This window comes from Pinus tabuliformis, chromosome 7 (assembly GCF_031772625.1).
Source record: "Pinus tabuliformis cultivar Carrire ecotype Pingquan chromosome 7, CPIR1, whole genome shotgun sequence".
NCBI classification, from domain to species: Eukaryota; Viridiplantae; Streptophyta; class Pinopsida; order Pinales; family Pinaceae; genus Pinus; species Pinus tabuliformis.
The window spans coordinates 934,882,716-935,026,894 of record NC_142293.1 but is presented as its reverse complement, the minus strand read 5'-3'; positions in this window follow the sequence as shown (position 1 = coordinate 935,026,894).

Genomic DNA, 144,179 nt, shown 5'->3' with positions numbered 1-144,179 from the left:
CATAAAAAACATGTAACCAATCGCACACTTATGATGACACACTCCACAACAACAACATCCTCCTTCACATGGTGACATCACTACAACCATGACCAACACCATGCATATGCAACAAACATATAGACCACAAGGATGATTAACATATGTGCAACTGACATGAATTCATGACCAACACATGGCCCATCAAGTTCGAGGGGTGAACCATGCTCTGATACCACTCTGTAACACCCTCTTCCCACATCTTATATCCAATTAACCGGTCAACTAGGGTAAACACTTGATGAGAAGTTACTATGATATGGTTCGACCTCCTAAGTCACCTTAAGGAAGTCGAACCAATGGAAACACACCATACAAACCTTCCACATCAGCAACAAGACTCTGAGAAACCATCTTAACCACTCAGGTAACCAACCTGTGGGTCCCACTGAGTTTTTAGACCATTAAACCCCCAGACGCTCCCTTGATATGGACAAGCATGCATCCAAAAGGCTCTAGGCACTCCCACAACATGGGTATTCATGCGTCGAGGGACTTTTCTACCCAGTGTTGTGCCTGCGTCTCTAAGATTTGAGCCACTTTTTAAGGCCCAAAGCCTAGGTCACTGGCCAAAACTCAATGACACTTCTAGAATCCATAATTTACATGACCACAAGAATTACAAATCAAAAAATGACTCTAGTACTTGGCCTGACCATCCCCAATCGGGACTATCATTATGTCAAACACTTGGCATCAATGCTAAGTCCAAGAAATGAATACAAGACATATCATAAAAGATTGATAACTCATATGAGACTTGACAAGAAGGATCACCACCTTCTCCCTTTAACTCTTTTGACATTAATTAGGTCTTGCATCCATTATCCTTTCAGTTACAAGTAAATACATGAAATAACCATGAAAATAACCAGTCATATAACCACTTATAACCAACATTAAACCATAAAAATAACAATGAGATAACAACCATTAAAGCCACATATTAATAAGTACAAAAGCAAGAGAACTTAGCTTTCATTAAGCATAGGCAAAGCTGACTAGGTTCGAGACTTACATGTACCGCCCAGCCGTAGACATGGCTGAACCAAATGTTTCTTTTAGCCAGTCACCCCTGTGCCATATTCCAAGCATGAATGTGGGATCTCATGAGTAAACCAATCCAAAAATAACCAAGGGAATCTAGAGGTTAAACCATGTCCACCCTCACCAAACCGTGATCTCGGCAAAACTAGTTCTGAGATCACAAAACCAAACCGAACTTGGAATGCCTCTAAACTCCATCACTATCCTTGAGGAATTTTCACTCTCCTTGTATCTAAGGCTTTACCATAATCCGCACTAGATCACTAGGCCCTAAACTAGGACACCAGTCTCTCAGGCTTTACCGCAATCCAAACTGAATCACTAGGCCCTAAACCGAGACTCCACCCTTAGGCTTTACCATGTATCCCACTAAAATCGGTCAAGGGATTCCTAGGCATTTGGGTTTTTCCTGAGACCACCTTCGCCCCAGATTTCAAAACCATTCGGCAATTCCAAAGCTTAAAATCGATCAAGCAATCCCATCACACCATGGGTATCCGGAAAAAGGCAAGGCTAGGCTGAAAACCACTTTCATAACTCGGAAAAACCATGCCACCAACATCAAGAGAACCATATACCAACATGCAAAGCCATGCATGTCAAAACCAGCTAGGAAATCACACATGCAATATGTTACCTCCAAGTATTCCTGCTGAAGTTGCTTGATCCTACTCTTCCTTTCTTGATCTTTTATTTCCTTCCTTTCCTTTGCTTGATTTTTCCTTCGTTGCTCAAAAGCTATAAAGCTCCAAGAAAACTCTAAGTGTCCAAGAGTGAGAGAGAGAGAGAATAATGAGAGAGCTCCAAAATTGAACTGAAAAAAAGGATACAAACTTATCCTCAGAAGCCTTTTTATTAATGAGGCCTCTATTTTCTTCATTTTCCATTATTTTCCTTCAATTTCCTCCTCACATGCAACCTGTGACCTTTCACCTTCCTTTTCTCCTATTTTCCTTTATTTTCATAATTAAATGTGCCAAAAATACCTTTTTGACTTTTTAATGCCTTATTTGTTTCCTTTGCCAATTTCCCCTAGCCAAAAACATGTCCAGTGATTCCCACTAGGATATCTTTGCCCAACATTTAGCTTGGAATAAGTGTCCCTTAACCACAGCCTTATTTTTCCTTTACTAACTTTTATTACATGAACTTTGAACCAAGGGTTGTTACAACAATCAAGTACTTGATTTAAGTAATTTGAGTTGAAAGGGTGTTATGAAACCAGCACACAAAAAGATAGAAAAGAGAGATCCACGCCTTAGAATTTAGCTTCTTCGAGGGGGAAACCTCCTTTACATTACATAAATGAGCAATTCTTGGATGATTCAAATGACAAAACCTCCTTTCTATATATAGGAGTCTAAGGAGTCACAATATAACCTAGCCGACCTAACAATAATAATATAAAGCCACAAAAATAACAATAGAGGGATTCTATAGAGCACAGTAATAACAATATGGGGACAATAGGGGCACAACAATATTAATAAGGGATACAACTACAATAGTAATGGGGTAATCACTAGTATTATAGGGACCCAACATGCCCCTCTCCTTCAAAAAAGTGTTGTCCTCAACGCTTCAGTAGTTCTGGATGCTTCTGTATAAAATTCTCATCCTCCCATGTGGAATCTTCAACGGATAAGTTCTTCCACTTGATAAGATACTCCGAAATTGATCGATTTCGTAACTGTCGAGTTCTTGTTTCTATGACTGCTTCTGGTTCCAATATAATTTTTCCTTCCTCGTCAAGTTCTAGCAATATTGTTTGAACTGGGAGCTTGTCGCCTATAACCTTCTTTAAACATGAAACATGGAAAACTAGGTGCAATCGAGAAGCTGCAGGAAGCTCCAATTTGTATGCCATAGTACCAATCTTTTGCAACACCTTGTACGGACCATAATACTTTGGTGATAATTTATTATCCTTCTTAGCTTGCTTGAGGGACATTTGCTTATATGGTTGTAGCCGTAGGAGTACCCAATCACCTACATCAAAACTTCTTTCACTGCGATGTTGATCTGCCTGTTGTTTCATTCTATTATGTGCCAACATGAGGTTATCCTTTAAGAGTTGGAGGACATGTTGTTGATGTTTGATGTGATGTTCCACTGCTTGAACCTTAGAATTTTCTCTTAAATATGATGTGATGGATGGTGGCTGATATCCATAAAGTGCCATAAATGGGGTCATTTTTGTTGTTGTATGGAAGGAAGTGCTATACCACCATTCAACCAGAGGCAACCATTTGACCCATTGTGTCTGTTTATCAGATACAAAGCAACGAAGATATCCTTCCAAACATTTGTTTACTATCTCAGTTTGCCCATCAGATTGAGGATGATAAGATGAGCTATGAGCTAACTGAGTACCAAGACAAGAAAATAATTCTGTCCAAAAATTTCTAGTGAAAATGGGATCTCTGTCACTTACAATAATCTTTGGGTTTCCATGTAGCTTTTGAATTGTTTCCATAAATGCAGTAGAAACTGCACTGGCTTTAAATGGATGTGATAATGCACAAAAGCGTGCATGCTTGGTAAGTCTGTCAACTACCACCATGATGAAACTCTTTCCCTCAGACTTGGGTAAACCTGTGATAAAATCCATTGAAACCTCCTCCCAACGTTGGCTTGGAATGGATAAAGGTTGTAATAGACCCGGTGTCTTAATTGTTTCAACTTTATTTTGTTGGCAAACCAAACATTCTGCTACAAACTTTTGAATATTTGATTTAAGGCCCTCCCAAAAAAATTCCTTCTTAACCCTATGGTAAGTTTTTAAAAATCCTGAGTGCCCTCCTAAGGGAGAAGTGTGCAATTCCATGAGAATCTTTTGTTTTAGCTGGGAATTCTTACAGAGGTATAAGCGATCTTTGTACCATAACGAACCATTTTTCCAGCTAAATGTATCAGACGTACTGGAGTCTTGTTATAACTTTCGAATAAGTGCCCACACTTCTTCGTCATTCTTCCATTCCTCCCTTGCTTCGTTTATCCAATCTGGTTGGATAATAGAAATGGCGCACAACAATGCTTCCACATCCTCATCCTTTCTTGAGAGTGCATTTGCCACCACATTTTGCTTCCCTTTTTTGTAGATGATTTCAAAGTCATAACCCAACATCTTTGTGACCCACTTTTGTTGCTCTTCAAAGGATAATCTTTGTTCTAAAAAGTATTTAAGGCTATCATGATCTGTTTTTACCTTGAAGTGTCTTCCCATTAGGTAGGGTCGCCATTTCTTAAGTGCATGGAGTATTGCCAGCATTTCCTTCTCATAAATATCTTTGTGTAAAAACTTTCCCTTGATTGGACGACTTTAGAAAGCAATTGGTCTTTCATCTTGCATTAAAACAACACCAATTCCATTTCCTGAAGCATCACATTCTACAATAAAGGTTTTTGTGAAGTCTGGTGTAGCTAAGACCAGTGCTTGGCACATTGCCTCTTTAAGATGCTCAAAGGCCTTTGTTGCTTCCGGAGTCCATGAAAATGCATCTTTCTTCAATAATGGTGTTAGAGGTGCTGCTATTCTCCCATAATTCTTAACAAACTTGCGATAATACCCTGTCAACCTGAGAAATCCTTGCGGATGCTTTATGGATGTGGGGATTTTCCATTTCTTAATGTCTTTAATTTTGCTAGGGTCTACCTTAACTCCTTCATGAGATACAATATGACCCGGATATTCCACCTCTTGTACTCCAAAGAAACATTTGGATCTTTTTGCATATAATTGTTTCTCCTCCAATAATTGTAGCACCCTGTCAACATGTTTAACATGATCCTTCCAAGACTTGCTATAGATTAGTATATCATCAAAAAATACTAACAAAATTTTTCTAAAGAATGGTTTGAAAATGGAATTCATCAAACCTTGAAATGTTGAAGGTGCATTGGTAAGGCCAAAAGGCATGACCAAAAATTCATAATGACCCTCATGAGTTCTAAATGCTGTTTTCAGAATGTCTTCAGTCTTCATTCTGATTTGATGATATCCTGAATGAAGATCCAACTTGGTGAAGTAAATTGATCCATGCAATTCATCAATGACTGGAATGGGAAACTTATCTTTAATAGTGAGCTTGTTGAGCTCCCTATAATCTGGACACATGCGCCATGATCCATCCTTCTTGTGCACCAATACTACTGGAGCAGAGAAAGAACTTTGACTCGGTTGAATTATACCAGCCTCTAGCATTTCTGCAACCATACGTTCAATTTCACTCTTTTGGGCATAGGGATATCTGTACGGCCTGATGTTTGGAGGAACACTTCCTGGAATCAGATGAATAGAATGATCATGATCATGAATAGGTGGGAGACCTTTGGGAGTCTCAAATACCTTGGAATGATTGTCCAAGACTTTTTGGAGATCTGGAGAAATAGATGATTCCAATGTGGAAACATCTAGCGAACATAATTGTGAAATTACACCTCTTTGTTCCTTTTTTAAAAGCTTTGTCATACCGTTAGAGCTGATTATCTTTCCCAGTTTCCCTGCAATACCCCTTAATTCAACTTCCTTTCCTTCCACAGAAAATTTCATGAAAAGTTCTTGAAAATTAAAAGCTATTGTACCCAAGGATTGTAGCCATTGGACTCCTAGTACAACATCAGCACCTCCCATTGGAATGGAAAGCATTGGGCTAGTCAATACATATTCTCCCATGGATAGCTTGATATTATGGCACTTTCCAGAGAAATTTATTGTTCCTCCATTTGCAACCATCACTTGACACTCTGGTGCTGGATATAAGAAGCAATTCAATTCTTTTGCTACCTTACAATGAATAAAATTGTGGGTACTTCCTGAATCAATCAACACTATTACCTTTTTCTTCTTGATTTGTCCTTCTATCTTGATGGTTTGAAGAGTGGTAATTCTTGCCAATGCATTACAAGATATGGTCGGATTCATTTCTTCTTTATCTAAGCTTTGTTCCTGGAGCATATTCTCTTCTTTTGACCTTTCTTGCTCATTTTCTTCTTCCTCTTCACAATCTATGTAGAATAATTTCTTCTCAGCACACTTATGACCTTTAGTGTATTTGCTATCACAACTGTAACAAAGCCCTTTTGCTCTTTTTTCTTCCAATTGTTGTGGTGTCAACCTTATAGGTTGTGGAAGACTAGGGGCAACAACACTTCCATCTTTATAGTTGTGAGTGGTACGCTTCCTGGTTGCCATAATTTTGCTTTCCATTTTTCTTGCTAACCTGAATGCCTTCTCTAATGAATCAGGTTCCCAAAGGCGAACATCATGTTGGATATTATCCTTTAAAGTCCCTATGAACACATCAATCCTATGCTCCTCTGGAATATTTTTTACCCTTATGTTCAATTTTTGGAACTCCTCAATGTGCTCCATTATTGAACCCTTTTGTTTGAGACTTATCAATTGGCTAAAAAAAGTGTTGCTTTTTGTATCCTCATAATGTGTTGTCAATTCTTCCGTAAAAATTGCCCAAGTGATAATTTGTTTATGAGAGCAAAGCCATTGATACCATACAAATTGATTTGGTTCCAAATATAAAGTTGCAATACGTACCTTTTGTGTGTTTTGCACATTATTGAGATCGAAAAATTGCTCCATCTGTAATATCCATGTTGCAGGATCCTTGCCATCAAACTTCCTCATGTCGATTTTTGGAATATGGTGGGTCTTCGATCCAACATTAGAGTCTATGGAATCATGATTAACATTTGTTTTGTTCTCATCATGAGTTTCCTTTACTACCCTTTCACCATTAGTGACCATTTCTTGTAGCAACTTATTCATATTTATCTTCAATTCTTCCATCTTATCATCCATGCCATCAATTTTAGCGTCCATGCCATCCATCTTAGCTTCTACGCCTTTCTTTAAACAATCCATCTTAGCTTCTACACCTTTCTTTAAACCATCCATCTTAGCTTCTACATCTTTCCTTAAACCATCCATCTTAGATTCTGTTGCTTTTTGTGCAAGTGACACTTGTTGCACTTGGTCTCGTAATTTTGATATATCATGTTGCATTTCTTCCTCTTCTTCATAAGTCATGCTAGAGCTTTCAGGTTGCTTACTAGGTGTTTGCATTTTCTTTCCTCGGGGCATCAATTACCGATTCAAACTAATTTTTCAAACCAAGCTTATGCAAAAATTTAAAAAAAACTACACACCTTTTTTCACTTTGTAGAAGCTTGATATTGAATCTGATGTATCTCTACAATTTCGGATCATCCAGTTCTGAAATTGCGACCTGTAGTAGCCCTCTGTGTCCTCTTTCCAATGCCACCAGTCTGATCCAAGTTGGATTCTCCAAGGAAGAGTTATGCACAATCTCCCAAGATGACCTGATTATAGACTAGTTCAGTAGAGCGAACTTGTACGACGTGCCACAAGTCACTGTTTCGACCTTTGGATCTGAAAAATATATACAAGAAACTACAGTCCATCCTCTTTCTGTACCTTCTTACGAAATTTCAATCCGATGCTCAGAGATAAAGTTATGATGATTTTCCCCAGGTCACCTGTTTGGAATGTAATTCAGGAGTCTACAAAAAGACCAACTTCCTCAGATCATATCTCCGCAAATATAGCGCGAAAAGCTCTGAAATTTGGACCCGAGATTCAACGTGATTTCTTCTCAAATGGGTTTTTTTTTTTTTTAGCTTTTCAAACATCGCAAAAAAAAAGTTATAGCGAAAATGCCACGATGACCTGTTTGGAGTAGCGAAACCCTAGAATCCAAAGCTCTGATACCAAATGTTATGAAACCAGCTCACAAAAAGATAGAAAAGAGATATCCATGCCTTAGAATTCAGCCTCTTCGAGGGGGCAACCTCCTTTACATCACATAAATGAGCAATTCTTGGATGATTCAAATGACAAAACCTCCTTTCTATATATAGGAGTCTAAGGAGTCACAATATAACCCAGCCGACCTAACAATAATAATATAAAGCCACAAAAATAACAATAGAGGGATTCTATGGGGCACAGTAATAACAATATGGGGACAATAGGGGCACAACAATATTAATAAGGGATACAACTACAATAGTAATGGGGTAATCACTAGTATTATAGGGACCCAACAAAGGGACACATCACTAATATTAGAATTTAATGTTAGTTGATCAGGTAGTAGAAGGGATAAGTATGATACATTTTCATAAAAATATATGGTTATAAAACCCATGAAGAAAATGGAGGAATAGAAACAAAAACTCGAATATAGGCTAAAATGGTTGAAGACAAATTAATTACTAAAATTTTGGAGGAGATTATGAATACAATGCCTGCAAGGCTTGAGGTTCAAGAGAGTGAGGTCAACCCTTTATAATTAAGAATATTGAAGAGAAATTTGATGAATTGGAGAAAGGGTTATGCTTTTACATTTGGAGATGAATTATTTCATTGTTTCCCTAATGTTAAAGGAGCTAAAAAATAGGTTTGTACATATAAAGTTATGTAAGGATAATATGTTTTTGTTTTTGGGTTGAGATTTTCAAGCAACTAGATCACTTCCATTAGAAATCAATGTACAAATGAAGTGAGGGGAAGGGAAAGCTATGGGAAGGGAATTCTAGGCATTGACTTGTCACTTATCAAGCACTTATTTCTTGCAATAAGCCTTTTTTTTCTATTCATCAAGAGACCAAATCAAATTATTGGAATAACTTCATTTACATGAAGGGACTTAATCAGCTTGGTAGTTAACTACTAGAGAGAATAACATTTATTCAATTTAATCTTTATATTTTTTTTGTATCCCCTACCACTTTGCTAATATGGCTCTTATGCATATAGTTAAATCTATTATATATATTTTAGGAAATAAAATAAAATCACCTTAATATGGCACGTAAAAATGGAATTTGCAAATTAAACATGGGATTAATGTGAACTCTACATAGGGATTAAAATAAAAACCAAACAAAAGATAGTGCAACATTGCATAACAATTGTGTATTCAGGGTATTAAAAAAACAGAATTACCTCTAGAGGTTTGAGATGTGCACCCTTAGGTACTGAATACAAAACTTAGAAGAACAAGACAACTTTAAATATTATTTTAGTTTAAAAAGACCCTGAGGAATAAAAAATGAAATATAAGAGGGACGACATGTTTAACCTCAGTTGCATACAAACACTTTTAGTAACTATTCTTAGGAACATGCCAAAAAACAAGGACACAACCTAGTGTCTAATCCAACATATTCTCCCCTCAATCATAGAAGAAGATAATGGATACCTAGAGTGGAGAATAGAATGTTGACACTAGAAATTATAGAATTAGCAGTAGTAGACTAGTGGTTCAAGGCTAAGTACATGGAAATAAATAATCCAAAATAAACCTCCCTCCATTAACATAAAATTAATTTCAAGAAGCACTGGCCCATTATGTTCGAAATCAAACTTCTGAATATCACCAGGGAATGGAGAAATGAAAATATTATATGTTTATTCCCACTAGAAATTGTCCCAAATAAAACATTAATGGAAGAACATGTGACACATAATCAGATGAATGGGCTCCATTTTATGGATAATGGCCTTGGTTCATGCAATCAATAATGTGCCTTTGTTTAAGGACACACATCACAATATTTTTTATTGGTTCATTGATCCAGGTGGATGTTGGTGGCCACCAACCTGTTCCACTTGGACCCCCACCACTGTCTCTTTCAGTTTTTCAGTTTCCTTAATTGTAGCAAAATTTACTATTTTTCGCAATTTTTCGGGTCCTGAACTTCCGGAGTCGCTTGGAGGCCCTAAACGACGTTTTTTGGGAAAATCAGGGCAAACATGAGCCTTTAATTGATGTTTTCCATTCAAAACTTGTAGTCCCCAAATAGATCCTTCTAATGGGTATTATGCACATCAAACAAATATCATATACCAAAGCTATGACCCCGTAAAGTTGATATACCAATTTACCCAAACAGGGCCCATAGTTTTGGTGATTCATCTCCTAGGGTTAGGTTTTTGGGTTTTTAGGGTTTTCCATTGTTTCCCAATAATAAATAGGCCTTCGACATTCATTGTAACACAATTTAGAGGCATGTAGACGCCACATCTCTTCTTAGAGATAAGCTACCATCGCCTGAGCTAGTTTATTTCCATTCTGTTTGTAAGCTTATTTCAGTATTTGATATTAATGAAATGAAGTGTTATTTATACTGCAACTTTGTATTTATGTTTATATCTGTAATTTTGTGCATTCATGTTTAAGTTCGGATCAGTGGTATCAGAGCGGTTTTCTCTTTCTTGATTTTTCTTTGCATGTCCCCAACGAGGTCAGGATATAAGGAGTTAGGGATCGAATTGGTCGAACCTTTGCAAGACCAGCCTCGCAAACCCTGACAACCTCCCATGGCAGAAGAAAAGAAAGACGAGGGGGCAAGAGATCCTTTCAAAATCTTGCTCGAAGAATCCCTCGAGCAACGGAGGAACGTGATGATGGAAAACTTTGCCTAGATCCTTCAGCGACTACCCAAAGGTGGCACATCTCCTTCCAGCAGCCACTCTGGAAGCGCCACACCCTTCAAGGTACAATTTAACTTTAACATCCCCATATTTGAAGGTCAAATAGATGTAGATGTCGTAGATAAATGGTTAAATCTGTTAGAAGGATATTTTTCTGTTCATGATTTTTCCAGCTGGAAAAAGATGACTTTCGCACATCTAGAAGCCGCCCCCCACGTCAAGGACTGGTGGGAAACCTACTATAAGAATAAGGACGAAAGTACAACCTAACTATTCTTAGTTTCTCCCACTTGAAATTCATTACGGGAGACCATCAAGGAATAGTACTACTCTGTTGAGAGCTATGAGGATAAATACATAAAGTGGACCACGCTACAATAGGGAAGGGACCAAAACAGGCTGGATTTTACCAATGCTTTTCATACCCTTCACACGAAGTTGGGTATCAAGGATTCTGAGCGGCATTTGGTACTCAAGTACCGCGACTATCTACACAAGTACATCCAGGATGAGATGGAGTTCATGAACATCTCCTTGCTCAACACAACGTACCAATGCACTGTCAATATTAAGCAGAAGTTTAAACAGAAAAAGCGAGACTTTGGATCTGTGAATTTGAAGCAAGGGAAAGGCGCACCCAAACCATAGAGAAAGGACAAGTCCAAGGTGGGGCAACCCAAGGTAATCCGTCGAAGCCGAAACCAAAGAATAACACCATGAAGACAAAGAAGGACATGGGAAAGTGGTGTGAGTTCCATAAGAGCTCCACTCGCAACACAATTGAGTGTCAGGCCAAGCGGTCACTGGTGGCTGAGCTGAAGGCTGCAGAATCAAATGTATGTTATGACTCCGAGTCATAACCTAACAAGGGGAATGATAAAGGGAAGCATATCATTGATGTGGAGCCTAGTGCCATTGTGGCAACCACTAAAATCCAGAATATTGAACTTGAAGATCCAGAGGAGGGGGGATGCCTCTTCCACTCACAAATCTGGGTGAAGGGTTCTCCGCTGCAGTTCATTGTCGCTACTGGGAGCCAAAAGAACCTCATTTCAGTAGAGGCCGTGAAGAAATTGGGCCTATTGACTAAAACACACCTGCAACTGTACACCATTGGGTGGCTTCACCAAGGACGAGATTTTTGTGTCAGCCAACATTGTCATCTTCCCTACAACATCAAGCCCTTCACGGATGAGGTACTATGTGATGTGGCTCCTCTTGAATTTTGTGATATATTATTAGGACAACCATACTTGTGGAAGCAACATGCTATATATGAGTCTAGAGATTTCTCTGTTATTATTTTTTTGGGTAATAAGTTATACAGGATAACGGAGGTAGCCTTGCCTACCACCATCTCTTTGGTCTCTACTAAGCAATGTAGTAAGATCATCTCCCAGACTGGGAAATTTGTTTTCTTTCTGATTCTCTCTCAAAGTAAGGGGAATATCGTAGGCACATCCATGGCCCTCGGGAAGGGTTCCTCCATGGAGCAGAAGCATGTGGATAAGACCTTGGAAGAATATAAGGACATCTTCTCCTCACCCACAGGGGTACCCTTGCACCGTCAGGTCAAGCATTCGATCGATCTGACTCCCGGAGCACCTTTACCCATGGGCTGATATATCATCGCTCCATTATGGAAAATGAATGGATTAAGCGGAAAATCCAGGAATTGCTGCAAAAAGGGAACATCCGACTAAGTTCCTCACCTTATGGGAGCTCGATTGTACTTGTACAGAAGAAGGATTGGACTTGGAAGCTCTACATTGATTATCAGGCACTAAACAAAATCATTGAAAGGAATAGATATCCAATCCTATGCATCGATGACCTCCTGGACCAATTCAAGGGGGCCAATTATTTCAGAAAGATCAATTTGAAGTATGGCTATCACCAAGTTCCAATGGAACCCATAGATGTATGAAAGACCGCCTTCAAATCCAAGGAAGGATTTTTTGAATGGTTGGTTATGCCCTTCAGGTTAAAAAATTCCCCTGCTACTTTTATGATGCTAATGGATGACATATTTCGACCCTTCACCAAATCATTTGTGGTTATTTATTTGGATGACATCCTCATCTTCAACCAGAGTTGGAAGAACACTTGCAACAAATTCGCCAGGTTCTTCAAGCCCCTCAGCAACAGACACTGTGTGCCAACTTGGAGAAATGTACCTTTGGCATGAGGCAAGTCCAATATTTTGGTTACATAATAGATAAGCGTGGCGTGCATGTGGATTTGACTAAGATCCAAGTCATTCGAGATTAGTCAACCCTAACCACTCTAACAAAGCCTTGCAACTTTTTGGGCCTTGAAAATTTTTATCGGAGGTTCACGTTGAGATTCTCCCATATCACTTGACCTTTGAGTCAGATTACTAAGGGCGGGGCGAAAGAAATGTTTTCCTGGTCCAAGTCCCAACAAAAGATATTCGTTGATTTGAAGCACCGCCTCTGCTCTGCATTGGTACTCACACTGCCAGACATGCAACAACCATTTGAAATTGAGATAGATGCCTTTGACTATTCTATTAGTGCAGTCCTCACCCAACACAGGCATCTAGTGGCCTATCATAGTGAGACACTTTCTGATACAATTCAGAAGTACCCTACCTATGATAAAGAGATGTGTTCTATTATGCAGGCTTGTAGGCAATGGAAGCATTACATTATGGGGAAGGAGATGGTCATCCACACCAATCACCAACCTCTTTAGTTTATAGAGACACAAGGGAAGTTGCACAATGATCACCATCGAAAGTGGTCTACATATCTGCAATAATTCCACTTGAACATTAAATACAAAAAGGGCAGCACCAATCATGTTGCAGACTGCCTCATCCGGCCCCCAGTTGCAACACTGACATTCTCAACTCTTGTGGGCACGAGACCTCTGTATGGTTGCAACTATACAAAAATGATTTAGAGTTCGCCTCCACATACCAGAGTTTAGTAGATGGGAAGCAAGTTCCTGATTTCCACCTCCATGACACATAATTATGCTACCTAAGCCACCTTTGTGTTTCTTCAAGCAAGTGTGCCAAGCTGATTTGGGAGGCGCACTACAGGCGGGTTGCAAGACACTTTGGTGTGGAGAAAATTATGGTTGTACTACAAAATTACTTTTATTGGCCAAAACTCCGACTAGATGTTGGGAAATATATCAGATCTTGCACTTCCTGCACCATTGCTGAGCCAACCATCAATAAGCAAGGAATGTACACTCCTCTGCCTAGTCCCATCTAGCCACGGGAATCCATCTCCATGGAATATATGTCTAGCCTCCCTTCTACCAAGCATGGTAATGACTGTGTATTTATGGGCGTGGACAAATTTTCTAAGATGGCTATATTGGCGGCCTGTAAGAAGAGTATCACATCAGAGGACACTGCCAAACTCTTCTTTGAACAAGTGTGGATACATTTTGGGATCCCGCAGACCATTATATCAGATCAGGGTAGTAGGTTCCTAAGCACATTTTGGTCAAGCCTCTAGACACTATTGGACACCAAGCTCACCAAGTTGACTGTCTTCCATCCCCAGACTAATGGCCAGATGAAGGTTATCAATAGGATGATAGTGCACATACTACTCATGTACAACTCCAAGAATCCATGAACCTGGGATGAGAGTATTCCCTATGTGCAAAAAAGTTATAATAGAGCTCTCCATAGCTTGATTGATCACAGTCCCTTTCAAGTGGGTCTAGGATTTCAACCATTGTGTCTAGTTGATGTTGCCATGCCTCATGCAACTACACAGACATAATCCACACATCTATTTTCTGAGGCTAATAAAGCGATCAAATTTATTGAACACATCCAACACATATGCGAGTAGGTTCACGACATCTTGGAGAAGTCAAATTCCAAGTACAAGCAATGACATAATCAAAATTGGGTGCCACACAAGTTTCAAGTGGGTGACAAAGTTTGATTGCATTTGTAGAAAGAACGCCTTACCAAAGCCCATCGAGAGGTTAGACCACTCCGATATGGTCCTTACACCATTAGCAAGGTTGTGGTAGACAATGATTTTGAGCTCAGCATTCCCCCATTCCTTAGCTTGCACTCAGTGATCAATGTGGACCGCCTTCGACCATACTTCCCACCCTTACTGGACACATCAAACATTGCAGAACAACTCACACCAACAGAGTTAAACCCAGACTACATGGAACATGACACAACTGATCAAATTATGGATACACAGATCAATAACACTCGCCAGTAGAAGATCAAACTATATCGGGTTGTCAAGCTGGCCAACTCCTGCACTAAGGCAAGTGGCTCACTAGGGACCAAGTTCAGAAGAAGTTTCCCCATCTTATGGAGGCACTCAATGCAATGGGGACCATTGCTTCCTAAGGGGGGATGATTGATCCAGGTGGATGTTGATGGCCACCCGCCTGTTCCACTTGGACTCCCACCACTGTCTCTTTCAATGTTTTAGTTTCCTTAATTGTAGCACAATTTACTATTTTTGGCAATTTTCGGGCCCTAAACTCCCGGAGCCGTTTTGAGGCCCTAAATGACGTTTTTTGGGAAAACTAGGGAAAACATAAGACTTTTACTAATGTTTTTGATTCAAAATTTGTAGTCCTCAGATAGATATTTTTAACAAGGTATTGTGCGTGTCAAACGGAGATCGTATGCCAAATTTACGACCCTGGGAAGTTGATATACCAATTTACCCAAACGGGCCCCATAGTTTTGGCGCTTCATCTCCTAGGGTCAGGTTTTTGGGTGTTTATGGTTTTCCATTGTTTCTCAATAATAAATAGGCCTTCAACCCTCATTGTAACACAATTTAGAGGCATGTATCTGCCACATCTCTTCTCAGAGATAAGCTACCATCGCCCGAGCTAGTTTATTTCCATTATGTTTGTAAGCTTATTTCAGTATTTGATATTAATGAAATGAAGTGTTATTTCTGTTGCATCTCTGTATTTATGGTTATATTTGTAATTTTTTGTGTTCTTGTTTAAGTTCGGATCATTCATGCAATGGATTTTTCCATGAGTATTAAAATGTTGGGGCTTCGCTACATGGAAACATGGAAGATATACACAACCACTTTACTAGGTGTCCATTGCTATAAAGGCTTATTTCTATGATTTCATTGCATGCAAATATTGTGTGATGAGAGATTTCATCATTTTGTGAAACATATATTCGAATTGCAAAGCCCCAGACATAAAATATCATGCATGGTCCCCAATTCTATATATCTCAAAAGGAAAAAAAATTGGTGGTAAGGAAAGCACGTGGGTTGTCTTCTGACTTCTTCTATCTCTTTCGATGCAAATAAATGAGTGTTATATAGTGAATAACCCCCTATTTACTACAATTTTCCTATGATATGTGAATTCTACAATCAAGCCGCAAGAATATCCCTTAAGGAGGTCTCTTAAGGAGGTCCACTCCTTGTTGGTGATCATAACACCCTACAATCAATTAATTGAACATATAATAAGATACACACTCAGAGGGTGGTTAAGTTTGCTTCTCATTCCTTCTACAAAAATAAATTGTTAGTTGCTTACTAAATCACTTGTGATGGGCTAAGGTGTGATGGTATCAACTATGGTAAAGTTATTATATACCACCTCTAAAGATTTAACCACAAGCCAATGTTTGATAGGAAACATAAAATTTCTAGATATTTATCAAGAGACAATATTGGTTGTGCTTTATTATTTATGCGAAGGCATGGAATAATGGAAGAAATATTTGTTTGAAATAATATAATTAGCTTTATTTTTTAGTATCCAACCTTTTCACATACATAGTAGAAACTGTATGAAAGAAATTTGAATTGTGGGATTTGGGATATTAAGGTATTATAGATATAGTAACAAGGGCTATTTTTTTTGGTCCCATCTGTGGTTATTGGTCTTATGGCTTCTATTTAAAGGGCATGTGTTTCTATAGACAAAGGCGATGATAATAGAGGTATAAGTGGCATTGTTTGTTTTTCCAAGCATTACAAGGCATGAGTCTTACTCTTCTCAATGCACCCTTACCCTCGTAGGACAAAGGGGTTTTCATTGCTGCTCCAATCTCAATGCATATCAATGCAAATACCAATGACCTTGAAGCTCCCCTCACTCTCCACTGGTTCAACATCTAGCAGGGACTTGTTGCTTTGCATTGTATCTTGTTGTACAAGTCATCTTCTCCTCCCAAATTGAAATAGTTTTATAGATAGACGGTATGTTCAAACTAATTTCTACACGGATATTTATGTTTGTTGTTTAAATCATGTTTTCCATTTACAACATTTCTTGATGGGTTATCTCATACACCATTAGAGTTTTTAAGATGAACTTAGGGTGTAAAGACAAGAAATTGGATAATGAATTTAAATTTGATAGTTTCTACATTGTTTTGGCCTTAATGATCACGATATAGCAAGAGAATTTGTAGTGCTTTGTATGATGGTAATGGTGTGAACTTGTGAGGAATATTGAGGTGTAACTCAAATATTGTTTTCTTCTAAAATATTCATAATATGTTAATTTCGTAAAGGAAAAATATGGTTACTTCATGTAATTAACACAATTACATTTAGTAGTTGGTGTAAATGGTTACATAGTTAACCTATATAAAGTATTTATTATATTACCACATATTCAAGTAGTTGATCTCACTCCAACCTAGTATAAGGCATGAGAATTAGAAATGGACAATATTTGAACCACAAAGTGATGTGATGAATTGTACATATCTTAGAGAAAACATTAACTAACTAAGAAGCAACTTACACCTAGCTTTATAATGATTGTATGGTCTATTTATTTCCTCATACTTATTAAGATCTAGAGAGGCATGCCCTCATGGACAGGTATACCCATGTGTGCCATATTAATTCATTTTACATGGAAAAAATTTGATGTAGATTTATGTAGGAAAGAAATGAAATGTAGACTTAAACATAAACACAGAGATACAAAAAACTAAACTTAAATTCATTAATAACAAATACTCAAACTGTTTACATATAAAATGGGAATAAACTAACTCGAGTGATGGTAGCTTATCTATGAGAAGAGATGTGTCGGCTACATTCCTTCTGAAATATGTTACAATGAGGCTCCAAGGCCTTTTTGTTATTGAAAAACAAGGGAAAATCCTAAACATCCAAAAACCTAACCCTAGGAGATGAAGCACAAAAATTTTGTTGGCCCCATTGGGGTTAGTTGGTACATCAACTTCTCGGTGTTGTAACTTTGGCATATGATCTTTGTTTGATGCATACGATACCTTGTTACAAAGATTTATGTGAGGACAACAAATTTTGACTACAAACCCATGTTGTAGGGATGCCACAGGCTATGGGTTTACCTGTTTTCCAAAACAAAATCACTTAGGGCCTCAAAACGACTCTGGAAGTTTAGGACCTGAAAAATTGCCAAAAATAGTAAATTGTTCTACAATTAAGGAAACTAAAAGAAAGAGTGTTGGGGGTCTGGGTGGAATAGGAGGGTGGCCACCAATATCCATTTGTATTAGTCACCCACAAGCAGTGGTCCCCATTGCATTGAGTGCATCCATGAGATGGGGGAACTTCTACTAAACTTGGTCCCTGGTGAGCCACTTGCCTTGGTGTAGGAGTTGGCTATCTTTGACAACCTGATACAGTTGGATCCTTTGTTGGAAAATGTTCTTGATCTATGTGTCCATGATCTGATCATTTGTGGCCTATTACATGTAGTTTGGGTTTAGTTCTATTGTTTTTAGTTGTTCGATAATGTTTGATGTGTCCAACACTGGTGGGAAGTATGGCTGAAGGTAGTCCACATTGAACACTGGGTGTAGACCAAGGAATGGGGGAATGTTAAGATGGAAAGTGTTCTCTCCCACAACTTTGGTTATGGTGTAAGGCCCATATCATAGTGGTTGAATCTTCCGATGAGCTCCTGCAAGGCATTCTTTCTGCAAATGCAACCAAACTTTGTTTCCCACCTGAAACTTATGTGGCACTCGATGCTGATCATGTTGTTGTTTGTAATTGGAATTGGATTTATCTAAAATGTTGTGAACTTTATGGTTGATGTGCTTGATGCATTCAATAGACTTGGTTTCTTTATCAGCCTCAGACTATACATGTGTAAATTCTACCTGTGTAGTCGCATGAGGCATGGCAACATCAATCAAACATAATGGTTGAAATCCCATACCCACTTGAAAGGGACTATGACTAGTGTAGCTATGGATATCTCTATTATAGTTGTGTTGCACATAGGGAAGGCTCTCATCCCATGTTCATGGATGCTTGCAGTTGTACCACAGTTGTACATGCATAGTATGTTCACTATCATCCTATTGATGACCTTTGTCTGGCCAAGAATCTGGGGATGGAATGTAGTCAAATTAGTGTGTTTGGTGTCCAATAATGACTAGATAATTGACCATAATATGCTCAAAAACCTGTTATACCGATGGATATAATGGTTTGCCGGATCCCAAAATGTACCCACACTTGTTCCAAGAAGAGTTTGGCAGTGTCCTCTGCATGGCACAAGTTGTGCATGATCTAATATATTTTCCAACATCTTGTCAGAGTTTTGGCCAATTAAAATACTTTTACAATACTACCATAGTTTTCTCCACACCAAAGTTTCTTGCAACCCGACTGTAGTGTGCCTCGCAAATCAGCTTGGCACACTCTCTCTAAGTAACACAAAGTTGGCCCAGGTAGCATAATAATGCATCATGAGAGGTGGAATTATGGTACTTTCTTACCATCCACTAGCATCTGGTATATGGTGGAAAAATCTGGATCATTTTTGTATAGTTGTGGCCATCCAAAGCTCTCGTGGCCACAAGAGTTGAGAATAGTGGTCAGTGCTGCAACCGGGGGCCAACTAAGGCAATCTGCAACATGATTGGTGTTATCTTTCTTGTATTTAATGTTCAAATGGAATTGTTGTAGATATGTGGACAACTTCTGATGGTGATCGTTCTGCAACTTCCCTTATGTCTATATAAACTGAAGAGGTTGATGATTTGTGTGGATGACCATTTCCTTCCCCATAATGTAATTTTTCCATTGTTAGCAAGCCTGCACAATGAAATACATCTCTTTATTGTAGGTGAATTATTTCCGAATTGTATCAGAAAGTTTCTCACTGTTATATGCCATTAGATGCCCTTGTTGGGTGAGAGCTTCACTTATAACATAGTTAGAGGTGTCTATCTCAATTTTAAATGGTCGTTGAGAGTATGACAATATGAGTACTAGTGTAGAGCAAAGGCGGTTCTTAAACTCAACGGACACCTTCTGTTGGGACTCAGACTAGGAAAACTTTGCTTTAGCTCCACCCTTGGTAACTTGACTCAAAGGCCAAGTGATATGAGAGAATACCAACATGAGCCTTTGATAATATTGGCAAGGCCCAAAAAGATGCAAAGCTTTGTCAGAGTGGTCAGGGTTGGGAAATCTAAAATGACTTGGATCTTAGCCAGATCCATATGCACACCTTGCTCATCAATGATGCAGCCCAGATATTGGACCTGGCTCATGCCAAAGGTGCATTTCTCCAAGTTGACATATACTTTGTGTTGCCGGAAGGTTTGAAGGACTTGTCGAATGTGTTGCAAGTGCTCTTCCCAACACTTGCTGAAGATGAGGATGTCGTCTATATATAACACCATGAACAAGTTGGTGAAGGGCCGCGAGATGTCATCCATCAACCTCATAAAAGCTGCAGGGGAATTTGTCAACCCGAAAGGTATGACCAACCACTCTAAAAGGCCCTCCTTGGATTTGAAGGTAGTCTTTCATACATCTGTGGGTTTCATTAGAACCTGGTGATAGCCATACTTCAAATTGATCTTGTTGAATTACTTGGACCCCCTGAGTTGTTCAAGAAGGCCATCAATCCATGGGATTGGATACTTATTCCTGACAATGATTTTGATTAGTGCTCGACAATCAATTCAAAGTCTCTAGATCCCATCCTTCTTCTGTACAAGTACAATCGGGCTCCCACAGGGTGAGGAACTTGGTCAAATGTGCCCTTTTTGCAACAACTCTTGGATCTGTTGCTTGATTTCTTCATTTTATAGAATAGATCAATGGTATATTGGCCCATTTGGTAGAGGTTCTCTTGGAGTCAGATCGATCGAATGCTTGACTTGACAGTGCAAAGGTACCCCTGTGGGTGAGGAGAATATGTCCCTGTACTCTTCCATGACCTTATCCACTTGCTTCTGCTATGTGGAGGAACCCTTCCCGGGGGCCATGGATTTGGCCATGATCTTCCCCTTACTTTAAGAGTGAATCATAAAGAAAACAAATTTCCTGATTTAGGAGATGATCTTACTGCATTTCTTAGTAGAGATCAAAGAGATGGTGGAAAACGACGCTACCTCTAGTATCATGTATAAATTACTTCCCAAAGTAATAATAACAGTGTGAGGCCTAAACTCATACACAACATGACGTTTCCACAAGTATGGTTGGCCTAATAACACATCACATACCTCAAGAGGGGCAACATCACACAATACCTCACATGTGAAGGGCTTGATGTTGTAGGGAAGGTGACACTGTTGGTTGACGCAAATATCTCATCCTTGGTGGAGCCACCTGATGGTGTATGGTCATAGGTGTGGTGTGGTCGATAGGACCAACCACCTAATGACCACTACTGAGATGAGGTTCTTTTTGCTTCAATTATCTATAATGAATTGGAATGGAGATCCCTTCACCCACAGTTGTGAGTGGAAGAGATGCTCCCCTTCCTTTGGATATTCGGGCTCAATATTCTAGACCTTAGTGGTGGAAATGGTGGTGTTGGGATATACATCGATAATTTGATTCCCTTTCTCATTCCCCTTGTCAGGTTTTGACTCAGAGTCAAAACATGCATCTACCTCTGAAGCCTTTAGCTCAACCACCAATAACTACTTAGCACGACACTCACTTGTGTTGTGAGTGGGGATCTTGTGGAATTCACAACACTTTCCTGTGTCATTCTTCGTCTTCATGGTGCTATTATTTGCTTGCGGCTTCAATGGGTTGTCTTAGGTCACCCCACCTTCAATTTTCTCTTTTGTTCTGTGGTTTGGGGGTTCTCTTTCCTTGCTTCGGATTCACATATCTAAAGTCTCACTTCTTTTGTTTAAATTTCTGCTCGATATTGATGGCATATCGATATGAGGCACGAAGTGAGAAGATGTCAAAAAGATCCATCTCATCCTGGATGTATTTGTGTAGGCAATCACAGCACTTGAGTACCATATTCCACTCATAATCCTTGATACCCAACTTCGTGCGAAGGGTATGAAAAATATTTGTGAACTCCGGCACATCTTGGTCCCTTCGCTACCACAATGTGGTCCATTTTATGTACTTATCTTCATAGCTCCTAATAGGGTAATATTGTTCCTTGACGACATCTTTGAAGGAATTCCAAGTGGGTGCAGCTGAAAACAGTGAGGGTTCCTTCTCCCCCCTCTGCTTACAGTAGGTTTGTAACAACCCTGGGTTGATTTTCCATGTAAATAAAAATAAGACCAAGGTCATGGGACATGTATTCCAAGTCGAATGGTGGGAAAACATTATAGTGGACATCACCTGTGGTTTATTAATGGCTATGGAAATTGGAAAAGTAATTGGCAAAGGCAAAGAGGCAACAAATGGCATTTAACTATGAGAAATAAAGGAAAATAGGAGAAAAGGAAGGTGAAGAGACACAAATATGCATGCAAGGGAAATTAGAGAGAAAATGAAGGAAAATGAAAGAAAAAATAGACATCATTGATAAAAAGACACCTGAGAAACAGTTGACAACTTTTGCCCAACTTTTGATCTGGTGTAGCAAAGGAGAGAGAAAAAGCACTTGGACAAGAAAGTAATGGAAAGCAAGGGAGTGCAAGATGAAGTTTTCACAATGACAAGTAAGGACATAAATTAGTTGCAGATTGCATGTAACAACGTGCATGTGAGATTTAACTTGCTTGGATTTGAATGCATGGTACATGAATTAGTTTATTATTTATGTTTGTTGTCATTGGCATGGGATTTTCATGGATTGACAATGGTTTTAACCTTTCCTTGCCATTTCCTGGTCGCCATGATTTAGTGGGTTCCCCATTTGGATTTATGAGTGGTTCTGACGTTCCATACGACTGTGGGTTGGGATAGAAACTTTGGAGCCCTGTAACAATTTTGTTTCCCTTGAGGTTGTGGGCTGAGATGGGAGATCTATGGAGCATTGCAACAACTTGGGTTCCTTGGAGACTGTGGGTTGAGATATAATACCTGGATCCTTGGACAACTTGGGATGAGATCAATCTGGCTTGATGTTAGTGATTTCTAGACCGATTAGGTGAAATCACTATGGTTGAGGGTTGAGGTGGTTTGGCCTCTGGAAGCCCTGGTTGGTTCTATTTTGGCTTAACCCATATGATCCCACATTCATGCTTGGAATATGGCATGGGGGTGATTGGCTAAAAGAGAGATTTTGGTTCGACTAATCTATGATCAGGTGATACGTGAAATTCCTTGACTTGGTTGGTTTTTGCATATGTTACTATGAAATATTTTCCTATTGTGATCAATGAGCATATGTATTGGTTATTATGTTGATCTTATGGCTGATTTGTCATGGCGTCTATGTTGGTTATATGATTTTCTCTTACTATGGATCCCGTTCATGATCTGATAAGTTATTTAATGATTGATGAATGCATGGGCTAAGAAGTGTTGTTGTAGCTACTTGAGAGGAAACTAAACCTTCTTGATAATTCTCTCATGAAGTACAAAATTTTATGATCAGATATGCATTCATGACATGTAGTTTCTATGTTTATCATACGTTTGAGGAAATATTTATCCTGAGACTAGCATGTTTTGAGAAAGACCTAGCTTGAAATGTTTATTGCACAAAATTGTTATCATCATAGATTGCATTCCAGAGAGCTCTGGGAACTTCTGGGCAATGCCCTAAAGGCTAGCCCTGAAAAAGTGGCATAGATTTCCACCGCATGCACAAAACAGGGAAATTTTGGTCATAACTGCATGCACAGAACAGGGAAATTTTGGTCATAACCGCATGCAGGAAGGATTATGGGTGTGGTTGGGGTGTCAAGCTTGTAAAAATGAGTTTCAACTAAGGGATTGATCACTAGGAGTGGTTGTTAGGCTGCTGAGTGATCTAGTGTCCTTAAGTGGTGGTAGTATGTGTTCTGGTTTATAGGCCCCACTTCCATACTCCAACTTGAAGGTCGGGTCATGTCATAGAAACAATCAACTCATGTTTACCCTAGAGAGCTTGTAAAAGCGAGTAAATGTGGGAGGAGGTGGTTACAAGGTGGTATCAGAGCAAGTTTCATTCCCTACAACTTTCCTCTGATACCGGTGTTTCATATTGGTATCAGAATGAGGTTACAACACTGGACCTCGGGGTGGAATTGTTTTCTATGCATGCATGTTAGTCGTTTATGTGTTTCCTATGCATGCATTGTTATTTTTGTGGTTATGGTTATCATGTAGGCAGTTAGAATTAAAATTTTGTGTTAACATGCATGATGTTGATATGTTGATTTCATTATATATATCTATATCTATATCTATATATATATATATATATATATATATATATATATATATATATATATATATATATATATATATATATATATATATATATATATATATCGTGATAATACAAATTGATTTATGCAGATATGATAGCCTCCCCTGAGATACATTGAGGTATGATTTGATTATGTCTTTTATTGGTTTATCTAACATGGTATGTTTGTATGAAATTGAAGAATAGAGATGAAGAGAAGAATGGTGGATTACAGTTCACATGACCCCCCTTATAGGCTTGATGTGAAATCATTGGAATGGGAAAGGTTAGTTGAGCAACAAGGAGAAGAGTATTCTTCGAATTTGGACAATACACTGGGGAGTCTGAGGGAAAAAATTTTAATTTGTAAGGAAGATAATAACATGTTGATTGAGGCATAGGAAAGACTTGCAAGAGCTTAAGAAAAGAAAGAGGAAGTTAGTGCAGTGATTCTTCACAACCTTTTAGATTTGCAGAGACAAGGATGGCTAAGGATTAGTCATGGACAGGAGGAAAAGATTAATGGGGCATATGGTAGCAGGTATCAAACATGATACAAGTTGGACAGAGATGATACAGTCAGAGGTGGAAGATCGTTGGATACACCTGACATGAGGGGTAGTTTTTATGGGTTTTATTCTAATTCCGGTTACGAGAGACATCATCACCATCATCACTAACATCCTTATAGGAGGAGTCAGAAGAATTATTTTCTAGATGAGTTTAGGAATGCCAAGCTACTACATTTAATGGAGAGATGAAGAAATCAAAAGATTCAAAAGGATGGATTCTCGGGATGAAGAAGTTTTTTGGATTGCATGACTACTCGAAGAACATGAAAGCAAAGATAACTACCTTTAGTCTCAAAAGGAAAGAAAATATCTAGTGGGAAGGTCTTAACGTGTTAGAGGCATCATAGACGAGGAGCTAATTTGGGATGAGTCTGAGAAACTCTTCAGGAAGAAGTACCTCTCTAAGGGGTATTGTGATATAAGGGCGAAGGAGTTCTATGATCTCAAGATGTAGGTGACAAGGAAAATGTGGCTTCGCTTAAGAATTTTAATGTAGCTAAGAGAGGACATGGGTATCAGAGTAAATTCAATGATTGAGAACCATTGTGGTGATTTAACCTATGATAGAAATCATCGCAACAAGGATTTCCCTTTGTATCATAGTGGTGCAGTGGATGTGTGGCAAAGCCTCAATGCATCTTGTAGCAGAAGGAGCTCATGCTATGGAATAGAGAAATAGAGCAAGTCAAAGTGTATAGAAGCACCTTGGGGTCGAGGAAGCTACATGGAAGATGGTTGATCAGATGTAGGTATGATGGTTGGTGTCCAATTATAGCCAAATTTTTCAAGGGAATTGGAATCCCTTGTGAGATGATATGTGCAAGTGTTCAGTTGTAGGGTTGTGTGCTGAGTATAACAGTGAGAGGTAACTGATATATTGTTATATTTATATAAGAAATGGCATTGTGTGTTTATGGAAATATGATGTATGGAATTGCATGACAAAGAGACTACCATGAAATCTTGAAGAAGGCTTAGGTTGAGTTTTCCCTTGGAAGCGTTGGGAAGCCATGGGAGTAGAGTCATGGTGTTTGTAAAGAGTCTTGCGCTTTCATTATTTTGTGATTTGTTTGTGCTTGATTTATGGTTTTGACTATGATTGGTGCATGGACATGGCACTTTGTTTATGGCGTTGTATTGTTGTTTGGTTTTCCTTGTTTTCTTTATATTTCCTTCTTGTTCTTACATGTTATGTTTTGAGGGTCTTGGGAATTGGTTGGGGAAAGAGAAAAGTTAATGGAGATCGGGGAGAGATGAGTGAAACCCAACATGTAATATAAGACCTAGATGAAGCCCGATACATGAATAAAGGGTAGTTGAAGGTAAAAATATGATAGCCAACAGGGCCGGTTGGGTCCATGAGGGTAAATGGACAGTGGTAGGACAATCATGAGAAAGGTAACAAGAAAGGTAAAGTAAATGGATTTGAGGTATCAGATGCCTTGGCTATGTTGGGAACTGTATTTCTCAATGTTGTTAATGTGTTGCACCGATAAAGGAAGTTCTCTTAAACCTGACCTTGTGAGCACTGGCAATTATGTTGTGATCATGATTATGCTAATGCTTATATGTGTGTGTGTGTGTGTGTGTGTCATTGTCTGATAGGGTTGTCAAGGATCATTCTTGTGGAAGAATGATTGCTTTATGCAAGTGTATGGAATGAAAAGGTTTTCAAGTGGGGAAAGTAGACCTAAAAGATCTACAAGGTTAGTATCATGTGGATATGGTTTGATATTATGTGCTTATAACTATGCCTATGTTTATGTTATGGCAGGAAATGTTGAAGGATACATTAGTGGAATAAAAGTAGTGTGATCTGCGACATATTTCACAAGCATGGATAGTGGAAAGAGCCACTGACCTAGGATTTGGGTTGTGGATGCATGCAGTAAAGTGTGGGAAAGACACTAGAGGCAAGGTTTCCCGGTAGAGACAGTGTGGTCTCTGGATGTGCAATATTTTTATTGTGTACATGTTGTTCTATGTACATGTGGTACTGTATCATGTGTATTGTGTATTCGTTGTGTTGTACTGTGTGTACATATATGTGTTGTTCTGTACATTGTGTATGTGTATGTGTTGTGAAAGGGTTTGGTTCTCGGGATCCTTGGAGGCTATGGATAGGGATAGGATCCTTAGAGCCCTGTAACAACTTGGGTTCCCTGGAGGATGTGGGTTGGAGCCCTGTAACAACTTGGGTTCCCTGGAGGATGTGGGTTGGAGCCCTGTAACAACTTGGGTTCCCTGGAGGTTGTGGGTTGAGATACTAGTCCTTGGCACCCTATAATAACTTGGGTTCCATGGAGGCTGCGGGTTGGAGCCTTGTAATAGCTTGGGTTGCCTAAAGGATGTGGGTTAAGATAGTAGTTCCTGGATCCTTGGGCAGCTTCGGAAGAGACCAATCTTGAGTTGTTGATATTGAGGGTAGAGGTGGTATAGTCTTTGGACACCCTTGTTGCTGATATCACTTATGGAAGAGAAGGCACTGGGTGCTTGCTGTGTTGGCAACTGGTCCAGTGTGTGTACGTGGTCAAAGAGAAGAGAAGGCACTGGGTGCTTGCTGGATTTGGAAATTGATCTAGTGTGTGTATGAAAATAACAAAGCACAAAGGTAGAAGCAAAGAACAATTTAAAACATAAGTATCAATATTTTATTTTAGTTTTTACTTATTCACAAAGTCTATGATTCTAATTTATGATGCCTGAGTGTTGAGCTAATCAGATGTGATATGTTTATATATGATGATTTGATCAAAGAGCTAATTTGACTTGTTGTGATAGGAAGTAAACAAAATTTCAATTGTACCTTATTGAAGAGCTACCAATGAAGTATGATTTGAATTTATTACAATTCCTTTTGAGTCTACTGACAATTATGTGCTTGGTACATGATATCATGGAAATGCCCAATTTTAGTGGTTGGAGCTAACTGCAAGAATGTTAGGAGCAATAGTAAAAGGAATTGGAACATGCAACAATATGTTGATAAAGCATTTACGAGTAGGGCCATTGTGGGACACTGGTACCCAATAGTGTCCATTGATTTCCATGAGCATGCTATGACTAGTATCATGGTTTTAAGGCAAAGATATGCCTTGGTTTTTGGACCTTCCAATGCGAGGAAACCTTGCCAAGAGATGGATCGCTCGAGGGACTGGAAAGTGGAGATGAGGATGTCAGGGAACTTGGAAGGTGAGTGACTGCATGGAAGGCGGTGACCAGATTGCTCGAGGGACTGGGAAAAAGAGAAGGGAAGCCGAGGGAATAAATTTTTTTTGTCATTAACATTGCGAGATGTAACCAAAGCAGATTGGGAGTGTGCCTTGGAACAATGAGCCGGTAAATTCTCACTGAGAGAACAAGTAGCACAAGGATTGTAGCACTGGACATTGTAGACATATTTTGATTTTGGTAGTGAATTCTGGACTGCCTGGAAGAGAGGTGAATCCTGGTACTACTTTGAGGGTGGAGGTGTGAGCCTATGGATTCACTTGTCACTGATGTGGGCATTCGTATCCTTTTATTTGATGGTTAAAGCAAATGTGCATATGTATATATGTATATATTATTGTAAATATTGTATCGATCTATGTTTATAAAGCTTCATAGTGAGTATGATTATTTGTTGGTTGAAGCAAATGTGCATAAGTATATGTGTTTGTCATTGTAAAATATTGCATCGAGTTGGGTTTATAAAGCTCCAATAAGCAATATGGTGGTCATGTTTTCAGCAGTTTGGTATGTTGTAAATACTGCATCGAGCTGTGTTATAAAGATCCATAGGCAAGATGTTTTGATGGTTATAAGCGTCATAGAACACCAAGAACAATGTTGCCTCAAGAGGGAGGGGTTTGTAACAACCCTAGGTTTATTTCCATGTAAACAAAAATAAGACCAAGGTCATGGGGCACGTATTCCAAGCTTAATGGTGGATAAAAAATATAGTGGGCATCACTTGTTGTTTATTAATGGCTCTGGAAATTCGCAAAAGCAAAAATGCACCAAATGGCATTTAATTATGATAAATAAAGGGAAATATGAGAAAAGGAAGGTGAAGAGACACAAATATGCATGCAAGGGAAATTAGAGAGAAAATGAAGGAAAATGAAAGAAAAAGGAGACACCAATGATACAAAGGAACCTAAGAAATAGCTGATAGTTTTTGCCCAATTTTTGATTAGGTGTAGTAAAGGAAAGAGAACAAGAACTTGGACAAGTAAGCAATGGAAAACAAGGGAGTGAAAGAGGAAGTTTGGACAAGGACAAGTAAGGACAACAATTAGTTGTGGATTGCAGGTAACAACATGCATGTGAGATTTAGCATGCTTGGATATGAATGCATGGTACATGCATTGGTTTACCGTTTATGTTTGTTGTCAATGGCATGGGATTTCCCTAGATTGACAATGGTTTCAACATTGCCTTGCCATTTCCTAGATAGCCATGATGCAGTGGGTTCCCCATTTGATTTTTTTATTGGTTCTCAGGTTCCCTATGGCTATGGGTTTGTGGTGTAGGAATATGATCTGAAAATGGGGCTCTTAGGCTTTTTGTCTAGCTTACAAGAACCTCTCCCACTTCCAAAGCTTGAATATTTTCCCAATTCTTAATGATTAACCAATGTGGAATTAGTAAGTGCTTGATAATGTGGGTGTATGCTTGTATTTGTGTTCAACTGATTACTTGCTTTAACATCTGTTGTTTTAGCTGATATGTGAATGTGCTTAAACTGATATATAAATGGATATAAAAGTGAAGAATGCAGTAGTAAAAACAAACACATAAGCCAACAAATTAATTAGGAGTTCACCCACAACTCTTGGGCTACGTCTCCGTGAGCTCTAGTCAACTCAACTAGGCCCTTTGGGATTATGGTATAAGTCCTTTTTACAAGCTCTTGGCTCAACTCCTATTGTTTTTACACAGAAACAATGGGTTCAAACACCATTTTATCCCCTGGCTCTTAAAGCTCTCGGCTTTCTGGCTCTGGCTCTTGGCTCTAGCTCTAGCTCTTAGCTTTGACTCTGGCTCTGGCTCTTTGGCTCTCACTCCAGTTCTGGCTCTCAGCTCTCGCTCTAGCTCTTCGACTCTAGCTGTGGCTTGTGGCTTTCTACTCTGGATTCTCTGAGCTCTTTCTGCATACAATGAGCTTTCCCTTTGGATTCCTCAGCATTCAAACAGCTTTGGGCTTCTCCAAGCCGCCTCTGCGCATCTGCTCTCAGCCTCTGTGCGCATATCATGATCTCTCTGTCAAGCCCCCTTGTTAATCGTACTCTATGTGTTTTTGAATGGCATCCTGTGACTCTGCGGCTTCCACAGCTATTCCTCTGTCCCTTCGATCATGAAGAATCCTTATCTTTCACCTCTGTGGCTCTCTGAGCTTCATAATGCACAGGTGTGATGGCGGTTTCCAATGGAAAGGGACCAGCACACCAAAAACTGGTCGTTTTTCCTTCCTGTGCAGAAATGGACACATAATGCAATACACAGAGAAACGCGTGAAAAACACATCTTTGGCCGTTTAGCTGGACTTCAAATGTCCTCAAATCCGGTCTATTTCCTTATCGAGTCCGTCCTCAATTGCTATCGCAAGTTGCTTCAGCCTTGTTCCTTTGTATTTTAAAAATATGTTAAACTGTGCAAATATTGCAAAAAAAAAGGCTTATGACGGATTTCAAATATTATGTGCTTTCATTTCGGAACCCTTTCGGGTCCGGTTCCATCGGGTCGGGCACTTTTCCTTCGTATTTCGTTTATCCAACAAAAAACAAAAATACAAAGAAAATCGACGTTTGACGGATTTCAAAATGTATTAAATCTGGTTCATATTGTCATCGGGTCTGATCATCGCTATCACATATATAACATATAACATATAACCGCCCCTCTGTAATGCGTCGATGTGATATTGCTATGCAACAAGTCACAATCGCAGATCGCATAAGCTCGAGGCCTTCCCATATAGTATGGTTTATGCCAACGCCAATTGCGATTCGTCGATATCAGCGATCGTGGTATCGCATTGGTCAGGTCCCATCGCACGTTATGCTTCTGAATACCCGCTGACTGCCACCACCGATTGCGATTGCTGATCGAATCTGGACTGTTGATCGGCTAGATCCGACGGCTCCTGCTCGTTGTCCCTTTGACCTCCGATGGGATCGATTTTTGCTGTTTTCTCATGTTTTTTCCTCTTTCCCAAAGAACAAAAGGGGAACTTCTTTTTATGATAACTCCTTCATCTGAATTCTGTTTTCACCCATTCAAGTTGCATTGGATTCGGAATGAGGAGATCTCTGAAATGAGACTATTTCTGAGAGAAGCCTGCGATTTTCATTTTCCTCTGATTTACAAAGGATTTGTGCCATTTGGCACCTTTTACCCCTTATATGAAGTCTTTTAGACTTATAGGTTTATCCAGGATCCATTTTTGGATCACGCCTTCCCACTAAGGGAACTTTTGGTCTCCAAAAGACTGATATACTGATTTGAATAGTAAATGAGAGTGACTCACCCTCTTCTTTCAACCTCCCTACACTTGGCTTTGCATAGGGCCTATGAACCAAAGTTTATGACCACTTCCATTCTTGGATGGGCTGGTCTTCCTGGGAAGAACTGTCTTCCTTCTTGCCTTCCTACGGAACTTCTGCTGAGATGTTCATAGAAGTTGGTTTGAACTTCTTTTCCTTGATCATTTATCCAAGGTGGCTCAAACAAATGTGAAGTGCATCTGCTTCACAAAAACTTTCATTGGAACCTGTTTGAAAAGCTGCCAACAACAACTGTTAACAAAAACAGGCATACAGACAACAATTGGATGGCCTAAACTCCTGCTTCAACAAAGAAATAGATTTTCACATCTTGTGAACACCTCCATGTCTTACATCTGCATACAAATGATGGACTAGATACAAGCCCACAAAACATGCCTTTAAACAAATGACCCTTCAATTCAAGCATGTAGAAAAATACCATTAGGACTCTTTTTCAAAAAATGAAACACTTCATCATTATCTCCATTTGGAGACTAAGTTAACTTCTCCCAAGTCAACATGGCATCACATGCATGTCAAAGCAATCAACCCTGCAAGTTAATTACACATACATGTTCAAAAACAATGAAATCATCAACATCCCTGTGTTCATGCATCTCAAGCTCATGCATGCATTTCATCCCTCAACTTTCGCTTAAGCACACTGTACTTTTGAAGCTGAAATGAAATATAATGTAGATGCATCAATAGACTTGCAATATTAATCAAATAAGAACTCTAACCATTCCTTACTAATCCCTTTCAAAGGTACTACCTTTGTCTGCACGTCAACATTATAATGTGAATCATTTTGAGACACATCATTCATGGAATCTTCACTTCCATTTCTGCCATCTTCTCTTTCCACTTTCTTCAGCTTTTGTGGAAGCATTGCTGGATTCGGAGTCCAACATTTTGCAGCAAGATGTCCTTGCTTATGGCAGTAAGTGCACTGCATGTGCATCCTCTTGACAACATGATTTGCCTTGTCCACTGGACCTTTGGCTTCTTGCTTCTTTTCCTTCTTCTGCTTCCTGTATGTGACCATTCTCTTCCAACATCTAGAAACATTATGGTTATCCAAAGCACAAAAGGAACATGCAACTCTTTCCCCATACTTATGTGGAAATTTACCATGCTTTGCACAATCAAAAGGAAAATGTTTAGAACCAGATTTATACCTGCCTCTTTCACCTTTATTGCCTTCATGAGGAGGTGAAGAAAATGAAGAAATGGCTCCCTTTAGAACACCATCAATCTCTTCAAGGCTGTTAGTCTCCCCAAATATTTGGTTCAAGTGTGTGCTTCTGAACACCTATATCTTGCAAATGATGTTTTAAGCTATTCCATTCCTCCGGAATACAATCTTCACACTCTGCAATGCAACCCCTTCTTGGAGTTGTTTCAATGGCCTTCATGGCAGCTTTGGAACACTTTCCATAAGACTGTCCATAGCCAAGACCCAAATACTTGGGCCTTTCCTCAACCTTTATTGGTTCAACAATACCTTGTGCATGCTTTCCCAAGCCCTTTCCTTCATAGCCCATCTTGGACATTAGCTTGGAACCTATGCCTTTAGTATGTTTTTCAAAAGAACCAATACAAGCATTCTCAGAAGAATTTGAAGACAAACTGGAATGTCTTACCTCTTCTTCAAGCTGATACTTGACTAAGGCTTCTTGGGCAACAAAGAGCTATGACTCCAACTCATGCATCATTTTCAGGTTCATATTTGCAATATCAAGTTGCCTCTCCATTTCTTGCAGTCTGTCAGCAAGCAACTACTTCTCTTCCTTCATGGAATTCAGCTGCTTTCTAAGCATGCCTCTCTTCCTTCCATCCTCATACATTTCTCTCACCATATCCATCCCCTTCCATCCTCATACATTTCTCTCACCATATCCATCATGGTGGACAATTCTTGCTTCATGTCTTCATCAAAGTGTCTTGTGATGAAGAAAGAAGAATTCAAGGACTCACTTGTAGAAGTTGTCATTTATACCAATGAATCAAAAGAACTTCAACAAGATTAATAAAGAGCTTATTTCAACAACCCTTTGCAAAAAACCTCTTGTGCTTTAAGGACCGCCTTGAGGTCCTTGGGATAGAAGAATGCCTTCACCCCTTCTTCCTTCTTGTCCTTCCTAGACTGAGCTATCAACAACTTTCCCTTCACCTCTGCAAACTCAAAAAATAGTCGGTTTGGAAAACAAGAATGCAATCAGCCTCTTGCTGTTTAAACACCTTTTAGACAAGCAACCTTTGCTCTGTCAATCAAGCATTCTGATATAACCTCCTTTGAAGGTGGGTTTAATAAAACTTAAGCTCTGATACCACCTGATATGAAAATGGGGCTCGTAGGTTTCTTGTCTAGCTTACAAGAACCTCTCCCACTTCCAAAGCTTGAATATTTTCCCAAGTCTTAATGATTAACCAATGCAAAATTAGTAAGTGCTTGATAATGTGGGTGTATTCTTGTATTTGTGTTCAACTGATTACTTGCTTTAAAATTTGTTGTTTTAGATAATAATGTGAATGTTCTTAAACATATATATAAATGCATATAACAGTGAATAATGTAGCAGTAAAAAAAAAACACATAAGACAACAAATTAATTAGAAGTTCACCCACAACTCTTGCGCTATGTCTCCGTGAGCTCTCTTCAACTCAACTAGGCCCTCTGGGATTATGGTATAAGTCCTTTTTACAAGCTCTTGGCTCAACTCCTGCTATTTTTACACAGAAACAGTGGGTTCAAACACCATTTTATCCCCTAGCTCTTGAAGTTCTTGGCTTTCTAGCTCTGGCTCTTGGTTTTGGCTCTGGCTCTGGCTCTAGCTCTTGGCTCTAACTCTGGCTCTGGCTCTTTGGCTCTGGCTCCAGTTCTAGCTCTCGACTCTCGCTCTGGCTCTTCGACTCTGGTTGTGGCTTGTGGCTCTCTACTCTGGCTTCTTTGAGCTCTTTCCGCATACACTGAGATTTCCCTTTGGATTCCTCAGTGTTCAAACAACTCTGGGCTTCTCCGAGCTGCCTCTGCGCATCTACTCTTGGCCTCTGTGCGCATATCATGAGCTCTCTATCAAGCCCCCTTGTTAATCGTGCTCTCTGTGTTTTTGAAGGGCATCCTGTGACTCTGCGGCTTCCACAGCCGTTCCTCTGTCCCTTCGATCATGAGGAATCATTATCTTTCACCTCTATGGCTCTCTGAGCTTCATAACACACAGGTGTGATGGTGTTTTCCAATGGAAATGGACCGGTGCACTAGAAAACTAGTCGTTTTTCCTTCCTGTGCAAAAATGGACACATAATGCAATACACAGAGAAATGCGTGAAAAACACATCTTTGGCCATTTAGCCGGACTTCAAATGTCCGCAAATCTGGTCTATTTCCCTATCGGGTCCATCCTCAATCGCTATCGCAAGTCGCTTCGACCTTGTTCCTTTGTATTTTAAAAATATGTTAAACTGTGAAAATATCGCAAAAAGAATGGCTTATGACGATTTCAAATATTATGTGTTTTCATTTCGGAACCCTTTCGGGTCCAATTTCATCGGGTCGAGTATTTTTCCTTCGTATTTCGTTTAACCAAAAAAAAACGAAAATACAAAGAAAATCGTCGTTTGACGGATTTCAAAATGTATTAAATCCGGTTCATATTGTCGTCGGGTCTGACCATCGCTATCTCATATATAACATAGAACATATAATCGCCCCTCTGTAATGCACTGATGCGATATTGTGATGTGACAAGTCACAATCACAGATCGCATAAGCCAGAGGCCTTCCCATATAGTATGGTTTATGCCAATGCCGATTGCGATCCACCGATATCGGCGATCGCAGTATCACATCGGCCCAGTCCCATCGTACGTTATGCTTCCGACTGCCGGCTGACTACCATCGTCGATTGTGATTGCTAATCAGATCTGGACCGTTGATCAGCCAAATCCGACGACTCCTGTTCGTTGTCCCTTTGACCTTTGATGGGCTCGATTTTCACTGTTTTCTCATGTTTTTACCTCTTTCCCAAAGAACAAAAGGGGAACTTCTTTTTATGATAACTCCTTCTTCTGAAGTCCGTTTTCACCCATTCAAGTTGTGTTGGATTCAGAATGAGGAGATCTCTGAAATGAGACTATTTCCGAGAGTATCCTGTGATTTTCATTTTCTTCTAATTTACAAAAGATTTGTGCCATTTTTGGATCAAAATATCCTCTCTGCGGATAGAGTTGATCCCTCTAGCCCAAGAGAGTTGGTCTAGCCACAAACAAGACAATCTAATGTCAATTTCCTTATATTAGAATCGAATAAGAGGGCCTACCTCTTATAACACTAATCCACTTGATGGTGATCTTGCTTCCTTGCTCCAGCTTCCTTTCGTCCCTTTCATTCAAGTACTTGAAACAAACATGCAAGAAACAACAACAAACCTCATAGCATAAAATCGAATCCAATCTATTTAAAAGGTCAAGGAGTTCTAAGCTATCAAATGTAATATTACACACAATATAGGAAATAAACCATTAGTTGTATTAAAATAAATTTCAAAGAGAAATACAACCAAAGCCTTGACGTTGGAGATCTCCTTTGCAGTATCCAAGTCCTGCTACACGCCTTTTCAACACTCTTTTCCTCCCCTAGCTTGACATGAAATGGCTTCCAATCTCTAACTCTCTTTCCTCATACTTTAGCTACCAAAGACTAGTCTTTTGTTATCTAAGACTAATCTTCTTCTATCAAAAGCTAAAGATTTTAGAATTTTGCAGCTTGACTATGTGTTGTATTGTGTGTAACCAAAAAGGGTAAGAGGAAGTGGTTTATATAGGGAGAGGAGGATAAGAATGAGATCCACTCAAGGGGAAATAAGGTCTTATCTCCTTGGGAAGGTCCACTTTTAAGGGGGAAAGAACCTTATATGGAGTTCTCGGCCCTTCTCCAACCAAACAAACATCTAACACATCGCCACTAGAAGTTTCTAGATGTGAAACTCTGTTTCCTTTTATAAAAACTTTCCAGATTCAGCAGATCGGCATGGCTGTTGGGCTAACAGTAGTGCCGAAATGTGCGGGTCACAATGTAAAACTTTGCCATCGAAGTGGGTGAGACACTGGGAAAGAGTGTTGATATTAAAAACTGGGTTTTAAGAAGGATTCTCTGCAACTATCCATCAAGAAAAGGATCATGTGCATGGATCCTTGGCATGGATGTATCCATTCGACTGAAGGGATCATATGAAATAGACCCACGGTATGGTCACATCCATTCGACTGAGCAGGATCAAAATGATACCCATAGCATGGTTGCAGCCATCCATATAAAGAATCATGTATATAATCATGAATTACTCATCACTCCTCGCAACTTGGACTTTTGTGATCTAAGCCCAGGGTCTTGCGCTCACCCGATCAAAGTACAAATTCTAACATGTGAATAGATGTGCTGAAGTCGAACATGCTAGAAAATCACTTGATTACTGGCCAATGATGTGAACCGTTAACAAGTGTGAGAGAAACCACCCATAATGTCAATGGTTCTCAAGGTACTATCAATACAATTCACGAAGTGTGAATAAGGAAATGAAATAGAACACCTGTGAAATCACTCGATCGAGGGCCAATGATGAGAACTTGTCATCGAGTGCGAAGAACTTGTCATTGAGGCATGCAAGCTCTAAGGTACTGGAAGGGAGTTTCTAGATCAACTTCCTGGATAATGAGCTGAAGTCGACAGGAAGTGATCTGTTGAAGGAAGGTCATAATGAATGCTTCATCATCAACACGAAATGAGAAACACAATGAATGAGAGTAATCCAAGATGGTGACATATGATCAGACAATGTACAGGTAGAAAGACTTCTCTTGAACATGTGGATGACATGACTCTGGATTTTGGCAGCATTTGACATCATAGGATCGAAGGTCATGGTGATGTGGCAGAGATCATATGAGAGGTTTAAAATGGGTAACCCAAAACCCAGGGAGGTAAATGACAGAGTGTGGATGTCCCAAAACCCGATACAAACAATAAATGAGTGTCAATGTTCAAGAGCGACATGCTGCCTAAGTGAAGAATACAACTAATGGAACACTTCCAATTTTTCCCCACCATTTTTTGCGAGTACCCCAGTTATTTTTTCACAAGCCTGACGGGGATAACATATGCTTGTAATATAAGTCCATCCTTTGGATGGATCCATCCTAGTAAGTTTTACGAGCCTAGGAAGGAGTAACTCGGTCTCGTCATAATGATAAGTCCTATGTTGTTTAATATTTTAACGAGTCCGACAAAGGTGAAACTCAAAATCTTTTTCATGTTTAGAGAGTTTGAAAAAGACAAGGAAAAGAAAACTCCAAAAGGTCCCTTTTTGTTAAGTTGTCCCTCGATCCCGAAAAGGTGGAAAAAAATACTCAAAAGAACCTCTTTACCATGTCAGCCAAGGAGTACCTTTTTAATAGATAGTTTATCCCAACCTGAAAAAGGGGTAAACGTATACTGTGTAAATGACGTTTTGCAACCATTTATGAGGTCAAAATGACAAGAACTCGACAATCTTTTCATGTTTTGAGAGTTAGAAAAGAGCTTAAAGCAGACTCCCCATTTTTATTTACTTTAACGAGTCAAAAAGGAAAAATACTCAACAATCTTTTCATTTTTTATGAGTAAGAAAAGAGCTTAAAGGTGACTCATCTTGGAGGAATGAGTGGCATAAAGGGATAGGAACTGGTTCCGACAATGATGGAACTACTCAAAACATGTAATGGTCAAGAGGTTGGCTAACAAAACCACTCATTGAAGCAGTTCCTCAGGAAAGGAAAAACAACCAAGTGAAAGCATATGATCGACCAAAGATATGGTGGCGATGGAATGAAACAACCAAGGCTCATCTAGCATAAATTAGCTGATAAAAACGACAATCACGATATGTAAATTAGGCATGGGTTCATTTTTACACAAGATTGAACCATGGGGAACTCTGCTTGGTTTCAGTTTCATGTTTACACAAGCTTGAAACGAAAACTATGCTTGAGTTTGGTTTCATTTTTCCACAAGCTTGAAATAAAGACAAACTATGCTCGAGTTAAGTTTGCATACACCCAACATAACGACTCAATTCAAGGTACATGCCCCCTAATCTTCATTTCATTTAGCTAGGTGGATGGAATGAAGGTTCACATTCAAGATCCAGGAAATACTCGACTGGGATTTTACGTTATCTTAATCAAAGAATCGATTTGGAAAAGGGAGTTGTTTCATTTTTTAACGAGGTTGAAACAATAAAAAACTATCCTTAGACATCTGTTTCATTTTTTAACAAGGTAGATATAGGAAGAAACTATCCTCGGACCCTTGTTTCATTTTTTAACAAGCTTGACACAAGACAAGGAACTATGCTCCGACCCCTTGTTTCATTTTTTAACGAGCTTGACACAAGACAAGGAACTATGCTCCGAGGTCCTTTTTTCATTTGTTAAGGAGCTTGACACTAGTCAAGGAACTATGCTCCGAAATCTATTTCATTTTTTTTAACGAGGTTGATACAGGAACAAACTATCCTTGTAGGTTGTTTCATTTTTTAACGAGGTTGACACAAAAAAAGCACTATCCTCGTATGCTGATCATGGACCATACGAGAACATGGTCCCCAAGAGGGCCTCACTCGACAGGAGAACTACGCTCTAGGAGGAACACATGTCAACTGGAACAAATAACAGATCAAGTTCCAATGCCCCAATATATGATGTACGATGCCATCTGTGTGATCATCAACAGATGTGGAGACGGAACGGGTAGTTACATGATAAAATTGTGGCGGGGAAGTTACTGCTTGAAGCCAAGAACCAATAGGGGACAAAAGTTGCAAAGGAGGCACCTGGTGACCAATGAATGACAATTGATCAATGGTCACTATTATCCCTTCGTGTGGAAAACAAACGACACAGAAAAGCAAAGAAACAAGAGCTCCCATGACATGCACATAGTCACGTCCAAGGAGAAGATTGAAATCTAAGGGACCTTGGACTACCATTACATCTATATAAACTATCTTTCCTCCCAAAGTAACATGGAACTTTGGAAGGATCCCTAAGGGTTTACTGGTTCCTCCGTTGAAAGCCAACAGATTTTGGGTGATAGGCACAAGCTGTGGGGAACCCAAAGCTTTCCAAGTAGTAGAAGACATGATTCTAAAGACACGCCTTCATCTAATGTAGTGCCATGTACTACCATATTATAGGCTTGTACTGTGATTTGGAAAGGCACATAAGATGGGAAGCAGAAAGTAGTCAATTGAATTTAACCAAAAGAAACGATAAAACTACTTGGTGGGGGTATCATATGATTCCCCCCATGCTCTGCAGGAATAGGAGAAGGACTCTCCTGAACAACCGAGACGGGAGGGTCACCCTTCGTGATCCGGATTTAAACAGGAACACAACAAATTACAGAGATAACCATAAACACAGAGATGCAGTGGAAATAATACTTCATTTCATTAATGTAAAATACTGAAATATGCTTACAAATAGAAATGGAAATAAACTAGCTAGGGCGATGGTAGCTTATCTCTAATAAGATATGTGGCGGCTACATGCCTCTGAAATCTGTTACAATGAGGCTCGAAGGCCTATTTATTTTTGATAAACAATGGAAAACCCTTAACGTCCCAAAACCTAACCCCAGAAGATGAAATGCCAAATTGTGGGCCCCATTTTGGGTAAGTTGGTACATCAACTTCCCGGGGTCGTAACTTTGGCACCCGATCTTTGTTAACACGTACAATAGTTCGTTAGAAAGATCTATCCAAGCATTACAACTTTGGGAAGAGCAACATCAATCCATGGACCGATGTTTCTCTCAGATTTCCAAAAAAATGTTGTTTAGGGCCTCAAAACGGCTCCGGAAGTTCAGGACCCGAAAAAATGCTAAAAAATAGTAAATTGTGCTACAATTAAGGAAACTGAAAAACTGAAAGAGATAGTTGTGGTGGTCCAAGTGGGATAGGTGGGTGGCCACCAACATCCACCTGGATCATTCCTCTCCCCTTATGAGGCAATGGTCCCCATTGCGTTGAGTTCCTCCATCTGCTGAACTTGGTCCTTGGTGAGTTTTTCTGCAGTATCTGGTGTGTCTAGTAATGGTGGGAAGCATGGTAGAGGGCGTTCCACATTGAACACTCGGTGCAAGCGAAGGAATGGAGGAATGATGTGCTCTAAAGCATTGTTTCCCACAGCCTTGGTAATGCTGTAAGGGCCATGTCGGAGTGGTCTAAGCTTCTGATGGGATCTTGTAAGGCGTTCTTTCTACATATGTAACCAAACTTTGTCGCCCACCTGAAACTTGTGTGGTACCCCTGTGGGTGAGGAGAAGCTGTTCCTGTGTTCTGTCATGACCGTATCCCTTTGTTGCTGTTGCTGTGTGGAGGAACCGTTCGTGGGGGTCATGGATGTGGCTACGATCTTCCCCTTACTTTGGGAGCGAACCAGATAGAAAGTGAATTTCCTAGTCTGGGAGACGATCTTGCTGCATTTCTTAACAGAGATCAAAGAGGTGGTGGTAGGTGGGGCTACCTCTGGTATCTTGTATAATGAATTACCCAAAGTAATAATAACAGTGTGAGGCCTTGACTCATACACAGTATGTCGCCTCCACAAGTATGGCTGACCAAATAGTACATCACAAACATCCGGAGGTGCAACATCACACAATACCTCATCTGTGAAGGGTTTGATGCTGTAGGGAAGGCGACACTGCTGGTGAACTCAGAGATCTCGTCCTTGGTGAAGCCACCCGATACTGTACGACTGCGGGTGTGGTGTAGTAGGTAGGCCCAAATTCTTCACGACCTCTGTTGAAATGAGGTTCTTTTGGCTGCCACTGTCAACAATGAATTGTAGCGGCAAACCTTTCACCCACATCTATGAGTGGAAAAGACGCTCCCCCTCTTCTGGATTTTCGGGCTCATTCTTTAGGATCTTGGCGGTGGCAAAAATGGCACTGGGCTCCACGTCAATGATCTTCTTCCCTTTGCCATTCCCCTTGTCGGGTTCTAACTCAGGGTCGGAACATGCATATGATTCGGAAGCCTTCAACTCATCCACCAGCGACTGCTTGGTCCGACACTCACTTGTGTTGTGAGTGGGGCTCTTGTGGAACTCACACCACTTTCCTGTGTCCTTCTTTGAATTTGTGGTGTTGTTCTTTTCTTGTGGCTTCGACGAGCTATCTTGGGTCATCCCGCCTTGGCTTTGTCCTTGGTTCTTCGGATTCGCAGATCCAAAGTCTCGCTTCTTCTGTTTAAACTTCTGCTCAATCTTGATAGCGTATCTGTACGTCGTGTCGAGCGAGGAGATGTTCAGGAACTCCATCTCTTCTTGGATGTATCTGTGTAGGTATCCGCGGTATTTGAGTACCAAATGTAGCTCAAAATCCTTGATACCCAACTGTGTGCAAAGGGTGTGAAAAATGTTTGTGAACTCTGGCACATCTTGGTCCCTTCCCTGCCGCAGCATGGTCCACTTTATGTATTTTTCCTCATAGCTTTTGACAGGGTAGTACTGCTCGTTGATGGCATCCTGGAAGGAATTCCAAGTAGGTGTGTCTGAAAATAGTGAGCCCTTACTTTCATCCTTCTGCTCGCAGTAGGTTTCCCACTAGTCCTTGACGTGGGGGGCTGCTTTGAGAAGAGTGAAAATAATCTTTTTTCGACTAGAAAAATCATGAACAGAAAAATACCCTTCTAGCAGATTTAACCATTTGTCTACGACATCTGCATCTATTTGACCCTCGAATATGGGGATTTCAAAATTAACTTGTACCTTAAACGGTGTGGCATTTCCAGCGTAGCTGTTGGAAGCCGATGCATCACTCCTGGGTAGCCGTTGAAGGATCTGGGCAAAGCTGTCCATCATCGTGTTCCTTTGTCACTCGAGGGCTTCTTCGAGCAAGATTTTGATAAGATCTCCTACCCCCTCGTCTTTCTTTTCATCTGCCATGGGAGGCTGTTGGGATTTGCGAGGCTAGTCTTGCAAAGGTTCAACCAGTTCAAGCCCTAACTCCTTATATGCCGACCTCGTTGGGGACATGCAAAGAAAAACAGAGAAAAAACAGACTGCTCTGATACCACTGATCCGAATTTAAACAGGAATGCAAAAAACTACAGAGATAACCATAAATACAGAGATGTAATGGAAATAATACTTCATTTCATTAATGTAAAATACTGAAATATGCTTACAAATAGAAATGGAAATAAACCAGCTAGGGCGATGGTAGCTTATCTCTGAGAAGAGATGTGGCGGCTACATGCCTCTAAACTCTATTACAATGAGTCTTGAAGGCCTGTTTATTGTTTAGAAATAATGGAAAACTCTTAACATCCCAAAACCTAACCCTAGAAGATGAAACGCCAAATTGTGGGCCCCGTTTTGGGTAAGTTGGTACATCAACTTTCCGGGGTCGTAACTTTGGCACCCGATCTTCTTTTGATGCGTAAGATAACTCGTTAGAAAGATATATCCGAGCATTACAACTTTGGGATGAGCATCATCGGTCCATGGACCGATTTTGCTCCCAAATTTCCCAAAAAAACGTCGTTTAGGGCCTCAAAACGGCTCCGGAAGTTCAGGACCCGAAAAATTGCTAAAAAATAATAAATTGTGCTACAATTAAGGAAACTAAAAAACTGAAAGAGACAGTTGTGGGGGTCAAAGTGGGATAGGTGGGTGGCCACCAACATCCATGTGGATCACTTCAATTCATGAGAATCTGAGGAGACGAGAAGAACATGACCAGTATGATCACTACTGTCTTCGGGAACAGAGTGAACAATTCAAGGCGAAGCCAAGTCGACACTCTTTTTGACCAATGGTTGGTCGAGAACAGACAAAAGAGAGTCATGCTTAAGAAGAGCTGGATGGGAAAGAGATGAATCTAAGTCAATATATTTACCAACTAGCAGAGGGATAGAAGAAAGCCTCTGATATCCAATATGAAGTTGGGGTTGAGGAGCTGTAAGGTTTTCCAAAATGTTGGAAGCTCTATCCATAAGAGGACAAAGGTGAAGAAGATGCTTCCCTTCACATAACCTACAAGGGAATCTAATCTTTCCCTTCTTCTTACCATCATTAACTGAAGGTGTGGCATCGACATGACCTCCAGAGGTCGATGGGGATGGTCGATTAAGGTCTTGAGACCATACCTCTAAGACTCTGGGAATGCCACGATAGTATCAAAGGAGATGGTCACCCTTACACAGCTTGCAAGGGAATTTGAACTTCCGTGGAGGATCAGAAGTTTTGTCTATGAGAGGTGTATTTGGAGTAACAGTTGCATGGTTAGCTTCTCACTTATTTATCTTCTTCTTCTTCTTCTTAGTCTCTTGGTTACTAGATTTTAAACTTTCACCAGGTGAAGTAGAAGATGAAGGTGAGAGTTCAACCTTAGAATCATCGTGATGTGATTGAAATGAAGGAGATGGCTGGATAGGATTCGGGACACTTGGGGACCACCGAGGTCGAAAATAACCAGACAGGTAAATCAATGTTTAACCCAGGGAGGGACAACGTTGCCATATAAGGAGCACCAACATTTCTAAAAGAAGGAAAAGGACCAGGATTCCCATCCGAGGGGAAACCTTGACTGGTAGACTCTGGAAATGTTTCCATTAGAATCGGCCCTAAAGAATTTCTAAGGAAGATAACTTTAACTAGGAATATTTTGTGGGTAGTTAATTTTAAGACATTGAAACAAAACTTTGCCTTTTCATATTTTAAAAGTCGAGAAACGAGTGAAAGGTGACTCTAGTTGCTTTCATAGTTAACGAGCTTGAAAGGACAAGTGCTTGATGATATTTTTAATTTAAGGAGTCAAAAAGACCAAAATGACTGCTAAGGATAATCTAGGCAAAAGGGATTACCAGGTAACCGCGAACTGCAGAATAACTCCCGACGAATTGAGAAGTACGAGCAGCTAATCTCCCCGAATGTTGTGTTCGGTGTATCACGTTTACAAGGCATTTGACTTAGCTTCATGTGGATAAAGGATTGCAAACCTAGTGGGGTCCCCCTTTATATATGTGACGGTATGGGGAGCACAAGTCCGTACTAGCTTTGTTTAATGTCGAAGCGAACGACAAATGCTAAGTTTAAAGATGCCAGAATACGTCTCTAGCCTAGACCAATAAATGTGAGAATTAAGTTTCAATGATTCCTTAGGATAATTCAATAATTTTAACAATTGATCTTGAATTAGGTTTCACTTCCAAGGCCCTACCATTGTCATCTGAAAACTCCTATATGCAGTGGTATGAGAAAATAAATTTGTCTTCGATGAAATTTAACACTAATTGAGGCATAGAGGGAACACAATCAATGCAACAATCAAAGAATGAACTCTTTCCCTAATACATGTCCTAAATGCACTTAATATTCCTTTAACAACAAAATAAGTTTCATTTCATTTCCACTGCTTATGATGATGCAATTCTGTTTTCTCAATGATGCTACTAATGCAATATTTCCGCTTAAGTATGTAGAAATTTCACCTGTAGAACAAACCGATATATGCAATGTCCTAAAGCATAATACTTGTTCTAATTATACAAAACATTAAGCGGAAGCATAATCGAATTCATGAGCAACATCAAGTAGAAACATGCATAACTGATCAAGAGAAATAATCACACATAACACAAGATATATCCAGGGGAAAGCACATCTCCATGCATCTCCATGCATCTCACACCATTGCACACCTCTCTGTGCTACCTAGCACTATGAAAAACACTTGTTCCTCTCGCATTACTGCAGCCTGCTAGCTATGCACTGTCCTGGGATTCCCTGCACTATCGCTCTCTCTGCCGCTTCATCCGCATCTGTCTCTACCCAATTAGTCAGTTCCTGCTACTCGACATCGGGGCTCCTATAGCAAGGTCTCATCCAAGTGGTTGGGTACCTCAAGGATCCTGCCCCTCCTCCTTGGGACAATCACTCTATATCGCCCCACCTCCTACCTGGAGGTATGGCTGCATGTGATCCCTCAGCTCACCTGGCTCAAAGTTTCCCCCTACTAGAGGTCTCTGCATGAGTAGATGTCTCTACTTGATCTCCACTCAGCTTCCCATGTTATGGCTGCTCCGCAACCTCTTGAAGCTGCTGCACCAATCATGGCTCCTCCACAATCGTCTGAGACTTCTTCTGGCTCTGCATGTTGAGAGGTAATATACCCTCCCTCTCAACCACCAAGTCTCCATCAGTTGCCTTGCTGCTCAAGGCTTTGCATGCATCTTGAACCTCAAGAGCATGTAGGTTCTTGACCCATGAACCAAACTGCTTCACCTGTCTAGTGATGATGTGTCTAAGGAAAACCTTTCCCTTACTGAAGACTACATCATAGCCTCTGTCTTCCAGCATCGCGATCGACACCAAGTTTCTCTTTAGTCCTGGTACATACTTGAAATCGATCAAGGTAAGGTGAGATCCATGCTCCCTCTGAAAAATAACCGTGCCTACACCCGAGACATTATACTTCTCATCATTACCCATCACTATGAGTATCTGGAGATCTTTCTCCTCCAAAGTACTGAACAAACTCTTGTCGCCGGTCATGTGGAAAGAAGCTCCATTGTCAAGAAACCAACCACTTCCCACCATGGATGAAACCATGCATGCGAAGAGTGTGAAATCCAACTCAAACTGTGAAGCAAGTGCCTCACCTTCAAATCCTTCCCCGGATCCCTTCTTGGATTTCCTCCATGGACAATTTGCAGCATAATGGCCCACCTCATGACAACGAAAGCATCACACTTTCGATTTTCCAACCTTCTTCCCATCATTGAAAGAACTGGATTCAGAAAGAGAAACCTTCTCCTTCCCCTTCTTCGCCTTACTCGCTAAGGCATAGTTCTCCTCATCATGCATGGATGAAGAACTGTCTCTAGTGCTCTGTCTGATCTCCTCCTGCATCAAATCTGACCATAGTCATTCCCAATCTATTAGTTTCTCCCTTCCATTCACCGAGTCCTGGTAGCTATGCCAACTCTTAGGAAGGCCAAGGAGTGCTAGACTCACCATATCCTCATCTGATGTCACGACCCCTACACTTGGAAGCTCATCCCTGCATTTGATAAGCTTGGTCAGATACATAGAGATCATCTCATCCCTTTCACACTTGATCTTTCGAAGTTTGTCCTTCAGTGCCAACTTCCTCTGATCACTGCTATTCTGATATAAATCTTTCAATGTTTTCCACATTGCATGCGGAGTCTCCTTCCCATGGAGGCTCGAGACAATGTGATCTCGCACTCCCTCTAAGAGAATTCCCCTAGCTCTAGCCACACACTTCCTCCATTCCACCTGCCCAGTCTTGTCAGTAGGCTTAGGGATTTCTTGATCAATGAAATCCTTAAGGCCATTATCTTGCAAAATTGCCTCCATGCGATCCTTCCAAGCTATATAGTTTGAGCTGCCATCAGGGGCATACTCAAGCCTCAAACCATAGAACGCCAATGATGAAATAGATGTGATAAGAACTTGAGATCGATATCATGAATAATAAACTTTGAATTTCTCCTGCTAGTATACTTTTCTTGCTTGATCACCTGTGCTCTGATACCATGTAGAAATTTCACCTGTAGAAAAAACCGATATATGCAATGTCCTAAAGCATAATACTTGTTCTACTTCTACAAAACATTAAGCGGAAGCATAATCGAATTCATGAGAAACATCAAGTAGAAACATGCATAACTGATCAAGAGAAATAATCACACATAACACAAGATATATCTAGGGGAAAGCACCAGCATAAAACCCTAGCCATGTATTATCAATCAAGTGGAAATCCTCTTCACAATACAAAAAGAATTAGCTCTCATGCTATTTAGTTCTCAATGAACTATGAAGATATGAAGATATCTCTCATGAACCAACCAAGCCCTGTATATAAAGGCTTTACCTATGGTCCAATCCCTATTTCCTTGTGTAGTTTGCTTAGGAAATAATAGCAAAAGCATATGCAATTAATTCCAAACATACCAAGTTAACCAATGGTCCAACTACGCAATCCTTGAGGACACTAGTTCCTCAACCATGCAAAAACTACTTTCTAGAAATAGTCAAGCATCTGATAGTACACTGTCCCACATCTGATCTCAATTGGGTCTCTGAAAGAACTGACATGCAACAGTTATCCATGACTGAATTCGCAGTTATCTAAAATAATAGTTGTCACATGCATGTAAGCATTAACAAGCTATATTTTATTATTTTAACAACTTGTTAAAATAATCTAACTGGACTTGACTAGTTAGAACTAAGTCAACTGATTCTCTCATTATAGAACTCATACTTATTCCCTCAATCAGTGGAGGAAATTAAGGATAAATTCCTCAATCAGTGGGACAACTCATGTGCATGCTCACAAAGACTTCAAATTCGAATTTCCTTAACTAATTAACTCAACTGAATTAATTAATTAATATTTCCAACTGCTATCAAGACAAAAATTAATTTTACTTCCTATAGATAGACTAGGGACTGCTATAAATAGGAAGGGACCCAGAAATGCTATTTTTAGAACTTTCTATTTTTATCAGTTTCACCTCTCACCCATGTGGCCAATGACCTCACTGGCCAAACTGCTATTTTTAGACATGTAATTTTTAGCAGGCCTATTTTTAGCACATTCTAAATTTATCATTGCTTGTTGCACATTTTTCAACAAAGTAAACTAGAATGATGTTCTTATTTTCATAAAATGCAAAATGAATCTTTCATATAGAGCATTTTTAATGAGAATTTCACAATTCTAAACAAACAAGCATCAATCAAATCCAAAACATGATAAATGAAACTAAAAACAACTTCTTCCCTGAATCAAACAAACCAAACACACAAATGCTTCAATCGAAAAACCAAGCAATGTAATCTATGCTCGGAAAGAGAAAAGAGACACTCGAAATAAGAGAACAAATGTGACTCTCTCACTCATTTGATCGAAATTGAAGCAATGAAGAGGCTAGGATTGAAAGACGGACTAAACGAAACAACAAATTAAAAACTTGAAACAATAAGTGAATTAACAAATGAACAGTAATTGACCTAGATGTGCTAGGGTCATAGAAACCATCCAAAAAACTCAAAAAATCAAGCAATGAAACTTCAAGCCAATCGATCAATTAAACCTAACAAACAAAGCATGCTAGTCACTTCTGGGTAGAAGAAGAGAGTCTGAAGGTCAAGACACAGTGGCACTGGAATGGAAAAAACTCTAATTTTTTCTTAACTCAGAGACCGACACAACTTTTGGGTTGAAACTAGTGCTAATCGGCACAACTAGCGCAATTGTCAGGCTAAAACTAGCGCTGATAGGCCTGATCGGCACAACTGTTTGGCAAAAAATAGTGTTGATCGAGGGATCCAAAGAAAAAATAAAAAATAACTTCACATAGGGCTAGAATTAACACATCAGAGGATGGGCTAGTGTTTGTATGCCTTCAAACAGGTCAATACATATCCATAAGACCATAAATAAACAAACTAGGCACACAAGTAGAAAAAATAGAGTGATGAAAAGGAGATGTATTTCCCTAGTATGGTCGCCAATTTGTGGTGTAGGAATATCCTCTATGCGGATAGAGTTGATCCCTCTAGCCCAAGAGATTGGATCTAGCCACAAAATAGAAAATGTAATGTAAATTTCGTTAGATTAGAATCGGATAAGAGGGCCTACCTCTTATAACACTAATCCACTTGATGGTGATCTTTCTTCCTTGCTCCAGCTTCCTTTCATTTCTTTCGTTCCTTTCGTTCAAGTACCTGGAAAAAACATTCAAGAAACAATAACAAACATGATAGCATAAAATCGAATCCAATCTACTTAAAAGGTCAAGGAGTTCTAAGCTATCAAATGTAATATTACACCCGATATAGGAAATAAACTATTAGTTGTATTAAAATAAACTTCAAAGAGAAATACAATCAAAGCCTTGACGTTGGAGATCTCCTTTGCGGTATCCAAGTCCTACTACATGCCTTTTCAACACTCTTTTCCTCCCCTAGCTTGACATGAAATGGCTTCCCATCTCTAACTCTCTTTACTCATACTTTAGCTACCAAAGACTAGTCTTTTGGCATCTAAGACTGATCTTTTTATATCAAAAGCTAAATATTTCAGAATTTTGCAGCTTCACTATCCGTTGCATTGTGTGAAACCAAAAAGGGTAAGAGGAAGTGGTTTATATAGGGAGAGGAGGATAAGAATGAGATCCACTCAAGGGGGAAGAAGGTCTTATCTCCTTGGGAAGGTCCACCTTTAAGGGGGAAAGAACCTTATATGGAGTTCTCGGCCCTTATCCAACCAAACAAATATCCATCACATTGCCACTAGAAGTTTCTAGACATGAAACTCCATTTCCTTTTATAAAAGATTTCTAGAAGTAGACCAACATGGGTGTTGGGCTAATAGTAGAGCCGTTCGACGTGGATCACAATGTAAAACTCTGCCATAATCGCGGGTGAGACACTGAGAAAGAGCGTTGATCTTAGAAACTAGGTTTTAAGAAGGATTCTCTGGAAATGTTCTGAAGGGAGTGGGGACTACTTTCTTCAAACTTCAAGGGATGCAAGAGCATAGGTTTCATGGTGAAATTATAACACAGTATTCACTACTAGGGTTCTCAAAGATCAGGAATAGGGAGTGACAAATTACTGTGTAACAGGGTTAGGATAAAATATCTAGAGCCCTGGAACAACTTGGGTTCCCTGGAGGCTGTGGGTTGAGACGGGAGATCTTTGGAGCACTGTAATAACTTGGGTTCCCTTGAGGTTGTGGGTTGAGATGGAATCCATGGAGCCCTGGACAGTTTGGGATGAGATCAATCTGGCTTGATGTTAGTTATTTCTGGACTGGTTAAGTGAAATCATTTTGGTTGAGGGTTGAGGTGGTTTGGCCTCTGTAATCTTTGGTTGGTTTTATTTTTGTTTAACCCATATGATCCCACATTAATTCTTGTAATATGGTGTGGGAGTGATTGGATGAAAGTGAGATTTTGGTTCAGCTAATCAATGGTCAGGTGGTATGTGGAAATCCTGACATTGTTGGCTTTTGCATATGTTAATATGAGATATTTTCCTATTGTGATCAATGAGCATATGTATTGGTTATTATGTTGATCTTATGGTTGGTTTGTCATGGATTCTATACTGGTTATATGATGTGATCTTACTATGGATCTTGTTCATGAGCTGATAAGTTATTGAATGATTGATGAATTCATGGGCTAACATGTATTGTAGATACTTGAAAGGGCATTGGACCTTCTTCATGATTCTCTGATGAAGTACAAAAATTTATGATTAGATATGCATTCATGACTTGTAGCTTCTATGTTTATAATATGTTTGATGAAATGTTTAACACGAGACTAGCATGTTTTGAGAAAGACCTAGCTTGAATTTTGATTGCAAAGACTTCTTGTTATCATTGATTTCATTATGGAGAGTTATGGGCACTTCTAGGCTGTGGCCTGAAGGCTAACCCTAAAAAAGTGGTATTGATCTCACCACCGCATGCACAAAACAGGGAAATTTTGGTCATAACTGCATGCAGGAAGGCTTATGGGTGTGGTTGGGGTTTCAAGCTTGTAAAAATGAGTTCTAGCATAGGGATTGATCACCAAGAGTGGTTGTTAGGATGTTGAGTGATCCAATTTCCCTGAGGGGTTGTAGTATGTGTTCTGGTTTATAGGCCCCACTTCCATAACTGGAACTTAGTGGTCGGGTCATGTCATAGTAGCACTAAACTCATGTTTACCTTAGCGAGCTTGTGAAAGTGGGTAAATGTGGGAGGAGGTGGTTATAATGTTTCCCACCTATCCTTAACATGGGGGGTAGATTTGAGGAGTGAAAAAGTAATATTTTCCCTATTGGAAAAATCATGAATCGAAAAATATCCTTCCAGTAGATTTAACCATTTATCTATAACATCTGCATCTATTTGGCCTTCAAATATAGGAATGTCAAAGTTAAGTTGTACCTTAAAGGGGGTGGTGCCTCCGAGGTGGCTTCCAGATGAAGATGCTTTGCCTGCTGATACCCACCAAAGAATCTGGGAAAAGTTATCCATCATCTCGATCCTTTGTCACTCGAGGGTTTCTTTGAGCAATATTTTGAAATGATCTCTTGCTCCCTCATCTTTTTTTTCTTCTGCTAAGGGAGGTCATCGGGGTGAACAAGGTCGGTCTTACAAGGGTTCAAATAGTTCTAGTCCTAACTCCTTATACCGTGACCTCGTTGTGGACATGAACAAAAAAATAGAGAAAGAGCAGACCGCCATGATACTCAAACTGTTTACTTGCATAACGGAAATAAACTAGCTCAGGCGATAGTGGTTTATCTCTAAGAAGATATGTGTCGTCTACATTGTTAGGGTCCCGCCCTAACCCCCTTATTTATGTCATGGGATCACGTCATAGTCAAGAGTCAATAAAGCCCATATTAATATTTGTAAGTGGTTAGCCCGCAATTAATGACGGGACCACAGTTAGTTGCAAATGGGCCGTAGTATTAGACAGATGGTATTAATAAAACTCACGGTATTGGCCCGTGGTATTGCATGTATGAGTCATATATAAAGGATAGAGACTCCCTGCGAGGAGCATTGTGTCTTGTTTTTGTAATCGAGCTCTACTTTATTGGAGGTTGCCCCCTCGAAGAGGCATGTGAACATTGCTCTCTGAATAATAAAATCATTGCTATTCTGTGTTCTGGGTATCTTTTCTTCCCATATTCTGTATTTGGGTATTTTGCAGGTTAAGAGCATAAAAAGTGGTATCAGAGCACTTTCTAGGGCTCGGTGGGATCTCCAATTTTTAGCAATTTTTTTTTTGGCTAGAGACGTGTTCCGGCGTCTTTAAACCACGGGATCTTTCGTTAAGCGCATAAACCTGCGGATTTGGGGAGGCATGCACGCAGGAAATACAAGAGGTGGTTACGTCTGTTGGACTCCCTTGTAACCCCTGTGGGTACCCCTTCGAGTAGTAGCGCATTAGATAGAACCGCGCACGGACTATCTTCCACATACCCTCTGGGTATATAGGAAGCCCCCTAGGCTCCCTTGAAACCTCGCCATAGATAAACCTTCGGCCGTCTTGTGGCTACAGTACACCGAGAACAGCACTCGGAGAGATTACTCGCCCGTACGATAGGGTAGTCAGGTTGTACGGCTAAGGGTATGGTCGATCCTCCTTAGTTAGAGCCCTGAAACATTGGGCCGAGTACTACTGTCAGACCCTTATGTATATTGTGATATGTAGCACCTGACACTCCTCTAGACCATAGTTCCCTTTTCTATCGGGGGATCACTCATCATCTATTCCAAATCCGCGTGTGCAAAGACATGCCGCAGCAGCAGACATCAGTCCCGCAGCTCCATCAGATCCGCAGCAGTTGTTCCACCATTCAGATCTCTCAGATCCACCAGATCGGAGTTGTTGTGAAGGGTTCCTATACCGGGGTATACTTTTCGTAGGACTTTTGGCAGCATTGACATTTTGAGGATTTGGCAACTGCAGTATTGATCAAGAAGGAGTAAAACTCCGTTAGGAGTTTTCCAAAAAAAAAAAAAAGAGACTGAGATCTTCTGAGGCGCTTATTGGTGATCTAGCCCATCAGCATCAGGACGACGAGTTGAGCAAGGTGGTACCATTCAATTTATTAGGCGGTCCCAATTTTTTCATCAAGTTGGTGTATGGTAGAAACTAGAGCTCAAGCGATGGCCAATGAAAGGCTGGACAAACTTGAAGCAAATATGAGCTCCCTCCAACGTGAGATTAGCGGACTAAGTCTCCAAGTACAGCAAGCACTCTCGAAGGGCAAGGAACCAGCCCACGAGGAGGCGTATAATGGCCATGAATACCATGAGGGTGAGTCGAGCCACTCTCCTCACGTCTGGCACACCCATCCACCACCCAGTCAGCGACCTCCCAAGTTGGATATGCATAAATTTGACGGTTCTCACACGTCCGCATGGCTAGCACAAATGGAGCAGTATTTCAAATTGAATCATATCCTAGATGATTGGACTAAGCTTATGGTGGGGACCATGTACTTGGACAATGAACGATGGCAATGGGGGGAATGGCATCAGCGTTGCAATGGACCTTTTCAGAATTGGGACCAATTTACCAAAGCTCTTCGAAATCGCTTTGAACAGGAAGACTCTTTTTTGGGGCGTCTCACTAAGCTCCGACAGACGGGTACAATGGATGAATATATTACCGCTTTTGAAGCCTTAGCCTTCCGCACTAAGGGTCTCACAGATGAGTTCTACACAGAATGTTTTATCAGCGGCCTTAAAGAAGCCATCAAAGCTCAAGTTCTACTCCACCACCCTCCCACATGGACAGAGGCTTGCCAGGTAGCTCGTAAGGTGGAACGTGCATTAGCAGCCCAATACAACCGCCCCAATTTCCCCGCTAAAGGTCGTCCCCCACAGGCTCCCAACACGACTCAGACACTTAAGATTCAAAAGGTGTCACCTGCGGAAATGGCCGAAAGAAGGAAGCAAGGACTATGTTACTACTGTGATGAAAAATATTCCCCGGGTCATAAATGCAAGGAGCCCAAGTTTTTTCAAATAGATGCCACTGACTACAGCTCCACCGAGGAAGATCCACCACTTGAGGAACCGAAGGCGATCGAAGAAGACAACCAAAAGGAGATTGTATCTGACGAACCAGTTATTTCGCTAAATGTGTTGGCAGGAATTTCTTCCCCTCAAACTCTCAAAATCAGGGGTTTTCTTAAACATCGCCCAGTAGTAGTCTTGATTGATAGTGGAAGTACCCATAATTTCATCCATCAAAAAATCGCAGAAGCAGTGCATTGTTTTGTATGGGCAGTCTCTAACTTCCAAGTCCAACTTGCAGATGGGGGCACAATGAAATGTGAAGGCCGCTGTGAAAATGTCAAACTTCAAATGGGGGATTATCAGTTGAAAACCCACATGCTTTCCATACACATGGGGGGTTGCGACATTGTCCTAGGCGCTGAATGGCTCCGCACTCTTGGGCCAATCACAATGGATTTCCAGGAGTTATATATGAGTTTTAAGCAGAACAACTCCACACATACCCTCTGTGGACTCCAGGCGGGAGCCCCCTCTATCATCAGCTCGCATAGGATGGAAAAATTGTTAAAAAAGGGCCATCATGGAGTGGTCGCTCAATTTAATGCCATACAGGTAGTCGAAACCCTGTCTCTGCCAATTCATCCTGACATGCAATAGATTTTAAATAACCATCGGACGGTCTTTGACAAGCCTCATGAGATTCCACCCTCGCGAGGGGAACATGATCATAGCATCACCTTGGTTCCAGGGGCCCAACCCCCAAATGTACGGCCATACAGATATCCGTTCACCCAAAAGAATGAAATAGAAAAAATCATCAAGGAATTGTTGGAAGCAGGTGTCATTCGTCCCAGCATTAGTGCTTATTCATCCCCAGTGGTCATGGTCCTCAAGAAAGATGGGGAGTGGCGGATGTGTCCCGAATTCAGGGCCCTCAATAAGTTGACAGTCAAAGATAAATTTCACATCCCGGTGGTTGACGATTTGCTGGACGAACTCAATGGGGCTCAATTCTTCACTAAGTTGGATCTTCGCTCAGGCTACCACCAAATTCGCATGAAGGAAGTCGACATTCCCAAGACGGCTTTCAGAACTCATGAAGGCCATTATGAGTTCCTGGTCATGCCATTTGGTCTCTGTAATGCCCCCTCTACTTTTCAGAGCCTTATGAATCACATTCTCAAACCATATCTCAGAAAATTTGTCCTTGTCTTCTTCGATGACATCCTCATCTATAGTGGCACTTGGGCGGCACATCTTCAGCATGTAGATCTACTCTTGCAACTGCTCCGCAAGCATAAATTATTTGTCAAGATGTCTAAGTGTTCGTTTGGCATGGAAGAAGTTGAGTATTTGGGCCACATTGTGGGGCGTGAAGGTGTCAAGGTGGACCCCAAAAAGATCCAGGCAATGCAAGAATGGCCTCAACCTAAGACCTTGAAGAGCTTGAGAGGATTTTTGGGTCTCACAGGTTATTATCGTAAATTTGTCCGCAACTATGGCCGCATAGCGAAGCCCCTCACTCAACTCCTAAAGAAAAATTCCTTCTTCTGGAACGAGGAAGCACAACAGGCATTACCGCTCTAAAAAACGCCATGTGTTCCACTCCAGTCTTAGCACTACCTGACTTCACCAAATCCTTTGTCATTGAATGTGATGCTTCGGGTACAGGTATTGGGGTGGTCTTAATGCAGGAAGGGCGACCATTGGCCTTCATAAGCCAACAACTCAGTGGGCGGAATCTGGGCCAATCTACCTACGAGAAGGAAATGATGGCCATCTTACATGCAGTCGAGACCTGGTGACCTTACTTATTGGGGCGACGTTTCCAAATCCGCACAGATCATCACAGTCTTAAATATTTTTTGGAGCAACGCCTATCCTCCCCACAACAAAATAAATGGTTAGCCAAAATGCTGGGATATGATTATGAGATCATTTACAAGAAAGGGAAAGACAACAGTGTAGCAGATGCATTATCTCACCAATTTGAAGAGGAAAGTACTCTGCTCGCAATTTCCCTCCCCATTCCAGACTTGATTGAAGAGGCTCGCAGGGAATGGTTTTCACACCCCGGGCTCTCCCAACTCATTTCTCAATTGCAGGTAGATCCTAATTCCAGCAAGGGCTACTCGTGGCAGAATGATATTCTTCGCTACAAGGACAGAGTTGTAATATCACCAACATCCACCCTCAAAAGTCGCATTTTGGAAGAATTGCACTCATCTCCCATTGCAGGACATTCGGGCTTCCAGAAGATGTATGCTCGCACCAGAAGATCATTTTTTTGGACAGGCATGAAACAGGACATCCTTACTTTCGTAGCAGAATGTGATGTCTGTCAACGCCACAAAGGGGAAACTGTCAACACACCAGGCTCATTACAACCATTGCCCATTCCGGCATCAATTTGGACGGAGGTTTCTATGGATTTCATTACAAGTCTTCCAAAGTCAGGGAACAAGTCAGTCATCATGGTGGTTGTGGACCGACTGTCGAAGTATGCTCATTTCTGCGCCCTACCCTACCCGTTTACACCAACTTTGGTTGCTCAATCTTTCATGGATCAGATCTTCAAATTGCATGGCATGCCCACTTCTATTGTGTCCGACCGCGACCCGATCTTCACCAGTAATTTTTGGCAGGAACTCTTCAGAATACAAGGCACTCAACTCAAACTCAGTACTTCATATCATCCGCAAACAGATGGTCAAACCGAAGCCGTCAACAAATGTCTAGAAACCTACCTTAGGTGTTTCACTTCAGAAAAGCAACACCTTTGGGTACAGTGGTTACCTTTGGCTGAATGGTGGTATAACACCAACTATCATGCCACCACCAAAATGACTCCCTATGAAGCAGTCTATGGTCAACTTCCGCCTTCCCCTACTTCTTATCTCAAGGGGTGCTCCAAAGTACAAGCAGTGGATCAACTCCTACAACACCGCGCAACCATGCTCGCCCATCTTAGAGAGAATCTTCATCAAGCTCAGAACCGCATGAAGCAACAGGCCGACCAACATCGCTCAGAGCGCCAATTTCAGGAAGGGGATCAGGTCTTTTTGAGGCTGCAACCATATAAGCAAACATCACTGAAAGACAAGGGTTGTCAAAAGCTCTCTCCAAAGTTTTACGGACCATTCCAAGTACTTCATCGCATTGGAGAAGTGGCTTACAAGTTGGTTTTGCCACCTACGGCAAAAATCCATCCAGTTTTCCATGTATCGTGCCTCAAGAAAGTGATTGGGAACAATTGCCGAGTTCAAACCAGTCTACCTGAATTGGACGAAGAAGGATCAATCTGGCTTCAACCCGAACATGTTCTAGATACACGAGACAAGCACCTGCGCGACCGCATGATTAAGGAAGTCCTCGTCAAATGGAAAGACACCTCTCCGGAAGATGCAACTTGGGAACCAGTCACTATTCTTCAGCAGTTTCCGCAGCTTCAGCCTTGAGGACAAGGCTAGTCTTAAGGGGGAGGACATGTTAGGGTCCCACCCTAACGCCCTTATTTATGTCATGGGATCACGTCATAGTCAAGAGTCAATAAAGCCCATATTAATATTTGTAAGTGGTTAACCCGCAATTAATGACGGGACCACAGTTAGTTGCAAATGGGCCGTAGTATTAGACAGATGGTATTAATAAAACCCACGGTATTGGCCCGTGGTATTGCATGTATGAGTCATATATAAAGGATAGAGACTCCCTGCGAGGAGCATTGTGTCTTGTTTTTGTAATCGAGCTCTGCTCTATTGGAGGTTTCCCCCTCGAAGAGGCATGTGAACATTGCTCTCTGAATAATAAAATCATTGCTATTCTGTGTTCTGGGTATCTTTTCTTTGCATATTCTGTATTTGGGTATTTTGCAGGTTAAGAGCATAACATACATGCCTTCTAAACTATGTTATAATGAGGCTCCAAGACCCTTTTATTATTAAAAAACAATGGAAAACCATAAACATCCAAAAACCTAACCTTAGGAGATGAAGCGGCAAAAGTTTGTGGCCATGTTGGGCTTAGTTGGTACATCAAATTCACCGGGATGTAACTTTGGCATACAATCTTTGTTTGATGGGTATTATACCTTGTTAGAGATATCTATGTAAGGAAAACAACTTTCAATTGAAAACCCCTATTGAAAATACTGAGTTTTCCCATTTTCCAAAAAAACATCATTTAAGTCCTCAAAACGGCTCCAAAAGTTCAAGACTTGAAAAACTTCTAGAAATAGTAAATTTTGCAACAATTAAGGGGATTGAAAGAAAGACTCTTGGGTGTAACAACCCCTGGTTTATTTTCCATGTAAATAAAAATAAGACCAAGGTCATGGGACACGTATTCCAAGCTGAATGGTGGGAAAACATTATAGTGGGCATCAATTGTGGATAATTAATGGTTATGGAAATTGGCAAAGGCAAAGAGGCAATAATTGGCATTTAATTATGAAAGTAAAGGAAAATAGGAGAAAAGGAAGGTGAAGAGACACAAATTTGCATGCAAGGGAAATTATTGGAAAAATGAAGGAAAATGACTCAGGAGACATCAATAATAAAAAGGCATCAGAGAATCGACTTATAGATTTTGGTCACTGCAACTTTTGTCATTTCAGTTTTGGCTCTCTCCTTTCATTCTCTCATTCTCTCATACTCCTACACACTTAGAGAATTCTTGGAGCAATATAGAATTCACTTGGATAGGAAAAAGAAAGAAAAGGAAAGGAACGAAAAACAAGGAACAGTTAGATCAACAACTACAATACGCTTACTTTGAAGGTAACATGTTACATGTGTGATCTCCTTGCTGATTTTTGGATGCATGGTATATGGATGTGGTTCCATGGTTATGTGATGTCATTGGCATGGATATTTTCCTGGATTGACAATACTTTCAATCTTGCCTTGCCATTTCCTGGATAGCCATGGTGTAGTGGGTTCCCCACTTGGTTTTTCTGATTGGTTCTCAGGTTCCTATGGCTATGGGTTGGAAAAAATTCTCTAAATCCTTGAAAAAAATTGGGTTCCCTGGAGGCTATGGGTTGATTTACTAGTCCTTGGAGCCTGTGGGTTGGGACAAATGCTCTAAAGCCTTATAACAACTTGGGTTCCGTGGAGGCTGTGGGTTGAGTTGCTAGTTCTTGGAGCCCTGGACAACTTGGATGGAGACTGATCTAGTTGAAGTTAATGATTTATGGACCATAGAGGTGAAATGAATGTTGTTGAGGGTTGAGGTGTTTTGGCCTTTGGAAACCATGGATGATTTTGTTTTGGTTTAACCCTTATGATTCCATATTCATGCTTGTAATATGGCATAGGGGTGATTGGCTGAAAGAGAGATTTTGTTTAGCCCAATCTATAGTCGGGTGGTACGTGGAAGTCCCTTGGTTGGAATTTTCATATCTTATTATGATTTATTTTCCTATTGTAAACTATGAGTAATTGTATTGATTATTATGGTGATCTTATGGATGATTTGTCATAGTTTATATTATGGTTATATGTTGGTTATATGCATATATTTAAGACGTTCTCTAGTTATGGCTCGTTCATGACTTGATAAGTTATTGGATGGTTGAAGAATGTGTGGGCTAACAAGCGTTATTACAGCTAGATTGAGATTGCATTGAGCCTTCTTGGTGTTTCTCAGATGAAGTTTCCGAATTTTATGATCAGATATACATTCATGACCTGTACCTTATATGTTTGTTATGTGTTTGAAAAAATGTCTATCTTGCATTAGGCATGTCTTGGTTAAGATCTTGTTCAAGTTATGCTTGTTTAGCATTTCTATCCTTATTAACATGATTTTGGAAAGTTACAGGCAGTTCTAGGTAGTGGTCTGGAGGCTTGCCTAAAAAAATGGTATAGATCTCATGACTGCATGCATTTAACTAAGAATTTAGGTCATAATCATTGGCATCCAGGCTTATGAGTGCGGTTATAGCCTCCCAACCTCATGCATGGAGTGTTATGGGTGGGGTTGGGGAGTTTGTCTTGTGAAAAAGAGTTCCAACTCAGGGATTGATCACCTAGGGTGGTTTACATGCTCCTGAATGGTTTGTAGTCCCCGAGGGATGGTTGTAATTTTTCGGTTAGTCCACCCCACTTCCATAATCAGTACTTGGAGGTTAGGTCATATCATAGTGACACTCAGCTCATGTTTATCCCAGAGAACTTCTAAAATTGGGTAAATGTGTGGTTGGGAGTTACAAATTGGTATCAGAGCTTCCAGGTTCAAACTCTTGGACTAGATGGGCTAAATGTATTTGGTTATGCATGCATGTCAGTTGTTTATGTGTTCATCATCGATGCATGTAGGTTACTTCTTGTTATGATCATGATATTTATGTATGAGTTGATATGCTTGTAAAGATTATATCGTGCTAATATGGATTGATTGTGCAGACGAGATAACCTCCCCTAAAACACACTGAGATATAATATTGATTATTTCTATATTTGGTTTATCTAAAATGACATGTTTGCAAGAGATAGAAGATCATGGATGAAGAGTAGAATGGTGGACTATAGTTCATATGACTTCCCTCACATGCCTTATGTGAATTCAATGGATTGGGGCAGGTTATTTGGGAAGAAAGGAGAAGAGTACCCTCGTGATATAGCAGATACACTGAGAATTCTGAAGGAAGAAATTAGAAGTTATAAGGCAGATAATTGCAGGTTAATTGAGGCACAATAAAGGCTTTCCAAAGCTCAAGGAAAGAAAGTAGAGGTTATTGCGGACAACCTTCATAGCCTTTCAGATTTGTAGAAGTAGGGATAGTTGAGGATCAGTCATGGACAAGAGGAAAATAATAATGGGGCATATGGTGGCGGGTGCATGAGTTTAAAATAATATTTAAGAAGAAGTAATTGTTTGAGAGATATTATGAAGGGAAGGCCAAGGGGTTCTATGAGTTGAATATGGGTTCCATGATAGATGACTGGTACAAGACTAAGTTTTTGGAGCTGTTGAGGTACGTGCCCTACCTCAAGGATGAGAAGAAAAAGATCCAAAGGTTCATCAATGGGTTGCCTTTAGCATTTAAAGATCAAAGTGAGTATGATAAGCCTTGGTCACTGGAGGAAGTCATTAGGAAGCTGAAGCATTGTTATGAGAATCCTAAGTGAAATTCTAAGCCTAGGTTGGATTGGAAAGGTAATGAGAAGATTAAAGGAAAGTGGGCTAAGAAGCGAGGAAGGCCTCAGGATGCAGGTGACAAGGAGAATGTAGCACCATACAAGAAGTTCAATGCAGTTGATAGGGGACATGGATTTCAGCGTGAGGAGCAGAATAAGGGCAATGGTAGGAAGCCTTTGAGGAGTTGGACTTGTGGTGGAGAACATCACAAGAGTGAGTTCCCATCGCACCAGGGTGGTAGGCCTCAGATTTAAAGTGCTCGGGAGGCACCAATAGTTAGAGATGTTGGGCAGAGTATTCCTCAAATTTACGGAATAGTGGATAATAGGTAGGTTGATCATCAAGCATCCATTATCAAGATGGAAGGTAAGCTTCATGTTCAAGTTGTTTCCATTTTGATTGATCCTGGCTCTAATTATAGTTATATCATTCTTGACCTGATGGATAAGTGTTGCTTGAATAAAGAAGTGCATGCAAAATCTTGGTTGGTGTAGTTGGATACAGGGACCAAGGGAAGAGTTCATTATTGGGTGAGATCTTGTTCATTTGAGCTTAATGGTATGCCTACATCAACACATTTAAATGTGATTTTGTTGGGATCATACCGTATGATTTTGGGCATGGATTGGTTGTACATTCACAGGACCAAGGTAGACTACTATGATAAGGCTATTGAGTATCTGGATGATGATGGAGAAAGAAGAGTCTTGCAGGGAAGGAAGAAGCCTACATTAGTGAGAATGGTTACAACTATGCAAGAAAAGTGCAATTGCTGAAAAGGATGTGTATTATTTGCAATTCATATTTCCAATGAAAAAGGGAAGGATGTTGAGGATGATGAGGTCCTGAAGAGTTATCTTGTTTTGAAACAATTTCAATATGTGTTTCTTGTAAAGATTTTAGAGGTTCCTCCTCATAGAGAGGTGGAATTTTCTATTGAGTTGATGTCGGGAGTAGCACCAACATCTAAGGCATTGTACATGATGAGCACTCTAGAGTTGATGGAATTGAAGTTGTAGTTTAATGAGATGATTGATAAAGGATACATAAGGCCAAGTGTATCGCTTTGGGGTGCACTTGCATTGTTTTTAAAGAAGAAGGACATTACTCTCAAATTGTGCATTAATTACAGGCAATTGAATAAAGTGACTATCAAGAACAAGTATCCATTGCCACAGATTGATGATTGATTTGATCAATTGAATAGAGAAAAAAAATTCTCAAAGATTGATTCGAGATCGGGATATCATCAAGTATGCATCAAAGAAGAATACATTTACAATACTGCATTTCGTACGAGGTATGAATTATGAGTTTGTGATGGTTCCTTTTGGTTGGAATTTTTTTTGATAGTGTTTATTGATGATATATTGATATACTCCAAGAATGGGAAGAGCATGCAAAGCACCTGGAAATAGTATTGAAATTGTTGAGAGAGCATCAATTGGATGCCAAGCTCAACAAGCGTAGTTTCTTTCAATCTCATATGCACTACTTGGGACATGTTGTTTCCAAGGAGAAGATATCAGTGGACCCAGAAAAGATTAAATTTATTGTTGGGATGGGGTCCCCTGGGCCAGTTTTGGGGCAAAAGCCCAAGTTTTGATGCAAAAATATGTAAATTCTTTGTAAATTATGGACGCAGAGCGCGTAGTTAGTTAAGAGTCAAAAAGGGTTTTTACCCTCATTTATGTAAACTTGAGTCGGTTTTGGAAGATCTACCCATGGTTCACGGACCATGGTATTGCATAAATATGAGTGTCTTAGATAGTCTAAGGGAGATCTCTATCTTTGTCTATGGGTATGATGGAAGGAGTCTAGAGAGTTAGCGCATAGAAGTAAGTCTTAGAGGGGGAAAAGGCTCTGTAGCTGAGTGCGCACAGGCCTAGAATAATGTGCGCAACTAAGTGCGCAGACCCCTGTAGCTGAGTGCGCAGGGAAGTTTTGAGTCTGTAACCTTATACTGAATACCAATAAAGAAGACTGTTGGGAGAATCCATCTGTTTTATTCGTTTCTCTCTATTATTTATGATTGTGATATATGCTGTAATGAATAATGTCTTTATGAAATAATGATGTATTGATGCTCGAATTTACTGGATCCGTCTTATTAATTGAACACAATTAATGTTAAATAATTATGTGAAGATCATAACATTTTTTGTTAGGTTTATTGAACACTTGGGTATATCTCAACACATATTGATCCAAGAAGTAATCTAAGGTGCACGTAAGTATCTAATTCGTCTGCTCAGGGTCTGCAAAGTTAGATTGTAGGACTTTGCAGAGGTCTAAAGACCGTTCAAAGGGAATTGCAGTACCAAGCCTTAAGGGCTTACAGATATGCGTGGAGGCAGATCTAGGGAATAAAAAGACATCACATTGATCTCTGGATGCAGAAACTTGGTTCCAGCATCCCCACATACTGCTTCGGGTGAGACTTTAGTCTGCACTACGTAGATTGATGCCGAAAGGGCCAGTAGTGCAGGGATTTGTTTGGTGCAACTAACTCTGAACCTGGGTGAGGACCCCTTAAGCCAACAATTATCATGGAGTGGCCGACTCCTAGGAAAGTGGATGAGGTAAGATCATTCATGGGACTAATAGGTTACTACAGGCAGTTCATTAGGAAGTTCTCATAGATTGGTTATCCTATTACATATTTACAGAGAAAAGGGAAGAAGTTTGAATGGACCGAGGAGTGTGAAACTAGTTTTGAGTAGTTGAAGCATTTTCTTACAAATGCTCTAGTCTTGAAGATTTTAGATCCTTATGAGTTTTTGGTATGTATAGATGCTTACAAGGAAGGACTTGGTGGAGTCATAATGCAGGAAGGGCATGTGGTATGCTATGAGTCAAGGAGGTTGAATGAGCATGAGAAGAACTATGTGACTCATGATCTTGAGTTGGTAGCTATCATTCATGTATTGAAGATGTGGAGACATTATCTTCTTGGAAGGAGGTTCATATTGATAAGTGATCATAGTGGGCTGAGGTACTTGTTTGACGAACCCAATCTAAATGTCAGGCAAGCTAGATGGTTGGCTATCCTAGTGAGTTTGACTTTGAGATCAGGTACATCAAGGGCAAAGAGAATAGACTTGCATATGATCTCAATAGGAGAGTGCAGGTGAATCACATTTAAGTTGTGAGCTCTTATTGGACATATTTACAGGAGTAGATCTTACATGCAAAGCAGCATGATGACAGGTATCGGTAGCTGAAGCAGAGATTGTGATAGCAGGGTGAAGGTGATAGATATGAGGAGTATCACCTCATGGTAGATGGATTGGTGGGATTCATGGACATTATTTATGTGCCAGATAACATTGAGATCAATAATCTTATCTTGAGGGAGTTTCATGTCAAGTCATATTCAGGCCACCCGGGATATCAGAAGACTTTGAAAGTTGTTAAGGATTTCTATCATTGTCCAAACTTGATGAAAGGGGTGGCCAAGTTTCTTGAGAGATGTTTGGACTGTCATTAGGTGGAAGCAGAGTGTAAGCATCTAGCTGGTTTGTTGTAGGCTACTCTAATTCCAGAATGGAAATGGGAGGTCATTTCCATGGACTTCATTACATTTTTATTGAGGATATCGAAACAACATCATTCCATCATGGTTATGGTTGATAGGTTGAGCAAGGTAGATCACTTCATTGCTATAAAGTCTACGAATTATGCTAGTGAGGTAGATCAAATCTTCATTAGGGAGATAGTGAGGTTGCATGGTGTTCCTAAGAAGATTATATTAGACATAGATGCCAAGTTCACTTCCAAGTTTTGGAAGGAATTATTTTTAGACTTAGGGGCAAAATTATCATTAAACAAGCCTTATCATCTGTAGATAGATGGACAAACATAGATGGTCAACATGATTCTTGAGGATATGCTGAGGATGTATGCCATGCATCAATAAAGGAAGTGGGAGGAGTATCTTCCACTAGTGGAGTTTTCATATAATAATGGGTATCAAGAGTCCTTGAGGATGAGTTTGTTTGAGGCTATTTATGGGTGGAGTTGTAATGCTCCTATCAACTAGAGTGATCTAGTGAACAAGGTGTTGATTGGACCGGATATGTTGGCTGCATTGGAGCAAGAGATGAAAGTTATTAGAAGGAATTTGAAGGCAGTGCATGATAGGAAGAAGAGTTATGTGGATCAACATAGAGCATTCAAGGAGTTTCAGATTGGGGAGCATGTATACTTACACATCAAGCCAAAGAGGAGCTCCTTGGGGATTGGGTCATGTGCCAAGTTGTAACCTCGGTATTGTGGGCCTTTTGAGATCCTTGATAGTATTTGACCAGTGGCCTACTGACTTTCACTGTCACCAAAAATGAATGTCCATAATGTTTTCCATGTTTCATTTCTTAAGAGATATGTCTAGGATGCTGATCATGTGATTAATTGATTTATATTATAGGTGGAACCAGAGGGAGAATTCCATCCAGAACCTTAGTGCATTTTGATGCGGAAACAACTCATGCTCTAGAACCTATTGGGTGTGTTATATTCTTTTCAAAGTGTGTGTTAATTTTTTTGGACCCTATATTAGGTGGGCAAACCTACCTATGTTTTTGTGCATGGGTTTTGCACATGGTTTTGGGCATGATGGTTTTCTACCCATGGTATCTTGTAGATATGGTCATGGGAACTATGGTTATGTTCTAATCAAGGGTTAATGGATTGGCGTTTATGAATGCTTCGACATGTATATATATGTATTGTAACATTGAAATGAACATAATGAAAAAAATCATTTAGGTAGTCCCGGTTTTGGGATCCAGGGGAAAATCTCTGTGTATATCTATTTTATGTTTTATGTTCACGCCATTATTTATTTTATCCTTATAGAATTCGTATGCAGGTAATTTCTGTACATGGTTAAAACCTACAGAACGGAGCAATCGAATAAGTTAAATTGTAGTGGAAGCACTTTGGGCCTGATGAAGCTACATGGGAGAATGATAATCAGATGCAGGCTTCATATCCTTATTTATTTGCTAGTTGAGCATATGTGTTTGGTTTATTTGTTTTGGTTATATATTTATATATGCATATGTGTATTATAAATACTAAAATGAACTGCATTATAAAGCTCTAATAAGTTATGTTGTAAATATTGCATCGAGTTGTGCTATAAAGCTCCAATAAGTAGCATGGTGGTCATGATTTTTTAGCAGTTTGTTATGATGTAAATGTTGCATTGAGTTGTGTTAAAAGCTCCATGGGTAGCATGTTTTTCTAGTTATAAGCATCATAGAACACCAAGGATGGTGTTCCCCCAAGGGGGAGGGGTTTGTAACAATCCCTGGTTGGTTTTCCATGTAAAAAAAAAAAAACAAGGTCATGGGAAACGTATTCCAAGCTAAATGGTGGGAAAAGATTATAGTGGGAATCACTTATGGATAATTAATGGCTATGGAAATTGGCAAAGGCATTGGAAAAGGCAAAGAGGCAATAATTTCCATTTAATTATGAAAAGAAAGGAAAATAGGAGAAAAGGAAGGTGAAGAGACATAAATTTGCATGCAAGGTAAATTAGAGGAAAATGAAGGAAAATGAAGAAAAAGGAGACATCAATAATAAAAAGGCATTAGAGAATATGTTCATAGCTTTTGGTCATTGCAACTTTTGTGAGTTTATCCAGGTGGATATTGGTGGCCACCCTCCTATTCCACTTGGACCCCCAACACTGCCTCTTTCAGTTTTTTAGTTTCCTTAATTATAGTACAATTTATTATTTTTGGCAGTTTTTCGAGTTCTAAACTTCCAAAGCCGTTTTGAATCACTAGTTTTTATTCAACTACTCTTTGAGATATTTGAAACAAGGTAGTATGATAGCCAAATAGAGATCGTATGCCAAAGTTACGACCCCAGGAAATTGATGTACCAATTAACCCAAATGGGGCCCACAGTTTTGTCGCTTCATCTCCAAAGGTTAGGTTTATGGATGTTTAGGGTTTTTCATTGTTTCTCAATAATAAATAGGCCTTGGAGCCTCATTGTAACATACTTCAAAGGCATGTAGCCACCACGTCTCTTCTTAGGGATAAGCTACCATCGCCCAAGATAGTCTTATTTCCATTCTGTTTGTAAGCATATTTTAGTATTTGATATTAATGAAATGAAGTGTTATTTATACTGCATCTTTGTATTTATGGTTATATCTATAATTTGTTGTGTTCCTATTTATATTCAGATCAATGGTATCAGAGAGGTATACTCTTTCTCTATTTTTCTTTGCATGTCCCCAACGAGGTCAGGATATAAGGAGTTAGGGCTTGAACTGGTTGAACCTTTGCACGACCAACCTTGTAAATCTCGATGACCTCTCATGGGGGAAGAAAAGAAAGACGAGGGGGTAAGAGATCCTTTCAAAATATCGCTCAAAGAATCCCTCGAGTGAGAGAGGAACACGATGATGGACAACTTTGCCTAGATCCTTCAGCGGCTACCGAAGGGTGACACATCTACTTTCAGCAGCTACTTCGGAAGCGCCACACCCTTTAAGGTACAAGTTAACTTTGACATTCCCATAGTTGAGGGTTAGATAGATGCAGATGCCGTAGATAAATGGTTAAATATGCTAGAAGGATATTTTTTTGTTTATGATTTTTCTAGCCAGGAAAAGATTACTTTTCCTCTTCTTAAAGCCATCCCCCACGTCAAGGACTAGTGGGAAACCTAGCGTGAGCAGAAGGATGAAAGTAAGGACTCACTATTTTGAGATGCACCCACTTGGGATTCATTTTGGGATGCCATCAAGGAACAATACTACCTTATCGGGAGCTATGAGGATAAATACATAAATTGGACCACACTGTGACACGGAGGGGACCAAGATGTGCTAGAGTTTAACAATGTTTTTCGTACCCTTCACACGAAGTGGGGTATCAAGGATTCTGAGAAACCTTTGGTACTCAAGTATCGTGGCTACCTACATAGGTACATACGGATGAGAAGGAGTTCCTGAACATCTCCTCACTTGGCACGATGTACTGATACACTGTCAAGTTCCAGCAGAAGCTTAAAAAGAAAAAGCGAGACTTTGGATTTGCGAATCCAAAGCAAGGGAAAGGCGCCCTCAAACTGTAGAGGAAAGGGAAAGGCCAAGGAGGGGCGACCCAGGAGAACCCGCCAAATCCGCAAGAAAACAACAATGCCGTGAAGACAAAGAAGGACATGGGAAAGTGGTGTGAGTTCCATAAGAGCTCCACTCACAACACAAGTGAGTGTCGGGCCAAGGAGTCACTAGTGGCTGAGCTGAAGGCTTCTGAGTTCGATGCATATTCTGACTCTTAGTCAGAACCCAACAAGGGAAATGAAAAAGGGAAGAAGATCATTAACGTGGAGCCTAGCTCCATTATGGCCACCTCCAAGATATAGAATATTGAGCTTGAAGATCTAGAAGAGGGGGAGCACCTATTCCACTCATAGATGTGAGTGAAGGGTTCTCCGCTGCAGTTCATTGTCGAAAATGGGAGCCAAAAGAACCTCATTTCAGTATAGGTCATGAAGTAGTTAGGCCTATTGACTACAACACATCTACAGTCGTATACCATCGAGTGGATTCACCAAGGACGAGATCTCTGCATCATCCAATAGTGCCACCTTCCCTACAACATCAAGCCCTTCATGGATGAGGTACTGTGTGATGTTGATCCTCTTGAGGTTTATGATATATTATTAGGAAAACCATACTTATGGAAGTGACATGATAATATGAGTCTATACCTCGCTCTGTTATTATTTCTTTGGGTACTAAGTTATACAGGATAACAAAGATAGCCCCACCTACTGCCATCTCTTTGATCTCTGCTAACCAATGTAGTAAGGTCATCTCCCAGACTGGATTTTTTTCTTTCTTTCTTTTTCGCTCTCAAAGTGAGGGGAAGGTCGTACCCACATCCATGGCCCTCGAGAAGGGTTCCTCCAAGCAACAGAAGTAGGTGGATACGAACATGGAAGAATACAGGACCATCTTCTCGTCACCCACAGGGGTACCCTTGCATTGTTAGGTCAAGCATTCAATCGATCAGACTCCCGAAGCACCTCTACCCAACGGGTTGATATATCGTTGATCCATTCTGAAAAATGAAGAGATTGAGCGGTAAATCAAGGAGTTGCTATAGAAAGGGCACATCCAACCAAGTTCCTCACCTTGTGGGAGCCTAATTGTACTTGTACAGAAGAAGGATGGGAGCTGGAGGCTCTGAATTGATTATCGGGCACTAAAAAAAATCACTGTTAGGAACAGGTATCCAATCCAACAGATTAAAGACTTACTAGACCAACTCAAGGGGACCAAGTATTTCAGCAAGATTGATTTCAAGTTTAGTTATCACTAGGTTCTAGTAGAGCCCATAGATGTATGGGATCACCTTTAAATCCAAGGAAGACCTTTTTGAATGTTTGGTTATGCCCTTCAGGTTGACAAATTACCTTGCTACTTTTATGAGGCTAATGGATGAAATATTGCAGCCCTTCACCAACTCGTTCATGGTGGTTTATCTGGACGACATCCTCATCTTCAGTAAGAGTTGGGAAGAACACTTGCAACACATTTGATAGGTCCTTCAAACCCTTCGGCATCACAAACTGTGTGCCAACTTGGAGAAATTCACCATTGGCATGAGCCAGGTCTAATACTTGGGTTACATCATAGATGAGCATGGCATACAGGTGGACCAGAACAAGATCCAAGTCATTCAAGATTGGAAAACCTCGACCACTCTAATGGAGCTTCGCATCTTTTTAGGCCTTGCAAATTTCTATCATAGGTTCATGTTGGGATTCTCCCATATCACTTGGCCTTTGGGTTAGATTACTAAGGGTGGGGTGAAATTTTTTTTTCCTGGTCTGAGTCCCGACAGAAGGTGTTTGTTGAGTTGAAGGACTGCCTCTGCTCTGCACCAGTACTCACACTGTCGGACTTGCAACAACCATTTGAAATCGAGACAGACGCCTCAGAACATGATATTGGTGTAGTCCTCACCCATCACGGGCATCCAATGGCCTATCATAGTGAGACACTTTCTGATACAATTCATAAGTACCCCACCTATGATAAAGAGATGTATTCCATCATGCAAGTTTGTCGACAATGGAAGCACTATGTTCTGGGGAAGGAGACGGTCATCCACACCGATCATCGACCTCTTTAGTTTATACAAACACAAGGGAAGTTGAAGAATGATCACCATCAGAAGTTGTCTATATATCTGCAACAATTCCACTTGAACATTAAATAAAAAAAGGGTAGCACCAATCATGTTATAGATTGCCTCAGTCGGCCCCCAGTTGCAACACTACTACTATTCTCAACTCTTGTGGCCACGAGACCTCTGGATGGCCGCAACTATACAAAAATGATCCAGAGTTTTCCTTGACATACCATATGTTGGTAGCTAGCAAGAAAGTTCCTGATTTCCACCTCTAAGACACATTATTATGCTACCTAGGGCACCTTTGTGTTCCTTCAAGTGAGTGTGCAAAGGTGATTTGGGAGGCGCACTTTGGTGTGGAGAAAATTGTGGATGTACTATAAAAGTACTTTTATTGGCCCAAACTTCGACTGGATGTTGGGAAATATATCAGATCCTGCACTGCCTGTGCCATCGCCAAGCCAACCATCAATAAGTAAGGCCTATACACTCCTCTGGCTACTCCCATCTAGCCCTGGGAATCCAAGGCCATGGACTATATGTTTGGCCTCCCTTCTACCAAGCATGGTAAATACTGTGTATTTGTGGTCTGGATAGATTTTCCTAAGTACATTTTGATCAAGCCTCTGGACACTATTGGACACCAAGCTCACCAAATCGACTACCTTCCATCCCCAGACCAATGGCTAGACGAAGGTCATCAATAGGATGATAGTGCACATACTCCACATGTACAACTCCAAGCATCATCAAACCTAGGATGAGAGTCTTCCATATGTTCAACACAGTTATAATAGAGCTCTTCATAGCTTAACTGGTGATAGTCCCTTTCAAGTGGGTCTCGGATTTCAACCATTGTGTCCGATTGATGTTGCCATACCTCATGTGATTATGTAGGCATAATCCACACATGTAGTATCTGAGGATGATAAAACAACTAGATTTATTTAATGGATCCAACACATCCACCAAAAGGTTCATGACATACTGAAGAAGTCAAATGGAAAGTACAAGCAATGACATGATCAACATCGGGTTCCACACAAGTTTCAGGTGGACGACAAAGAATGGTTGCATTTGCAAAAAGAATGCCTTACTGGAGCCCATCAGAAGCTCATACCACTCTGATATGGTTCTTACACCATTAGCAAGGCTGTGGGAGACAATTCTTTTGAGGTCATCATTCCCCCATTCCTTGGCTTGGACCTAGTGTTCAATGTGGACTACCTTCGACCATACTTCCTGTCAATCCAGGAGGTAACTCTTCAAATCAAATTTCTTATTCATTAATATTACTCATGGTTATATACAGGAGGGAGAGACTCTTGGGATTCACCTCCCAATGCCTCTTCATTTTCCATTATTTATTATTTACATTATTTACAAATTTTCACCCAATCCCACTAATTAGTTGTCAACATTCCCCCCTTAATATGAAGGGATGTTGGTGAGTCCAAGCATCATTATGAATCTTTCAAACTTTTCTCTTCAAAGCACTTTGGTGAAGATGTCTACGATTTGCAAATTAGTGGAAAAATGGTGTAGATGGATTGTCTTGGCCTCAACATGATGTCGAATTAGATGGTATTTTGTCTTGATATGCTTCGTTCGATCATGGAACTTTGGGTTCTTGGCCAACTTAATTGCAGAGGTGTTTTCAATCATGAGTGGAGTTGAATGTACTTGTTTCACACGCAAATCTTCTAGAATTTTCTTGAGCCACACAATTTCTTTTTTTGCCTCAACGGCTACCACATATTTTTCCTCTGTTGTGGAATATGCTGGAACTGATTGTTTGCGTGATCTCCAGGAGACAACTCCTAATCCAAGACTCATAGAATAACCTTAATTAGATACCCTGGTTTCTTTGTCTCCATCGAATTCTGAATCAGAGTATCCAATGAAGTTCAAGTCGCGCACCTATGTATACTTGAGTCAAAAGTCTTGGGTTCCCTTCAAGTACTTTAGAACTCTTTTTGTAGCAGATCAATGTCCCTCACAAGGCTTTTGCATAAACCTGGAGAGGGTTTTGACAGAAAATGAAATGTCTGGTCTGGTAGTAGTCAAGTAGTTGAGACTTCCTACAAGTTGTCTATACTTTGTTGGATCCTCAAATTATTTTCCTTCAATGGATGTGAGCTTTAAGTTTTGTTCCATTGAAGTAGTTAGAGTATTACACTCAGCCATGCCAAACCTGTTCAACAGATCTCCAATGCACTTCTTTTGAGAGAGGAATATAGACTTCATATGTTGAGTTACTTCAATACCAAGATAGTAGTGAACATAGCCCAAGTTAGTCATTCAAGAAAGTAGTTTTTACATCCATTTGATGGACTTTCCAACCATTTTGAGCTGCTAAGGTAAAGAGTGTTCAGATGGTAGCCCATTTTGCTATGGTGGAAAAGGTCTCCTCATAATTGACCCCTTCCTTCTGCACAAAACCTTTTGCCACAACCCTGGCTTTGTGCTTGTCAAGTGAGCCATCAACTTTATACTTGTTCTTGTACACCCACTTGCAGCCAATTGGTTTTGTTCCCAATGGAGGATTAATTGGCTTCCAAGTGCCATTCTTTATCAAGGCATCACACTCCTTTTGCATCGCTTCTTTCCATTCATCAAGAAGTGGCTTCTTTGAAGTAAGTTGGTTAAAAATATGTAGATAAATTTAGTTCACAATCATAAGAAACATCCATATCAACAAGTGAATTAGAATCATCTACATCACCTCCATTTTTCCTAGTTGAATTTCTTGTTCTTGTCTTTCCAACCTCATTAGGATGAACACTTTCAAGTGTCTTTATCAGCCATTTTAGGGGACCTTTTTGAGATGGTCCAGGTTTCTCAATCGACTGAGTTGGGAATGAATCAAGATTGATTCTCCCAGTTTTGTCAATCACATAACTCAAAGTATCATCCATGGCTAGAGCTTCATGTGGGGGAGAGAGTGCCCGAGAAGAAGATTCCACAGACTTATCCAGTATAGGAATCCCCCCTTCAAGGTGTGGAATCTGATTATCAAATTCTTTGAACGATTTGCATGTCTGAATCTATCCAAGTGCAAGTTTCTACTCAACAACATTTCCATCTTTGGAGGATTCAAGAAAGATTACATCTCTAGATACAAAAAACTTCTTATTAACTTCATCGTAGAGATGGTATGCTTTTGGAGGTATTTGAATACCCCAAGAAGATACAATTATGACTCCTTGCACCAAGTTTGTTTTTTTTTCCTTTGGTATCAAGGCATAATAGGTGGAAGCAAAGACCCTAAGATGCTTTACCGACGGAATGTGGCCATACAACATTTCATCTGGAGTTTTATTTCTAATAGCATTAGATGGACATCTATTCTTTATATACACAACACATAGAACTGCATCAGCCTAAAACATCAATTTTACATTCTCGAAAAACATCATGGAACGTACCATATTTAATATTGTCCTATTCATTCTTTCAGTTACTCCATTATGTTGGGGATTATAAGGCATATTTGTTTGATGTTTGACCCATAATGGCGAAGATAGTTTTCAAATTCATTTGAGGTGTATTCTTTTCCATTATCAGTGTGAATAGAGTCAATATGAGATTGCGCATCATTTTCAATCCATGTATGAAAGTTCTTGAATGTTTGAAAAACATCATATTTTTTCTTCAATAGATAAACCTAACACATTCTAGTGTAGTCATCAATAAATGTCACCATATATTTATTTCCATTTGCAGAAGGAACATGCATTGGACCACATAAATCTGAATGAATTAGTTCAAGTTTTCTATGTGCTTCGGAATGTGAATCATGAAAAGACTATTTTCTATGCTTTCCTAGAATACAAGCATCACATTGCTTAAGTTTCCTAGGAATTGTAGGCAAAATAGTAACACCATTTTTCTTCAACAAGCGAAGGTTGTCATAGTTCAAGTGTCCAACTAGCATGCCATAAAAGACTTGATGGAAATGTACCTTCATCATAATGAGAACTGTATGAGAAATTTTGTGCTTGAGCAGAGGTACCATGTAGCTTTAGAAGTCTTTCTTCTTCTATCCCCACCATGACAAGTGAGTGATCTGGTGCTTTTCTCACCTCAACCTTCCATAAAACATATGAATGGAGTGTCCTTGCTGGCAGATGTGGACCAAGGAAAAAAATTTTCTTCTCAGCTGTGGGAGATATAAAACATCATGCAGAAGAAAGTTTGGAAGACCAAGCAATTTGAGCCTGATTGTGCCAAGCCCTGATGGATTGAGTTTTGATTTTTTTGCAAAGTATACTACTCCATCAACATTGTCAATAAATTCTTCAAAAAAATCTCTTCTAAAAGTCATGTGGCAAGTTTCTCCTGAATCAAGCAACCAATCATTTTTACAAGAAGCAAGTGAAGCATTAAACAAGTCTTCAGTTACTCCAATATTATAATGTGCCACAACATAGTGAGCAGATTCAGGTGCTTTACCTTTCTCTTTGTCATTGGTTTTACATTTGGCTTGATTTCTTTCCTGCTCAATTTTTTCCAAGGAAACTTGCATGTGGATGCATCATGTGATCCATCTCTATTGTAACGTATGCAATTAAGATCAATTTTTCTCCTTGAGAGTGTCTACCCCCCCTGCCTTTGAAATTTCTTTTTCCTCTTCCTCCGGAAGAATCGTGAGCATGATTCTTCTATCTATGTGAAAGAAACACAACTTATTTAGAAGACTTAGGAGTTGTCTTCTTCCCAAAATATTTCTCTCTCTCAACAAATTTATTCACAAGGGATTCAAAGGAAATTTATTTGAGGTTTCCATTTACTTGCAATGACTCAAGATAATTTGAATAAGTGGGATAAAGTGCCTTGACAAAAGCTATTAGAGGAGTGTCTAGTTTAAACATTAGTGACTTTTCTATCATGCATAATAGGTCTTACTTCTGATGCTAAAGCAAGAGGATCATCATTTTTTAATTCAAGATTGAACAATTTAATCATCAATTAGACAACTTCAAGTTTAGAGTGTGATTCATAGAGTTCCTTCAAATTCTGTAAGGCTTTAAAAGCATTTGAAAATGGTGAAATATGGCGAATCAAATCTTCATTTACAAATGCTGCAATCAAGGCATAGGCATTATTGTTCTTGTTTTCCCAAATGGAGAAATCCTTATTTCAAGTGGGCTTTTCAGGTGCATTGTCTCCTACAGCTTCATAGACTCCTTTCCACAACTCATTGAAAATGAGGGTGTGTTTGATATTTCGAGACCACTCAGGATAATTCTCCTTTCCAGTGAGAACCACTCCAACGATAGATATTAATGAATTCATTTTAAGTATGTGTAATGTGAAAAAAATACTCTGCTGCCAATAAATTGTAAGAAATTGCACCTCTGCTGGTAATATGTGTAAAAAAAATGCACTCTGATATATTAAAACAAAGGTATTATTTGGGGGAGGGTATATTTGAAATATGTGGTGGTGAAGGTTATATGAAGGGAGGGCTTATATGGGGAGGAATTATATAGGCGAAGGGCCCAATGGAGGTGAGGAGATCATCAGAATTTGATATGTTTATTACATAGTCAAACTCGATCATTCGACGTTGCATGGACGATGATTATAAACATACATTTACATAATAATATACAACAAATTCATTCATTCATATTGAGACTATATTTTGACAGAACCAAAGAGCCTGAGCATACCCTATGTGATGAGCATGGCTGTCCATCCACTGAGCAGAACTCTTACAGAGGCTCTCACAATGTCAGGGGATAAGCCCCCATGGTTCCTAATAGGGGAATTTTGAAGTAAAAAATAGGCCTCCTAAGAAAAATGTACAACCAAAATAAAATTTATAAGAACAAATAGGATTCAAGATGATGATTTCAACCATGGGGGATGATTCACCATTTTTGGAGTAAAAAAGTAAAAATATTAAAAATTAATAAAATAATAAAACTACTTTTTCAACTCGTATTTTCAACTTATCTCCCTAAGTTTTTACTCAAATTTCAAGCAGGAGTACTCATTTGATGGAAAATTTAATTCCTCATCTAAGGAGTACCCATGTTGCATACTTTTGATGAACCCTTCTACACGAAAAATGAGAAATACATGAAAAACGTGATTGCAATCATTTTGTTTGTAAGCATATTTCAGTATTTGATATTAATAAAATGAAGTGTTATTTCTGTTGCATCTTTGTATTTATGGTTATATCTGTAATTTGTTGCGTTCTTATTTAAATTTAGATCAATGGTATCAAAGCGGTCTGCTCTTTCTATGTTTTTCTTTGCATGTTCCCAACGAGGTTGAGATATAAGGAGTTAGGGCTTGAAATCGACGAACCTTTGCAAGACCAGCCTCACAAATCCCGACGACCTCCCATGGGGGGACAAAAGAAGGATGAGGAGGCAAGAGATCCTTTCAAAATCTTGCTCACAAAAGCCCTCCAATGACAGAGGAACGCGATGATGGACAAATTTTCCCCCATCTTTCAGCGACTACCCAAGGGCGATGCATCTACTTTCAACAGCTACTCTGGAAGCGCCACACCCTTTAAGGTACAAGTTAACTTCGACATTCCCATATTTGAGGGTCAGATAGATGCGAATGCCATAGATAAATGGTTAAATTTATTAGAAGGATATTTTTTTGTTCATGATTTTTCAAGTCGGGAAAATATTACTTTTTCTCTTCTCAAAGCCACCCCCCACGTCAAGGACTGGTGGGAAACCTATTGTGAGTAGAAGGATGAAATTAAACCCTCACTATTTTCAAACACACCCACTTGGGATTTGTTCCGGGATGCCATCAAGGAAACAATGCTACCCTATCGGGAGTAATGAGGATAAATTATACATAAAGTGGACCACATTGCGACAGGGAAGGGACCAAGACATGCCCGAGTTTACCAATGTTTTTCATACCATTTTCAGGAAGTTGGGTATCAAGGATTTTGAGAAACATTTGGTACTCAAGTATTGCGGTTGCCTACATAGGTACATTGAGGATGAGATGGAGTTCCTGGAAATCTCCTCTCTCAGCACGACGTACCGCTACATTGTCAAGATCGAGTAGAAGCTTAAACAGAAAAAGTGAGGCTTTGGATCTACGAATCCGAAGCAAGGGAAAGGTGGCCCCAAAGTGCAAAGCAAAGGACAAGTCTAAGGCGGGGCGATCGAGGAGAACCCGTCGAAGCCGCAAGCAAAGAATAACACCATGAAGACAAAGGACATGGGAAATTGATGTGAGTTCCATAAGAGTTCCACTCACAACACAAGTGAGTGTCGGGCCAAGGAGTCATTGGAGGCCGAGCTGAAGGCATCTTAGTTTGATGCATGTTCCGACTTTGAGTTAGAACCCAACAAGGAGAATGAAAAAGGGAAGAAGATCATTTACGCAGAGTCTAGTACCATTGTGGCCACCACAAATATCCATAAGATTGAGCATGAAGATCTAGAATAGGGGGAGCGCCTATTCCACTCACAAATGTGGGTGAAGGGTTCTCTATTGCAGTTCATTGTTGACAGTGGGAGTCAAAAGAACCTCATTTCAGCAAAGGTCATGAAGTGGCTAGGCCTACCGACTACGATACATCCACAACTGTATACCATTAGGTGGCTTCTCCAAGGACGAGATCTTCGCATCAACTAGCAGTGTCACCTTCCCTACACCATCAATCCCTTCCCGGATGAGGTACTGTGTGATGTTTCTCCTATTGAAGTTTGTGATGTATTATTAGGACAAACATACTTATGGAAGCAACATGATGTATATGATTCTAGACCTCGCTCTCTTATTATTTCTTTAGCTAGAAAGTTATGCAGGATACTAGAGGTAGCCTCACCTAACACCATCTCTTTGATCTCTGCTAACTAATGCAGTAAGGTCATCTCCCAAACTGGGAAATTTGTTTTATTTCTAATTCACTCTCAAAGTAAGGGGAAGGTCATAACCACATCCATGGCCCCCAGGAAGGGTTCCTCTAAGCAACAAAAGTAGGTGGATAAGGTCGTGGAAGAATACAAGGACATCTTCTCCTCACCCACAGGGGTAACCTTGCATTGTTAGGTCAAGCATTCAATCAATTTGACTCCCGAAGAACCTCTACCCAACGGGCTAATATATCACCACTCCATTATGGAAAATGAAGAGATCAAGTGGAAAATCTAGGAGTTGTTGCAGAAAGGGAACATCCGACCAAGTTCCTCACCTTGTGGGAGCCCGATTGTACTTGTATAGAAGAAGAATGGGACCTAGAGGGTTTGCATTGATTATCGGGCACTAAACAAAATCACTATCAGGAATAGGTATCCAATCCCATGGATTGATGACCTAATGGACCAACTCAAGGGGGCCAAGTATTTCTACAAGATCGATTTGAAGTTTGGTTATCACCAGGATCCAATAGAGCCCATAGATGAATGGAAGACCACCTTCAAATCCAAGGAAGGCCTTTTGGAATGGTTGGTTATGCCCTTCATGTTGAAAAATGCCCCTGCTACTTTTATGAGGCTAATGGATGACATCTTATGGCATCGTTCACGAAATCGCTCGTGGTGGTTTATATGGACGACATTCTCATCTTCAACAAGAGTTGGGAAGAACACTTGCAACACATTTGGTAGGTTCTTCAAACCCTTTGGCAACACAAACTATTTTCCAAATTAGAGAAAGGCACCTTCGGCATGAGCTAGGTCTAATACTTGGGCTACATCATAAATGAGTGTGGTGTGCAGGTGGACTTAACCAAGATCCAAGTCATTCGAGATTGCCTAGCCTCAACCGCTCTAATGGAGCTTCGCAACTTTTTGGGCTTTGCAAATTTCTATCTGAGGTTCGTGTTGGGCTTCTCCCATATCACTTGGCCTTTGAGTCAGATTATTAAGGGCGGGGTGAAAGTAATGTTTTCCTGGTCCAAGTACCAACATAAGGCATTTGTTGAGTTGAAGCACCACCTCTGCTCTACACCAATACTCACACTGCTAGACCTGCAGGAGCCATTTGAAATCTAGATAGAAGCCTCATACTATGTTATTGGTGCAATACTTACCCAACACGGGCATCCAATGGCATATCATAGTGAGACACTTTCCAATACTATTTGGAAGTGCCCCACCTATGATAAAGAGATGTATTCCATCGTGCAAGCTTTCTGACAATGGAGGCACTACATCCTGGGGAAGGAGACGATCATCCACATCGATCGCTGACCTCTTCAGTTTATACATACAAAAAGGAAGTTGCAGAATGATCTCCATCAGAATTTGTCTACATATTTTCAAAAATTCCACTTGAACATTAAATACAAAAACGGTAGCACCAATCATGTTGTAGACTGCCTCAGCTGGCCCGTAGTTGTAGCACTGACTACTGTTCTCAATTCGCGTGGTCATGAGACCTCTGGATGGCCACAACTATACAAAAATTATCCAAAGTTCAGCTTGACATACCATATGCTAGTAGCCGACAAGCAAGTTCCTGATTTCCACCTCCAGGAGGCATTATAATGCTATCTGGGCCACCATTGTGTTCCTTCAAGAGAGCATGCTAAGATGATTTGGGAAGCGCACTATAGTTAGGTCGTAGGACAATTTCGTGTGGAGAAAATTGTGGTTGTACTACAAAATTACTTTTAATTTCCGAAACTCCAACTGGATGTTGGGAAATATATCAGATCCTGCCCTGCCTGGGCCATCGCCAAGTCAACCATCAAGAAGCAAGGTTTGTACACTCCTCTGCCTACTCCCAATCAACCCTGGGAATCCATATCCATGGACTATATGTCTGGCCTCCTTTCTACCAAGCATGGTAATGACTATGCATTTGTGGTCATGGACATATTTTGTAAGATGGCTATATTGGCGGCTTCCAAGAAGAGTATCACAATAGAGGACACTTCCAAACTCTTCTATGAACAAGTATGGGTACATTTTGGGATCCTGTAGACCATTATATTAGATCGGGATAGGAGATTATTGAGTACATTATGGTCAAGCCTCTAGACACTATTGGACACAAAGCTCACCAAATCAACTGCCTTGCATCCCGAGACTAATGGCTAGACGAAGGTCGTCAATAGGATGACATTGCAAATACTCCACATGTACAACTCCAAGAATCCTCAAACTTGGGATGAGAGTCTTCCATATGTTCAACACAATTATAATAGAGCTCTCCATAACTTGAATGGTCGCAGTCCCTTTCAAGTCGGTATAGGATTTCAACCATTATGTCCAATTGATGTTGTCATGCCTCATGCGACTACGAAGACATAATCCACACATGTACTTCCTAAGGTTGATAAAGCGACCATATTTATTGAACGCATCCAACACATCTGCCAATAGGTTCAAGACATCCTGGAGAAGTCAAATGACAAGTACAAGCAGCGAGATGATCAACATCGGGTGCCACACAAGTTTCAGGTGGGCGACAAAGTCTGGTTGCATTTGCAAAAACAAAACCTTACTAGAGCCCATCAGAAGATTAAACCTCTCTGATATGGCCCTTACACCATTACCAAGGTTGTGGGAGATAATGATTTTGAGCTCAACATTCCCCCATTCGTTGGCCTGCACCCAATGTTCAATGTGGAGTGCCTTTGACCATACTTCCCACCATTGCTTGACACATCAAACATTGCAGAACAATTTAGACCAACAAAGTTAAACCCAGACTACATGGAACAAGCCACAACTGATAGGATTATCGACACACAGGTCAAGAATGCTCGCCAACAAAAGATCCAATTGTATCGGGTTGTCAAAGTTGGCCAACTCCTGCACCAAGGCAAATGGCTCACCAAGGACCAAGTTGAGTAGAAGTTTCCCCATCTCATGGAGGCACTCAACATAATAAGGACCATTGCTTCCTAAGTGGGGAGGATTGATCCAGGTGGATATTGTGGCCACCCTCCTATTCCACTTGGAACCCCAACACTATCTCTTGCAGTTTTTCAGTTTCCTTAATTATAGCACAGTTTACTATTTTCGGCAGTTTTTCGAGTCCTTAACTTCCAGAGCCATTTTGAGGCCCTAAATGACGTTTTTAGGGAAAATGAAGAGACTGTAAAAGTCCCAAACATAGTAGCTTGTTTTCTTTCGGCCTACTCTTTAAGATATTTGAAACAAGGTATTATGATAGCTAAACTGAGATCATATGCCAAAGTTATGACCCCGGTAAATTGTTGTACCAATTTACCCAAATGGGGCCTATAGTTTTTCTCCCAGGGTTAGGTTTCTAGATTTTTAGGGTTTTCCATTGTTCCTCAATAATAAATAGGCCTTGGGTCCTCATTGTAACATAGTTCAAAGGCATGTAGCTGCCACATCTTTTCTCAGGGATAAGCTACCATCGCCTGAACTAGTCTTATTTCCATTCTGTTTGTAAGCATATTTTAGTATTTGATATTAATGAAACGAAGTGTTATGTCTACTGCATCTTTGTATTTATGGTTATATCTATAATTTGTTGCATTCTTATTTAAATTCGGATCATTATTTCAGTTTTGGCTCTCTCCTTCCATTCGCTCATACTATTGCACACTTAGAGTATTCTTGGAGCATGCTTGGAGCACTCTAGCATTCACTTAGATTAGAGAAAGAAAGTAAAGGAAATAAAGGAAATGCAAGGAACAATTGGATCAACAGTTACATCAAGATTACATTGCAGGTAATAGGTTTCATGTGTGATCTCCTTGTTGATTTTTGGATGCATGGTATATGCATGTGGTTCCTTGGTTATGTGTACTCATTGGCATGGAGATTTTCCCGGATTAATAGTGGTTTCAACCTTGACTTACAATTTTCGTGGATAACCATGGTGTGGTGGGTTTATCACTAGGTTTTTCTGTTTGGTTTCCAGTTTCCTATAGTTGTGGGTTGGAACAAATGCTCTGGAGCCTTGAAACAACTTGGGTTCTTTGGAGGCCGTGGGTTGAGTTTCTAGTCCCTGAAGCCCGTGGGTTGGGACAAATGCTCTAGATCCCTATAATAGCTTGGGTTCCCTCGAGGATGTGAGTTAAGTTACTAGTTCCTAGAGCCTTAGACAACTTGGATAGAGACCGATCTGGTTGATGTTAGTGATTTTTGGACCGTATAGGTGAAATCACTATGGTTGAGGGTTGAGGTCATTTTGCCTTTGGAATCCATGTATGATTTTGTTTTGGTTTAACCCGTATGATCCCACATTAATGCTTGGAATATGGTGCAAGAGTGATTGGATGAAAGAGAGATTTGGTTCAGCCCAATCTATGGTCAGGTGTTACGTGGAATTCCCTGACTTGGTTGGAATTTTCATATGTTAATATCAGTTATTTTCCTATTGTGATCTATGAGTACTTATATTGATTATTATGGTGATATTATGATTGTTTTTTCATAGTTTCTATTCTGGTCATATGCTGGTTATATGCATGGTTTTAAGATGTGCTCTAGCTACAGCTCGTTCGTGATTTGATAAGTTACTGGATGGTTATGAATGCATGGGAAAACACATGTTATTGCAACTAGATTGAAAGGGAATTTAGCGTTCTTGGTGATTCTCAGATGAAGTTCAAAAGTTGGTGATCAGATATGCATTCATGACTTGTAGCTTATATGTTTGTCATGTGTTTGACAAAATGTTATCCTGCATTAGGCATGTCTTGGTAAAGATCTTGTTGAAGTTCTGTTTTTTTAGCATTGTTATCCTTATTGACATGATTCTAGAAAGTTACAGGCAATTCTGTGAAATGGTCTATAGGCTTGCATGAAAAAGTGGCATAGATATCGTGACCTCATGCATTGAACTTAAGAGAGTAATAAGGAGCTCCCTATGTCATAATAGTTGGAAGCCAAGCCTATGAGTGCAATTATAACCTCCCAACTACATGCATGTAGTGTTATGGGTGTGGTTAGGGAGTTTGTCTTGTGAAAAAAAGTTCCAACTCAAGGATTGATCATCTGGGGTGGTTTGCAGGCTCATGCGTGGTTTGTAGTCCCTGAGGGATGGTTGTATGTTGTCTGTTAGTTGACCCCACTTCCATAATTGTAACTTGAAGGTTAGGTAATATCATAGTAACACTCAGCTCATGTTTGCCCTAGAAAGCTTGTAAAAGTTGGTAAATGTAGGGTTGGGAGTTACATTGGGGGTCCAGGTGGAATAGGTGGGTGGCCACCAATTGTTACACGTCATTTTGTCACCATTAGGAAAATGACTGCAAATACGGATCTCTTACTATCCAATGAACTCTTTCAAGCAATCCCCTACAAATTTGGAACCAAAACCATTATCAAAATAACAAAAATATTGGATTACATTACTTTAAAACCTAATGTCAAGCACTGTTACAATTTTCCTAGAAATTACCTACACAAATGTAGTTATGATCATTATAGCTTGCACAATTATGTGCTCAGTCTTCCATTAAAAAGTGTGACAACATTTCAACATAGGTACAAATAAAAAATAATTTCTAGAAGCCTTGTTGGGGAATATTATACCGACAAGAAGGACTCAAGCCCCTACCTATTTGGGCCTCATCCCATGGTTCATGAATATATTCCCTCTCATTATGGATCCCCAATCCCCATATTTATGGATTTTATCCTTAGAAAGAGGATCTCTAACCCTCTCCTCTTGTCTTATAACTTCACTACATACCATAGGGGAAGGGGTTGAATTTTGATGTAAACTTGTGCTGTCAATTTGAGGTTGAAAGCTTGTCATTGAAGGGAGGATTGGAGACCGTTGGAAGGAGGTTTGAAACATCAAGGCTAGGTTATTTCTCTCTTTTTCATTTGATTATAATACAAAGGAGTATTTCTTTCTCACTATATTTTCCATTAGATCTGATAAATTGTATGCTTACTTTCATTGTCAATTGGTTATGATATTAGGTAATAGTCCCTTTGATCACTAGTATAGGTTGTACTAATTCATTTATATATCATATGCCTTTGATCTTTTATTTGTTATTGTGTTTTCAAGTATGGATTTTGAGCATTGAAAGATTTCATCAAACCATAGGAAGGATCTTCAACAAGCATCTTGATTAAAATGTATGGATTCTATACTCCATTACTCTTATTTATGATTTAATAAAGATGAACCTAGAGAAATATTTATTGGTTTGTTTTTTTGTTACTAGATCCAGTCATTGAGTGTAGGGAGATCTTGTCTTTCACGCAAGACGAGATTTTCCCACCTAACACCAATATGCACGTGGATCAGATTCCCTACTTTCCTCCCAATTTTGGAATGGTACTATACTAGCTTGAAGTTGATTGGAGTATTATCTTACGGGCCTCCAAATTAGACAGAAATTAAGGCCCATATGACCATCCTTCAACAAATTAAACCTATATTTTTGCATTAGATGACATATTTTTAGCTATAATATGTTCATTAGGAAGATTAGAGATAATTGCATATTATGTGCCTAATATTATTTATTTTTATAGAATATCGTGAGAATATTGTGCAGATTATGGAGACTTGGAGGATGAGATAATCTAGGGGCTTGATCCCTGCTACATTATGGACCAATATTAGATAATAAATGAACAAATTATCATGAAATTATTGACAAATTCTAGAGCTCCACTGATCGAGAAAATCTAGGAATGTGTTCCCTGCCATTTAATGAAGATTCCTTGTGTTAGGAACCAGATCCACTTTTTAAGGGATTTTGGAGGGGAAAGCTACCTCCTTTCAAGGAGAATGCTTTCTCATCATTTTTTATGATACCAATTCATTTTTTTATTTTTTTTCTAGGGGCATGTATTTCTTAGTCTTCTTGTGGAGAAAACTTGTTATTTAGCATCTCCACTTTCATTTCAGTAGGGATGTACTTTGATTGATTCAAATAATGAAGTTTGGTTCCATTTTTATCTTCTAAAGGTTTCCTTCATATAAATCTGATTTTTCTTGGGCTTTTCCATCCTAGGAGCCTCAGAGTCCTCTTGCACAATTTTTTTTATTTCTTTTGAATGTCTTTTTCACTTGCATTTCTTATTTCTGCATTTAAAATTCATGCTTCTTTTGTTGTAGGTCATATTGGTTGAATAATTGAAGTGATATGTTTTGCTGGTTATTTACAGATTCACAAGCCTGATGCATCCTTATAACATATTTGAATGTCATATTCATCATTGAGCTACTTGGATTGGTTTACTAGTTCACAAATCTAAAATTTCTGGAAGTCCCTTGGAGCAAAATAGTAGTAATTTTTTGCTATTTTTTAGAACGTGTTAATGAGATTCATTTGAGTTGATTCCACTTGTATTGGGTCATAAAAAAATTCAATTTAATAATAAAATTTACCCCTTATCATTCACTTGATTAGGTTAGGTATTTGGTAGGTTAACTAGCTCACTAGTTCCTGAATTTCTGGTTTTTAGAGTAGTAATTTTCTGCTATTTTTTAGCACGTGTTAACAGGGGTATTTTGGAGTGATTCCACTTGGAAAGGAGTCCTAGGACTTCCTAATTAATAACAAAAAATTTCCCATCTCATTTTTATTTAATTTAATTTGGAATTCGACAAGTTATTTCACTCCTGTAGCAATCCTTCCACTCATGTAGCAACTTCTGTAGCACGTGTAAAATTGACCAAAATTGCTCTAAAAGTTTGGATTTTTCTTCTTAGGATTGAATAACGAACCCTAGGCTCTGAAACCATGATTGAGTAAGACCAAAAACCTCTTAAGCCTTGCCTCTTCTCCATTGCAATTCACCTATGTAGTTATGGTTAGTGGACAGATTCATGACTTGAAGAGCGTAATGATGATTACTTTATGAAGTACCTGATGAACTTTGTTCAAAAAATCTCTCCTAAATGCAATGATTGAAGAATGATTTCATTTTGTTTCATACATATTAAGCTATGTTTTCCATTTCCAACATTTTTATTTCTATTGCATAGACTAGGCTTCCTTTTGATGTACCATTTACACTCTACAAATAGGTTAATGTTTAGATTTTTGAAAGTAAGATTAGCATTTACAGGCATGCAAAGTATAATAGCCTTTCCTTTATGCAAAATTAATTAGTATTTCTTGTCTACAAAAGTAATTAAGTTTCCTTTCTACAAACGGAGTAACATTTCCATTTCTGTAATTAGTTTAGACTTGGATTTCATGACATTCATTTCATTGCATCAGATCAATGAAAGAAGGATACATTGCACGCTGCACATATAATGCCGACACCTATTAAGTTTGTATGAACCCCGGGTTTATAATTTAAGTTGGTAGCCTTGGGAGTTGCAACATTCTTGTTACAATACTCGGGCTCATTAGTATCAAAGGGAAAATACTTGTTGATGGATAGTGAAGTGCATGAAAAAGTAAGATCATGCACAAAAGAAACCAAGCCCACATCTCAAAATGGGGTTGTAAGCGAGGCTTGACATTAGCTTGAATATGATCTTGTTTTTGAAACCAAATAAGTGTTGACAATATGCATCTGATATACTTCTCAACAAAAACAACTCCAAATAACAAGATTCCATCAAAATGTATGAAGAAAAGTAGCTGGATATACTTAGGCTATGTTGAAATTTGTTGAAAAACTAGGTTGTTGTTGTTATACAATATTTTGTCGCACTCCCTGTCTCAGATCCTGAGTTTTTAAAATTTTCCCAAAATGTTGCAAAGTGACAAAAGTTGTCAATAAATTCACTATGAAAAACATTGATCAGAGCATCCCTAAAGAAAAGAAGAAGAAATGCCTTGAAGTAATTCTTTAAGAGCTTGTCAAAAAACCCTATTTGAAAGCCCAACGCTACTGTTACTAGTAAAACCTATGCTGGTAACGCTATGCATAATTAATGGATAGTGCTGTCAGCGTGGGAAGTATAGTGAAAAAGCGCGCTAGTCCTCTTCAGATAGTTTCTCCAAAAATGGAGCCGAAGCTTCTTTTACTAGAAGCCTTGAGAACGACAAACTAGTTATTGTTGAATAAAGATATGGCCGAGTTCTCCCATTTTGAGTCCTTGATCCTGCCTTTAGGGATCTTCCCCTTAAGATGTGGACCTTCTTCCCCCTTTTGTGGATCCATAACTCCATATCCTTCCATATAAATTGATTCCCTTATACCCTCAAATGTTTGGTCAAACTAGATTGGTCATGCTGTTGCTAAATTGTGCCTAATTTATGCCAATTTGTGAGGGAGAAAGGAGAGATTGAAGAGTCTTGGATTGGACTTGGAAACCCACTCGAAGGAGGCTTCCAAGATCAAGGTAGTGGTTGTATGCTTCCCTCTTGTGTTTTTTATTAATACAATGCATGTTTACTTTCCATAAACATGTAAATGACTACTTGCTTAGTATGATGCTCCTTGATATGTCATATGGTTTACATTATAATGTATATGCTATGTTTTTCCTCTATTGTCTTTGTTTGATATCTGTTGCAGGCATTCATTCTCAACAGGATAATGAGGATCTAGCTTGGAAGTGAGGAGATCGAGATTGACATCGAAAAGCAACCACATAGGAGTGAGGTAGGCCATCTTTCCTCTCTTGTGTCATTCTTATTTAAACTAGGAGAGTTTTGCATGTATTTGTTTTGGTTGTTACCAGATCCAATCATTGGACTAGAGGGATCACTTCTATCCGTAGAAGGGATTGCCTAGATAACAAATTGGTGACTCCACTAGGAACACTATAGCCCTTTCAACCCTCCTTTTGCATTTGGCCTTTTTGATTAGTTTGGCCACCTTTCAATGATCCTTGGTTTTGATTTCCTTTGAGTCTGTACTCTGAGTAGTCGGTCATTTAGGGTATCAGGTCTAGGGTTTTGCTCAAGATCTACTTGTTTTTCCTAAAATTTCCTCTCTCAGTGTGTTTTTATCAGTTATAGTTGCATTGACAACACTATTTTTTCCTAGTACAATCGTGCTAGAAACCCTGTCTTCCACTGTCTGCTCACACTAGTCCATTTTCTTGTCCAACGCGGATTTTGTTGTGTAAAGTAGTGCTTCTAACATGAATTTTTCTATGTAAATTAGTGCTGATGACCCTGTCAACATGGATTTTTCTATGTAAAGTAGTGATGATCCTTAAAATTGAGAATTTTTAGGGTTTCTGCTAAAAATCTTAGTGTGTCTTGATCTTTGAGGTTATCCTCTTGCTCTGTGTGCATTGAATTTTCTTTGATTTGTGTTAGTTCCTTTGTGGTGTGCAAAAGTCCCTCCCATTGTTTGAAGTGGTGAAATTAAATTTTGGTTGAGTCCTTGATCCTTTGAGTCAATGAAATTTTTTTTTTTCTTGTATGTTTGGAAGGAATATTGATTTGCTGTTGTTTGAGCATTATTAGTTATTTTGAGACCATAAGGAAATTGATTTTTCATTCATATAGTTTTCATATCATAAGTTACTTTTTGTAAAGTGCATTAGATCACATTGCATTGAAAAGTCATTTTTTGAGATTTATCATTGGAAATAGGTTATATTGTTTAGTGATTGAAAGCTAAAAGAGCATCGAGTGCATTCTCATTCATTAAAAAAAAATTGAAGTCATTTTTCTTTTGGTGGTTGCATTTGGAAAATGAAAGTGAAAGATCTAGTTAGGAAAGCTTTGTTTGCTGCATTCTTCATTGTTTCATTATTGTTTGAATCTCCTCCCTTACTAGATTAACCCTCATCAAATTGGAAAGAATCCTTTTCTCATGATAGTTGCATCATACGTGTTCAGGTGACATCATTTTGAGCCTTAAAACTGAAACTTAATTGAAGATAAACTTAAAATTTACCTCAATTAACCTAAGGAGCATTTGGAACTTAACACAAACATTTAGAGGTCTAGGATAGAGACGTGTTCTGGCGTCATTAAATGTAGGAGTTGTCGTTATTTTCCAACATTGTATCCCGAGGGTGAAATCTCGTTCCACGTACGAAAGTGTATAGGACTATTCTCTAGTACTTTTGGGATATTGGAGGTGTTCCACACATGCTAAGTATATTGGAACGCCCTCATCAAACGATTACACATTAGACATCACTACTACGGACTACACTCCCATGTACCGTCGCGTATATTTTGGGAGTCCCCCATAGGTTGCTATCTATCCATAAGTAACCAAGTCTGTCGCCTTGTATATTGTAATACATTGAACACAACGTTTGGGGAGATTGGCTACCGTATGTTAAGTCCTTGGTTCACCAAGGTGTATATTGTAGCTCACGGTTGCTTGGTAAACTTTTATGCCTAGTTACCCCCTTTTTTATTTCTTTATTGTTAATTTATAAAACTAATTAACCGTGGAATAATATCCTTCTTGTGGAAATACTGCTTAGTAGATCTTAGGTTGAGTCTAATGGCAATAGTTCATGAGTCTACCTGCCAAGGAAAACCCTATGATGGGAATCCTAATCCTTTTCCTTCTTTTGGAAATGTTGGTACTCCCTATATGGAAACGTTGTCTCTTCCTGGATTTACCATTGGTTTTCCGGTTTCGTTATTTTCTACCCCTATGGTTCCAAATTTCCAAACAACCCTCAATTGGGTTGTCCTCCACTTGAACCACATCAACCTTCAGTTGATCTTATAGCTGACCCTTCGCCTTCTTCTCCCGTTTGATCTTCTTCCTCTTCTTCTTCTTCTTCGTCCGGGGAAAACATGTAAGTTAGTCATTAGTGGATAAGAAGAAGAAGAAAAGGAATATTAAGAAGAAGAAAAATAAGCAAGGGGGCAACCAAGCAGTCAATGCTACTCATGCAATTGATGTTGAGAAACCTTCCAATAAACCTCATAAGGTGAAATTCCCTTGCAAGATTTGTAAGAGTGACCACCTTCTTTGAGAATTCCCTAGTCTTCCCAAGGTATTAGAAGTATGGTCCACATGTTCACATCGACCTTTGTCATCAGTCTCTGGAGATCATGCTGGTGATAAATCTTCAACTAGTGACAGCAAAGCCCATGGGAAAAGGGAAAATTCAAATTTCCTTGTAGGTTATATGAAGGGCATCATCTTATTCACCTTTGTCCTTATATGGATGAAGCCTCTAACGTGTTTGATAACCTTACAACTTCTCAACCTCATCTTCTGAATGATTATAGAAAGCTTTCCCTTGACCCTCGACTAGTAAACCAAGTGATTGATCAAAGTTCATATCTAGTCATTCCCACTCTCTCTGAAAGTGAATCTAATGAGTCTGTTTCCAACCAACTATTGGTCGAGAAAATGGTTAACCCAATTACGCTTTCAGTTGATCATATCCATCCTATAGAGAGTGAAGTTAATACCACTTAGGTTCTCCTTATTTCTTCAGATTCAAAATAATTAGGGGGAAATCCCTCCGTTCCCATAGTATAGGGGGGCGATCCTCCTATTCCTGTAGCATAAGTGGGAATTTATCCCATTCTGATGGCACCCCGCCCAAGTAGTTTAGTCACTTTCTTTGATTGGAGTCGTTTAGCAAGATATCACCTTACTTCTTACGTGCCTTTTCAGATCATGGTACAGGCATATAATATACCTATACCTGGCATAACCATAGATGAAGGCGCATATGTTAGTATTATGTCCTCAACTACTTAGAAAGCTTTAGGTTCTCCGCAGCTTGTACCCATTACCCATAATGTGTTGACTTTTAACAGAGGAACTAGTCAACCATTAGGGATTCTTCCTAAGTTGCCTATTACTTTGGGAGGAAAATTTGTCTATCTTGACATGATGGTTGTCCAAGGCACATTGAATTTTAAATTAATCCTTGGCCGTGACTATGTTTATTTCATGGGAGCTCTTGTCTCTTCTCTCTTTCGTGTCATATATTTCCCACATGAAGGAAGAATTGTGGCCTTTGGTCAACTTTCATTTGTTGGTCCTAATTTGACTCCCGATCCACCATCTTCCCTAAATGGTCCTTTTATGCAAGTGGTATCAACTCTGCCACATGTTAATTATGTTGCCACCTGTTCCGTGCTCATGTCTATTGATGATCTAGTCAATGATATAGTGTGTCATGTACTGGGGGCATTGGAACCTAATCTTTCCGTTAGATCCCTGGACATGTATCCCTTCCAGAGTGTTGTTCTCCCATCTGATATGAACCTCTTGGAAGCTATGAACTATTATAGGTCATAATCAAGCTGTCATGACTATAGTTCTTTTACCATGTCAACCTCGTTAAAAAATGAAATAGGTTCCCATGAGGATAGTTCTATTACTATGTCAACCTCGTTAAAAAATGAAATAGGTCCCTATGATCAAAGTTCCTTTACTTGTGTCAAGATAGGTAAAAAATGAAACAAGGTGTCATGAGAATGGTTCTTTTCCTATGTCAAGCTCGTTAAAAAATGAAACAAATCCCCTTACAATTCGAGTCTTTGATTAGATCTTGTAAAATCCAAGTCTTTCACTTGATCTTGTAAGTAAAACTTCGTTCCATCCACCTATTAGTAGCCAGTAGTCTGCTTAGGTGAATGAAATGAAGCTTGGGGGGAATGTAACTCAAATTGAGTCATTATGATGGGGGCATGCAAACTCATCTCAAGCATAGTTTATCTTTGTTTCAAGCTTGTGTAAATATGAAACCAAATCTAAGCATAGTTTTTTCTAATGTTTCAAGCTTGTGAGAAAATGAAACCATATTCAAGTATACTCAAGCATAGTGTTATGTTCCTATACCAATAGGTTTCATATTTCATGATTGACTTGATGAGCTATGAATATGTTCATACCTTTTCTTGTTGCAAAGGTTTTCCATATTTTCAAAAAATAAAAAAATTTAAAAAATGTAAAGAGGGTATACCGTAAAAGAAAAATCAAAGGGTAAAAAGAATAAGATGGTCAAAAAAGTGAAAGAAAATGAATCCCACCAAAAGAAAAACCAAGGAAAGTGTGCAAGTCTAAATGGCACTACTTTTTACGCTTATGTAATAAACAAATTGTGTGCAGCTTGTTACTTATGCCACAATTGATGAACAGTCAAACAGTGTAAGCTTGGTTAGTTCATATTTTCAATTTTATGTTTTAGAGATAGAGAACAAAATCTGACTAAACTGTTTAATCTTGGCAGATAAGTAGATAGGTAGAGTGAATAAAAGGAGCTCAACAGTTTAATCTGAGCCCTTGGATGTAATAAGGTTAGACTTAGATAGAGATCTACATGTAAAAGAAGAAAAAGTGTGAAAAGGGCTTGCCAGTCTAAGTGCACCCTAATAAAGAAGAAAAAATGTTATGTTAAAGTAGGTAGGGTAGGTAGATGATGTTGCAGAATTACATGTGATGGATAATGACTCTAAATGTGTTAATTTTTACTTTCATCACAAGTGCAAGGAAGACATTACACTGGAAGCATTTCAAACAAAGCAAGGTCAAATAATTAACTCCCCTTCTCATCTTTCCCTAAATTTTCACTAATTCCCCCTAAGTAATAAGGCATTTTAAAATTAAAGGTGCTCAGAGCATTTCTCTGACTTCTAGAGGGGCCAGACCCTCAGCCCAATAATTTAAAAGTCTAAGCACTTAAAATCATCCATAAGTCATTCAATTACTTTCATAAATCTTTTCCTAAGTAAAATCCTATTTTACTTAGGAAAATTGAAATAAATCTTCCTAAAAACTCTTTTATACACTTTAACCTAAGTAAATATGTTATATAATGAAATATATTTGGAAATCATTGCACTTAGCGCTTTTCCATTCATTCGGTCATATTAATTATTAATGTTTTATTATATAATTCCAAAATAAAATAAATTACCCACAGCCGTATTATTATAAATATGAAAAAACCCCAAATTATTACATATCCCGCCCCGAGGGTTAAGTATAACTTAAAACGAATAAAAAATTGGATTAATTAACTAACTTGTAGTTAATTAAGAACCCAACCTTGCCACCCTTAACGAGGATTAATTTAGTCATCCGGACTAATTAATAACTCTTCCAGCCAATCGCATCACCCCTGATATGATGAAAATATTTAATTTATATTGGGCCCACCCTCCTTTAAACCCTGCCGTATCGCGCCTCTCATCGATCGTCCGATCAGGTCCTCCAAATCTGACGGGCACCTCTTAGTGACCGTGTGTTAGCGTGTGATCACTAAGTGGTTTTCTCCCCGTACCTCCGCCACGCGTCAAGCGATCTGTGGAATCACTGGCTCCCCGCTAAATACCGCCCGTCCCCAAATGCGGTGCGATGAAACCACTTACCTCTTTCCCGCATGCGACAAAAACATCAATTCATTCCACACGCACGTCATCCGTCTGAAAACCAAAAAACCCCCGCCAACCTTGACTTTGTTAATAAAACAAACAAACATCATTTTCATTGTTTTTTACTGTATACCAGTGCTCCCATGCAAAGAACATCAAGGCCAATTGTCCAAGATTTCCAACTGCCACCTTGCTAAGAAACTTGCATACGACATAGCCCAGAACCTGTTAGCTACTGCCTGCACCTGTTTTTGCACTGTTCACTCCTCGAACACAGGTATTTATCCAATTTCCGCATAAACCCTGCAAGTTCTCATTTTCCACTGTAATTTGATAGAAAAAGCCAAAATTCATTACAAATTCAGTCTTTGTTTCAACATATAAAGTTCCCATACCTGTTAATTTGCCCATTTTTCACCAAAAACCGAAATTCCTTTCTGAATCCACAAGAACCAGAAATGGAAACCCCTGTGGCCTTGGCTATTGCACCCATGAATGCTCCTCATAAATATTTAGACTATCTGCCTCTTGCGGATAAAGACTTTTAGATAAAAGACTTATCCATTGATAAAAACCACCTTAAAGTCTTTTTCCAAAGTAGAGATAACTATCTGAATGGCTTTGACATCCTAGGACTGTGGGAATCTAACATTCCCATGTATTTTCTCCCCTCAATCCATGTTTTCCTTGATATAATTCACCAATTGCAGGCCAATTATGACCCTAACTACAGAGCAGTTATGTCTCCAAGCCAAACAATCCTCTTTCCAATAACTACTCAATCCATCAATGAAATGTTGCAATTCCACTCCAGTCAAGCTCTCACTCCCATTTCCATGGGATATTTACTTGAGAGATCCACTCAATTGTCTCAATCAGAACTGAACCACATCTGTTAGACCTTCATGTCACCAAAGCATCAGCCTGATGGCCCACCTCCTTACATGAAAACTTTCTTCACAGATATGGGACAAATCATAATTGACATAATATCTTTAATTATGGGATTCAACACTAGTGAGTTTGTTGATGAGATAACCCTAGTGTTGTTGTCAATTTTTACTCCTGGACAGCCCCCTGCCATCAAATATGACTATGCCTCCTATATTGCTAATAAGATTCATGACTAGTTCTTAAGACTGGATAATTAAGGAGTTTTCAAATACACCACTTTCATATATCACCTTATGTTGTATTATCAGTCAGAGAACTTCCCTTTCCCTGTCATGAAACTTGATACCAAAGGAAATCCAAGGTTTGTCATCTTTTGGAGCCCCATTTTCCATGCATCCTTGGAGTCCCCTTACTCATACAATGAGTTCAATAATCAATTTGTTCATCCAACAACCACCTTATTGACAGGAATTTCCCCTCCTAGGATCAGTGGTGATATGAAGAAGATCCTTCAGCTCTCCAATTAGTATAGAATAGGTGATTGGTACCTATACAAGAACCATACAGAAATCAAGATATATGGGTGTGAGATCTGCCCTTTTAAGCTACCAAAGTATGTTCCAATGAGGCTCTTTGCATTGGAATATTTCAGGTAAATGATAAATTCAGACCTGGTCCATTTTAATAATGCTAAGAAGAAAGCTCAGCGGAGAATCTAGAATCAGTTAGGCCCTTTTGTCTGTAACACTAGGGAGGCATGGAGAGAAGCAAAAATAATTTTAGAAGATCACCTTAAGTTAGAAAAGAGTTTTGGGTGGATACCATATGACCCTAACAGCTTTATCTGTGATAGAAGAATGAAGAAAAGATTGTCAACATACATTCACCATAGGATTCCAGAGATTGAACAATTTGCAAATATGGATGAATGAAGGGAAGGGACCCTAGTAGAAAATGATAGTGAATAGGTCAATATTGAAAATGTTATGAGAGATCTTGAGAAAACACTTGACCTGGATTCTTTTTGGCAGGTACAAAGGTCAAGGACTGGTCCCTCTACAGCTGGAACCTCTCAGCAACATTCACAGGAAACCAGCACTCCAGCCACATGAACATCCAAAGGCAAGGAACTAGAAACCAATACACAGGTCACCGAGCAATCTACAATGTCAAAGCGACCTGAAACTTCCAAAGAACAAGCCCAAATGCACACTCCTCCCACTCAGGGCAATATGGGAGAACCTCCAATCTTGCAAACTCCTCTAAATGAGGAAAGAAATAAAAAGAGAGACAGGGAAACAACTACCCCTGCCAGTAGACCTTCAAGACATCTTGGTGCCAAAAGGAAAAGGCTAAATCCCCTTTCAGAAGAAGAATTTTTTGAAGAGACTGCTGATAGTCAGAGAAGAGAAGGAGTAGATAGCTAGCAAATGTTCCCAGTAGGTGGGACATCTACTAGCTCACAGAGAAAGGAGCTAGAGAGACAACAAAGTACAGAGGTATCATCTTTCAGACCACCAGTAAAGGACACTTTAGATATCAAAAAGACATTTATAGACATAAAAGCCAGAAATGATCCATTAAGGTTTCAGGTCTACAATCAATATCTGAAAATGGCTCCCACAAATCAAAACAGATTGATGTCAGCCTATGACATCAAGGAAGGTAAGATGATAATGAGCTATTTCAAGCCTAAAGTGCAACAACCTCAATTAGTAGCATACTATCTTAGAACCAATTTTGAAGTCATGGCAAAGGATATTCATTCTTTGGATCAGATTGAATTGCACAAACAAACTGGGGAAATGATTTATTCCACATTGACTAGTAAGGCTATGATGGCCCAAAGGCTAGAAAATTCTTTGGATAACACAATTGCTCAACTACATTTGGAGAAAGCTTCCTCCCAGGCCAAAGATAACATAATAAAGTCTTTAGAAGAAATAATTATTGGATTGGGTCATGATCCCAAAGATGTAAAGGCTACAAAAGCCTTAATCAAAAAGAAAGATGAAGATATTGTTACCTTAAGGAAGCAGCTAAAGCTGCCTCCTTCAAGGCATCGACAGATTGTTGAGATCATAAAGCAAAAATATGAAGAAGAGCTGATGGATTTGCTCTTAAAACTTAATGAACAATTGAATGAGACTAAGCAAGAACTTGAAAAATCATTGAAGGACAAGCAGGGAGAGTCGACCTCTCAGCCTCCCAATATGATACCCGTAGTCTCAACTGCAGTCCCTTCAACCCTTGGAGAAACTCTGGCACCAAACATTCCAGTAGCCACAGCAGAGGTGGTCACAAGTACAACAACAACAGGAACAACAAGAACAACACAGGATAGTACTGCCAATTTGAGCACAGAGGAATTAGTAAAATCAATGGAGGACATGAAACTGTAAGTTTCAGAGCTAAAAAAAGGTACAATAACAGTATGCCAACTTAGAACAGAGGTATGATCTCTCAAAGATAAATTTTGTAGAAAAATCAAGAGAGATTAAAGGGTTAGAAAACAAAGTGAAATCATTAGAAAAGGATCTCACATTTGAGAAACCTTTGACAGAAATTAAGAAAATTCTTTGGACCAACATCACTCAATCAATAAATGATGTTTGGCCATCAATCAAAATAATTTTTGAGCAAATTGATTTAGTAAAGGCAGCTCAAGAAGAAGTTAAAAAGGCAAGGGAAGAGTTAGGAAATATGCCTGAGGAAGCCAGCAAGCTCATACAATTTTTGAATACCAAGAATAAGTACTAGCTTGAAGAGTTGGGCATTCAAGATAGAACAAGAACAATTCTGGAAGTCAAAAGGGTTTTTACTAAAAGGACTCTGATGCAAAATTTAGAAAGAAGGTGCCATGACATGCAGGAAGAAATTAATGCTTTCATGAAGAGATTTGATATTTTTCAGAGTAAAGGGTTGCCTAGTCCTTTAGTTATTAATGATAAACTAATGAGGCATATAGACTATGTGGAGAAATCGAATCAATATGCAAGCAACTAGGCAAGTCCATCAACAAGTACATCAGCATCAAAAGCATTGCCTACAGGCAAAGTTCTCTATGACAGTCTAGAGAACTTATTCTATGTCGAGCATGAGATAAAGCACTTGTTTCCAATTCAGCCTACCTTTTTTAGGTACACTGAAACTGATGAGACCCTGAGAAAACTTCAAAGAACCAGAATACCAGAAACACAATGGTGGGAAGAAATGTTAGAAATTTTGTAAAATTATCCTTGGTAAAATGTAAATTTTGGTTATTTACTACAGTAAGTAATGGTAAAGAGGATAAACAGAGATCAAACAGGTCGAAGAGTATCAGAGCAGGTAAAGAGTATCAGTGAAAATAGGGCAACCAGCACAGAATTACCAAAGAAGACAGCAGCAAGCCAAATCATAGGGCCTGCCTCCAGCACACTCACAAGAATAGGAACAACACAACATCAATTTGCCTTTTCTCCTATCTACGAGACCATTTGTGTCTATTTTTTTTCTAACCTATTCATAGTCATCCTAGAATATATCTCACTTTGTTATGAGATATTTTTGTAAAATTCTTTGTATAAATACTCCCTCAATTGGAGTATTGAGGGTGGATTCTTAGACATTGTTGTAAAATTGATTATTTTGGAATAAAGTGCTGTTGGAAATTTTTTTTGTATGGCTAGCTGGATGACGAATTGATTCAAAGGACCTTTCACAGGATTCTTGAGTTAGACACCGGATCAATAAGTCTTCTATATCACATGTTTTAATGTTTTCTTGTTTACTATATCATCTGTGTTTCATATCTGAATGATAAACGAAAAAGAATAATTCAGAAAGTGCTTGAGTGCAAGCTGTTTTCAATCATTTTTGTTCTTAATGTTTTCCTCTAAACTGGCATAAACAGTGAATTCTTAATTGCTCCTGTTTCCTAGTTTATTCACTTTGATTATTTAGTAAAGAACTCTTAACTGCTCTTTATTAGTAATCATCCAAGTTCTCTCTCTTAAAATATGATGAAGGATTATTAATTGCCCTTCATCCCTTTCGAGTCCATTCCATCTTTTAAAGTCTCTATTTGTTCCCTGTTCAACTATCTTGCCCTGTGAAACCATCCCTTGTTAAGAAACCAAATCCAGTTAAGCCATCTTCTTTGAATCCATTAGCCCAATGGCCTAAACTACTCAGTCCTACCCCTCTGCTATTGAATTCCACCACCAAACACAATCAAAACCCGTAAAATTTCATAACTAGCCTAATATCTTTCAAACAAAGCTAAAACTTAAAGAGAGAGCCCTATCTGGGTACAGATTGGCTAGATTCTGTACCTAAAAGTTGATTTGTGGTTACCTCGGACCCCTTCCTCTTCCCAACAACTTCAAGGAAAATTTGAGTGATAACATAGTGGCGACTCTGCTGGGGAACAAATAGTTTGTTTGTTACTATTGTTTACTTTACAAACTACAGACGGAGCCTGAAGTTAGCCAGGTAGCCTTTGAAATGCTCTTGCTTTGCAATTGCATATTAAATGAATGCTGCTTCAGTCTATCTCCGGTCTAGTTTATGGATTGAACATCTGGTTTCAAACACTCGACCAGTTCCTCTTGTCAAATAAGTCTTTAAGAAAGTTCAAATCCCATATCTAAAACCTCTTAAAGAAACTGTTGAAGTTGTGTTATTAATTCCATTTAGAGAAAAACCAAAAATACACCTAGAAACCTGGCTTCAGAAAGGACTCATTACACCAGAGCTAATCCTGATCCAAATCCACCACCTGTGTTTGAAAATCCTAATCTGATCCCCAGAATTCTTAGGAGACAGGAAAGCCAAGAAAGTTTTGCTAGTTCTCGGCCCATCTACAGATCAAGATCCTGCCCTGTAAAGTGGATCTACCTTGAGGATGAACCCTTTGAAGAGCAATTTGAGGCCTCTTTTCTGACTCTGAGTTGGTGCGCTTGGTTCAAGACCCAATATTTATTGAAGATTTACAAATTGAAGTTCTTACTTCACATCTTGATAGACATTTGCAGAACTCCATACAATCTGATCTTACCTCTGAAGGAACACCCAACCTTTCTATGATCACTACTGCCTCTCCAAGTTCATCATCATTTCCTCAGACATCTCAACCTCAAACCACCCCTTCTACCCCTCCATCTACCACTCCAACACCAACCCCAGCTGTTGTTTCATCACTACCTACTGCAATGGCAAACAGATATAATCCCTTGGTATTACCCGCCAATCCAGGGGCTATGCCCCAAGACTATCAAGACTATCAAAGTAAAATCACTCCATTTGACGGTTCTGGTACCTACACTGCACAACAACATGACTGATTACTTTGAAATATATGAAATAGATGCAGATGATGTAAGAATGAGAATATTTGTTCAAAGTTTGACTGGAGAAGTTAGAACCTGGTTTAGAGCCCTTCCTGCAAACAGTATCAATGACCTAGAAGCTATTTATAGATATTTCTTGAACATATGGGAAAAGAAGAAAGATCCTCTCCAAATCTTATCAGAATATGAAAACCTGAAGAGAGTATCACAAGAAACTGTGCAAGATTACTGCACTAGGTTCAATAATGTTTACAATGCTATCCCTCAAAACCTCATACCTCCTCCAGATTTAGCATTAATCAAATTCCCTGATGGATTTGATTCTGACATGGCATATTAGCTTAGGGAAAGAGCTCCTCGAACTTTAGAAGATATGCAAAGTATAGCTATCAGTGTTGAAACCAACCTGATATCTAAACGAGCTAAGGCTAGAAGTGAAAGGAGGATACCATTGAAAGAAGAACCCTCAGCCTTTGAATAGAAACTAGATGCTATTATTAAATGGATGGATAGGCTAGGAGATAGAGTAGAAACAATTGAAAGGAAATCCCCTTGGGATGGTCAGCCTTCCAATACTAGAAGAAATCCAAATTTCAGGAAAAATAAAAACCAGAACACTAGAAAGACTGGTCCTGACCAAAACATTAGGCCCCCATTCCAGGAAAATTATGCTGAAGCCTCAAATTCTGATTAACCAATAGAAGATACCCAAATAAACTTGATGGGAGTCAATAATGAACAACAAGTTTTCTTGACCCAAGAGGATCAAGAAGCTCACATCCTCAAAAAATTCCAAACTCAGTCAGGTGAATCATTTAAATTTAGGGAGGGATATGATACAACCATTTATGAAGTCCACAAGCAATATAATATGAGGAGTAGAAGAATTTATGTCCCTGAAACCAACAAACAGAAAGCTACAAAACATCCCAACAAAGGTAAGGCCAATACTACACCTGTGCATATTATTTCAAGATCAGATCCTAATCCTGCTAATCCAATTATTGAAGATGTATCCGATAATCAACCTAGTAACAAACAACTTTCCACTTCTTCTCATCCTAAAGGAAATGTGGAAGAACCTCCAGATGTTGATTTGGAAACAACTTCAGCTCATAACCCCACTCCTGAGAAGGAGAAAAACACAAAAATACAGAAGATAAAGAGAATCCAACTGTCTGAAATACAAGAACTCAGACTGAAAACCTTTTAATCTGGAGACTGAAGTAGGCAAATTAAAAATAGTTGTTCCATTGTCTGAATTAGCTAAACATGATGTCTACCAAAGTCAAATCAATAGATCACTCAAAATCTCTGGAAATGAAGACTCAGTAAATGTTTTTGATGACCAACCTGAGTTAATCTTTGGCCCTGAAGTAAATGGAAAACCCTTAGATGGCGGAATCCCTCCTTTCTATGTAAGTTTAAACATACATGACAAAATACTTCATAATGCCATGTTTGATTCTGGGGCATCTCATAACCTAATGCCCAAGTCCGTAATGGAGAAATTAGACCTAGACATCACCAGGCCATACAAAGACCTCTTTTATTTCGATTCGAGTCAGGTTAGATGTTTAGGATTAATAAAAGACTTGTGTGTTTCACTGGTTCAATACCCTGCAAAGACAATCTTAATGGACATAGTAGTAGTAGATATTCCACCAAAGTATGGCATGTTATTGTCTAGATCTTGGGGTGCAAAGCTTCAAGGATCTCTTCAATTGGACATGTCATATGCTACTATTTCAGTTTTCGGCCAACCTAAGAAACTATACAGAGAAACTTTAATGAAATATGTAGTAAGTAGTCAAGAGAAACCCCAAAATTTCCCCATCTACTCAGTACACTCTGATATGGATTCGTTCATTCTTTACAATGCTGAAATTGATCCCTCCAATGAATTAGAAGTTATAGCAGTAGAACCAAAAGAAATTATAAAAGAAAAGTATAGTGTTCAAATACAGGAAATCTCTGAGAACAATGAAAAATCACATACCCAAGAGAAACTAGAAGAAAGTAAAAAAATAGATCTCACTGTTAAACAAATTCCTGATACTGCTGATACCAATTATGAACATGAAATTCTTTGGCACTTAGAATTTGATGGTTCGGTCAAAAAATTAGGAACAAGAGCAGGAGTTTGGGTGTACAATCTTGAAAATGACCATGCTGAAGGCCATGCCTACAGATTAAACTTTAAGTGCACCAATAACATGGCAAAGTATGAAGCTCTCTCGCTAGGTCTTAAACTTGTCAAAAGATTAGGGGCAATTAGAGTATCTGTCATGGGAGATTCTGATTTAATAATTCAATAGATCAAAGGGAAGTATCTAACAAACGATCCCAGATTGAGATACTATAGAGGAACAATTATAGAGATTCCCAATACTTTTATGGAAACTCAGCTTGCTAAAATCCCAAGGAAACACAACTTGCAAGCCAATAGTCTGGGAATGTTTGCCAGCACCTGCAAATTACCATTAAAACCTAATCATCAGTTCACAACTGAGATTAGACACAGAACATCCATACCTGACAATTTAAAGAACTGGCAAGTGTTTGATAGTGATGAGAAGATTAATAATTTCTTGACTTTAGATGAAGAATTTTCTAACAGTCACATAGATGTAGATACAGTTATTGAATTTGATCAAACAAATGAGGTAGAAATAGACATTTCAGAAGAGAGTACAATTCAAATGCTTCATCCCACAAAGTTCACCAACAAAGAAATGCAGGACCTTAAACAAATGGATATTGATGAGATTATTGAAGGAGAATCTGAAGTCATTAATTTAAAAGACAATCATTTTCCTAAAGGATTAACTCCTCTAGAAGACCTCTTTGATTCTAATGACATTCCAAAGAAACCTAAGATGGAACCACTAAAAGCAGATATTGAAGAATATAACTTGGGGACTGAAGAAAATCCAAAAATGATAAAGTTATCTAAATCTTTGCCCCCTGACCAAAAACTAAAATATGTTGAACTAATGAGAGAATTCTAGGATGTCTTTGCCTGGAGCTATGAGGACTTGAAATCATATGACACCTCTATAATTCAGCATACAATACCTTTAAAAGAAAATCAGAAACCATTCAAACAAAAAATCAGAAGAATTAACCCTGCACTGCGACCATTAATTGAAAAAGAAATCAAATGTATGTATGAAGCAGGGATAATTGCTCCTATTAGGTTTTCAGAGTGGATGTCTAATCTAGTACCTACTAGGAAGAAAACTGGAGAAATTAGATTATGTGTTGATTTAAGAAATGTAAATAAGGTTTCTTGAAGGATAATTACCCATTACCCAAGATGGATCATATTTTACAAAGGGTAGTAGGTGCTTCTAGGATTTCACTTTTAGATGGGTTCTCAGGGTATAACCAGATTCTGGTTCATCCTGATGACCAAGAAAAAACTACTTTTACAACACCATGGGGCACATTCATGTACATCAAAATGCCATTTGGACTTAAAAATGCAGGAGAAACCTTCCAAAGAGCAATGGACATAGCATTTGCAAAAGAAATTCATGATTTTCTTGTTATATATTTGGATGACTTAACTGTTTTTTCTAAATCAGATCAACAACATTTGGACCATCTCAGACAAGTATTCCTAAAATGCAGAAAATATGGTATCTCTTTGAATCCAAAGAAGTCCTTGTTTGGTCTAGAGGAAGGTAAACTCTTGGGCCATATCATTTCCAAAGATGGCATTAGAATTGATCCTGCTAGAATAGAAGCTATTCTGCAGATACCTCACCCAAGAAATATCAAATAACTTCAAGCTTTCTTAGGAAAGATAATTTTTTTGAGAAGATTCATATCTAACTTAGCTGAACTAATTAGATTGCTTAATGATATGTTAAAAAAGGATTCAAGTATTAAATGGACAGTAGAAGCCAAACAAGCATTTGAAGAAATTAAAATGGCTTTAACTAGAACACCAGTCCTTACCAGTCCACAATTTGATAGAGACTTCATAATATTTTCATTTGCATCAGAACACACTATAGCAGTTGTTTTATTACAAAAGGATGATCAAGGATGTGAGAAACCCATAGCATTTTTTAGTAAAGCACTTAGGGATGCATCATTAAAATACAAAATCATGGAGAAACAAGCTTTTGCACTTGTAAAAGCCATTAAAGACTTTAGAGTCTACATATTGTACTCCCATGTGATAGCCTATGTACCAAATGCTGTTGTCAAAGACATCTTAACCCAGGATGGAATTGAGGGCAAAAGAGGTAAATGGATTGCTACCATATTAGAGTATGATATTGAAATAAAACCTACAAAGCTAATAAAAGGACAGGGATTGGCCAAGCTCATGACAAAAACAAATTTTCAAGCCCTAGACATTAATGAACTGGATAACGAACAGGAGATGGCGACTCCATAAATCAGCCAGGCCTTCTTAGATTCACCTTGTTATGCTGATGTAATTTATGTACTATTAAAATTGCAAGCTCCTCCAGGGTTATCCAGAACAAAGAAAAGGTTTTTAAAGATGAAAGCTTCAAAGTTTTGTATTTTAGATAATGCTCTTTTTTTGAAAAATCATGAAGGAATTCTATTCAATTGTCTATTAAAAGAAGAAGCTAACAAGGCTCTCCAAGCATTTCATGCAGGAGACTGTGGTGGACATCATTACTGGAAATCAACTATAGATAAGATCCTAAGGGTTGGATTTTATTGGCCAACCTTTTTCGCCGATGTAAAGAAATTTGTCACTGCTTGCCATAAATGACAAATTTTTGAAGGCAAGAGAAAATTGTTACCTTTACCCCTGAGACCAATTTCCACTGAAAAACCCTTCCAACATTGGGGCCTCAACTTCATTGGAGAAATCCATCCCCCCTCTTCTGGCCAACACAAATGGATTCTCACTGCCACAGACTATTTCACCAAATGGATAGAAGCCATTCCTTCCAGACAAGCCAATGACACAGTGGTCATAGGATTCTTAGAAACCAATATATTGTCTAGATTTGGCTGTCCTGATAAAATCATAACTGAAAATGCTGTTGCCTTCAAATCCAAGAAGATGATAAGTTTTTGTAACGAATACCATATCACCTTAGGCCATTCCACAGCCTATTACCCTCAAGGTAATGCACTGGCTAAGTCTTCCAATAAGAGCCTCATTAATATCATTAAAAAATTATTAGAGGAGAGCAAGAAAAATTGGCACAAGAAACTGACAAATGCACTATGGGCAAACAGACTCACCACCAAAAAATCTATTGGAACTAGTCCTTATGAGTTAGTCTATGGCATGGAGGCTGTATTTCCTTCATCGTTAGGAGTTCTTGTAATGAAATTACTTCAAGAAGCTGAGGTGAAACCTAATGATATTCAAAGGAGGATAAACCAGACCATCAATCTGCAGCAGACCAGAGAGGAAGTGTATCAAAGATCCCAAGTGTTGCAGGAGAAGCTTAAGAAGATATTTGATAAAAGAACCAAGGCAGATGATTTCTACCTTGGAGATAAAGTGTTAAGATGGGATTCCAAGAGAGAGGATAAGGGAAAACATGGGAAGTTTGACTTCCTATGGAAAGGACCTTATATTATCTATGCCTTACAAGGAAATAATACATATTATCTGAAAAACTTGGATGGCACAGAAACAGAAGAAGGGCCAGTTAATGGTCGGATGTTGAAACATTACTTTGATCCTACTTATTAATGTATCCTGATTTTTAACATGTACATACTATATCCTTTGTAATGTCACAATTTTGATTGGATAGTAACTTGTTGGAGTTGAAGCCCAAAGAGAAGGCCCTAAGCTTCAAAAGTATCACTGTCATACATACAATAAAGCAACAAGTAGAAGAAGATTCCATAGTTCAGTCAAAATCATTCGGAGGCCATCTAACCTGCTGTTCTTGACTTTCCACCAGGAAAAGCCATCCCCAAGTGGAGCTAGTGTTATGCTCCTATACCAATAGGTATCATATTTGATGATTGACTTGATGAGCTATGAATATGTTCATACCTTTCCGTGTTGCAAAGGTTTTCCATATTTTCAAAAAATTAAAAAAATGTAACAAGGGTATACCCTAAAAGTAAAATCAAAGGGTAAAAAGAATAAGATGGTCAAAAAAGTGAAAGAAAATGAACCCCACCAAAATAAAAACCAAGGAATGTGTGCAAGTCTAAATGCCACTACTTTTTACTTTTATGTAATAAAAAAATTGTGTGCAGCTTGTAACTTATGCCACAATTGATGAACAGTCAAACAGCTTAAACTTGGCTAGTTCATATTTTCAATTTTATGTTTTAGAGATAGAGAATAAAATCTGGCCAAACTGTTTAATCTTGGCAGATAAGTAGATAGGTAGAGTGAATAAAAGGAGCTCAATAGTTTAATCTGAGCCCTTGGATGTAATAAGGTTAGACTTAGATAGAGATCTACATGTAAAAGAAGAAAAAGTGTGAAAAGGGTTTGCCAGTATAAGTGCACCCTAATAAAGAATAAAAAATGTTAGGTTAAAGTAGGTAGGGTAGGTAGATGATATTGCAGAATTACATGTGATGGATAATGACTCTAAATGTGTTAATTTTTACTTTCATCACAAGTGCAAGGAAGACATTACACTGGAAGCATTTCAAATAAGGTAAGGTCAAATAGTTAACTCCCCTTCTCATATTTCCCTAAATTTTCACTAATTCCTCCTAAGTACTAAGGCATTTTAAAATTAAAGGTGCTAAGAGCATTTCTCTGACTTCTGGAGGGACCAGACTCTCGGCCCAATAATTTAAAAGCCTAAGCACTTAAAACCATCCATAAGTCATTCATTTACTTTCATAAGTCTTTTCCTAAGTAAAATCCTATTTTACTTAGGAAAATTGAAATAAATATTCATAAAAACCCTTTTATACACTTTAGCCTAAGTCAATAATATGATGAAATATATTCAGAAAACATTGCACTTAACGCTTTTCCATCCATTCGGTCATATTAACTATTAATGTTTTATTATAATTCTCAAATAAAATAAATTACTCACGCCCGTATTATTATAAATATGAAAAAACCCCAAATTATTACATATCTCGCCCCAAGGGTTAATTATAACCATAAAACGAATAAAAAATGGGATTAGTTAACTAACCTGTAGTTAATTAAGAACCCGACCCTGCCACCTTTAACAAGGATTAATTTCGTCATCCGGAATAATTAATAACTCTTCCAGCCAATCACATCACCCTCAATATGATTAAAATCTTTAATTTATATTGGGCCCGCCCTCATTTAAACCCCGTCGTATCGCGCCTCCCATCGACCGTCTGATTAGGTCCTCCAAATTTGACGGCCTCAATGAATATCGCACACCTCTTAGTGACCGCACGTTAGCACACAATCACTAAGGGGTTTTCTCCCCGTACCTCCGCCACGCATCAAGTGATCTGTGGAATCGCTGGCTCCTGGCTAAATACCGCCCGTCCCCAAAAGCGGTGCGATGAAACCACTTACCGCTTTCCCGCATATGACAAAAACTTCAATTCATTCCCCGCGCACGTCATCCGCCCGAAAACCAAAAGAACCCCCGCCAACCTTGAATTTGTTAATAAAACAAACGAATGTCATTTTCATTGTTTTTTACCATATACCAGTGCTTCCATGCAAAGAACGTCGAGGTCATCTGTCCAAGATTTCCAACTGCCACCTTGCTAAGAAACTTGTAGCCGACGCAGCCCAGAACTTGTTAGCTACTGCCTGCACCTGTTTTTTCACTGTTCACTCCCCGAACATAGGTATTTATCCAATTTCTGCATAAACCCTGCAAGTTATCGTTTTCCACTGTAATTCGACAGAAAAAGCCAAAATTCATTACAAATTCAGTCTTTGTTTCACCATATAAAGTTCCCATACTTGTTAGTTTGCCCATTTTTCACCAAAAACACAAATTCCTTTCTGAATCCAAAAGAACCAGAAATGGAAACCCTTGTGGCTTTGACTATTGCACCCATGAATGCTCCTCATAAAAATTTAGACTATCTGCCTCTTGTAGATAAAGGCTTTAAGATAAAAGACTTATCCACTGATAAAAACCACCTTAAAGTCTTTTGCCAAAGTAGAGATAACTATTTGAATGGCTCTGACATCCTAGGACTGTGGCAAACTAATCTTCCCATGTATTTTCTCCCCTCAATCCATGTTTTCCCTGATATAATTCACCAATGCCAGGCTAATTATGACCCTAACCGCAGAGAAGTTATGTCTCCAAGCCAAACAATCCTCTTTCCAATAACTGCTCAATCCATCAACTAAATGTTGCAATTCCACTCCAGTCAAGCTCTCACTCCCATTTCCATGGGATATTTACTTGAGAGATCCACTCAATTGTCTCATTCAGAACTGAACCGCATCTGTCAGACCTTCATGTCACCAAAGCATCAGCCTGATGGCCCACCTCCTTACATGCAAAATTTCTTCACAGATATGGGACAACTCATAATTGACATGATGTCTTTAATTATGGGATTCAACACTAGTTATTTTGTTGATGAGATAACCCTAGTGTTGTTGTCAATTTTTACTCCTGGAAAACCCCCTGCCATCAAATATGACTATGCCTCCTATATTGCTAATAAGATTCATGACCAATTCTTAAGACTGGACAATGAAGGATTTTTCAAATACACCACTTTCATATATCACCTTATGCTGTATTATCAGTCAGAGAACTTCCCTTTCCCTGTCATGAAACTTGATACCAAAGGAAATCCAAGGTTTGTCATATTTTGGAGCCCCATTTTCCATGCATCCTTAGAGTCCCCTTACTCATACAATGAGTTCATTGATCAATTTGTTCATCCAGCAACCACCTTATTGACAGGAGTTTCCCCTCCTAGGATTAATGCTGATATGAAGAAGATCCTTCAGCTCTCCAAGCAGTACAGAATAGGTGATTGGGACCTATACAAGAACCATACAGAAATAAGGATATATGGGTGTGAGCTCTGCCCTTTTAAGCTACCAAAGTATGTTCCAATGAGGCTCTTTGCATTGGAATATTTCAGTCAAATGATAAATTCAGACCTGGTCTATTTTTATAATTCCAAGAAGAAAGCTCAGCTTAGAATCAAGAATCAATTAGGCCCTTTTGTCTGTAACACTAGGGAGGCATGGAGAGAAGCAGAAATAATTTTAGAAGATCACCTTAAGTTAGAAAATAGTTTTGGGTGGATACTATATGACCCTAACAAATTTATCTGTGATAGAAGAATGAAGAACAGATTGTCACCATACATTCACCATAGGATTCCAGAGATTAAACAATTTGCAAATATGGATGAATGGAGGGAAGGGACCCTAGTAGAAAATGATAGTGAACAGGTCAATATTGAAAATGTTATGAGAGATCTTGAGAAAATACTTGACTTAGATTCTTTTGGGCAGGTACAAAGGTCAAGGACTGGTCCCTCTACAGCTAGAACCTCTCAACAACATTCACCAGAAACCAACACACCAGCCACAGGAACATCCAAAGGCAAGGAAGTAGAAACTAGTACACAGGCCACCGAGCAATCTACAATGTCAAAGCAGCCTGAAACTTCCAAAGAACAGGCCCAAATTCACACTCCTCCCACTCAGGGCAATATGGGAGAACCTCAAACCTTGCAAACTCCTCTAAATGAGGAAAGAAATGAAAAGAGAGACAGGGAAACGGCTACCCCTGCCAGTAGACCTTCAGGACAGCTTGGTGCCAAAAGGAGAAGGTTAAATCCCATTTCAGAAGAAGAATTTGTTGAAGAGACTACTGATAGTCGGAGAAGAGAAGGAGTAGATAGCCAACAAACTTTCCCAGTAGGTGGGACATCTACTAGCTCACAGAGAAAGGAGCTAGAGAGACAACAAAGTACAGAGGTATCATCTTTCAGAGCACCAGTAAAGGACAATTTAGATATCAAAAAGACATTTATAGACATAAAAGCCATAAATGATCCATTAAGGCTTTAGGTCTATAATCAATATCTGAAAATGGCTCCCACAAATCAAAACAGATTGATGTCAGCCTATGACATCAAGGAAGGTAAGATGACAATGAGCTATTTTGAGCCTAAAGTGCAACAGCCTCAATCAACAACAGACTATCTTAGAACCAATTTTTAAGTCATGGCAAAGGATATTCATCCTTTGGATCAGATTGAATTGCATAAAAAAACTAGGGAAATGATTTATTACACATTGATTAGTAAGGCTATAATGGCCCAAAGGCTAGAAAATTCTTTGGATAACACAACTACTCAACTACATTTGGAGAAAGCTTCCTCCCAGGCCAAAGATAACAGAATAAAGTCTTTAGAAGAAATAATTATTGGATTGGGTCATGATCCCAAAGATGTAAAGGCTACAGAAGCCTTAACCAAAAAGAAAGGTGAAGATATTGCTGCCTTAAGGAAGCAGCTAAAGTTGCCTCCTTCAAGGCATCCACAGACTACTGAGATCATAAAGCAAAAATATGAAGAAGAGCTGATGGATTTGCTCTTAAAACTTAATGAACGATTGAATGAGACTGAGAAAGAACTTGAAAAAGCATTGAAGGACAAGCAGGGAGAATCGACCTCTTAGCCTCCCAATGTGATACCAGTAGTCTCAATCGCAGTCCCTTCAACCCTTGGAGCAGCTCTGGCACCAAAAATTCTAGCAGCCACAACAGAGGTGGTCATAGGTACAACAACAACAGGAACAACAAGAACAACACAGGATAGTACTGCCAATTTGAGCACAGAGGAATTAGTAAAATCAATGGAGGACATGAAACTGCAAGTTTCAGAGCTAAAAAAGGTACAAGAACAGTATGCCAACTTAGAACAGAGGTATGATCTCTCAAAGATAAATGTTGCAGAAAATACAAGAGAGATTAAAGGGTTAGAAAACAAAGTGAAATCATTAGAAAAGGATCTCACATTTGAGAAACCTTTGACAAAAATTAAGAAAATTCTTTGGGCCAACATCACTCAATCAATAAATGATGTTTGGCCATCAATCCAAATAATTTTTGAGCAAATTGATTTAGTAAAGGCAGCTCAAGAAGAAGTTAAAAAGGCAAGGGAAGAGTTAGGAAATATGCCTGAGGAAGCTAGTAGGCTCATACAGTTTTTGAATACCAAGAATAAGTACCAGCTTGAAGAGCTGGGCATTCAAGATAGAACAGGAACAATTCTGGAAGTCAAAAGGGTTTTTACTAAAAGGACTCTGATGCAAAATTTAGAAAGAAGGTGCCATGACATGCAGCAAGAAATTAATTCCTTCATGAAGAGATTTGATATTTTGCAGAGTAAAGGGTTGCCTAGTCCTTTAGTTATTAATGATAAACTAATGAGGCATATAGACTATGTGGAGAAATTGAATCAATATGCAAGCAACCAGGCAGGTCCATCAACAAGTGCATCAGCATCAAAAGCATTGCCTACAGGTAGAGTTCTCTATGACAGTCTAGAGAACTTATTCTATGTCGAGCATGAGATAAAGCACTTGTTTCCATCCTACCTTTTTTAGGTACACTGAAACTGATGAGACCTTGAGAAAACTTCAAAGAACCAGAATACCAAAAACACAATGGTGGGAAGAAATGTTAGAAATTTTGTAAAATTATCCTTGGTAAAATGTAAATTTTGGTTATTTACTACAGTAAGTAATGGTAAAGAGGATAAACAAAGATCAAATAGGTCGAAGAGTATCAGAGAGGGTAAAGAGTATCAGTGAAAACAGGGCAACCAACATAGAATTACCAAAGAAAGCCAAATCATAGGGCCTGCCTACAGCACACTCACAAGAATAGGAACAATACAACATCAGTTTGCCTTTTCTCCTATCTACGAGACCATTTGCCTCTATTTTTCTTGTAACCTATTCATAGTCATAATAGAATATATCTCACTCTGTTATGAGATATTTTGTAAAATTATTTGTATAAATACTCCCTCAATTGGAGTATTGAGGGTGGATTCTTAGACATTGCTGTAAAATTGATTATTTTGGAATAAAGTGATGTTGGACAAAATTTTGTATGGCTAGCTAGATGAAGAATTGATGCAAAGGACCTTTCACAGGATTCTTGAGTTAGACACTGGATCAATAAGTCTTTTATATCTCATGTTTTAAAGTTAAATTCTTGTTTATTATATCATCTGTGTTTCATATCTGAATGATAAACGAAAAAGAATAATTTAAAAAGTGCTTGAGTGCAATCTGTTTTCAATTGTTTTTGTTCTTAATGTTTTCCTCTAAACTGGCATAAACAGTGAATTCTTAATTGCTTCTGTTTCCTAGTTTATTCACTTTGATTATTTAGTAAAGAATTCTTAACTGCTCTTTATTAGTAATCATCCAAGTTCCCTCTCTTAAAATATGATGAAGGATTCTTAATTGCCCTTCATCCCTTTTGAGTCCATTCCATCTTTTAAAGTCTCTATTTGTTCCCTGTTCAACTATCTTGCCCTGTGAAACCGTCCCTTGTTAAGAAACCAAATCCAGTTAAGCCATCTTATTTGACTCCATTAGCCCAATGGCCTAAACTACTCGATCATACCTCTCTGTTATTGAATTCCACCACCAAACACAATCAAAACCCCTAAACTTTCATAACTAGCCTAATATCTTTCAAAACAAAGCTAAAACTTAAAGAGAGAGCCTTCTCTGGGTACAGATTGGCTAGATTCTGTACCTAAAAGTTGGTTTGTGGTTACCTCGGACCCCTTTCCTCTTCCCAACAACTTCAATGGAAATCTGAGTGATAACACATAGTTTCCCATGTTTCAAGCTTGTGTAAAAATGAAACCATTCTCACTTTAACTCTCATGATTGCCACCTTTATTAGCCCTTTTTTACTGGATGAGCCTTGGTTTTTTCGTTCCATCGTCACCATCTCTTTGGCTGATCATAAGCTTTCACTTGGTTGTTTTACCCTTTCCTAAGGAACATTTGTGATGAGTGGTTTCATTAGCCAACATCTTGACCTTTACATGTTTCGAGCAATTCCATCATGGCTAAAACCAATTACTATCCTTTTATACCACTCGTTCCTCTAGGTGGAGTCCTGTTTCAACTCTTTCCAGACTAAAAAAATATGAAAATATTGTCGAGCACTTGTCTTTTAGAACTCGTTAAATTAAATGAAATGACGTCTACTCAGTATAATTTTAACCCTTTTCCTGACTAAGATAGACTATTGTACAAAGAAGGAATACCTTGGTCACACATGGCTAAGAGGTTCTCTTGAATATTGTTTTCTACATTTTCGGATTCGAGAGACTATCTATGAAAATGGACCTTTGAAGTTTTATTTTCCGCCTCTTTTTCAAACTCTCTAAACATGAAAAAGATGTCGAGATACCCCTTCATCAGACTCATAAAACTTAAACGACGTAGGACTTATCACCATGACAAGATTGAGCTACTGATTCCTAGGGCTTGTTAAACTTACTAGGATGGATTCATCCAAAGGATGAACTTATATGATAAGCATATGGTATCGTCTTCAAGCTTGTGATTAAAAGTAAAGGGGTACTCGTTAGAAATAGCAGGGGAAAGAATGGAAGTAAATGTGTCTTGTATTCTGTATGAAAGACAACATGTCACTCTTGAATATGACATTCATCGACATTTCGTGTCAAGTTTGTGATATCCTTACTTAGTCACTTTCTTTCCTGGGTTTGGGAAATCCATTTTCCTCTCTTTTGATCGTTACCTATCATCATCATGACCACTCATCCCATTTTGAGTCAAATTTTGCCAAACTCCGGAGTCGTGTCGCTGATATGTTCAAGAGAAGTTCTATCTACAAATTCAAACCTCTTATACTCCATTTTACCTTCTCTGCTACAATCTTGAATCACTCTCACCAAATTTACACATTCCTTTGTTTCGTGTCAATGATGTGGGAAACATTATGGTCCTCCTTCGATGGATCACTTCTTGTCGACTTCAGCTCATTATCCTCGAAGATAATATAGAAACTCCCTTTCAGTGACTTGGATCTTACATGCCTCAATGGCAGGTTCTTCACATTCGACAATAGTTGACATCATTGGCCTTCGATCAGATGATTCTACGAGTGTTCAACTTCAACTTCCTTGTTCACATTCGTGGATTGTGTTGTGAGCCATTGTTATTATTGGTGGTTTCTCTCGTGCCTATTAATGGTTAACATCATTGACCAATAATCAAGTGGTTTCTACGATGTTTGAATTCAACACATCTATTCACATGGTTACATTCGTACTTTGGTTGGATCGGGACAGAGATGAAGACCCTGGATTTCATCTGATAAATCCAGGTTGCGTTGAGTTATTTAGTATTCATGATTATATAAATGATCCTTTCCTTTTCGGATGGCTGTGTCCATGTCATGGATCCATACATATGATCCTTTCTAGTTGGATGTCTGTGTCCATGTTGTGGATCCATACATATGATTCTTTCTAGTCAGATGGTTGTGTCCATGCCATGGATCCATACACATGATCCTTTATAATCAGATGACTGTGTCCATGCCGTGGATCCATACACATTATCCTTTCTAGCCAGATAGTGGATGGTTGTACCCATGCCGTGGGTTCGTTTATTGTTAAATTCCTACTCAAAGATGTCATATATGTTGTATTATGTTTTATTTGCAGGTCCCCTAACGATATTTTTCCAAAGTCCTTGCCTTGACTTGTAAATCACTTTAGGGATCACTTCCTATTCTGAATTCATGCTTTAGGGGGAATCTATTATACAATAATTTGTCACACTCCCTATCTCATACCTTGAGCTATCGAACTTTGCCAAAAATGTTACAAAGTGACAAAATCTGTTAATAAATTCACCATGAAAAACATTGATAAGATTATCCCTGAAGAAAAGAAGAAGAAATCCCTTGAAGTAATTCTGGAAGAGCTTGTCAAAAAGCCCTATTTGCAGGCCCAACATTATTGTTACCAGTAAAACCCATGCTGGTAACCCTCTTCATAACTAATGGATATCACTGTCAGCATGGGAGTTATAGTGAAAAAGAGTGCTAGTCCTCTTAAGACAGTTTCTCCATAAATGGAGCCAAAGATTCTTTTACTAGAAGCCTCAAGAATGACGAGATGGTTATTGTTGAGTAAAGATATGGTCGAGTTCTCCCATTTTGAGTCCTTTATCCTACCTTTAGGGATCTTCCCCTTAAGATGTGGACCTTATTCCCCCTTTTGTGGATCCATAACTCCCTCTCCTTCCCTATAAATGCATTCCCTTATACCTTGAAATGGTTGGTCAGACTAGATTGGTCATGTTGCAACTAATTTGTGCCTAATTGCTGCCGATTTGTGAAGGAGAAATGAGAGCTTGAGAAGTCTTGGCTTGGAATTGGAAACCCATCCCGAAGGAGGCTTCCAACATCAAGCCAGTGGTTGTATGCTTCCCTCTTATGTTTATTAGTAATACAATGCATGTTTATTTTCCATAAGCATGTAAATGACTACTTGCTTTGTATGATGCTCCTTGATCTTTCATATGGTTTGCATTAGAATGCATATGCTATGTTTTTCCTTTGTTGTATTTGTTTTATCTCTCTTGTGGGTATTCATTTGCAAAAGGATAATGAGTATCGAGCTTGGGAGTGAGGAGATTGAGATCAACATCGAAAAGCAACTGCATAGGAGTGAGGTAGGCCATATTTCCTCTCTCATGTCATTCTGATTTAAAATAGGAGAGTTTTTCATGTATTTGTTTTGTTTTTTACTAGATCCACTCATTGGACTAAAGGGATCAATTCTATCCATAGAAGGGATTGCCTAGATAACAGATGTCACCAAAGCTTTAATTTTAGGTTTTGTTTGGCTAAGTAACAACTCAAAAGACCAATGGATTAGAAATTCCAAACCATGAAAGGACTAAAACAAACATAGGTCCATATGGAACTACATCAAATTATATTGAATGCCATATCAATGTATGAAAAATAAAAAATAAAAAACATAAGAAACAATGCTTGGAAATAAGAAATGTTGGCATCAATGTCGTATTTCTTCTTCTAGTTCCCTTTAACCTCTCATAGAAATGTGGTGAGGCATACCCAACAAACAAACCGATGAATATCCATAGCAACAATGAATCTATCTTCACATCTCCATGATTCAAGGGAGAGATGATGTCGAGGATGGAAAATATCATTGTCATTAAAAACAAAAACAAAAAAGTGTACTTTAGTTCCAACATAGACACAAATAAGGAATTCATTAGTTAGATCCTTGAATATATCTTTAAGGACTAACTCCCATCCTATTTCAACATGAACTACATCTCATGTTGTTTACCGATGGTGTTATGAGATACTTGGATACAAGGTACACAACATGATCATTGCAATGATTCCAAATAGGAATAAGACAATAATCAATGAGAGAATGATAGAGAACCAAGGGATTAGATCATATGGCACAAGAAGGTAAGAATCATAATGAGATGTCCATTTTGTAGGGTGCTCCATAAACGTTACATTAGAAGGTATTATGATAGATTTATTTTCCATGACTTTAAGGGGAGTCTAAAAAATGATGTGTTGATTATTTGGATCACAAGTTGTCGAATGGGGTTTCCCACCATTGCGTTTACTTAGGTGTCCCAATGTTTAGTGTAACATCAATTTCAACCATGTGTACAAATTAGTAGCAACACCATTATGAAATGTGAGAACCAAGGATAAATAATTGTGGATGAAAGGTTACTTTACTGAACTCCTTGTGTAGCATGCTTTGAAACCAATTTAGAAACCTTGTGGATAGAAAATAATGGGTTGGGAATTTACCCTCGTGTTGATGATTATTGTTAAATAAAATTTAACTAAAAGCATGTTGGCATGATATTCTAGAAATATGATATCATGTGGGCGGAATACACCAAGCTGCTATTGTAGGTCGAATAAGGTATTTAGCTTGACAAAATACATGAAAATTTATAGAATTGGGAGGAACACAACCATTTGGTGGCAAGTCTTTGGGAGATATATCACAGCTAAATGCTTCTCATCATTGGAGACTTGAGATTGGTAGTTTAATTGCAATTTGAAAAGAGTGGTTCTCTATGTGTGATTATGAAGTGTGTCATGCGATGGTAGTTCCCTATAATCGATGAGTATTCAAAGTAACTTGGACCTTATGTTTATATCCTTGCCAACATACTAATGTAAACAAAACTGAGAGAAGGTTGCATCTCATAGGCTTGGGAAAGGACCTATAGACACACAAAAATACTAGATAGGTGCATCCAACAAATTGATGAGGTTTCTAGGATTATGGGATGCCAAAATAAACATTTTGAACATTCATTGATTCTAATTAGATCATTACATTTTTTTCACCCAGAATCGATTCTTTCGGATTGGAAAAAATGGAGGAATCAACTCAGAAGACCCCTTTTACCAGCAGGACCCAGTTTGGCAAATTAGGTCTGAAACCTTCCAGGAGTGTTTTGAGGCATCAAATGATTTTTTTTGGGGTAAAAAATTGTCACTTTATCCATGCACCTTTTTTTCCTATTCTACAAATAGAGACTTTTCCAATGGTGCAAGAATCATGTCAATCATAGTTTTTATGTGAAATTTATGCCACTCAGAAGTTGACCATCTTGTTTTCACCACCATAATTCGAGATGATGCCATGTTAGCTCCCATATTCATGGAAAATGGGATATCCATGTGATTATGATGAAGAAGAATCTAGAAGAGTCTATATTGTAACTCTGTTTAAGAGTTGAGGTAGTCAAACCTAACCACTAGCTTGCTATTGGGCTATGTTATAAAAGGGCCACTAAAAGGGGTTACATTCATTTGAGTGCATTTGTTCCATAGATGATAAAAAATATCTAAGAGGGATAGGAGATAGAACACACGGAGAGATTTTTTTCACTATAGTAGCCCACGAGCCATAAGACATACTTCTTTGTACTCACAACTTATTTCCATTCGAAGAGGGAGAGTGAAGCGACCTCAGCTTCCAGCTGGGTTTCTCTACTGAAAGGGTTTCCTAAGTCATACCATGTGTCAAATGTGTTTTTGAGGTTTTATTTCACCATTATCTATTTTCCGCATAATTTTAGTTCACATGCATACACTATTAACAACAATCTACAAATATATAAATATAAAGAGATAAAAAATATAATAGTGTATATTTTGGAAATTTTAACTTTAATTTTATAAGATCTTTTGTGACAAACTGCCTAGTGGAATATCCATGACAATTTAGAGATCTTTTATCAACCAATATTATTGATGGGAAAGAAGCATAACCCATAAATATTAGCAATATAAAGGAAAACCATTATGGGATATTGGTGCCTAGGAGATAGTTTATGGAACTTCTTTGAAATACTTAAGACATGGTCGTTTCAAAGTTGTTTGAGGGAGAATCCTAATGCAACCAACTATATCACCAATGAGTGCCACAAAAATCACCCTAAGTAGGATTCTACCAAGGGACAATAGAACTAGCAAGTGTAGGAATTACCATTAGTCATGGAGGAATAGTAGAAAATGGTACCTTAAACAACTTTAAAAGGGAGTTGGATCTAGTTGGTAGAGAAGGCATAAAATTTGTAAGATCATAATCCAATAGCATGAGAAATTTGATGTTGGGTATAAAGAAAGAGGGTGATGTTGGAACCTTTGGAGAAGGCACAACGGATGACCAAACATGAACCCTCTAATCAATAGAAGGGGAAATGCATAGGGGTAACTCTTATAGAAAAATGACCACTTGGTGGAGCCAATAACCAAAGAAGGGCCTAGTGTTGGTTAGACATGGATGAGAAAGGGATCAATAGGAGATGTCCCAGTGGCAAGAGAAAGGTGTGTGGGAGGCGAAGATGATGGAAAATAAGGCAGTGATGATCTATTCTCATGAGCAATACCAACAACTCTTGAACTAAGCTTGGAACATTGATGAGGGAATATGCATTTGGAAATGAATGGGGTAGTGGTTGTGGTGAAAGTGGTGGATGGAATGGGTGTTAAGGTTGGAAATAATAGGTTAGATATCTTTGAGTAGACCTTGTAGGCATTAAACTAATCCAAATAAATACGAGATCAATTTTGAGTGTGATGAGGGAAGTGAGGAACAATAAACGAATGTGATAAAAAAATGTAGTTATATAAGGAGATAATATGGTGTTATTGTTGTGTGGAGATAGTTCAACCTATGTGGAAGTTAATAACACTAAAAAGGTCAAAGATAAGGTAAGTGAATTGTTGGAACAAATCCATCAAATCATTATGCACGAGGAAGAGGTGAAGTATTGGCAACAATAAAAGTAAAGTGTGTGCACCTAAGATAAAGATTATGCCAAATACCTATAAATATGGTTGGATAAATCACCAACAATAGTTATTGCTTCTAATGCTAAAGAGATGGTGGGATTGAGACAATGTGTACAATTTCTTCCTTAGGTGGAAATGGGGTCCAAGGAACAAAATCCTAATAAAATACAAGCGATTAGGATGGAGGAGAAAGCCACAAGAGTATAAAGCATTGGAATGAACTCTTATAGATAGATTTGATGCTAAAGATACTATTGTTGTTGAAACAAATGTCAGAGTGGTGATAAGAATTGCAAATGGACCTAAATGGAGTTGTGGATAATAAAGACTGAAATAATAAAAGGTTGTTAGGGTAAGAGTGAGGACCTCAAGAAAAACTTGGCAATGGATTGACAAGAGATTTGGGTGGGTCATGGGAATACAAAAACAAAGTTACCAGTTTAAGGATAACTCTTCAAAGTACTCATCTTTTTAGAGGTTGCATTTAGATACTATTTTTACCCCTAAATGAAAAAGTGATGCTACCAATAGCACCGTTTTTGGGTGGGGAGTTTAAAATGATCACTTATTTGAAATTCCATCCATGACATCTAGACAAACACCTTATAACTAAATATTGAATTGAAAAATGATGCTACCAATAATCTACTTAAAAAAAAAAACATAAAAGATCTAGAGTTAAAATTACGACTTAATTAAAACTCTGGCCTTGAAAACAAGTACCAGTGCAAATGAAAAACTCAAATCCGGCTCCTAAGTCATTAGTTGAAATTTTTATATTAATTTTCTAGTGGGGTTTAATTTACCTTAAAAAAATAGATAAGAAAAAAACTCCACAAACAAATAAAATAGGAAAACAATAAATAGTTGGAAAAAAAAACAACGCTTGGAAATAAGAATGTTGGCATGGAAATGTCATGTTTCTCCATCTAGTTCCCTTAAACCTCTTATAGAAATGTGGTGAGGCATACCCAACAAACAAGCCGATGAATATCCATAGCAACAATGAATCTATCTTCACAACTCCATGATTCAAGGGAGATATGATGTCGAGGATGGAAAATATCATTGTCATAAGTGTCATAAAAAAAGTGCTTAGTTCCCACATAGACACAAAGAAAGAATTGATTAGTTATATCCTTGAACATATCTTTATGAACCGACTCCCATCCTATTTCCACATGAACTACATCCCATGTTGCTTATTGGTTGTATTATGAGATACTTGGATACAAGGTTCACACCATGATCATTGCAATGATTCCAAAGAGAAATAAGATAATCATCAATGAGAGGATGATAGATAACCAAGGGATTAGATCATCTGGCACAAGAAGGTAAGCATTGTAATGAGATGTCCAATTCGTAGGGTGCTCCATGAAAGTTACATTAGAAGGTATTATGATTGCTTTATTTTCCATGACTTTAAGGGGAGTCTAAAAAATTACATGTTGAGCATTTGGATCACAAGTTGTCGAATGGGGTTTCCCACCATTGTGTAAATACTTAGGTCTCACAATGTTAGTGTGACATCAATTCCAACCATGTGTACAAAATTAGTAGCAATGCAATTAGGAAACATCATAACCAAAGATAAAGAATTGTGTAGGAAAGTTACTTTACTGAACTCCCTGTGTAGCTTGCTTTAAAACCAATTTAGAAACCATGTGGATAGAAAATAATGGGTTGGGAATTTACCCTCATGTCGATGATTATTGTTAAATAAAATTTAGCTAAAATCATGTTGGCATGATATTCTAGAAATAGGATATCATGTCGGTGGGATACGCCAAGCTACTATTGTAGGTCGACTAGGGTAGTTAGCTTGACTAAATACATGAACATTTCTATAAATGGGAGGAAGAAAAACATTTGGTGGCAAGTTGTTGGGCGATATATCACAATTAAATGCTTCTTGTCATTGGAGACTTGAGATTGGTAGCTCAATTGAAAATTGAAAAGACTGGTGCTCTACATGTGACTATGAATTGCGCCATGCTATGGTAGTTCCCTATAATTGGAGAGTATCTGAAGTGAGTTGGACCTTATGCTTATATACTTTCCAACATACTATTGGAAAAAATAATTGAGAGAAAGCTGTATCTCATAAGTCTAGGAAAGGTCCTATATATACATATAAATACTAGATATGTGTATCCAACAAATTAACGAGGTTTCTAGGGATGTGGGATGCCAAAATAAACATTGGGAACTTTTATCAACCAATATTATTGATGCGAAAGAGGCATAATCCATAAATCTTAGCTACATCAAGGAAAATCATTATGGGATATTGGTGCCTAGGAGCTAGTTTATGGCGCTTCCTTGAAATACCTAAGATATGATGGTTTCATATTACTTTGAGGAACAATCTGAGTGCAACCAACTATATCACCAAAACGGGTGTCACAAAAATCACCCTAAGTAGGAGTCTGCCAAGGGATAATAGAACTAGCATTTGTAGGACTTGCCAATAGTCATGGAGGCATAGTAGAAAATGGTGCCCTAAATGACTTTAGAAAAGGAGTTGGAGTTAGTTGGTAGAGAAGGCATAAAATTCATAAGACCATAATCTAATAGCATGAGAAATTTGATCCTATGGATAATGATGAGCATACAATGATAACCATTGTGACGTATGTGAGCACATTGTTATCATATTAAGCCCCTACGAAGGCCGAGCATATAGTGATCACCATTGTTACGAGGGATGAGCACATTGTTATTGTATCAACTCCGATAGAGGTTGAGCATATAATGATCATTGTTGAGCACATTTTTGTTGTAGTAAATCCATAACATAATGGGAGGTCAAGCTGGTGGAAGTTGAGCATATAGAGAGCACCGTAGCTCCATGGTATATTGGGAGTTCAAGCTGCTAGAAGCCAAGCATATAGATAACACCATAGCTTGTTGACATAATAGGGAGGATGAGTGTATAGATACCATTGCAAACTCCGCAACTTTGTGAAAAAATGAGAGGGTGAGGTGGCAAAGGACGTACATATAGATATCACCATAAACTCCATAACTCTAGGGCACATTAAGAGACTGAGAAACGGAGGTCGATCCTATAAATATCACCATAAAATCCGTGGAAGGCAGAGCAATAACTCTGTGACAAAGTGGAAGGCTGACAAACATAAATACATATACATCACGAGTGGCATAAGCATTGTTGTAACTATAGTCGATGATTTGTCATAGTCACCATTAACCCGAGATTTATGTGCCAACATAGTCATATGTGGTACCCAACATATGCATGGCATGGACTTAGCGAATGGCATATGCCACCATAGATGTAAGAGATGACTTAGAGGTGGACCCATAGAAGGTGAAAGTCAACAGGTTCATTGAATATAGTAGTAGTAACATATTAAAATGTGGATCACTCTTTGTGCCAAGGCACATTGAGAGCGCAGTTGCTAAACCATAGGTATATTTTTGGGTGGTTGAGGGTTAGACTTGTTATAAAATCAGAAAGGTAGAAATATTTTCTTATGTTGATAATTACTTGTGATATCTTTGATTTCTTATTAACTTTCTTATGCTCTTATTTTATCTTTTTTTCATCAAACAATAACAAAAGAGAAAAAATAAAGAGAAAAGACACCAGATGTAGGCACTTTTCTAGGGCTAAAACCCCTCTATAGGGGAAAACCCAATCAAACTCTTGCACTAGAAAATTCAAGTTGAGATAGACCAAGACCCTAGACCAAAGACCTTCCTCCCCCACCAAGTTAGCCTTCCAATTTGATTCAACAACCTTCAATAGTATCTTATTGTCCAGGAGCTACAATCGAACAACAACCCAAAATTTCAGCCCCCAACAGTTCCAGAATTTCGTCCCAGCTTCAACATTGTAGTTTTTACCCCTCCAGCAACTCAGTAGCTACACATTTGTGTGTGTGAGAGAGAGAATTCCGACTTCTTTTGCTCGATAGAGACCTGCTTCTCCTTCTCTAGCCCTTTCCTCTTCTTCCCGTGAATATCACACTTTTTCTGGCCCAAAAAGTTTTAGATCAAACTTGATGAGTGAGTGCTCCAAATGAGGCTGAATTGCTGCTTTTATATAGGAGTTTATGCCCCCTAGTTAGGCCAAATTGTCCAGTTTGAGGCCGACTTGGTGGAGGAGGCCTAGAAGACCTAATTTACATTAAAATAAATTTCTTTCTTGAAAAATAGAGCCTAATAAGGGTATTTTACATTATGACATGGAAAAGGATACTTAACATAAACCCTAGAAGCCTTAAATGGAGGATTTGACCTAAAAACAATTGACCCAAGCATGAAACCCATGCTTTAATAAGTCAATTTCTTTAATAATATTTTTTTTTTCTTTTGACAAATACATTACATCATGACTCAAATATAATTATGAAGACCAACACTAGTTACATTCTTCAACACTCCCTCTTAACTAGGGAGGTATTCATGATTACATATATACAAAGGTACATGGAATATCTCAAAATGATATGCTCTATGAAGAGTCATAACACACTCAATGTTGTAGACTAGATACCTAAGAAGGGTATTATGTCCGGGTGGGACTAAGGGGACTTAAGCTTTAGCCACTCTATGTACCGTCAAGCTTTTAATCCCTACCACCAACCCAGGGATCTAGGTGCGTATCCAATGTAAGAGCTCCATGGCCAACGCCACCCTCCCTCTTCGGGATTTATACATCAACACATAGGCCAACCAGATGTCCTCCAAAGTATCTTGCCATAAGATGCTTCATCTCTCCCTATCAACTAAATCAAATATATCCATTTGTCTAAGCATGCTTCCAGAGTGTTCAAACTTTTTATGGAGAGATTTACTTGTATAAACACAAACCCCATTTAGTAATAAATTTTCAAATATAAGTAAACACAAACCTTCAGGGTCCTAAATAATTTTTGATGCTACTTTCATCATCAAGTTATCCATATACAATTTGTTCAAAGCTTTTTTCTTCTTTCATTTCTTTAGCAACACCAAATACATCCTTAGATCTTCCCAAGTCTTTTGTTTGCAACTTTGTAATATACCAAATGCAAAAAATTGTAGGTTTCTCGAAATTTTAACTAAAAAATAATTCAAATAAAAGTTCCATTCATAAACAAAATATTTCCATGTAAACTTTAGCAACATAGAATTGAAAATAACAATAATGAGCAGAAATAATATCTTCTTTATTTATAAAATATAAACTTAGGTTTTACATGCTGAAAAAAATCGATATAGGTGAGATAGAACAGGCCTCAAGAATCTTCTCTCATATTGCATGTGCCCTCCACCAAAACTGAATTGAACTTCCACTAGTAAGCTCTCCTATGAATTTTGGATTAATTCACCAAGGGGAAATGGGTGCTCACCTCATCTCCCTAAATTGCTTGAGGGTTTCCATCCTGGGGCTACAATGAAGTAGAGAACTGGGTTCTCAAACCTCTCATGTAAGAAGAAAAATCAAATCCAAGATGTCCTCTATTTCCCTCCTCATCCTCTTTTATATATCAGATGGACACCTCTAGAAGCTCCTATTTTATTATTATTTTAAATATTGAGCACATTTCCCTCAATTAAAATATATTTTTAATGTGGGAAAATGTTAAATTGGCGACCATGCCTTCTCAGGCCACTAAAACCCCCACTAACCATGTCATCCTATAGATCTTATCGTTCTAGTTCCAATGAGCTATTACACTAAGGTGTTCTGTTAAGTATTCCTCCTGGAATGCCACCTGAAGCATAATTAATTGAGTTAGGCACAATAATAACCCCATTTTATGGGATTTATTAGAATGCAATGGAATGAGAAGTGAGTTGTGTGGAATCAATCCTAATGATGGAATATGGAAAGTGAACTCCTCCAAACCCCATTAAACATCTCTAAATGTCCATGTTCCCACAATGACATAAACCTACACCTGTGACCTGTCTACCTCCAACTATGAAAATCCATCCTAACCATACCATAAGGAACAACAAAAAAAGGAACATCAAAAATCCTTGCACCCCAATATTTCTTTCCCTCAAGCAATACAAACATGTGGACCAATTTGGTAGCCCAATTCAATTGAAACCCAATGCCCGAATCCCATACAAACCACTGGGTGATGATATGCCTTTGTGTCAACCCACCATGAACGAACCCCTCAATGCTCAAGTCTTAGACAAATATCTGACTAAACCTGTCATAAAAAAATCCTCTTGGATCCAAATGCCACCAAGAACAAGCATCAATTTCCATGTCTCCCACTGTGCTATAGCTTCGACTATAAATTTTGCTCAATCAACCATGTACCAACTCATGATCTCCCACCAATCCATCATGTGGGAAGGATCATATTCATGTGCACCTGTATATGGTACATTTCAACTATGTTGCACCATGCTCAACTCATGCAACTTTGTCCACCCAATCAACCAAATATGTTTAGGAATCCATGCCTCTCTCCCTATAAGTGGGAAACTTGTGCTGCACACCCTGTCTATGTACTCCTAGAGAGGGTTACTCCCTAGAAATATTGCAACTTTGCTAGCTAACACTACATCTACTTGCACCTCATCAATGGGTAGACCCAAAGATGGATGCACCACAATATCAAAAAGATACTCCCTTATCTGACTGAAAACTCAATGCACCATAGGTCCACCCGTCACCTGCAAAACTCTCCTGTCAAGTCCCAACACCTCATGATGACCCATGTATGCAAATACTACTTCCCTAGGGGTTTTATATACATATGCCTGCTACTCATTAATGGCTGGCCCCAAGGATGTCTTCTCATCCTCCTACTTCATGGGATCAACATGAGCCACCAGCTGACTCTCCAAAGATGACCCATCATGCACACTATGCTTTACTATGTGCCGCTCATGCTAAATGGGAACAAGCTGCTTCTGATCAATCTCCTCTACCAAACATGGTTGCATCTCTGAGTTGCTACCAAAAACTCACCCTAACTACTCATGCTCCTCAAAGGTGTCCATGGACTCAACTTTAGAAGAGGAATCCTCATCTTGAGAGTCAGAAGGAATCTCCTCTTGATCTTGCCTTGTCATCTCCTCGATGTCACTCATGCACAAGTGGTCAAATCCCCAAGGTTCCTTGTAGATGAAGCAAAGACCCTTTCTCCTCAAATCATTCTTGTTGCATGGTTCATCACCAAAAATCCTCCGCAACTCCTTTTGGGTTAGTTTCTCCTAAGCAGATCAATGTTCTGCTTAACCAACCTTTCAACTAGTTCATAAGTAGTGTATGAGACCAATTGTTCTCTCCTCCAAACAGACAATAGTAGAGACTGTAATTCCTAGCAAATGGCATCACGACCTCTCATATATGATGACAAGATGACTGCATGTTTGTTTTGACTTAGTCAGGGTGATGTTTCCTAATGTTGAAGAATCAATGGGACATCTGCAAGATCAAGTCATCACATTCTAGATCAAACATGATTTCATAAGTCCTAGTCATGACCATAACTCCCAAAACTCAAAGATTCTTCTCAAATGTAGGGCCCATAAAGTTATCCAAATATCACAAGGTTTCTACCATCAGCTTGAAGACTCTCCTCATGACATCATCATTGTAAGGAGCTATAGGGGTGGTTAGCATCATGATTCTACTAATACAAGAGGCAACTGGAAGGGTGACCCCTTCACAGGGTACTCCAAAAACTTGGGCTGTATTAAAGCTAGCATGGCAGGTTTCAAATTCCACATCAAATTCTTCCCCTCTAACTAGTTTATCTAAGAAAGGAGTATGTCTAATTCTTCTAATTTGGAAAGGGATTTTAATTTAACTCTCCGTCCTTCAAATTTGTCCCAAGTGCAAAGATTGTTTTTCCAATTTCCATTTCTTTTTGCAGATCCCTTGGCTATTCTTTTTTAATAATGGCATAAACATCTTTTGAGAAAGGCCTACTATTATGCTTAGTTTTATGGTGTATATCAAGTCCATTGAGGTACTATTGTGCTTATTCATGAGGAACTTTAAATACTCCATACTGCACTAGTTCACTTAGCAAAATGTTAGATGCATATATCAACACAAATTTAGTTCTTGGTCACATATTTCAAACCTGGAAGCCACTTAAGTTCAAGAATCTAACCTAGCCTGAAGACTCTGTCAACTAGACTCTGTCATGCAAGAGAATTTTCCCTCACAGGATGACAACAAAATGGTTTCAACTTACTAGAATATCCCCCCCCTTTTGAATGTGCCTAGGATTGTCATGTAATAAGAGCATTTCAAGACATTAGCTTGACAGAAAATAAATTTCAACTTCTCAATTACTATAGTGACCATGAAAGATGATTTGACGTACTCTATTAGGAATTTTCTCCCTCAAATATGACAAAAAACACTACCAATGGACTTTTTTCATTTAGATCCTTAATAATAAGACCTATAACTAACACAAAATTATAACAAGGTTTTAAGCTATACAAATGTCAGAAACATAGATGATAATTGCCCTCAACATGTCCCTAGAAGTATGCTAACAATTAACTATTCTCTCAATAATTTCTGAGTGTGTTTGATATATTTTCTTTGGGAAATTTAGTCAAATAGTTAGTTTTCCTTTTCCTAATACCAGCTTAGGCAGTCCTTTTACACTCTTAAAAATGAATATATAGTGAGAAAATGAGGGTGATAGAACCTGGTAAATAAACTAGCAAGATATTATTAGGCACAATGATGAAGTTCAGGGTAGTTTGAACAATGCGTTCCAGGTAGGTGCCTTCCACTATACCATATAAACTACCCACTGTTGCAACCTTCAATCTAGTCCAGAACACACATACAACAACAAGAAAACTCACGAGGCTTCAAGAAAATACACAAATATTCTCTACACTTATTTCAAGTGCTAACAAGTCTCCATAGAAACAATAATACCACTGTTCCCATGCTCCACTGTAATGATACACAACCCAGTCAACAGGTAATATTGGCCTCCTGTATAGAGCGATGATGTGCTCAACTAGAAAATGATGAGATTATAGTGTCAGTAGAGCAAGCTCTAGCAAAGGATTTGACTTGAAATACCCTTCAACCAACTCAAACCTCTCCAAAGAGTTGCTATAGGCACAAATAATGTGTCTTCTAAGGGGAACTTCAAACTTAGATAACCAATTAATCCACTCCAATGGACTTGTTCCCTTAAGAAACCAAGAGAAACAAACTACTACAGTAGTGGAGTGACAAATCTGCTAAACACAATACTGCGGACCAATAGGTTTTTGATTCTTGGATGAATTGTAAGCAAACAACACTGCAAGGTGATACCAAAATTTTGTCCCTGGAATCCAATATTGTTATACCAAATAATCCAATCTTTACGCACGAGCAATTTAGATGTTCTCCTTGTGAATACTTGCAAACTATGAGAATCTTAGGGAAGAATGGCACCTATCCCACAATCTATCTGAGGAATAATTTTAGCCACAAGTTGGGGCAATGAATATCCAAGTCAATTGATAAATCTAACCTCCAATTTTGGTCTCTCTGGTTCACATCTCTTGTGGTGCCAAGATGAAGAATTTGACCTTTGATATTTTGTTCCTCTCTGGAATTGAATCTCGGCTTGAGGGTTTGTTGCTTGAGATTTTTTTTAGAATCGACCCTTCAATCCTTGTGCTCCACCTTTCTCGGTCATTCTAAAAAATTCCCCCTTGGCTCACACAATTGATAATAATTTCCTCCTTGCCTCGCACAGTTGTTGAATGATAAGAATTTGACTAGAATTATTATGCTGTAAAATGATGTTCATGGGTGTTGGAAATTATACAGATTTTGGCTTTCACCAAATAAAATTCAGCTCCCACTCTAATGCCACAATGTTCTAATAATTTATAATTTGGCCCCTTTTAAAAATTTAATAATACTCCACGCTCCCCAAATAATGCGACCTTTTTATAATTTCACCTTGATTTTCCATCAAGGAATTTTTATTAATTCATGACCCTTTTAAAAGATTTAACATTCAGCGCTTTTAGAATGAACTGCGACTCCCACTTTAAAATAAATAATAGGAGTTAGGTTCCTTAATAATTTGAATAACATCTTATTCAAATTTATCAAATAATCATTGTGCCAACAACGATTTGTTCATGATTTTGTAGAACAATTACTACAAATGCGGCAAATTTGCAATCATTGATCTTGATAAACCCCGATCTTTTGCAATAAACCCTCAAGTTGGTAGGAAGACCAACTTTTATACCACTATAGTATACCAAATGCAAAAATTTGGGGGTTTCTTGAAATTTTAACTCAAAAAAACTTCAAATAAAATTTCCATTCATAAACAAAAGAGTGCCATGTAAAATTTAGCAACATAGGACTGCAAATAACAATAATGAGCAGAAATAATCATAACTTTATTTATAATATATAAATTGAGGTTTACATGTTGAAAGCAATTGATATCGCTGAGATAGAATAGGTTTCAAGAATATGCTATCATGCTGCACGGGCCCTCCACCAAGACTAAACTAAACTGCCACTGCTAAGCTCTCCTGTGACTTTGGGTGAATTCACCAAGGGAGATGGGTACTCACCCAATATCACTAAATCACTCGAGTGTTTTCGTCCTGGGGCTACACTGAGGTAGAGAACTAGGTTCTCAAACCTCTCATGCAAGAAGAAAGATCAAATCCAAGATGTCCTCTAATGGCCTCCTCCTCCTCTTTTATGGATCCAATGAACCCCTCTAGAAGCCCCTATTTTATCATTATTTTAATCATTGAGCACAATTCCCTCAATTAAAATATATTTTTAAAGTGGGAAAATGGTAAATCGTCTATCATACCTCCTCAGGCCACTAAAAGTCCCCACTAATAATCTCATCATGTAGATATTCTCGTTCCAGTTCCAACGAGCTATTACACTAAGGTGTTCCATCAAGTATTCCTCCTAGAATGCCACCTTAAGAATAATTAATTGAGTTAGGCACAATAATAACCTATTTTTATTGGAATGATAAAAATGAAATGGAACGAGAAGCGAGCTGTGTGGAATAAATCTTAATGATGGAAGATGGCAAGTGAATTCCTACAGACCCCATAAAACATCTCCAAATCCCTGGGCTTGCTAGTGACGTAAACCTGGACCTGTGACTTGTCTGCCTCCAACCCTCAAAGTCCTTCCTCACCATGCCACAAGGAACACTAGAAAAATGACCATCACAAACTTTATGAACATTCATCTGTAGTAATTGTTCTTACTTCAAGGTATTCACTGTCATAATATGCCCTCCCTCTCAACTTAGGGAGATCAATCACTTGCTTCTTCTATAATATCGAAGAACCTTTCATGGCTTCATGGCATCAAGGTCATATTTATCATCGTCATTCATATAACTTCCTTCATCATGCTTATTATTATCAAACGAAAATCTCCATCATCTTGAAGATTATGTACCTGCAAAAATTTAATAGCAAGTACAACCAAATACAAACAGACAAAAGAATGAAGTTAACTATATCATTATCATGTTACTATAATGGAAGAACTTAGACTTTAAACATCAAATACCTAAACCTAGTTGGGTTCATAATCAACAAAGGTTACATCCTTTTATAGTCTAGACTTTAACAATTTTCTAGGGTTTTGTCATAAACCCTAGACTTCAGATTCAAGACACAAAGCCTTATATCAAATAAAATTCCAATCATAGTACTATACATCTAAGGTTTCAACAATTTGATTTTGGGATTACATGTCAAAACCTACTAGGATTTGTTGCAAACCCTAGCTTTTATCATCAAAACTAAATTATATTGAAAACAATATCATCATATCCTAAAATATCAATCTCTACTAGGGCTTTGTTACGAACCCTATAATTCACAAAATAAAACATGAGTATCAACAATTAGGTTAGCATACTCGCATATACATTTCTAGGATTTCATGCACTAGCATTTCTCATCAATACAAACATCAATACATCGAACTTATATAAACAACAATTTTCTTCAAGCTAGGGTTTCGATCATACATATGAATATACACCTAGGGTTTTATTCTTAGAATCTTACTATAAATATTACAGGGGTTTTGTTCATAAACCCTAATTCACCAAACCCTAAATATATAGTGTTTATATCATAAAAATACCAAAAATTTAAATATAAAAATAATAGGATTTATAGACTTTATCAACAACCCTAAGAGGACTAGGGTTTCAACATTACTTACATACCCTTAGCATCAAGAGACTAGGGTTTTATAGTGAACCCTAAAGGTTAGGGTTTCACAATAATGATCAAAATGACAATATGGCAAGGGTAGATTTAATCTAATGATTAATCACCCTAACAAGAAACTTTAAGATTCAAAACCCTAGACATAATGACGTTAATAATGTAAAGAAAATTTCAAAAGAAGAATGATCGTACATTTTAGAAGAGAACTTTAGAACAAAATTTATAGTCTAAGAGATACCTTGATTTTTTCCTTAACAAACCTTGTAGGACATCAATTCTTGAAGGGCTTCCTTTGCAACAAAACTTCTTCCATGCTTCAAGTCTATCATTTGAAGTCTCCTCCATAACCTTTGAGCATTCAACAAGATTTCCTAACCAAGGAAAATATAAAGAAAAAGGTTATTAGCATACAATACAAACAAATCTTGATGTGAGGAGGAAGCCAAACATGAAAAGATGAAACAAAGAACAAAATACTTATCTTTTTGGTAAAAATGGTGGAGGCTCCCTCTTAATCCAATCTTGAGGGATACCTACAACTTTATCAAAATAATTAAAAAATTTTCTAACAAGACATGTTAGACCTACAAACTCTAGAAATCAAAACATAAAGGAAAACAATATAAGACTAAGAAGGATATGTAGGAGAGGACTTAGTAGTATAAGTCCTTGACTTCCGATTCCTTAGTCTTGTTCTTCTTAGGTGGAGCTCCATTGGCAATATTTTCTTGTTCCCTATCTCTCTTATTATTCCTTGGATTATCAGGACATTGATTCTTGTAATGACCCATATTATTATAGATGTAACCTTCAATTTTGGATAGGTCAACTTTCTTATTTGGTCCTTTGAACTTCCTGAAGGTTCCCTTTTTCTTGTGATGAGAGAAATAGGCATTAGAGGTATTTTCTTCTTCTTCTTCCTTCTTTTTGTTTACTAATGATATTTAGGCTTATTCTTGACAACATACATTCCACATTTGTTCAAATGTTGGAGTATCCTTCCAACTGTTAATTCTTGATGCAAAAGCACTCCAAGAATTTTGTAGTCCTACAAGAGCAGTAATTACGAGCTATTTTTGTTAAAATTATGAAATTATGGTAAAATTTCACTTTGGACAACTCACTTGATCGATATAATGATTGCATTGGATTCCTGTTTTCAAGAGGACCAAAATCGACCTAAATATCACTCCACTTGGATAAGGGAAAGTGTACTTATGAAGAAAAGCCCACATGTGCATATTTGATAAGGTCAGCCTTAAAGAAAAGTGGACCACCTTGGAAGGCTATAAATACAAGTGTACTATACCTCATTTAAAAACAATGATGAGACACTCTCCTATCTTGGTTTTTGTCTCGCACAGGTCTAAGACTCGTTTGCAGACGAATAGGTTCACTTGCCTTTATCTTCTCTCCTTGTATCCCATCTAAGCACTAGGTCACCTTTCTTGAAATTTCTTTCTCTAGCCTTTATGTCGAACATTTCTTTCATCTTGTTTTGGTATTTCCTTAGATTATACTGAATTTTATCCATGTCTTCATTCAACTCAATAATTTGATTAATCCTTCTTGAGAAATCATCTTTTTCTTCATAGGATTCCTGAAGGAATCTCATAACAGGTAAAGCTAAATGAGTAGGAAAAACTACTTCCTTTCCATAAACTAACTGGAAAGGGGACTTGCCTGTTGATATCTTAGGAGAAACCCTGTTTTCCCAAATTGCATGGATTAGATGGCTGTCCCAACTCTTTTTATGGTCTTAAAGAGTCTTCTTAATGACCTTAACTAAGCTCTTGTTGGAAGACTCTACTAGGCCATTACCTTGTAAATAGTATGGTGTAGAATGGTGTAATAGGATTGAACACTTTTGACAGAATTCAATCATTTTAACCCTGTTGAAAGCTGCTGCATTATCTCTAACAATCTGTTGAGGACACCCAAATCTTGACAGGATGTTTTCTTCAAGAAATTTAATCACAACAATATCAGTTGCATTTTTAACAGGTATGGCTTCTACCCCCTTGGTAAAATAGTCTGTAGCAATTAAAATCCATCTGTGTTGATTACTTGATTGTGGACGATTTCCCCCTATAAAGTCCAATCCCCATTGTAGAAAAGGAGCATGAACCAATAGTGGAACCAAAGGAAGTGTTGAAAGTTTATGTTTTCCTACAAATAATTGGCATGGTTTGCAACTTCTTACTCTTGCTACAACTTCTTTGAAAAGTGTGGGCCAATAGAAACCTGCTTTTAAAATTTTGTAGGCTTTTTCTCTCTAGGAATAGTGTCCACCACAAAACCCTGCATGGAACTGAACTATAATTCCCTTCGTTTCATTTTCAGTTAAACAAAAAAGAAGGATATTAAGAGGGTATTTCCAATATATATTAACATCGATAATGCAATATTTCACTGCTTTAATCTTTAGGGCTTTGCACTGCTTCAAGTTAAGATCAACTGGACATTAAAAATCCCTAAGAAATTGCACAATATCAGAGTACCAATCAGAGAGTAGGTATTTCTGATCTATGTGAACAAGAATGGATTGATCAGAAGAAAGAGTTTGTGGATTCTCCACTTCTCTAAGAGGAGGAGGTTCTTGTGGATTCTCCTCAGATATCAAGGAAGGTTCTTGTGGATTCTCCCCCGATGAAATTTTAGAAACCAGATTTATTCCTAATACCTTGCAGTTGGATTCAACCAAAAATTTGGCCAAGCCTTGGCTTTTTACTAGCTTTGTGGTTTTAATTTCAAGGTCAAATTCAAGGATTTTAGCAATCCATCTCCCTCTTCTTCCATCAGTATCAGGCTGGGTCAAAATAGTTTGAACAACATGATTAGGGACATAAGTTGTAATGTGGGAATGCAGGACATAGTTTTTAAAGGCTTTGAGGGCTTGGATTAAGGCATAAGCTTGTTTTTCAATAATATCATACTTAAGTTCAGCATCCCTCATAACTTTGGAAAATAAGGCTATAGGCTGGTCATCACCATTTGTGTTCTTCTGTAAAAGTACAGTAGCTAAGGTTGTCTCAGATGTAAAAGAAAATATGCTAAAAGGTGAAGAATAATCAGGGCTAGCCAATGTAGGGGCCTTAGATTTATCCTTTTTTATTTTATCAAAAGCATATATAGCAAGAACTGTCCATTTCACTTCATTGTTTTTCTTCATCATATCTGTTATATCTTTAACTATCTTAGCATAATTTGGGATGAACCTCCTAAGAAAATTGATCTTTCCAAGGAAGGTTTGTATCTCTTTCTTATTCCTTGGTAGAGATAGGGTTTGAATAGTTGAAACTCTCTTTGGGTCAATTATAACTCCCTCCTTGGAGATTATATGCCCTAGTAATTTCCTCTCCTTTACAACAAATAAGGATTTTTACATATTGATGGATATGCTGAATTTCTTTCTCCTGTCAAAAACCTTGCTCAAGTGTTTTAAATGAATTTCAGCAGAATCAGAGAAAACAGTTAAATCATCTAAATAAATGATAGTAAATTCAGATGTTTTACCTACAAATTCTAGATCCATGGCTCTCTGGAAAGTGGCTCTAGAATTGGTTAACCCAAATGGCATTTTGGCATACATAAATGTACCCTAAGGTGTGGTGAAAGCAATTTTGTCTTGGTCAGCTTGACTTACCATGATTTGGTTGTAACCAGAAAATCCATCTAGCATAGAAATCCTATTTGCACCTGAAACTTTCTGAAGTAGATGATCCATTTTGGGTAATGGATAATTATCCTTTAAAGATGATTTGTTTAGATTTCAGAAGTCTACACATAGCCTAATCTCACCATTTTTCTTTATGAAGCAGCTTTTTAAGTTCTTTCTCAATGGTTGGAAGTAGTATGGGATTGATTCTTCTTAATTTTTGCTGAAATGGATTTTCTTCTGGTTTCAAAGGAATCTTATGCTCAATCAAAGATGTATCATAAGTTTTTAACTCATTATAAGACCAGGCAAAAACATCTTTGTAATTTTTAAGAAGATTCAAGTATTTTAGTTTTACATCCAAAGGCAAGGTTTATGACAATTTAATATTTCTCACATCATCCAAAGTCCCAATATTGCATTCTTTGATTTCTTCTTCAGGTGGGTTAAACAAGGGATTTTTAGAGACATCATTATTATCAAATAGTTTTTCCAACGGAACCAATCCTTTAGGAATAAAATTATTAGATAATTGGATGATATCATGATCAAGAATTTTAGGACTGAATGAAGTTTCTGGATTTTGTTGATTTAATTCTTGAATATCGTTTTGATCTCCTTCAATTTTCATATTTGAGAATTCATCAATGACTTGAAGAAAAGATTTTAATTGTTCATCATCTTCAAAAATCTGCCAGTGTTTAAGGTTATCAAGAATTGATGGTCTATACTTGACTTGAATTTGGTATTCTAACAATACTGGCTGAGGGATTTTGAAAGAGCTTGCTGATACAGCTAGTGAGTCAGCATGCATATTTTCATCTCTAGGAATAGCAGTTATGTTAAATCCTTGAAAGAAATTTTCAATTGTGTCCCAAGCTTCATTTCTATAGGACCTAAGCCTTGGGTGTTTCATTTGGCAAATATTTCTAACCTGGTTCACTATAAGCTCAGAATCAGAAAAGACACTCAAGTTTTGAACCTTTAAATTCCTTGATAGCTGAAGATCAAGAAGAAAAGCCTCACACTCATCCACATTATTGGTGACCTCAAATTCAAGTTTACATGACTGAGTTATGTTTTCTTTATTTGGTGAAATTAAAACAATTCCTGCTCCTGCTCCTTCTTTTGAGCAAGAGCCATCAAAATAAAGTTTCCAGATATTTAATTCTACAACTTTAGGCATGGAAACAATATTTTCAATGGCAAGTTGCCTATTTTATGCATTTTTCGAAGATAACTGAAAGCAACCAAAATCCTGATCTACTACATAGATAGGGTGGTTTTTTGCTTGATCAGACCTACAAACAGTATGAAGGAATCTGACTTCCCTATATAACCTTAAATGTTCACCTCCATAGACTAGAATAGTAGCAAAAGACATGTCCATCTGAAGTGATCCTCCAAGTTTAACATAACATGATCTAGATAGGGGCATGCCAAACTTGGCAGGAATATCAGTGACAACTATGTCTAAAACTATACTCTTGACAGGTATTTGAGCTAAGGTCACAAGTAGGTATTTGATCAATCCTAGGCATGGTACATTCTTTGAATCAAATGTGTAAAGGTCATGATAAGAATGGGTAACTTGTAACTGAAGCTGATCCATAATTACCTTTGGCATAAGGTTATGAGAAGCTCCAGAATCCAGCATGCAGTTATACAAAAGAAAGTCACGAGCCTTTAAAGTTACATAAAATGGTGGAACAATTTCATTGATCATATCAGAACTAGGGCCAAATACAACTGAGGGATTTTCATCCTACAAACTAATAACATCTCCCTCAACATCTACACTAGAAGACTGAATCCATTTAGACACTTGATTTTTATAACCAGGGTTTTTGGAAAGTTCAGCTATAGTATAGGAATTTTGACCCTTTCCAATTCCTTTTCAATATTAAAAGTTGTCAAAATAGTCTTGTCAGATGAAGAGGTTTCAGTGGATGAATCTGTAGTCTGAGGTGCTGGAGTTCGTGTTTGAATGGTTTTCATTACAGGTTCAATTACGGTGGTAGATTTTGGAGGTCTACTAGGACCTAATCTGGGTCTTAGATCATATCTCTTATTCAATTCTACAATCAGAAATTCAGATAATGCTAGGTATTTTGAAAGTTGAGCATCTCCTCGTTCTTGTTCAAAAGACCGAAGTGAAGGAACTGTTTCCATTTTTACTGTTGAAGAACCAATATTATTGATATCTTCAGTGATTAAAGGGCCTGTATTCTATGGCTGTTGATCATCAATCAACAAAGGTAGTTGAATGTTTTGATCAGAACCTGGTCTCTGAAAATTTTTTATTTGAGTTCTTCGAAATTGAGTTTGAGCTTGAGGTCTGACAACAGTTTGCTGAATAGTTATAGGTTGTGTTTCAAATTTAGAAATCCTATTAGAAAGGTTTCTAAGTAAACATGTAATTTCATCAATTTTCTGATCTTCAAGTTTAGATTTGGAAGAGGATGATTCATTAACCCTAGCTTTTAATTTTCTGTCTTCTTTCTCTGCTTTAGCTTTGAGTTTGCCAAAAGCTGACCTATTGGCTTCTACCTCTATAGCATTTGTCTGCATGTCTTTTAATGCATTAGAAACCCTTTCCCTTAGCATGAATACAAAGTCATCATCAAATGCTTTGGAAAATATGACCTTTGCAGCTGCTACTAGTGGTTTATAATCAACAAGCATTTTATGATAGAGTTTGTTAAATCTTTTGATGAATTCAACAGCCGGTTCACCGGGGTTTCTCTCCAATTCTTCAAATTTAGTGAGACAGTAGACGTGATATTTCTTTACCCCCCATTGGTTTTTAAAGATAGTTATTATCTCATTCCATGTTCTAATAGAGTCAGCTCTGAGTTGCCTAAACCAGATCCTAACATTTCCTTCTAAAGATTGTACAAATAATCTCATGTAAACATTTTCCTCTTCTATGTTCATATTGTCAGCAAAGTCTAGGAAAGATGATACATGATCTTCAGTTGAGGGATCTATTTCTCCATTAAATCTTGGTAGATGTTTTAGATATCCATCAGGAAAATTTCCCAAGTTTGTAGGGAGAACTAGAGCAGCATACCTTGCTTTCAAAATGGGTCGAAAAGCCATTACAACAAGAGGAGTATGGGGTGACTGAGTGGATGATGATGAAGAAGAGGAGGATGATGAAGATGAAGATTTAGGAGATGAAGATGAATCCATAGGGGTATTAGTATGTGGAGGAGAGAAAGAGGGAGGAGACCTTTTTGAGGATCTCAAAGGGGTTTTAATAACCAACTTCTAAACTTCTGGTGGAAAGTATTCCTTATTATCAAACAAAGGATTCGAATAGACAAAAAATGTCTCTTCAAGATTAGTAAAGGTTGATGGAATAGAATAAGGAGTTGGAGTAATGAAATATTGAGGCTTGAATTTAGGTAAATGTAAACCCAATTTTTCGTCAAATGTGATTTTATAGGAATGGAAGGGACTTGATATGACTCAAGTGATTGTATTAAAAAGGATGATTGAAGACCTACTCCTCTAGAATGGAGTTCAGAAACCCTAGGAGGTAGTTCAGTCCAATTAGGATGGGATGGTACAGATGAAAAAGGATCTACATATGAGATGTCTTCATGGTTTAAAGTTGAAGAAGAAGAAGGTGTTCTATGTCTTCTCCTTGAAGAGGCTCCCCTAATAAGTCTTTTTGGGTTTGGTAGAGTTTTAACAATCTCAGAAGCAGAACATGATCTAGTGTGCTTAAAAGGAGCCATCTTGGACCAGTGGAATCGACAGGTGAGAGATTTTGACATATATCCTTATCCTTTATTCACCTTAAAGGAAAGGGAGAATCGTTGCCCTAGGGAAAATTTAGCTTTCAATTCTTCACTCCCCGATAACGACGCCAATTTGATGTCGTCCTTTGAGATAACCTAAGGTCAATTGGTTATGCCAAAGAATCTATAATGTTTTGTTGATTTTAATGATTGGATGACCAGTGAACTATTTATAAACAGGTGCTTTAAACTTAGAAATATTCTTAATAAAATAAAAGGTTGTTCTTTACATACACATGGTTATTTTGATTTTATGTGGATGGATAAGAAGAATGTGTAGAGGTATAAGTGATTTAATATTCAAATTGAGTATATAATCATTTATATGCAGAAATCAAGAAAACAATGTTTCCTTGATCAACATAATATAATTAAACTATTACAGAAATCTGGTGTAATTTAATTTCAAAGAGGAATTTACAGTAACAAATAGTTCTGCAAATTAATCTCTTATTTAAATTACAACTTCATAGCGGATTCAAAATGAAATTGATATTCAATTAAATTTTAAATTGGATGACTGTAAAAGAATTAATTTATATGAAGAAGACATAATGAAAACTAAGATGAAGACAACTCACTGAGAGACAGACCATATGAGGAAAATTCAGAATCTTTTATTATCTCAAAATGCTCCAGCTTAGTACAAATATGCTTGATAACTGGTTCAAGGGTTCAATCGTGAATACTTCGACAGAATGAAGTATTTTAAAAAAATCACAAAAATATTACAATAAATGTCTGAGTGACACGACATTCTATTATTAACTCAGAATTTAAAAAAAAGAAGTAATTCGATCAAAATGAGTGAATCTGAACATCTGGCTTTGTTTTGAAGGAGAACAGTTGCTAAGTGGCCACTATTTGGGTGCTGTGCTGGTGAAGATGACCTGTCCTTTAATCTTGAAATTGACACAACTTATCCCACCGCTCTTCATCTGGAATAGCGATCTTGGTTACCTTGCGATAGATTTCATCTACCTAAGTATACTGAGAAAAATTGGGTTTTACAGTAAAAATATGTTTTATCTCATGTTGAATAAAACTTATGTTGTTGATGGCTTCATAAAACCCTCTTCCTGTCATTGAAGCTTTGATGTTGGAGGACTTAGCTGTATCCTTGGCAATGTCCTAAAGCTTCTTCATGTAGTCTTCCTTGGTCATTAATTTCTCATTGATTACAAACAATGAAGGAAAACCTTTTTGGTTCAATGCATCAATCATAGTGAAAAATGTGTTAACTGCTACATCTAGAGTTTGACACTTCTCTATCAACTATACAACTAAGTTCTTCTTTGTTAGAAATTTCTTCACCTCCAAGAAGGTTTTTGCTTTGTCATCCACTCCTAGATCATCTAGCTCATATCTTTTTTTGGAATTAAGGAACTTTATGATACTGTTGACAGTAGCAGGCATTTCTCCCAGTTGAGAATTGATGGTGGAAATGGTCTGCTTTGCTTTCTCCATGAGTTCCTTCTACTAAAAAATAATCTGGATACATGTCTAGATTTCATCTATTTCTTCAATAATATTATTCCTGATGATTTCTTTAACATGACCCTATGTAAAGCCAATAGAATACTCAAATGCTGAATTCTTCCATGCCTCTATCTGATTTTGAGCTCTCTGAAGCTTTGCTGCATGAAAAGTCTCAGTTTTTTGTTGATGATCCCTTAGAAGTTTCACTTGATCTCGCAAATTTTTTATCTTTTCAATCCGGAGAGACAAGTTTTGTACTGCATTAGCCAACTGATTTGTAGCATCTCCTGTACTTGTTGTAGTAGATATCGCTGTAGGAATGGCTGTGATAGGAAGTGCTTCGAAATGGACAACAATATTTTTAGCAGCTTTCTCCTTTTCTTAATCAACTTCTCCATTTTTGTCTCCATTTCTTCAGCTATGCAGTCTGCTCCATGATGAGCTTCATCATATCTGCCTTTGGTGTCTCTGTCTCTTCAATATCCTTGGCTAGAGGATCTTCTGTAGATGGAAATTTTAACTACTTCCTTAATGATGCTATGTCTAAATTCTTTTTCTTCACAAGTTCCTCTGCAACATTGATGTTTGAAGGGTCATAACCCAGTTTGATTACCAAGTCCTCCAGGGTTTTAATCCTGGTGTCTTTGGCAAGCGCAGAGACCTTCTCCATCTTCAGCTATGATTGACACTTGCTAAGGTAACGTGTAGTTTTGATAAACTCATAGTAATGTTAGTGACAAATGAAAATATTATTTCCCCAAACTACTTATGCATCTCAATTTGGTCAATGGGATGTATATATTTTACATCAAACTCAAAGGTTGTCTTCTTGTAGTCTGATGCTGCCTTGGGCTTGGGAACTTGTGCTTGGAGGAATGCGATTTTCATTTTTCCTTTTTCTGAATCAAAGGCTTAGAACGACTTGCTTTGAGAACCGAAAGTCTGCTTCCAGAACTGGTTGTAGGTGTTAATCTTTAAGGCCTCATTCCTGAATTTTATCTCCTTGAAGATGTCCATTATACTCTTCTCTTCCTAGCCTGTAGTAGATGTGCTAGTCTGCATAAGTTGTTGCTGCTCTTGTGAAGTCATGGAGGTGGTGGTAGACTGTGTGGTCTGATCACCCACTAATGAGGAAATAAGTGGCTCATTAGCGGTGATAATGGTCTACTGTTATAAGTCCTTGCTGAGGCTTAGTTTGGAACTAAGCTTGGTCTTCTTTCTATACATTATCTTAAATCCTTCACTGAAAATGTTAGTCCCTAAAGGGGACTCTTCCTCTCTGCTTCTCTTGGATGTTTTCTCCTGCATGGTAGGAGTCTACACTGTAGATGATGATACCTGCTATTCTTCTGCCTCTTGTAGGGTATTCTCAACCCATTCTAGCTGATTTTTGTATTTCTCTATCTTTGGCTTGGATGTGTCAAAGTAAGGAATAGACTTGGTTTCTACTCTTAATTTAGAAATGATCCCTAAAGGATCATATGAATAGGTAAAGTTAAGGCTGAACTGCATTTCCTTTAAGAGCTTATCTGCTTCATCCCCTGCTGCCCTGCTGTTGCAAATGAAGGGGCCAATCTGTGTTTTGATTTTAAACTGGGACTTCTTCTTGGCAACAACAAAGTGGATTTCATCCATATTGATCATTTGCCTTATGTACTCTAGAGAAAAAATCCTCATTGCGAGGAATTTGGGTAGCTTGTAAGGTGCAAGCTGACATCCAAATATTCTCAATTTTGTATAGTTCTCGTAGAGGTACCAATCACCTGTCTGAACTTGATTTGACAGCTGCAACACCTTTCTTATTTCCTCACTGATCCTTGGTTCTATCTTGCTACTCATAAGATTAATTTATGTATGAACAAACATCTCTATAAACTGTTTATATGTGTACTCCTTATGTTCCTTCATGACCAGAGTAGTCCAAAAGATGACTGACTGCTGGTTCCCTTTTGCATCCAGCTTTTTCAAGGAAAGGTTGATGTTGTCCCGCTGAAAGTATAAGAACATGTAAACTAACACAGAGGCATACTTGAATACCTCCTCAGTTGGAAATTTGATAAGCTGTTGATGAATTGATTCTGTAAGAAATTGGCTGAAGTTAAACATGATGGAGGGCTTAGAATCAACAGAGAAAATGGACAAAAATCCTATGATGGCCTCATCTACCCACTGATCAGAGTAGTATCCAAGGAGGTAGGAAACAACTATGATAATATGCTTGGCTCTCTCAAGGAAAATAGAGGAGGGATAGGGAGGATTTTTCTTTGGTAGTGAAGCATCTTCTGTCAAGAAAAGTTCCAAGGTTTTGGCCCTCTTGGAAAAGTCTAATTTCTGGTATAGTTCAATTAATGCTTCATAGAAAAATAGGCTGACATCTTGTACTGTGGGGGCCTGCATCATCTGGTCTATGGCTTGAGGAGTAATGGTAAACATAATTTCTCCAGTGGGGGTAATGATGGCCCTTTGGCTTGGAAAATATGATGCATGACACTTTCTAATAAAATCTGGGGTACTATGGGTACGAGGAAAAATGTAGTGGGGTAAATTAGACTCCCACAACTGGATATCATCTGACTTGTCTATATACTTGTCCTTGAGCTAGCAATACATCTCAAAAAGGTTGAATTCACAGAGAGTCTCATGGATTTTATAGTCTCTATCAGTGAAAGGGACGTGATGAATATCTATGGGAGGATAGATCAGAGGATTGATAGGTTCCTTTGGTCCTTTGTCCTTTGGAGGCATCTTGGCTAAGGATAGGAACAAGAATGAAAACTAGATTGGGAGTTTGAATACGCAGAGAGGAGTCAGGTTTTGGAGGCAAGAACAAAGGAAATAGGCTAAAAAGAATGAGGGAATAGTGTTGCTGACAGGTAGAAACAGTCGAAGTTTTAATCCAGCAACCTATAATCAAATCAATAACAGTGATAGTGCATGAATTCAGTAACCCGTTAACCTGTGAAAGGGAGGTTTATATAACAAATTTGGTTTTTTCGTTGAAGGTGGCACATGTCCGTTGAATTAACGGCTAAAAAATTAATTGCTTAACAGGTTAATTTTGGAGGGAGCGGAGGTGATTTTATGGAGTTAACGGGCGAATGATGTGGCATAAGGTAAGTGGAGGGAGTGAAATGGGTAGGAGAGCGGTATCAGAAGTGAGGGAAACAAATTTTTGAAGGGGGGTAGAGTGGTTAGCAGTTTCACTCGAGGGGAGTCCGAAAAAATGTGGTGATGACACATAGGGGAGGGTGGGTTTCATATACTACCCATTTCGAACCCCCCCAATGGTAAAGATCGGATGGTGAGGGGGGGCCGAAAAATCATATGGGCTGTTAAATCTTGGGAGATGGGCAGAGATGAAGTGAGAGGTGTTGGAGGGTTAACTTATGACGTGACGGGACACCTGATGGGGCTAGTGGGAGTTAAATACTTAATGCGTAAGGAATATGTGCGATATATGAGGGGTGTTAAAACTTAGGGATAAGTGGGTGGAGGGAAATGTGAGTGGAGGGGTAATGTTGGGATTTAAAACTTAGGGATAAGATTAATACCAAAATAATTGATATATAAACCTTAGAGAAAACCTTTACTCTTCTGCCTTTTCTTCTGCACATGAAAACAATATTTGATAATTGAATTGTGGCGCATTTTGACTAGAAGCTTGTGCATTTATAAAAACATGAAATGAAGCCTTTCTTTTCTTTTTTCTTCCCTAGCATTTTATTTTCCTTTTGCCTTCTTTATTTAGGGCAGCTAACACCTAACATTTTATTGATATGGATGCCTATAAAACATTAAATTGGCCTAACATTTTATCTTTTCTTTCTTTTTGCATCCATATCCTAACTTAACATTTTAAAATTATTTTGACTAATATACTAACTTATAAAAACCAGATAATGTTACAACAGGAGACAAAGTGCTACAAACAACCTATGTAAAATAAGAAGGTGCACATGTATCTAAACACTACAAGGTATATATAGTAGTATGTTTCATCTGCAAATTGGATGGAAATATAAGCCCTAAGATATGACGAGAATGTATTTTTCATGCATATGAAAGTGATTTGAATTCATGGCTCTTATGATGAAATGGTGCACTTGGTATTGAAATAGTATCTTACTTCTTAAACATGATGAACTTCTTGAT